Source organism: Callorhinus ursinus, unplaced genomic scaffold (genome assembly GCF_003265705.2).
Source record: "Callorhinus ursinus isolate GAN/ISIS: 27379988/994484 unplaced genomic scaffold, GSC_fseal_2.0 scaffold8, whole genome shotgun sequence".
NCBI classification, from domain to species: Eukaryota; Metazoa; Chordata; class Mammalia; order Carnivora; family Otariidae; genus Callorhinus; species Callorhinus ursinus.
In genome coordinates, this window is record NW_027397070.1 from 46,662,682 (window position 1) to 46,805,751 (window position 143,070).

At 41.2% G+C, this 143,070-nt stretch overlaps 4 protein-coding genes and 1 pseudogene across 14 annotated transcripts in view; 2 read left to right on the forward strand and 3 right to left on the reverse strand.

Annotated features, from left to right (window-relative positions):
• The first annotated feature begins 3,631 nt into the window (after nucleotides 1-3,631).
• On the forward strand, nucleotides 3,632-77,309 carry YLPM1 (YLP motif containing 1). Of its 2 annotated transcripts, XM_025869645.2 has the most exons (21): nucleotides 3,634-4,666; nucleotides 13,060-13,296; nucleotides 14,247-14,426; nucleotides 15,171-16,165; nucleotides 32,248-34,368; nucleotides 36,948-37,068; nucleotides 43,654-44,074; nucleotides 44,188-44,280; nucleotides 45,661-45,856; nucleotides 46,349-46,467; nucleotides 47,532-47,686; nucleotides 49,375-49,437; nucleotides 49,724-49,843; nucleotides 50,086-50,262; nucleotides 50,342-50,425; nucleotides 51,023-51,106; nucleotides 54,730-54,810; nucleotides 57,955-58,006; nucleotides 63,013-63,143; nucleotides 76,407-76,589; nucleotides 76,918-77,309. In XM_025869645.2, exons 1-20 carry the CDS (start codon nucleotides 3,794-3,796, stop codon nucleotides 76,551-76,553), a joined length of 6,450 nt encoding a protein of 2,149 aa, XP_025725430.1. In that variant the 5' UTR covers nucleotides 3,634-3,793; the 3' UTR covers nucleotides 76,554-76,589; nucleotides 76,918-77,309. The 2 variants fall into 2 exon arrangements, 1 of the variants encoding a protein (XP_025725430.1); XR_012379075.1 differs by lacking the exons at nucleotides 57,955-58,006; nucleotides 76,918-77,309 and having other exon boundaries at nucleotides 3,632-4,666; nucleotides 76,407-76,544.
• LOC112822654 (homeobox protein NANOG pseudogene) lies at nucleotides 41,193-42,278 on the reverse strand (annotated as a pseudogene).
• Nucleotides 77,310-98,094: 20,785 nt separating the features above from the next.
• On the reverse strand, nucleotides 98,095-106,778 carry PROX2 (prospero homeobox 2). 2 transcript variants are annotated; one of them, XM_025869643.2, is made up of 4 exons: nucleotides 105,380-106,778; nucleotides 101,422-101,529; nucleotides 99,786-99,980; nucleotides 98,095-98,340 (listed from the first exon to the last, which is right to left on the reverse strand). In XM_025869643.2, the coding sequence occupies exons 1-4, from the start codon at nucleotides 106,703-106,705 to the stop codon at nucleotides 98,155-98,157; spliced, it is 1,815 nt and encodes a 604-aa protein (XP_025725428.1). In that variant the 5' UTR covers nucleotides 106,706-106,778; the 3' UTR covers nucleotides 98,095-98,154. The 2 variants fall into 2 exon arrangements, with proteins under 2 accessions (XP_025725428.1, XP_025725429.1); XM_025869644.2 differs by lacking the exon at nucleotides 101,422-101,529 and having other exon boundaries at nucleotides 105,950-106,778.
• Nucleotides 106,779-120,432: 13,654 nt separating this feature from the next.
• The window catches only part of DLST (dihydrolipoamide S-succinyltransferase), a 28,059-nt gene continuing 5,421 nt past the window's right edge, over nucleotides 120,433-143,070 (forward strand). The window contains exons 1-15 of one of the 2 annotated variants that reach the window (XM_025869641.2): nucleotides 120,433-120,556; nucleotides 121,120-121,153; nucleotides 123,790-123,838; nucleotides 126,484-126,539; nucleotides 126,674-126,748; nucleotides 127,150-127,205; nucleotides 127,709-127,820; nucleotides 130,407-130,562; nucleotides 131,016-131,092; nucleotides 131,972-132,069; nucleotides 135,151-135,281; nucleotides 136,629-136,702; nucleotides 137,008-137,091; nucleotides 137,503-137,670; nucleotides 138,868-140,656. In XM_025869641.2, coding sequence (XP_025725426.1) covers nucleotides 120,494-120,556; nucleotides 121,120-121,153; nucleotides 123,790-123,838; nucleotides 126,484-126,539; nucleotides 126,674-126,748; nucleotides 127,150-127,205; nucleotides 127,709-127,820; nucleotides 130,407-130,562; nucleotides 131,016-131,092; nucleotides 131,972-132,069; nucleotides 135,151-135,281; nucleotides 136,629-136,702; nucleotides 137,008-137,091; nucleotides 137,503-137,670; nucleotides 138,868-139,002 — 1,368 coding nt within the window. In that variant the 5' untranslated portion in view covers nucleotides 120,433-120,493 and the 3' untranslated portion in view covers nucleotides 139,003-140,656. Of the gene's footprint in view, nucleotides 120,557-121,119; nucleotides 121,154-123,789; nucleotides 123,839-123,927; nucleotides 123,947-126,483; nucleotides 126,540-126,673; nucleotides 126,749-127,149; nucleotides 127,206-127,708; nucleotides 127,821-130,406; nucleotides 130,563-131,015; nucleotides 131,093-131,971; nucleotides 132,070-135,150; nucleotides 135,282-136,628; nucleotides 136,703-137,007; nucleotides 137,092-137,502; nucleotides 137,671-138,867; nucleotides 140,657-143,070 lie in introns of those variants that run through there. The other variant, XM_073895571.1, reaches the window with a different exon arrangement.
• RPS6KL1 (ribosomal protein S6 kinase like 1) overlaps nucleotides 141,399-143,070 on the reverse strand; it is a 15,417-nt gene continuing 13,745 nt past the window's right edge. For 2 of the 8 annotated variants that reach the window (XM_073895567.1, XM_073895566.1), the window contains exons 11-12: nucleotides 142,931-143,037; nucleotides 141,399-142,599 (exon numbers count right to left, since the gene is read on the reverse strand). In XM_073895567.1, coding sequence (XP_073751668.1) covers nucleotides 142,539-142,599; nucleotides 142,931-143,037 — 168 coding nt within the window. In that variant the 3' untranslated portion in view covers nucleotides 141,399-142,538. Of the gene's footprint in view, nucleotides 143,038-143,070 lie in introns of all 8 variants that reach the window. The other 6 variants (XR_012379076.1, XR_012379077.1, XM_073895569.1 and 3 more) reach the window with 6 other exon arrangements.

The following is a 143,070-nucleotide window of genomic DNA, read 5'->3' on the forward strand; positions in this document are numbered from 1 at the left end:
TTTGACAGCACTGACAAGAGCTAAGCCGCTCTGGAGTCTCCCACACAAAACCTTCTGTGTGATTTGTGCTTCAATTCATCCCTTAGTTCATTTTGAATAGGAGCACTTTATTTTTGTTGTTACTTTTTTCATCCTAGATTAGTAAAATTCATCTCTAAAAACTTGGCCCAGGGTTGGTCATATAGTGTGAAATCAGTGTCACTAAAGTGTCTTGAGGAGAGCTTCTTTTCAAGAATTTTCTGGTATGGATAGGGGTTCTGCATCATAAAGATGGCTGTGATTTTTTGAAAACTGTGCAGGCTAGAAGGGTTGAGTAGCCAACTATATATTAGTTCCCTAAGAGTAAGAATCTAGAGGATAGGATTTCCTATAGCGTCTAAAACAATTCCCAATTGGATCTTTATCTTCATCTAAACAATGAGGGGAATGTGGAAGGGCCTGTGTTAAACAAAGGTGCTGTCTCCCAAGTAGGTGCTGAAAGACCCGTGGTTGTTGAGGGACGGAATAGAGGACAGCACAGCTAGAACCTACCAATGCCAGGTGGGAAAGGAAAAGGCAAAGAGAAACCTTTTACTTCCCTCTGTCTAATCTCATCTTTCTCTGTCTTCTACTACCATCACTTTTCTCCTTCCCACTTTTTTTTTAACTTTTAAAAAAATCATGAAGTGAACCATACAAAGAGGAAAGCACAAAGGATAAATGTACAGTTCAGTACGTCTTAACAAAGCAAATATGTGTGGAATTACTATCTAGTTCAAGAAATAGAACATTGTTAGCATTTCAGAAACCCTACTTGTACCCCCTTCCAGCCATTACCTTTTCCCTCTCCCCAAAGGCAACCACCAGTCTCACTTTTAACATTACCGTTTCATTTTGCCTATTTTCGGACTACATGTAAAGCCAATTGTACAGTAAATATTCTTTTGAATTTCTTTCAAAAGTTTCTTGGAGATACATTTATTTAATTATACAAACAGAAAAGTACATAAATCATAAGTGGTAGAGCTGGGTGAATATTTCACAAACAAAACATACCTATGTAACCAGCACCCAGATCAAGAAACAACATTACCGGGCGCTCGGGTGGCTCAGTCGTTAAACGTCTGCCTTCGGCTCAGGTCATGATCCTAGGGTCCTGGGATCGAGCCCCGCATCGGGCTCCCCGCTCAGCGGGAAGCCTGCTTCTCCCTCTCCCACTCCCCCTGCTGTGTTCCTTCTCTCGCTTTGTCTCTCTCTCTGTCAAATAAATAAATAAAATTCTTAAAAAAAAAAAAAAAGAAACAACATTACCAGCAGCTGCATTTTATGCCCCCTTTCAATCACTACCTCTTCACCCCAAGGGTAACTACTATCCTGAATTCTAACTTTGCATATCAATTGTGTCTATTTTTCAACTTATATATGTGAAAACATACAGTACATATTCTTTTTTGCCTAGCTTCTTTTGTTCAACATTTTTTGTGAGATTCACCTGACTTGTTGCATGTGGTTATAGTTTGTTCATTTTCATTGTTCTGTATGTCCTTGTATAAATGTACCACAATTTCATTATACATTTTAGTGTAGGTGGACATTTGGGTTGCTTTCCAGTTTTCAGCCATTACAAGTAGTGCTGCTATGAACATTCTTGTACATATCCTCTGTATAACATATGCATGCATTTCCCTTCATTATATGCCTAGAAGTGGGATTCCTGGGTCATAGGTTATGGGTCTGTTCAGCTTTAATAGATACTGCCAAATAGTATTTCAGAATGGTTGCCCTAATTTACACTTTCACCATCAGTGTATGAGAATTACATTTGTTCTACTCTTTAGCTTGCATCTGCATAACTCTAATCTCAGCTTTCAGCATCACATGGGCATTCTCTCTGTGTGTCTGTGTCTTCACATGGCCATCTTTTTATAAGGACACTAATCATATTAGATTGACCCTATTACAATATGATCTTAACTAACTACATCTGCAACAACCTTATTTCTAGAGAAAGTCACATTCAGAGGTACTGGGGATTAGGACTTAAACATTTGGGGGAGAGGGGTGAGGCACAATTCAATCCATAACAGATGTGATGGTAGTGAACATCTGTTGTTGATCCCAGTGGGAAAACTTTCAACTTTTCACAATTAAGTGTGATGTTTGCTGTATTTTTTAAAAATAAATACTCTGCAAGATTAGGATGTTCCCTTTTATTTCTGGTTTGCTAAGATTTTTAAAAAATCATGAATGGATGTTGAAATTTATCATATTCTTTTTCTTCATCTAATGAGATGATCATCTCATAGTCTCCTTTAGGCTATTACTATAGTAAATCACATGTATTTTTAATATTTTCAAAAGAATTTCAATAGAAAATATTAAAATTGCAAGTAAGTGGGATTTATGATTTGGACAATGTTCTGTTTCTTTTCTTTTTCTTTTCCTTTTCTGTTTTAGGGAAAAGAAGGGGCACAAGGGCAGGCAGGCATCTGACTTGGCCCTATTGTTCTGTTTCTTGACCAGGGTGCTAGTTACACAGTGTGATTGGTTTGTGAAAATTCACTAACCTGTACATTTATGATGTTTAATTTTATGTATATATGTTATACTTCAACAAAAAACTAAGAGAAATGCAGCTAAATTCCTATTTGAGCATGAAAACTCTTCTGAAAGATACTTAGATGCCCCACTTTCCACTCACATCTACCTCCTAAGAGAGGTGAAGATCTGGGTTGCTAAGACGGAAGGAAGGTCAAATCTTTAAGTGGTGCACAACTGACACACTGACACACTTAATATTCTCAGAGTTAGATAGTTTTTTTTTTCTTTCCAGAATTCAGTGTGTATCAGCCTTGTTTTTCAGTGATTCACTCAAGCCAAAGTTGAGTATTATGTTGACAGATTGGATTATTTTCTAGGTCACCCTCTCCAAACAATCTTTTAATCTGGTTTTTGCTGTCTTTGCTTTAGCTGAGATTCTCCAACATGAATTTTTATGCATTGAGTTATTCTAAAGAATTCCATCTCTCACCTTTTACAATAACTGCAGATGTTACCTTTCAGATACCTGCAGGAATTGGTGTAGTCTTACATTCTGTCTTCAAAATGTTTCTATTCTTCGCAGATTTGTTCCCAATTGGATTTTTGTTAGAATTGAATTAAATCTATTCATTTAATTTGAGAAGAACTGATCTCTCTACAATGTTTCCCTTTTCATTCAGGATCATGGTAAGCTCCATTATTTCTCCATCATTTCAAGTCTAATTTATTCCCCTTGGATATGATTCTGTATGGTTCTGTAGTTTCCTTCATATAAATTCTACATATTTCTTATTAGAGTTATTCCTACTTGTTTCACGGCTTTTTTGTTGTTGTTGAGATTGTTGCTATTGTGAATGGAACCTTTTTTTTTTTTCATTCAAAAATGAACCCGTGGAGCGATAGGATCTCTACCACCCCTTTCAGCTGTGAGACTCTATGGTTCCTCGGTTCAATGAGAACATTCTACTCGCACGTCCATTATCGGAACCTGAAGGAAGATGGCAACCGAGAGTCACCAAGCAAAGGGTCGCTCTATCTCGCCTTTGTTCTCCTCTCGGTGGCTACTGCGCAGGCGTAGTCGCTCCAGTGCCGTCCCCGCCTTCTCAGTCGCGGGCCCAGCTCGGTAGCGCCGGCGCAGTGGCGCGCTCCGTTTACACGCTCCGGGGCCTGTAGGCGCCGCGAGTTCCGGCTGTCGCCGTCGCCGCCGCAGCTCCTGGAGGTCGGTTGCGAGGAGTAACGGCGCCGGGACGAGCCCTGCGCCGCCTTCAACGATATGTACCCGAATTGGGGCCGGTATGGCGGGAGCAGCCACTATCCGCCGCCGCCGGTCCCGCCGCCGCCACCGCCGGTGGCGCTTCCTGAGGCCTCGCCGGGGCCCGGGTACTCGAGCTCGACGACTCCCGCGGCCCCCTCTTCCTCGGGCTTCATGAGCTTTCGCGAGCAGCACCTGGCGCAGCTCCAGCAGCTGCAGCAGATGCACCAGAAGCAAATGCAGTGCGTGCTCCAGCCCCATCACCTTCCTCCGCCCCCCCTGCCGCCCCCGCCGGTGATGCCGGGGGGCGGCTACGGGGACTGGCAGCCACCGCCGCCACCGATGCCCCCGCCACCTGGGCCGGCCCTCAGCTATCAGAAGCAGCAGCAGTACAAACACCAGATGCTCCACCACCAACGAGATGGGTCTCCTGGTTTGGTTCCCATGGAGCTGGATTCCCCCCCTGAATCTCCCCCTGTACCGCCGGGGTCCTATATGCCCCCGTCTCAGTCTTACATGCCCCCACCTCAGCCGCCACCCTCGTACTACCCCCCGGCCTCGTCTCAGCCCTACCTGCCTCCCACTCAGCCGTCCCCTTCTCAGTCCCCACCTTCCCAATCCTACCTGGCGCCCACCCCTTCTTATTCTTCCTCTTCCTCCTCCTCGCAATCCTATTTGAGCCATTCCCAGTCCTACTTGCCCCCTTCTCAGGCATCTCCTTCCCGCCCCTCCCAGGGCCATTCTAAATCCCAACTACTAGCTCCACCACCACCGTCCGTCCCTTCTGGGAATAAGACAACTGTCCAGCAAGAGCCTTTGGAGAGTGGGGCCAAGAACAAGAGTGCTGAACAGCAAGCTGCCCCAGAGCCAGATCCCTCAACAATGACTCCACAGGTAAGAACGCATCAGCCTGAGCCGCATCTTTCACCTAGAGGGCCCTAAGTGAGCAGGCCTCAGGGCTTTAACCCGTGCTTAGGCTAATTCCAACACAATGAGTAGCTAATTTACACTCCAAAGGATTCCTTAAGAGTCAGAAGTCTGACATCCTAGCTTTTCAAGTTGGTAAATGTGGATTATTAAAAGAACAGTGTTTGAAGATGTTTCTGAACGCCACAGAGTAGTGGGGTGGCTGAAGAGTTACTAATCAGATATATTCTTTGGTTCCCTTTGACCGACCTCCTAGATTTTGTTGCTTTTGCAAAGCGCTTTGTTTTTTTTAAAATTGTATTTTACCCAAATTTCCATTTGAGAGGCAGCATAAAAAAGAAGTTTCCCAAACGGCTGATACTTGAAATATATACAAACGTTATGACCAGTTAGCTTCTTTAAAAAGTTATTTAGGGGCCACTGATAGCTGTCAGCTTCGTGAATTCCCGAAGTGTTAGCAAATGAAGAATGGAAATCTTTTTCTTATCAGGAGCATCCTAATTATGCATATAGATACATATGCGGTACATAGGAAGTCTTTTCACCTTTGACCCTTTTGGGAGTCTCTTGGTTATTTTAAGGAGTGGACCCATACGTCCTTTTCTCACATCACTTAAAGTTTTAAGACATAACCAGTTTGCTGCATTGCATTGTTACCATTCACTCCAGAGTAACTGCCTTGGAATTTGGCCAAGGTGAAAAAAAGTTAGTGGTATCTCTTCCTTCATGAGAGAGCCATTTTTCTAAACTTCTGTTTTAAGTGATGCTTCCTACAGAGCAAAGATGGATAGGATAGCAGTAACAAATGAATTCCTCCCTTAAGAAAGAAGATAGAACTAAAGTGGAATAAATAACTTGTTATGATTTCTTAAAATAGACACTTTTAGCAATTACTAATCTACCTTAGATTCCCTAATGAAAAGAGAGTTTTGGTCTACAAGCTCAGATTTACATATAAAAGATTTCCAAAAGATAGGGATGTGGTACTCTAATGGTTTGCCATTAGAAATTAAGAACACAAGCAAGTTGTTTTAAGTAAGCAAGATGTTGTGCTTGGCACATCATCAGGAGAAAACACTTGTGATGCTGGACTAAAATGGGAGAATAAGGGATTCTGTTGGTTTACACCGCCAGGTTATTTCCCCCCGATTCCTCTATTATAGAGGTGAAATTTCTGTCCCCATTCCCAACCCATTCTGAAATTCCCAGTGCTTTTGTTGTCAAACACTCTCGGAGTTAGTCCAAGCCAAAGTATAACATCCATATCCTCCTCTCTACTAGACTTGTTCTGGCCTTTTGAGAGACAAATGAATTGTTTTTGGAGGGAGGGGAGGAGGAATCAGACCCGTCTTTAATACAAATATATGAACACTGGTTTGCTGGTTTTGCTTTTCTGCCTTTGCACCCTTGTCTGTATTGAACTTCTTTCGGTGCTTTGAGTATTCATTGCCTCCAATTCTTTGGTGAGAGCCAGAAAAAAAGAGTGGAAGGTGAGGCTTGAGACGTGTGGGGGCTAGACCAAAAGGGCCTTGTAAGCTTGTTCAGGCTTTCTTACCTCTGTCTCGAATTCATCTCAACTCTCAACCCTCTCTCCCTGCCTTATAGTTGTATTGTTTTCAAGGTACATCCCAACTGTCAGAGTCTCTGTGAAGCCATCCCTGAGCTCACCCATCTGGTTGGTTCTGTTTTTCAGATTTTAAGTCCCTTGCAGACAGGGACCATCTCATTCATCTTTTTATCCTCTGTAGCACCTAGGACAGTGCCTTGCAAATTGTAGGCTCTCCACAGAGATTTGTTGAATAAGCTACAAGAGTGGTCATGTTCTAGACTTAGGATACTTTGGCTTATTAGATCACACAGGTTTTCTTCAGACCAGTGCCGATCTCTGATAATGAACCCTTCTGCAAATTTATTATTCTTTGGTTCATATTTTATTTTTGGAATATGTCATTACAAATTTTTATGGCAAAAGATTATAAACACACACAAAAGTAGACAAAATGGTATGGTTTCTTTAAACCCATCATTCAGATTCAACAGCTGTCAAGATTTTATCATGTTTACTTCACCTATGCCTTTTTTTTATTGCTTCTGAAATATTTTAAAGCAAATCTTAGATCTCATGTCATTTCATCTCTACATTCTTAGTCATCTTTTTTAAAAAATGGACCTTTTCTTAGGTAAATACATTATAACACCTACAAAAAGTAACAATGGTTTCTTTGTATCATCTAATACCTGACCCATTCAGAATTCCCCTGTTGTCTCATCATACTAATTGGAATTAAAAATAATTCCTTGATAGCAACCATATTAAAATTCCCCAGTGGACTCAGTCATGTTTTAATGGTTTATTCAGATCAGGATCCAATATAGACATTGTGAAGCAGGATCATTCTTTGTTGTGGAAGACAGTCCTGTGCATTGTAGGATGTTCAGCAGCATCTCTGACTAGTAACTACTAGATTTTGGTAGCAGCCTCCAATGGGAAACAAAAATGTTTCCAGACATTGCCAAATATCCTTTGGGGGTTAAAATCACCCTCAGTTGAGAACTCCTCATATAGATTAGTCTCTGCTATTCTCTTTTTCTACCCCATGCCATTGAACTTGATGAAATCTATTTCAGTTGTTCTGTAGAATGTCCCACATTCTGGATTTGTCTGCTTTCTCTTGGTTTCTTATCATTTGACTTGTTCTACTCTTTCACATTTCTGGTAAACTCTGAAAGCTTAGATTTAAGTTCACCTCTCTTTTGGCAAGTGTACTTCATAACCAGGGTGGTGCTATGTATTTCAGTTGCATCCCATCAGGAGACATACAATGCCTGGTTGTCCCACTATTCGTGGAGCCGAGATCAGGGGTTAACAGTCTGGTCCCTCTATTGTAAAGCTTTCCATCAATTTTGCCTCTAATGTTTCATCTGGTGATTCATCCACTGATAGTCTTTGCCTAAGTAAATTAGTTCTTCATTGATGGTTATTACATGGTGATTTTTTCCTGCCATTTCTTCTACATTTACTATATGGAACTCTGTAAAGAAAAACTTTCATGAGCTAGGACTATTTAATTGGAAATACAGTTGGTATAGGAAAGATAGGATAATGCTTAATAGTCTTCCATTTAATTTCTAGTTTTCAGAGTAAAGCATTAGTAATTTCATGGAATGTGTCTTTTTGAAGAATTAACTTTTCTATGTGTTTAAAGGACTGGCTAGGTAAAGTGCATACTAACCTTTTTTTCATAAATTGTGACTTTATTTATCCTTTTATTCTCAAATCCAAGGTAAAGCTGTTACCTTGGATTAGAATTTTTAGTCATTTGTTTAATTTTCAAGTAGTTATTGACTAGCAACTATGTGCCAAGTGCCGTGCTTAGTTTAGTACCAGAGATGAAATGGTGGAGAAAGTAAGACATGGCACTTGCCCTCATTGACTTGTCTCAATGGGAAGAACAAGACATTTAATAAGTAAGAGGAGTACAGGGTGCTGTGGGATTATAAAATATACAATATGACTAGATTGTTCCATGAGGAGTGGGAAAAGATGAGGGATTTTTTTGTTTGTTTGTTTTCTGGTTTTAAACTCACCATTGTATTTACAGTGCCTTGCTCAGGGGTCTAGCCTGTAGTAGGTGAAGAACAAATATTTTTTAAGTGATTGGATATAGCTGAGAGCTGTAACCTAATTTAAGAGGCCTCCCTCTGTAAGTGATATTAAGTGAAACCTGAAGAATGAGTGGGAATTAACCAGATAGCATTCAAAGTAAGGCTTACTGGAAGCTCAAGGTGAGAATGGTAGACACAAACCAGATCATGGAGGGCCTATGAGGACTTTCGGGCAGGAGGAAGCCATGGAAGGATTTTATATAGTCGAATGTGACAAATTGGCATTTTTGAAAACTCATTGTGTTTGCTGTCTGGAGAGTGTAATTGAGAAGAGCAAGGGTGATTTAGAGAGAATACTTAATAGAATAATCCAGGCAAGAGATAATAGTAATAGTGGTTTGGACTTGGATGGATGGTGATAGTGGAGATGGAGAGAAGTGGAAAGACCGGAGAAATATTTGTGCACTAGAATCTAATTGGAGATTGAGTAGTAGTGGAGAGGGAGGTGTCAAGGATGATTCCTGAGTTTCTGGAGTAGACTTGCCAGGTAGGGGGTGGTCCCATTTACTAATAAAAAAGGAAAACCTGGAAGAGGAGGAAGAACAGGTTTGGGAACAATGTGAAAGGATGAGTTTAGTTTTAGACCTACTGAGTTTGAGATCCTTGAGCCACATGATTCCAAATGGAGATGTTCAAATGGAAGTTAGATACAGGTTTGGAGTCTAGAAGTGAGATCTTGGAGACATGACAGACTTGTGAGTCATCAGCATAAAAATGGTATTTGGGGCACAGAAATAGATGAGGTCTCCTGAGGAGTGTGTGTAGAGTAAAGATAGAGTTTAAAGGACATTGAGCCTAGTCCTGCAGAATCTCAGTATCTAGGGGAACCAAGAAAAGAAAGACCAAATGGGTAGATGGAAAGTCAGGACAGTGCAGTCCCACAGAAGTGCAAAGAAGACTGTTTCTAGGAGGGAGTGGTCAGCTGTGTCACTACCAGTGAGAGGTCAAGCAAGATAAAGACTGTGAGTTATCTTTTGCATTTACTGACATGTAGATTATTGTTGACCTTGGCAGGAGCAGTTTCATAGTGACTGAAGCCATATTGCATTGATTTGAGGAGTGATGGAAGGTGAGGAAATGGGGATGGTGAGTATAGACACTCTTTCAAGAAGTTTGACTGAAGGAGAGAGAGAGAGAGAATGAAGGCAGGAGCTGGAGGAAGAGGTGAAGTAAAGGAACTTTATTTTTTAATTTTAATTTTTTTTAGATGGAACTAAGATTATCTGGTGACCTTAATTCCTGGAGTAGAATGTGAACCTCAAAAATATTGAAAATAAATATGTTTTAAATAAGTCTAAAAATGGAAAACCATTATTTTGCCAGATTTCTCCCTACCCCTTGCTTTAGGATGTAAGACATAGTACATTTAGTGTTATAGGCATTTATAATAACCTGGATAGGAAAGGCAACCCTCCAAAATTAATCTCTAAAACATCTCTCTCTCTCTCCCTCTATCTCTCTCCCTCCCCACCCCACCTCACACATTCTCTGCTTTGTATTTCCCTGCGTGGAAAATCATTTAGTACCTAGTTTATTACCATACTGGTAGCAAGTGGTCAGTAAATGCTTGCTGAATAAGTTAGCATCTTTTCAATAATGATATTTGTGACAAATAGTTCTTACATCCTTTTTAACTCTCTTTGTTCAGTCTTTTTGAATGTGACATATGCAATGACTTTCCTCTACCTGAGAACTAACATCCCATGTGAGTTGTCTGATATGATGGGACAATCAGAAAAACTGGCTACTAGTTTGGCTTTGGCTTCATTAGAAGTCCAAGCAGGTTTTATTCCTTTCTAAAATAGAGATAAATCATTTTTCTCTTCGGGTCACTGAGGACATGTCTGAATGATGCTCATTTGTAGAGCTTTAAGAATGTGCCGGAGCCTAGTCCTAGGACTGAACTAGATCTGGTTTCTGCTTATTGGGTTCATATGAAATAGAAATTGACCTACAGTGCATACTGTCAGCAAATCAACAAGTACTCGAGCTCCTAATAAGGTTCTTAACCTTAGACTAGGTCTAAGACAAAGATGGGAAGCATTGACAATCAGATGGGTATGTACAAATTGATCAAGAATCTAGATCTGTACAGTCTTCCATGTCTATAGCCATGGCTTCTAGTTTATTATGAAAGATGCTTTATATCTTTTAGTGATGCTTTCAGAGCAACTAAAAACAAGGGAAACTTTTAACTTGTACTTGAAAGAGACTGAGTTTATTAGTTTTTTTAAGCTGAAAGATAAGCCTGTTGCTATTTTCATAAAATAGTGGAAGAAAATTGAAAATGTTTTAATAGTACATTATTGTCAACTATCATGGTCAGTGTGCTGGGGTTTTTTTTTTATGTTCAATAGGAAAAATAATTATATCTCTGGAGCTGATGGTTATGTACATGGTAATTAAAAACAATAGCCCAGTCATGACCCAGACTTCAAGATGTAGGTAGTGAGATGGAATTTATTCCTCCCAATAGTTTGGAGCAAGTTTCAGGTCATAGAAATGAGTGGCCTGGAAGGGAAGTCTTCAATTGATCAATAACCATTTATTGACATTCTCCTGTGCTCCAGCACTATGCTTAAGCACCAGGGAGGATATAAGAAAAGCTGGAGACAACTCTCTTCCAAGAAAATTAGATTCTGTGAGTGAAAAAACATAATAAAATATTATGTTTAGTGAGAAAAGAGTATATATTGTATATATTTTATGCATTTTGTTTGCATGTGGGAAACTGGAGAGGATGTATAATAAAATATTAACAATATAGGAAATCCTGGTTACCCAAAGATAGTGAATCCCAGTGAATCTAAGCAAAACGAATCCATTTAACACAGGTACCAAAAGTTTTTTGTAAAAAGTAAAAAATTTGATTTGGGACACAATCTCAAAAAACAAAGCTCAAAATCGTAAGGAATAGCTGAGTCTTAGAATGAACAAAGAATAGTGTTGATTTGGTTTCTGTACTATAATTTTTGTCATAATACCAACAAAATTATATGGCAATATTGTATATCATCTTTTATTTTGGTTTTGGATATATTGAAAAAAAGTAGAGATTTATCAGTTTTCCTAGGCTTTGATATTCATAGCATCCTCTTTTGCAGTTCCTGTTATAAAAAATGTTTTGGTTGTTAACTGGCAGAACTTCTGCTGGATCCTCAGCTATCAGTAATGGGTTCCAAAGTTCTCCGACATCACTTTCATAAAATCCTGCATCCTTATAATTGTAGTAGAAATACATGCTGTTGTTAATTATGGAAGTATAAAGGGTAGTACATGAGTGAATATTTTAGTGTTAGGAGAATTTTTTTCCTTATGCAACCTTGTAACCATAGGGAGTTATGTAATGAATACTGGGAAATGCAGATCCTGCAGTTATGTCTGAGTGGTAAGATTTTTTATTGATTTTAATTAATTAGTTATTGCTTATTTGTACAGTCTGTTTTCTTATTTGAGGTATTTGTGTTCCATAAAGTTGCCACGAACATTGAATTAGTGAATACTAAACCATTGCTCCCAGGGGAAATGTGAGCCTTTGGTTTGGTCTCATTTTCATCAACCAGTTAATACATAACCTTGTTTTATAGGTGTTCCTGTTTAATGACACCTTATTTAATATATTTTGTTGATCCATTAACATTGAACTCACAGCCAACAGCATAACACATGTCTGAATGAAATTAGTATCTCATACACAGATTTTCTGTGTGAAACATATCACGGCTTTCTTGCACTTAGGAACACTAGACAGCACACCACACTATGCTTGCAGCCATTTTAAACAGCAAAGTCACCAACAAAAAGCACAGAAATCTGAAAAATGTGGTCCTAAATAGACCATGAAAAGGACACTTATTTACAGTATGAGAGCTAAACAAAAAGGCAGAGCATGGCCTTGTTCTGCCACAGCAGGAAATGTGCAAGTCAGGCAACTCAGATTTTTCAGTGCTCTATTACACATGGCCACAAATGACAGCCAAAGTTTCCTGAGTATTGATTTTGGAGTTAGAAATACACGTTAGCAAGTAGGCATATTTGCAAATATAGAATCCATGAATAATGAGGATCAGCTGTATTTTCTAATTACTTCTGCATTAGACTTGTATTGCTGTAACTTTTTCAAAGTGGAAGCACACAACAAGCTTCCAGAAAGTTAAATTGCAGTATAATTTGGAAGACAAAGCTGAGACTTGTTAAAATAAATAGTATTCTAAAACACAGTATATTCTCATTTATGTATATATAGCTGTCATACAACAGGTGTTTAAAAGAGGGAAGAGCACTGGAGGAGAGAGAAGGCAGAGAAGAGACAGAACTATTTGGTTATATTCATTAATTACAAGACCCCTCGGATAAATCCACACCAGCCTACAGCAGGTTAAAAACAAGCAGCTGTGAATACTGAAAGGATTTCCTCTGAGCATTTATCAGAAAGACTGCTCTCACTTCCAAAAGTATGTGTGTTAAAAGAGTAGAGAAGTATGTTGAATTGATATGTGTGGTTTAACTTAAACGTATAAATTTGGGGGAGGAATTGAAAGATCTTGTTTACTTATTTACCTTTCTCAGTCCAGCTTTACCTTTTCTTACATATAGACATGTGAGCACAAATACAAATGCAGGTCTCTGTCAGTACCAAGTTGCAGATACATAGATTTTTCAATTAAAATTCTTAAAAATGCCTTCTGTTGTAGGAACAACAGCAGTATTGGTATCGACAGCACCTGCTTAGTTTGCAGCAGAGGACAAAAGTACATTTGCCAGGACACAAAAAAGGTCCTGTCATAGCAAAGGATGCACCCGAGCCGGTAAAAGAAGAAGTTACAGTACCTGCCACCAGTCAAGTACCAGAACCCTCTTCATCTGAGGAGCCCCCATTACCACCGCCTAATGAGGAGGTACCACCTCCTCTCCCACCTGAGGAACCCCAGGTAACCATAAAATTAATTGCTTGGTGTTTAAGAAATTGTTTAGCTTTTGTTCTGATTCTTTTATATATATATATACCTTTGTCAAAAAGGATATATGTTTTTATGTGAGTTTTTTTTGTAAGTACATGTAAAATTCTGGTATGGGAAAATCCAATGAATCCCTGATGGAGTTTAGAAAAGGCATTTTTCTGATGGTTGAAGTGAGTGGAGAATTAGACACTCTTCGGAATTGAGGCTCTCTAAGCACTAAAGGGATTCCAGGGTGTTTTCATATTGGCAGCACAGGGCAGTAGTAAAGAGCTTCAGCTTCTGTTGTCAGACTGCCCAAGCGGTAGTCGAGGCACTGCCACTTGCTGGTGTTAGGGACTCTGCACAAGTTAGTTAACCATTCCGTGTGCTGCAATTTCCTCACCTGCAAAATGGGTATATTCAAATAGTGGCTATCTTATAGAGCTATTGAAGCATTCAGTGTGATCATCCTTGTCACTTAACATACTAACTGAATATACTCGGAAAGTTCTCACTTTGGTCCAAAGGTGTCTGTTCTCCCAAGAGCCTATAGGGAAACTTTATTGAGCCATAATAATGACATTGTAGTCTATTGGTTAAAAGTGGCTAATGTGAAAAAGAAAAAGATTTCTCATAGAGTGCAAAGGATGTAGCTGTAAACTGACTTTTTTGGGGAAATGATTGCCCTGTTTAGGAACAGTGAGATGATTATTCCAATGAAGACTATGGAATTTATAACTCCTTTGTATAAGTATTCATGATCCACAGTGTAAGTAGAGCCAGATATTTTATCTAAACATAAAATAATTTTTCTCAGTCAGCCAGAGTTGTAGACGTGCCGGACTTTATAATACAATACTTAATAAAATGTTCAAGTTTTTTGTTAAGTTGGTTGCTGTTTTATTACTTACATAAAAGTGTATTCCCTCTTTGATCTTTAGTCCGAAGACCCAGAAGAAGATGCTAGGTTGAAACAGTTGCAGGCTGCGGCAGCACACTGGCAGCAGCACCAGCAGCACCGAGTTGGCTTCCAGTATCAGGGCATAATGCAGAAGCACACTCAGCTACAGCAGATCCTCCAGCAGTACCAGCAGATTATACAGCAGCCGCCACATATGCAGGCAAGTGCTTCCTCAGCTCACACATGGGACTTTGCCCCAAGTCACTTCAAGGAGTTGTTATTCCTGAAAGAGATTGAAATGTGAGGAAGGAGCGAAATTAAATTAGATGTTTCCAAGGGGGTTCCAAATCACCAGGGATTTGGGAAGTACAGCTTTATGAAAATGCTCTTGGGATGGGGCAGGTATAGTGGGATTTTCTGGTCATGTCAACCCAGGCACGAGTTAGAGGACCATTGCTAAGGGTTTTAAGAACCAGAGATTCTTATCATGTAGTTTCAAGTTGCCTACAAATCACTTCAGTGACAGACAAGCAAATATCCACCAAAAAGATCACAGCAACCACCACAGAAACCTAAGGAAATACACCACAAAAGATACTTGTTCTTCTTGTATCTTGAAGACACAAACTTGTGTCTGTATGTCTATAGTAATAGGTCATTCTTCAAATTCTTAAAGTGATCCATGGAATATGAAAAACTTGAAAAGCAGTTACTGCTGAGATAGGTTTTGCTTTAGTGTTTACTTGGTTTCTCCAACTCTGTGGTAACTTATAGAAATGAGTCAAAGGAAGAAAGAATGATCATCATTAAGGAGATGTAACAAGTTTATCCTTACTAGCCTCCCAAAGTCTTTAGCGTTTTAATTTCCTAAGCCTACAGATGCCCTTGATTCATTAATATTTTAACTTATGATTAATTCTCTTACATGAATGTCTTGAAATAATTGTCACCCCTTTGTTCGTAGACCATGTCTGTAGACGTGCAGCTGCGGCATTATGAGATGCAGCAGCAACAGTTTCAACATCTCTACCAAGAATGGGAGCGGGAGTTTCAGCTGTGGGAGGAGCAGCTCCATTCTTATCCTCATAAAGATCAGCTTCAGGAGTATGAGAAGCAGTGGAAAACATGGCAGGGACATATGAAAGCGACTCAGACCTATCTCCAGGAGAAAGTCAATTCATTTCAGAACATGAAGAACCAGTATATGGGGAACATGTCAATGCCACCTCCTTTTGTTCCGTATTCTCAGATGCCTCCACCTCTACCAACAATGCCCCCTCCGGTATTGCCTCCATCATTGCCCCCACCAGTGATGCCCCCTGCCCTGCCTGCTTCAGTGCCACCGCCTGGCATGCCCCCACCTGTGATGCCACCTTCTCTGCCAACCTCTGTGCCCCCACCTGTGATGCCTCCATCTCTCTCCTCTACAGGGCCACCGCCCGTTCTTCCCCCACCTTCCCTCTCTTCTGCAGGGCCACCGCCCGTTCTTCCCCCACCGGCTCTCTCCTCAACGGCACCTCCGCCTGTCCTGCCCCTCCCACCATTGTCTTTAGCCACACCTCCTCCAGGATTACCTCCCCCGGGGGTTCCTCAAGGGATACCTCCTCAGTTAGCAACAGCCCCAATCCCACCAGCCTCCAGTTCTCAGAGTTCACAGGTTCCAGAGAAACCTAGACCAGCACTGCTTCCCACTCCTGTGTCTTTTGGTTCAGGCCCACCCTCAACCTACCATCCTCCATTGCAATCAGCTGTTAGCCCATCCGAACAAGTGAATTCTAAAGCCCCTCTGAGCAAGTCTACTCTGCCATATAGTTCATTCTCATCTGAGCAAGGACTTGGGGAGTCTTCAGCTGCTCCATCTCAGCCAATCACTGGAGTCAAGGACATGCCAGTGAGGTCAGGTGGACTGCTTCCAGATCCTCCTAGAAGCAGTTACTTGGAAGGCCCAAGAGGCCCAAGGTAGGTCTGCCTTTGTTTGGTTGGTTGGTTTGGTTTGGCTTTTTTGCTCAGTAGGCCTTGATGGTATAAAAAGCTTTATTTATATGATTTTTATATTCTCTTTGTACTTTTGTATACAATCCTGGTTTACAGTTAATAATGTTAGTATTGTTCACTTATTAGACTCAACATAATAAAATCTAGAAATGGTAACGTCCCCATATCTTTGATGTCACTGCTTTTATGCTACATGTAGAGATTATAGTCCAGGATGAATGTCTTGTTTTGGAGTAATGTTTATCAATTTCTTATTGACTTTTTAGCTTCAAAAATAATACTTATTAACTTTATCTTTTTTGGTTTTTTTCTTAGACAGATAACTGAATTGGTAACTTCTCTTTGTTAGATAATACACAGACTGTTGGAGATAAAGATGAATAAGCCAATATTCTAGTGAAATAGGCAACAAAATTTAGTATAAGGGTAAATAGGACTTCTATCCATTTGGTCAGCAAATATTTATTCCTGTTCTGTGCTTATAGCAGTGAATATAACAGAGCAGACAAAATCCCCGCCACCATGGAGCTTATTTCCTGTATATCTCCCTCAATTTGGGAAATGTTTTCCTTTTGTCTCAACCACATTTTTTTAGAAAAGCACACAGAAAAATTTACTGGTAGTCTAAGGTTTTTGTTTTTTTTGTTTTTTGTTTTTTTTGCTTTGCTTTTTAAAAAGTGTTAAATTCACTTTTCCAAGTTTGTAAAAGTATGTATTTCCCCGCCACGTTGACCTAAATGTTAATTTTCCTATAGAGAAACCTTACCATGTTTTTTTCCAGTTGGAAATTGTGATAGAAATACATATGCCTTATACTAAATTTAGATAGTATAGAAAATATTTAAAAAGTGAAAGTCACCTAATTCCACAATCTAGAGATAATAATTTTACAAATATATGTCATAAAAAAATGGGATCATACTGAGCATATTGTCTTGTAAACTTGCTTTTTCCACCCGTCAGTACATTGGTTAGTTTTCCATCTCAGTGTCAATGTATCTATATTATCATTTTTAATTTAACCTTAATTTTGACTTTTGGAAACAAAATATATCTTTTATTTGTTCCCCAAATTTATAACTCTTAAAACAACGTGGCACAAAACTCCACCATCTTATAAGGTGTTGACAGTTCTCTAGAAAGTTTATTTCTTGCATTGAACTTAAATATATTGCTGTAATTTCTACCTGTTGATTCTAGATCTGCCTCTGTGGCAACATATGATTAACATGAGTTCCTCTGGGTGCCAGAAGCCTTGCCAGAGGCTTTACATATGTTATCTCATAGAGTCTTCTCAGCACCTGTGAAGGAGGTGGCATGTGAACGAGGCAGGTTCATACCCTACATTTACCCTTTACAGACTGGGGGTGAGAGGTTTGAGTAACTTGCTCAGCATCATGTAACTGGAAGAGTAGAGCCTGAATCCACACCCGGTGGGAGCAGAATCCAGGGGGTTCCCAGAGCAAAAGCACTCTGTTTAATGCCATGATTCAGTGATATTCATACTGTCAGTGATTACAAGTGCATTTTGTAGTCTTGATTTATTTGATATGTGTAACTTTTTTATTAGAATTCCTACTTATCTCTTGGATTAAGCATTGCCTTTTAGATCTGGTGACTAATTTGCTATCAGAAAAGTACATTCTTAACACCTTGTGAAACAGATCTTCTGCTCCCTTTTTTTCTATCATATTAATGTTTACTATCTTTGCCTACCCAATCTTTTAAATTTAGGACCTATTTTAAGTTTTTTCTTACCTTAAGGTACAGTTAATAATTTCACTGTTAGGAGGATCTTAGCAATTATCTAGTGCAATAGCCCCTCTATAGCAGCTCATGTTTGTGTTGCATTTTAGTGTATCATCCTGGGTCTTGCACATGTTACCTTATTATTTCTCCATGATCTCATGAAGTAAACATATAAGGGAAGCTGAGATTTGGAGAGGTTCTAAATAAATTCCCCTAGATGACATTGCTAGTAAATGAGGTGAGATGGAATTAAATCCAAGGCCTTCTGATCCACTTTTTCTTTTTTTTTTTTAAGATTTATTTGTTTTGAGAGAGGGAGAACAAGCATGTGCGACCGGTGGGGGTGGGAGGTGTAGAGGGAGAGGGAGGGAGAGTCCCAAGCAGACTCTGCACTTGAGCGTGGAGCCCAGTGTGGGGCTTGACCTCACGACCCTGAGATCATGACCTGAGCCGAAACCAAGAGTCAGACACTCAACTGACTGCACCACCCAGGTGCCCCTGATCCACTTTTGAGTTCATTTTACTTCCTCTGACAAGTGGTTGATGGCCTCTGCTTAACATTGGCACTGTGATAAGGAATACCACCACGTAAGGTGTTGACAGTTTTCTGGAAAGTTTATTTATGTTGAACCTAAATGTGTTGCTATCACTTCTGCCTGTCAATTCTAGATCTGCCTCTGTGGTGTAACACATAATGAATTATCCTATCCCCCTTCTATAGCGCGTCCCTGCAGTTTTTTAAACAGCGCCCTCTTGTCTCCCCCATCCTGCCTTACCTGCTCTTCTCTGCCATCACTGAAACTCAGATTCTTCTTTTCTTTTCACACTAACATTGGTTCTAGCCTCCTCCTGCTACATTGCTCCTTGTCTTGTGAAGGGCCTTGGATTTGTCAGTCTCCTTCAGATGCAAGGAACCATAGAACCTGTTACCAACTTTGTTATAAATAATGTACGTGTATAGCTGAACAAATTGCTTTTTTGGTCGGCTCCGTCACAGTGTTGACTCATGTTGAGCTTAAAATCAGTTTGGCTTCCCTGGTCTTTTTCACATTAGCTGTAATTAAGCCAAGTCTCTCTCATCCCGAACTTGTGTAGGTGTTTTTTGTTTTGTTTTGTTTTTCTCTTTTTCTAAGACTTTATTTTACATTTCATCTAAATTAGGTTTGGGCCAGCGTTCTAGTTTGCTGAAATCTTAATAAATGTTGATTATATTGCTTTGAGATATAAGATGTTCCTCTCTAGCTTTTTCACCTGTAACTTTGATAAGGATGGCTTTTTTTGTTTTTGAATTGGATCCTGCTCACATTCTCTGCCCTCTCCCCAATCTAGCTTATGTCATTTCCATTTCTGTTACCCTTCTACTTCTTTTGCTCACTTAGCTCATATAGAGTATAGTTTGTGACTATTGCCCAGGCGTGGTTATTTTTCCTCCTGTGTAACTGGGTTAAAAAAAAAAAAAAATCAGAAGCTGGTAAGTGAGTGAAAGAGACTTGAGGTAGGAATAATCCACACTGTCAAGGAAACTTGTTAATTTTTCTTACTAGTTGATTTCAGAGTTTGCTATAAACATGTAACTGATACAGTAGGCCACTCTGTTTTGTTTTGTTTTTTTAAACAAAGCTGGGTAGAAAAACAAGAATGGAGAACACAAATAACTGACTTACCAATAATGCACTATTAAAATAATGTAAATTACTTTGAGTTTTTGCAAAATCCAAATTTAGGCTGCTTTCTAAAAACTGTGAAGGTTTCCAAAAAGCCAAGTGATAGAACTGCATCATGTGTAAATACCACACTGTGGAGCATATGGGGCAGCTGTTTTGAAATTGTGTGTATGTATGTGTATCATTTGATTCATCAGGTCTTCTAGAAGACTACCACTGCTCTAAAAAACTGTTAAGTCAGTGGATGTTGGTTTCCCAGAACCTTTTATTTTTCAATCATAAAATTTATTAAAGGGTAACATACAGAGATGTGCACAATCCTGAGTGTATAGCTTAGTGAATTTTCACAAAGTAAACACACTCATGTTATCACTACTGAGATCAAGACATAAAGATTACTAGGGTCTGAGAAGTCCTCCTCAGGCCCCTTCCCATTTTCCCTCACCCCAAAGATAACCACTATACTGACTTTTTATACCATAGATTAGTTTTGCCTGTTTCTGAAGTTTATATAAATGGAATCCTACTGCATGTACTCTTTTGAGTCTGGCATCTTTCACTTGACATTATGTTACTGTGAGATTCATCCATGGTGTGTGTAACTGCAGTTTGTTCATTCCCATTTCTCTACAGTATTTTATTGTGTGAATATACCCCAATCTGTTTATCTAGTCTACTGTTGATGGTCATTTAAGTTTTTTTGTTATTATGAAGAACACTGCTTTGTGTCTTTTGGCGCTGTATGTGTCCCTTTAGGGTGTGTGTGTGTGTACGTGTTTAATTTTGTTTATAAATATACCAACAATTGGAATTGCTTGATTGGGGGGTATGTATGGTTCTACTTTGATGTTGTCAAACAGTTTTCCAAAGTGATTATGTCCATTTACATTCTCGCCAGCAGTTTTTTTGTATCCTCCTCAATACTTGGTATTGTTAAATTTTCAAATTTTAGCAATCTTGGTGGATGTCTAGTGGTATTGCAGCATGGCTTTATTTTGTATTTCCCTGATGACAAATGAGGTTAACTTCTCTTTCCATTTGGTTATTATTAAATTGAATTTCCTTTTTTATGAAATGCTGATTGAAGTTTTTCCCAGTTTTTCTGTTGGGTTATGTATTTTTCTTATTGATTTGTAGGAGTTCATTATGCATACTAGATATCATTCTGTCTAGATTGTCTCAACTATTTCTTACTCTATAGCCCTTTGTCTTTCTTATCCTCGCTATACCAAAAAAGTACCATATAGATCCAGCAGATCCTTTTTACTTTTCACATTTTAAAGTAATTTTACAAATAATTTACAGAAGTAACAATAAAGGGATAGTGAAAAAGAATTTATTAGAAATTTTTATAAAAATTTTACAAGAGCAAAACTCTGCATCAAGTAAATTTTGGCACATAAACGTAAACATAAAAGATGAAATAATCCTGTCACACATTCTTCTGGCAAAGCAGAATGGTCCAACTTCTTGGCACAAAATATTATGTAATGACATTCTTACAGTTTAATAACTAAGTGGGGAGTACATTTCCTTTCTGTCCTTAGAAATATATTGTTCACTCATCGAATCTTGAGAATATTAATCTAGGGTACTGTCATCTGAGGACTTACAGTTGGAGATTTTACTGATATGATCAGTTTCACATGTTTATTAGAGACTAGAGTGCTTCTTTCTCTGTGTTTATTTTTTTATTTTGACACAGCTTTCTCTCTCATTTTTCTTTGCCATTCTAGTCAGGAAATGAAAATTTCTAAATTCTCAATTGTGTTCAGTGAAGCCTAAAAGTAGGCTGTAATGTTTTGGGCACCACAAAGCAGGGTAAGGTGACAGCTGTTTCTACCTTTGCTTCATCCTTTAGGCAAATCCATCATTCCTTCCTTATGTTTGTGTTTTAATCTTCTTTGGCATAGTTGGGGATGATTGATAAGTAATGTTGAGTGAGTAATTAATTCTAGGATAAGGAAATTGCAGAATGTTTTAGGATACAGAAAAAAAGTCACTTAGGATCTCATAATGTATCTTAAATTTATGAAAGGATCTAATGGACCCATGTAGTAATTCCATGATAATGTAAGTTTTATTCTCTCTCTCTCTCTCTCTCTTTTTTTTAAAGAGGTAAATTTTCTCTTTGTTCTTGGGAAAGCCTATAAGAAAAAAGTCCTGAAATAGCAATCCTCAAAATAGAACTGTTTATTTTTGTTTAAGTGTTTATTTAAATTCCAGTTAACATACAGTGTAATATTAGTTTCAGGTGTTACAATACAGTGATTCAACACTTCCATGCAACACCCCGTGCTCATCACAGCAAGTGCACTTCCTAATCCCTATCACCTATTTAACCCATCCCTCCCATCCCCCACCATCCACCTCCCCTCTGGTAACCATCAGTTTTTTCTCTATAGTTAGGAACTGTTTGTTGTAGGGGGGCATCTGGCTGGCTCAGCCGGTAGAGCATGGGACTCTTGATCTCAGGGTCAAGAGTTCAAGCCCCATGTTGGGCATAGAGCCTACTTAAAAAAAAAAAGTCTTTCTTGGTTTGTCTGTTTTTTTCCCTTTACTCATTTGTTTTGTTTCTTAAATTCCACATATGAATGAAATCATATGGTATTTGTCTTTCTCTGACATTTTGCTTAGCATGATACTCTCTAGCTTCATCCACATTGTTGCTAATGACAAGATTTCATTCTTTTTTATGGCTGAGTAATATTCCATCACACACGTATGTATGTGTATGTATATATACAAACACACACACATCTTTATCCATTCATCAGTTGATGGGCACTTGGGCTGTTTCCATAATTTGGTTATTGTAGACAATGCCGCTGTAAACATTGAGGGGCATGTATCCTTTTGAATTAGTACTTTTGTATTCTTTGGGTAAATACCTAGTAGTGCAATTGATGGATCAAAGGGTAGTTCTCTTTTTAGCTTTTTGAGGAACATCCATACTGTTTTCGTAGTGGCTATACCAGTTTGCATTCCAACACTAACAGTGCAAGAGGGTTCTCCTTTCGCCACATCCTCACCAACAGCTGTTGTTTGTTGTGTTGTTGATTTTAGCCATTGTCTTTATACTATAGTGTGAGTATAATAGATTGTCTAAAAAAAACAAAACAAAACAGTTCTAAAATTAGGATCCAATGAACCCAGAGGAACCCCAAAGATTAATGGAAGTTATTCATTAATAGAAATTATTGATTTTAATTTAGTAGTCTAATTTATTGATCAGTTCCTTCATGGTTAGTGCTTTTTTGTGTCGTTTAAGAAATCTTTGTTTACCCCAAGGCCATAAATACATTATCCTATTTTATCTTCTGTCTTTTATTGTTTGACCTTTTATTTTTAGGTCAACAATCTATATAGTATTGATTGTTAATGTATGGTATGAGGTAGGGGGTCATGGTTTATTATTTTTCATATGGCTAACTAGTTGAGCCCAGCACCATTTATTGAAAAAGTCATCTTTTCCTTACTACTTTGGTAGTATCTCCTTCATCATGAGTCAAATGACTATATGTGTGAATTTGTTTCTAGACTCTATCTGTCCATCTTTGCACCAGTGTCCTGTTATAATTACTGTAGCTTTGTAATAAATCCTGATATCTCTTAGTGTAAGTCCTCCAGTTCTGTGTTTCTAGATCAGAGGTTGGCAAACTTTCTCTGTGAAGGGCCAGATGGTAAATATTTTTAGGTTTTGCAGGCCAAGTTTGCTTTCTGTCAAATATTTTTCTTTCTTCCTTTTATTTTTCACCTTTAAAAATGTAAAAAATCACTCTTAGCTGGATTTGGCCCATGGGACATAGTTTACTGACCCCTGATCTAGGCTTGACTATTCTTGGTCTTCTGTGTTTCCCATGTGATGCTTAGAATCAGCTTGTCAGTTTTCGGAAACCTGCTGGAATTTTGATGAGCATTGCATAGAATCTGTTGACCATTTTGCAGAAGAATTGACATCTTTGTAATATCTTGGCTTCTGATCCGTCACACATACTTTTTGATTGGTTTTCAGATTGAAATTGTGGACTTCTTCCATTCTGTACCTGTCTTATTAGGATTAGCAAGGGATTATAAACACTATAATTTTACTCTATGCTTTCATATATCATGGTTGTTTCTATTTATAGAGATTATTCTTGGGGGAATTTTGATTTTAGGATCTTGGTTATACATATTAGAAAATAATTAGAAAAATTATCTCACATGAAAATGAAAAGGGCAGGAATTTGATTGCAGAATTTAATATTTTGTAATTCCCGTGGTCAGCTGATTTGAGTCTGGTTGGTAACTGTTGTGACAATAAGATGTTATCTTGTTTAAGGGCATTTGTATTTCTGCATACCTCTTAAGTTTTTATACCCAATTTGGAGTCTGTTTTTTTATGTCAAATCTTAAAAGTTTTATACATACCTCTAATGGTTTCATACCTAGTTTTAGGGTTTTTATTTTTTAGAAGTTTCTGAAATGCCTAACTGTACAAAAATTTTCTAAATATTTAAACACCAGACATTTGTTTTTCTTTTCATCTAATCAACGGGCAATGCATGTGTTTTTATGTGATTGTATTTAGTGGATATATGCTATGTTTGTACTTTATTTCAAATGTTTTTATATGTTAAAGAAGTCATAGCATTTCATTGTATTGATGTAAACATGACTTATTTTTGTGCACACTTTTAAATTGAGTATCTCTTAATATATTTCTTCCAAAGGCTTAAAAATTCTTTACTTTTATAAATACAGAAGGTTTTGATAGTCTAACATTTTGTTACATCCTTGAGCTTTGAAAATTTGAAAGTGCAGTATTGACAAATAATTGCCATTTACATGTAGTGTTGAAAGTATATTTCAATTGCTTTAACATTTTCACCCCCCAAATAAAAATAAAATGATGACCTTTGGCTGTTGATCAGCAGTTTCATCTGAAAGCAAAGCGCCCTCCCCTTTCAGGAAACTGCATATGTATGTGCAGGCATGAGCCTTGCAGTAATGAGTTCCTTAAATTTTACAACCTTGCCACTGTGCTGTCTTCTTCCTTATCTCATCTGTTGGTGCCTCTTCCTTCCTTTATCCTTTCCTCCAGCCTTGCCACATGCTCTTCTCTTTGTCTGGAATCCCTTTCCTGTCAGTTTTTGCTTTACTAATTCGTATTTTTCCTGCCCTAGGGGGCAGGGAGTGCTTCACTAATTATGTGTTGAGATCCTTCAGTGAGTCAGACACTCGGGGATACCTCAGTGAACAAGGCCAACATGTCCCATTTTATCAAATTGTGTGCTAATTGTTGATTTACTTGCCTCACTCTACCCGTGGACTGTGAACTCCTTGAGTCAAGTATCCATTTATTTCCAGCACCAACATAGTGCCTGACAGTTAGATGTTTGTTCACTGTTGCTTATGCCAGAATGTCTCAGTTATGGCTTAAATTCTGAAGGCATTCACAGTTTGGTTAGGAAGGCAGTTCATTTGTATTCAGATTTGCTCATAATACTGGGTAATGAGTGGACAAGGGTTCTTACTCTTGTACCTTGCCGAGGATAGTCTTCTCTTAATCACTTACATGAACTAATGATTGCTGAATTAAATACAAGGCAGATAGCTTTACACAATTTTAATGATCTAAGATGTTTTTCCAGGCACTTTGAATTAATAAATGTAACTTCAAGAAAAGGAATTAAGCCATCACAAGCCCTGAAGCAGTATCATAAATAGGTAAATAAGTAAATGAGTGGCCTCCATCCTAAGCATTGAGGTGTATCCTTTGACAAGGCCCTGGTCAGCTCCTTTCCCTTTGCCCAGCGATAACTGCGCCAAGCCTTCCCCACTTTGCAGAGACCATCTGTACCAGTGCTGCTTTTCTTTGTCTCCACAAACATTTTTATTTTGCTTTGTATCTTTATTTTAGCTTCCTGCCTCCCAGAGAAAATCGAGGCTTTCAGGCTCAGTGAAATTCACTTCCTGCCCTTCTGTTTACCTTACCTTACTGTCCTCATCTTTCTTCTTCTAGCCTCAGAAGAAGCCCTTCTTCCTCCTCTTTAGGGCTAATTTCTCTGTGCCACTTAAATTCATTTTACATTTTTATCAAAGTGGTACATACATAAAGTTTTTAAAAATCAAGCAAAACAGCCAGCCTAGATGTGTTTTCTAATGACATCTTTTAATTCTTTAGCTTTTTCTTTTGGGAGTTACCTTCCTATCACTAAATAATATGCTCCTGCTTTCTTGATTTATACATTTTAAATGTTATATATTTACTTCCAGGTGTGATAAAGATTGGTTCTGACACTACTTTAACCCCATCTGTCTAATATATTTATATCACTGTTTTTAGATAAGTAAACCATGTTTGCTGTAGACATAAGCAGTGTGTTATAATTATATTTTCTTTAGTGTAATGACTTTTCTAGGATTTCCGATTGTCTTCCTGAAAAATGTTTAAAATAATTCTCCAACCCCAGTCTCAAAAACACCAGCTCTTTTTTTCCGGAGGAGATCTGTCTCCCAAATTTATGCATCTTCTTGCTTTTCACCTGGTGGGTTGGGTGGTTGGTTGCCCAAAATATCTGCCATATGGCTGTTACTCCAGCATTTCCCTTGACTGTCCTCCTGGTTTGGAGTCACTGTTTACTGAATCTCATGGCTTCCTATGGTTTAGTGTCTCTTTTTCCCAGAGTGCATGCTCAAGTAACTTACTAGGAGACCGTGGGTTGGAGGTAGGTACATTTTTTGAGTCTTGTGTGTCTGAAAATGTTTTCATTCTAACCTCACACTTGATTAATAATTTGGATATAGATTTTGAAGTTGAGCATTTAAAATTTTTTAATTTATTTAAACTAAAAACAAAATTAGTTCACCCATTTCTCCCATACCGCACCCTTGTCTCTGGCAGCCACCAGCCTGTTCTCTGTATCTATGTTCTCTGTATCTGGTCTGCTTTGTGGGGACTTAAACTCCTTTATTAGTTCACTGAAGATATGAGCTATCTTTGAGGTTTTTTCTATTCATTTATTTTTATAGTCCACATATAAGAGAGATCATACAGTATTTGTCTGACTTATTTCACTTAATATAATGCCCTCAAGGTTTATCCATGTTGTCAAAAGTGGCAAGATTTCATTCTTTTTCATGGCTGAATAATATTCAGTTCAGTATTCAATTTCTTTATTCCTTCCTCCATCAATGGACACTGAGGCTATTTCCATATTTTGGCTATTGTGAATACTGCAGTGAACATGGGGATGCATATATCTTTTCGAGTTAGTTTTTTTTTTTGTTTTCTTCAGGTATAAATACCCAGAAGTGGAATTGATGTGTCATATGGTAGTTCTACTTTTAATTTTTTGAGGAACCCTCATACTGGTTTCCATGTGGCCGCACCAATTTACATTCCCACCAACCGTGTACAAGAGCTCTTTTTTCCATATCCTCGCTAACACTTGTTATTTTTAGTCTTTTTGAAAATAGCCATTCTAACAGGTGTGGGGTAATATCTCATTGTGGTTTCGATTTGCATTTCCTTAATGATTAATGATGTAGAGCATCTTTTCATGTACCTACTGCCATCTGTATGTCTTCTTTGGAAAAATACCAGTGCAGATCTTTTGCCCATTTTTTAATCAGATTGTCTATTTTTGCTACAGTTGTATGAGTTCTTTATTTTGGATGTTAGCCCCTTATCAGATACAGTATTTGCAAGTAATTTCTCCCAATCAGTAGGTCGCCTTTTTGTTTTGTTGATGGTTTTCTTTGCTGTACAGAAGCTAGGTAGTTTAATGTGGTCCCACTTGTTTATTTTTGCTTTTGCTATCAAAATCATTGCCAAGACCTGTGTCAAGGAGCTTACCACTTATGTTTTTTTCTAGGAGTTTTATGGTTTGGGGTCTTACTTTCAAGTCTTTAATCCATTTTGAGTTAGTTTTTGTGTATAGTGTGAGATAGCACTATAGTTGCATTCTTCTGTATGTGGCTGTTCGATTTTCCCAGGATCATTTATTGAAGAGACTGTCCTTTCTCCATTTCTCCATCGTATATTCTTGGCTCCTTTGTTATAAAGTAATTGACCATATGTGTGCAGGTTTTGGGGGGGAGGCTCTCTCTTCTGTTTCATTGGTCTGTATGTCTGTTTTTATGCCAGTACCAAACTGTTTAACACCATTTATGTACTACATACTGAAGTTGAACATAATTATTCCTCAAGGTTTTAAGGGTCATCATTCTATTTTCTTCTGTCACTTAGTGTAGGTGCTGTACTGTTCTGATTCTTTTCCTTTTTAACTGACTTCTCCCTATTGCCAGAAACTTTTTTTCCCCCTGGTATTCTAAAAGTTCATAGTCGGTTTTGTTTTGTTTTGTTTTACTCATTATACTGGGTACTTAGTTAGTGAGCTGGGCCCTTTCTGTCTGGACATGAGAATCTCTTAACTCTTAAATCTTTATCCTATTTCTTAATTTTTTTTCTTGTTTTCTGTTTTTTTTCTTTCTAGAACCCCTCATTAGTAGGTTTTTGGACCTGCTAGATTGATTATATTTGTTTCTTTTTCATTTGGTTGTACTTTCTGAGATACTACTAATCCTTTTATTGCATTTTATTTGGAGAATTTTAAAAAATTTCTGTAGTTCTTTTCGTTCTGATCCTTTTTTATATATAGCAAATTGATTTATAGGTACAGTACCTTTAAGAATCTGAGGATATTGTTTTTGCTTTTGTTTTTTTAAGTTGTCTTCTGATTTTTGCATTATCTCTGTTTTCTCCAGATTTATGACCTTGTTTACCTTTGGTCTCTTCCTTTTATTTTGGAGACATTCCTCAAATATCTAGGTATTAAAATAAATATCCATTTATATTTATAAGAGTGGGGGACACAGACAAGCTAATTGGAAGCTCTGTGTGTATGTGGGGAGCTTATCAACTATTGTTCCCACTCAGTAACTTCAGGTTTTGGTTTAGGTGGTAGGGCAAAGAACTGTCGGCTACTGTTAGAGGGCCCTCAGATTCAAGAATTTAGGGACATTCAGGCTAAAGAAAGTCTGGTTGATGGTTCTAAATATAGATTTTATTTATTTATTTATTTTTAAGTATTTTGAATTGTATTTTTTTTTAAGATTTTTTAATTTATTTATTTGACAGAGAGAGAGGGAACACAAGCAGGGGAAGTGGGAGAGGGAGAAGCAGGCTTCCGGCAGAGCAGGGAGCCCGATGTGGGGCTCAATCCCAGGAGACCTGAGCCAAAGGCAGACGCTTAACAACTGAGCCACCCAGGCGCCCAATGAATATAGATTTTAATTTACATATTTTTAGCCCTGAAGTCTTATTCCTGTCCTTCATGGTATCTGAGAATTTTGACTCTCTGAGGTTCTGTGAGCAAACCAGCCCATTTTTATTGCATCCCCTTGTACTACCAGCATTCTAAACTTCTAAGCTTCTTCTTGCTTCATATGTTACCACTCATGTTTGCTCTTTGTCTTCCAGAATTTAAAAACAAAATTCTCATCTGCTGGCCGTCCCTTTTCTGTTTATAATGGGTTTATGTATATTGAAATTCCTTGTGATGACTCTTTTCCATCAATTTGGCTAGGCTGTAGTGCCTTCCCAGAGTTCCCTTATATGTTTCTGATTAGGATGGGTCACAAGGGAGATTTCTGCATCTGACATGAAATATTTATCCCTGGACAACTGAAAAAAGATTCTTACCTATTCCCCAGAAAAGGATATAAAGTCCCTTTTTTGTCTTTGGAGAAATCTTCATTCTTCTAGCTGGGTCACACATCTCTTTGATACTCTGTAATTTAAACTTTGAGATATAAAATTAACCATTATTAATACATCTTATGTTAGATGGTAAGGAAGAAAAATCAGCCAAAGATATTTGATTAATACATATGTATATATTTAAACATATTAAATTAAGGAAGAAATACTCATAGCTGTTACAGTCCTTCTTTGTGCAACTGGTCATGTAACCATAGTTGGTATTTATAACTAACTACCTTCTTCCGCCAGCCATTTTGTAGTCCCTTTGTTCTCAGCATGCACCTCAGGTGGTCCTGATTTTTTGCCTGGTGGAGTGACCCAAACCTTCATTCTTGAAGGGTCTGGGCTATAGACAGTCCTGTCTGAATTGAGTTATTGTAATTTTTTATTGACTTTAATCACAGGACATGGAAGTGCTGAGAGGTGTTCTAGAGGATCTCCATTCCAGACAGTCCTCCTTACCCTCATTGTGCGGTAGTAACCCAATTTCCTCTTGCAGCTCAGGGCCAGTCACCCCCAGCTGGTACAGTAACTCCCTTCTTCACCTGTTGATTCAGAACCCAAAGTAGCCAGGTGACAGTCTCAGCTTGAGTTTAATGGAGTTACTATTGTGTCCCCTGATGGGAGCATTCCTCCCTTTGAAACTAAAAGACTTCTAGACCAGCAAAGCCTGATGTCAACAGGGATAGGAAATAAATGTTTTATCTGAAATTGAATTTATTATTCTTAATTGATTTGCCCAAGCAAATAAGAGAAAAACTCTCCTCTTTCTCATTAAAAGCATGAAAGGTATCACCATCCATTTAGGCCTAAGCCAGAAACCTTGGAATCATCCTAAATTCTTCCTTTTTGTTATCATTTTAATCTTACTGTTAGAAAGTCCTATGCATTTTACCTTCTTTCACATCTCTCACTTTTATCTCCTCTACATCCTCATGTCAGTCACTGCCTTAGAACAGGCTTCACTTTCATTTACCCAAATTGTGGAAACAGTCCACAATAAACTTTTCCCATCTATCCATCTGCTACTTTTCTGCTAGAGCAATCTTTTAAAAATCAGACCATCTGTAGTGGCTCTAAGTCTCATTAAGTAATTCCCAACTTCTTACCCAGCTGAATTAATGCATCTGTGGTAACAAATCTAAAGTCACATGCCTTAATAAACTAGAGGTTTATTCTTTCTCCACACTTATATGATGGTAATGTCAAGAAACCAGGTTCCTTCTAATTTGCTACTTTTCTTTTTTTTTCTTTTTTCTTTATTTATTTTTTTAAGATTTTATTTATTTGACAGAGGGAGATACAGCAAGAGAGGGAACACAAGCAGGGGGGAGTGGGAGAGGGAGAAGCAGGCTTCCCGCTGAACACAGAGCCCGATGTGGGGCTCGATCCCAGGACCCCAGGATCATGACCTGAGCCGAAGGCAGACACCTAATGACTGAGGCGCCCAGGAGCCCCTAATTTGCTACTTTTCATCCCCTAGTATATTGCTCTTATCTACATGGTCCAAGATGCTGCACCAGCATGTCCAAGCCAGCATGAAAAAGCAAATGGTGAAGAGGAAGATGTGCCCTTCCCTTTAAGGGTATAACCCAGAAGGATGTGGCGGTCATTTTCACTCTCAACCCATTGGCAAGAACATGGCTACAAGTTCTAGCTGCAGGAGAATTTGGGAAAGAGAGTCAGTCTTGAGTTTGGCTAGTTCTGTGTCCAGCTAAAAATGAAGAGGCTCAGTTAGGGTAGGAAAAGGGAGAATGGCCATTGTAGGGGCACCAGTAGTCTCTGCTACACAAGGCATACAAGGTCTCCTGGAGATTGATTCTTGCCAGCTCTTTGCCTTGTCTCTTAGTTCCCTCCCTTTCCACTCCTTTCCTGGCTCTCTGTACTCTGTCTGCTCTTTGCCACAGCCATACGGAACTGTTGCACTTCCAGACATGCCGCGCTGGTGTGTGTTTCTCTGCCTTTCCTCACAGTGCTTCCTTAACCACTTCCTTGCCACCCATTTCCCTTATCTCCAATATGCTCTTTTAGCCTGGCCTCAGAGAATTTGTCTTTCAAGACTTAATGTAAGCGTCATCTATTGTATAAAGCCTTTATTGGACAGCAACCCCCCCTTACTCTGGTAGAATTGAACATCCCCTCCTCTGTTGCCCTTGTTATTTGCAGATAGACTTCTGTCATTGTGCCTTATTTACACTTACATTCTCTTTCTCTTCGATTGTAAACCCTTTGAGGGCAACAGATGACATTTTATTTGTATATCCCTTGGATGTACCATAGTGCTTGCCAGGGGATGTGCACTAAAAATTTCCAGAATGAGCAAGTAGGTCCATAGCAAATTTTCAGGGCACTGTCCAGACTTTAAAATGTCAGGGCGAACTCTTAAGATACAGCTGGCTACTGTCTTTTTGAATTTTTGTCAGTCCAGATGATAATGTTAGTTCCAACAATATTTGTAATCATCCTATATTATCTTACTGATTGTTTCCTATTTAGTTTTTAGTTATATTTTAATTCTGAAAGTACTCTCAGAATTAGCTGTGGCATTTTTTTCCCCATTAAAAATGAGTGGACTTTTCTGTCTACTAAGTCACAATGTTTATAATTGCTTTTTAACAATTTAGTATATCAGTGACTTGCTGCAGGAGATGTTTTGAAGTGAATATAATAATACATGATTTCCAAAGACTGTCCTGAGACCTTCTGAGCACTGCCATTTTAGCGTACTGATTCTAAGATAGATGCCTCAGGATTTATATGATGACTGAAAGAGTCATTTTTGTAAACAGATTCTAAGGCACGATTGCCTTAAATATTCTTACATGGAGAATATTTTTTTTCTGCTTTACTGTCTTGAGTAATATCTTTTGTTTTACTTGTAGATTTGATGGTCCTCGAAGATTTGAGGATTTAGGGTCAAGGTGTGAAGGACCGAGACCCAAAGGGCCTCGTTTTGAAGGAAATCGCCCCGATGGGCCAAGACCCAGATATGAAGGTCACCCAACAGAGGGCACTAAAAGCAAATGGGGAATGATTCCCCGGGGGCCAGCATCTCAGTTTTATATTACCCCCAATACATCCCTCAGTCCTCGACAGAGTGGACCACAGTGGAAAGGCCCCAAGCCAGCTTTTGGACAGCAACATCAGCAGCAACCTAAATCACAAGCAGAACCTCTTTCAGGAAACAAAGAACAATTAGCAGACACCAATAGTAACCAGCAGAAGAATTTTAAAATGCAGTCAGCTACATTTTCCATTGCTGCAGATATAAAGGATGCCAAGGCGGCTCAGTCAAATGAGAATCTAAGCGACTCTCAACAAGAGCCACCTAAAAGCGAAGTCTCGGAAGGGCCCATAGAGCCTTCTAATTGGGACCAGAATTCTCAAAGTATGGAGACTCAAATGGACAAAGCCCAAGCTGTTACTCAGCCTGTATCCCTTGCAAATAAACCTCTACCTTCTCAATCTGCTTTTCCCTCAAAACCAGGGGGGATGGAGGGAGGAGCAGCAGTGACAACGTCATCATCATTAACTGCAGATAATGATTTTAAACCTTTGGGTATCGGTCTGCCCCATTCAGAAAACAGCCAAGAGAAAGGGCTGCCTCGGCCAGATAACAGAGATAATAGGTTAGAAGGCAATCGAGGCAGCAGCTCATCTTACAGAGGTCCTGGGCAAAGCAGAATGGAAGACACACGGGATAAAGGACTAGTAAATAGAGGTCGAGGCCAGGCACTCAGCCGTGGCCCAGGGTTGGTCAAGCAAGAAGACTTTCGTGATAAGATGATGGGTAGAAGAGAAGACAGTCGAGAGAAGATGAATAGAGGAGAAGGCAGTCGAGACAGAGGGTTGATGAGGCCAGGAGGCAGTCGGGAGAAAGTGCCGGGTGGTCTGCAAGGCAGCCAGGATAGGGGTAGAGCTGGCAGCCGAGAAAGGGGACTACCTCGGAGGGCTGGCAGTCAGGAGAGAGGACCTCCTCGAAGGGCTGGGAGTAGGGAGAGAGTACCACCACGACGAGCTGGGAGTAGGGAGAGGGGACCACCTCGAGGACCTGGCAGTAGGGAGAGGGGACTGGGAAGACCAGATTTTGGTCGTGACAGAGGTCCATTTAGACCAGAACCAGGCGATGGTGGGGAAAAAATGTATCCGTATCACCGAGATGAGCCTCCTAGGGCTCCATGGAACCATGGAGAAGAGAGAGGGCATGAAGAGTTCCCATTAGATGGTAGAAATGCTCCAATGGAACGAGAAAGACTTGATGATTGGGATAGAGAAAGATACTGGAGAGAATGTGAACGTGACTATCAAGAAGATACACTAGATCCATATAACAGAGAGGACAGGTTCTCAGCACCACCATCTCGATCTCATGATGGAGATAGACGAGGCCCTTGGTGGGATGATTGGGAGAGAGATCAGGATATGGATGAGGACTACAACAGGGAAATGGACAGGGACTTGGACAGGGATGTGGATCGGATTGGAAGACCCATGGATATGTATGATAGAAATTTGGATAATGAGTGGGACAGAGATTATGGGAGACCACTGGATGAACAAGAATCACAGTTTCGTGAACGGGATATTCCATCTCTTCCACCTTTACCACCCCTCCCACCTCTTCCACCTTTGGATAGATATCGGGATGATAGATGGAGAGAAGAAAGAAATCGAGACCATGGGTATGATCGAGATTTTCGTGATAGGGGTGAGTTGAGGATCCGAGAGTATCCAGAAAGAGGAGATACATGGCGGGAAAAGCGAGATTATATCCCTGACAGAATGGACTGGGAAAGAGAACGGTTGTCAGACAGATGGTACCCATCTGATGTGGATAGACATTCCCCCATGGCGGAACATATGCCCTCCTCACATCATTCTTCTGAAATGATGGGGTCGGATACAAACTTAGACTCTGACCAAGGCCTTGGAGGGGTAATGGTTCTCAGTCAGAGGCAGCACGAAATCATTTTGAAAGCTGCACAAGAACTGAAAATGCTTCGGTAAGTTGACTTACTTAAGATCATTTCTTTTAGTCAAAACCACATGCAGACTGCTCTTTTAAAGTGATGTGATATATTTGAATGGAATAATTTTGCTTCAAGTTCCTAGCTTGTAATTTTTTAAATTTGTAACCTGGCCATTCGGTGCTGTTTTAGGGTTAGGATATGTATTTAGGAACTGTGTTAATTTTAAGCTTATGTCCTGAAATCTGAAAATTTGATAGCCACTCTTGGCTTTTATAGATGTGTTGCTGACATACCATATACTTGTGCATGTTTCAAGTGTCAAACTTCAACTCTCCAGTGCTCTGGACTTCACAGAGCTCATATGTAACATATCTTTTTTTTTTCCCCAGGAGGCATTTTTGTTCTTTGGTATTAGATCTGATAGACTTCATATTCACTAATCTTTGATAAAACTTTGAAAGTGCTGTAAGGTTTTTCTCTGTTGAAGCTAAGAATGGTTTACCTGAAAGCGTCCTCAGATTTGTCTAACCATTGATACTTTCTTTCTGGGGTGTTTTATCTTTCCTTATAACTAGAAGCAGATATCTCTACTTGAGGATGTTACTTGTTTGTGCATAATCAAATATTTTCTTTGTGAAATGGAGAATAGATCTTGGATTTCTTGATTTGCAATCACTAACTATGTATAGGTATCAACATAATGCTTCCCAAGTAGTAGCAATAAAAAAAAAAAGCTATCATTGCATGCTTACTATGTGCCAGGAACTGTACTGAATACTTTGTATATATTCATTTAATCCTTAAACCACCTATATCCTGAGATAAGAATTTAGGAGTCATTGATAGATTGTATGCTTTTTGAGTAATTTCTTAGGAATTAACAGTGTTTTGAGAAAATAAATTAATGGTTAGCTTTTGATATATTCCAGTGTATGATGTTTCCTTCATTTTTCAATTCTGGTCTACATTTGTGGATTATATCAATTGAAATTATAACTGAAGCTCTATGACTAGAAAAGTACAATGAGGAAAAATACCTGTAGGTCAAGATGAGAGATCTGATACCTCAGGCAGCACAGCAGATTTCTGTCTATAGAAGATATGCTCTGAGAGATTGGACTCTTCCAGATGACTCATGAAGAAGATGTGAAAGCATACTAGAGAACATTAGTTACTACACTGTTCACTTTTAAGTTATAGACATCTTTAATTTAATCCCCACTGTGTGCGGGGCACTGTGCTAATAGTTGAGTGTATGTTACCTCAGTTCTCCCGTCTCGAATCCTTTTATCTCAAAGGCCTGCAAAGATCCTCGCTTCACAGACACTAAAGCTCAGAGAGGTTAAGTCCACTTGGCTAATCAGTGGCAAACCCAGAATTTGAATGCAGTCTGTCCAGCTCTAAAATCTGTTTTGTTTATGGAGAACACCAAGCTGATTGGTGTTACCAAGCTGCCAAGGTTTCTTTCCTTTTCTTTTTTAAAATTTCCTTTTCATCCATTATTGCTTTATATGGAAATGCTGGATAAAAGGTGCTTCTTCTTCACCATCTTTTTTTATAAAGCTCTTTCAAGGCAACGTAAACATAATTAAAATATATGAAGTGATGGGTAAGAATTATCATAGTTGAATACAAGTAAGCTATGTTGTGTTTGGTATAAAGTCATAATATAATTTATATGAAGCAGAAAATAAACTTTGTATTTGACCCTTATTTTGTGTCTATTTGAGTCACTACACCCAATGTAAGGAAAAATTTTTAAAAGGTCTGAAGGGGTTATAGATGTTACACCTGCTTAAGGTGGGCATTGTAAGGAAAAGTAAAAAAAAAAATTTGAGCAGAGATTTGAAGAAAAGCATGAAGAGTTATAGAATTACTCTTTAGGAATATGAAGTGTTGTTTTTAAGGGTATGGACTGACATTTGTTCTCACTGTATACAGTAGGACCATAAACTAAGATACCCACAAGAACCAGACAGGTAACTAAAATGAGTGAAAGTGGGCCAGTACAACTCTACTTACTGAGTGTGATGAGGATTGTGGCAAACTGCTTCATCTAAAGTGGACAGCCACTACTCCAGTCATTTCATTGTTGACATGTGGGAACGTAGGCCCATTCATTATTACCAAATCCCTTTAAAATTTGAATTTATAGGTGAAATATTTTGCTTTGTAAATAATGGCAGCTAATTCAGATTTTAAAAACTGATGTGAAAGCCAAACTTAAAAAAACTTTCTAGGCCATATTTGGCCACCATTTTGCAACCACTGGTCTAGAGTCTTCAACAAAAAACATAGTGAGAGAACTTTTTGTTCAGTGAAAGAAAAATACGACAAGTAGATGATATTTTAGAATAGACTAATGAGGCAGATTGTAGATTCTGCCCTTGAAGATCCTTAATAATTTGTAGTCATTTATAGGTTGTAGATGACTGGTCAGTTAGCTATATAAAGGCAAGAAGAGTGTTACCCTGTAGGTGCTCTGTGGGCACTGTAGAGGGTTTTAGAACAAGGTGTTTAGGTCTCTTTTTTGTTCTTTGATATTAATTGTAGTCACTTAGGAATGGAGTAAACATGCCTTAATGTACCATGGCAATTTTATTTGTTCACAGGGAACAGAAAGAACAGCTTCAGAAGATGAAAGACTTTGGGTCGGAGCCACAGATGCCTGACCATCTGCCGCCCCAGGATGCGAGGTTGCAGAATGCATCTTCAAGGCCTGGAATGTACCCGGTATGGGAAAATGTGTGTTCAGGGAATGAAATGATTCCTACCTTGTATGTTTGTGTGTTGTTTGATTTTTTTCTATTGTAGTAAGTATAAAATTTCCTCTATAAAAAATGTAAATTTGGGGAAAGTAAAAAGCTAATGGTAATTGACCTTTGAAAATCTTTTAAATGTGGTCAGAAGTGTGACAGATGCATTTTTCCCCTAGGTTTTGATAAGTACACCAAGCACACCTGAGCTACATGGCTTCATGTTCACAAAACTGTAGAATTTTCCTAATAATCTCTTTTGTTCAAATAGTTCTGTTTTTTCATCTGGGCAGTGCAGGGACTCCCCATGAACCTTGTTCCTGTGAGCCTCCGAGTCTCCCCACCTCCTCGGGCTACTGGTTCCTCAGCTACAGAAGGGATCAAACATTATGCCCCAGTTCAGGCAGTAAAGTTCTGTTAAAGACTTGTTTGATCAAGTTCTCCCTTTGTTTTGCATTCATTTTTGTTGTTGTTTGTTGTTTTTACCTTTATGCCAGTGGTGGGCTTTAAAAAATGTTTTCATGCAAATAACTTTATAACAACACGAGAGAGAAAAAACTCAAACCACTTCATGAAATTAACTCTTCATTTTTCAGTGTTCCCTTTCATCCCAATCTAACACATAATACTCATACATAGTTGTTAACACCAGCGGCCACCATGATGTCACCTCTTCATGTCCCATGTCCCGACCTGTGTGTGCATCCATCAGCATCCGGATGTGTCTCCTGTCACTCAGCATATTCAAAGTGGAGTTCATTATCATTCTCCATTAAATTTGTTCTTTCTCACCATTACCTAGTCACCCAAGCTGGAAACCTGAAAGTCAGCCTTAACTCTTTCCTTTGTCCTGTCCTTCCATAGCCAGTCATTCTGTTGACTGATTTTACTACCTTTTTAATATTGTTCAAATATACTGTCCTGTACTTCCCCACAACCTCAGTTCTAGTCTTCATCAGCTCTTGCCTAGATTATTTAAGAAACATCCTCGTTCATCTCCCCATCTCATTCCCCTCTGATCCATTCTCCATTCTGCTACTAGAGTGATTATTTTACTGTATTTTTTAATCAAAGATTGAGGTATAGTTTACATGTCATAACTCATTTTAAGCCTACATAGGCTTGAGTTTTGACAAATATAAAGAAGAACAAAATTTCCATCACCCCATAAAGTTCTCTAGTGCCATTCTCTACCCCTGTACTTCACTTTAGACAGCACTGATGGGACTTCTGGCCAGCTGGACATGCAAAAACATAAATCTCACTCTGTTGTGCACCCTGGCTTTAGAATGCTTCCCTATTTCCTCATGGCTTTCAGGATAAAATCTAGAGTCCTTTGCATGACCTTTTGTGTTCTTCCTGAACTGGCCTGACCTCTACTTACCATTACTTAACCATTACCATCGCTCTCCTACACTCTCTTTTCCTTCCACATGGAGCTTCTTACAACTCTGCAAGTGTGCCAGGCTCTTCCCTCTACATCCGTTTGCCACATGCATGTTGTTCTCTAAAGCCAGAGTTTCTTTTCTTTCTCTTCTTATCCCCTTCTCCACCTAGTTCATTCTTGTTCATTTTTAGAACTCAGCTCTGTATCTTCCCTTCCGCTTGTGTAAGATGGTTGTCTTCACATGTACCCCTCTAACATCTTGTACAAGCCTCTGTCATAGCCATTATCCTATTGTATTTTGTCTGTCACCTTGTCTGTCTTTCCTTCTAAACAAAGCTCATGGGGCGCCAGGGTGGCTCAGTCAGTTAAGCGTCTGTTTGGGCTCAGGTCATGATCTCAGGGTCCTGGGATTGAGCCCCATGTTGGGCTCCCTGCTCAGCGGGGAGTCTGCTTCTCCCTCTGCCCCTCTCCCTGCTTGTGCGTGCACTCTCTGTCTCTCAGATAAATGAATAAAATCTTTAAAAATAATAATAATCTTAAATTCCCAAAGTGGGATACTTCAGTTACAGAATAAGGACATTTTTAATGATTCCTGGAATACAGCCAGTGGCTCTTGAAAATAGTTGTATAAGATGTATACTAGAGCCTTGCAAGTATCAGCTACTTAGTATTTTTGGTAGATTTAATAATTTTAATAAAATGTTTTAATATGCATTTTTGATAATTAGTGAACATGAGGTTTTTTTTACATATTAATTATATTCTTGTAAAAATTCTATTTTGTTCTTTACCCATTTACTCTTTGACTCTTGAGGTTTTTCTTACCAATTTATATTATTATTAATGTAGATGTTAATCTTCTCATATAAATACTGTAGGGATGTTTTGTTTTTTAAAAAATGTATCTATTGCTTTCACTGTGCAGTGTGAAGAAAACACTTTCTATTTTATTTATAGACATAGTCCCAAGAGTTCTTCAGATATTTGAAACAGGCCTGGATAGCTCCAGACAACAATAGTTTTTGTCTTATATTGGCATTTCCTTGGAGTTTAAAATGGCATAATCGAATGTTTACTCTTAGGTAGTAACCCTTTGTCTTTAACCATAGCCTGCAGCTATCTCTAGTTAAACAACATTTCTTATGTATTGGCCAAATCCGTTTTGTTACTCAAAAAGTTTGTTTTTAAAGTACAGCCCATACATGAGTAAATATGTAAGTAATATATATTGTTGGCTGGTCTATATAAGGTCAAAATAGCTGTCAGTGAAGAACAAACAAACCAGAAACAATGAACCTAAGAGCAAAGAATAGTGACCATTTGAATCAAGCTTGCAAAGATTAAAATAAAATTTGACAATTGGGTTTCACTATTGAGTAGATAGGACCTATCTGTCAAGAGATTCTGCTATCTCTTTAATACACATTTCTGTTGACATTTGGTGATTGCTTTGGGAAAACAAATGTAAACAGTGCTCGCTACAGTGGCACTCCCTCTTGGAGAGGTTATTAAATGTCCCATTCAGTTTCTTTGTTTTGTTGTTTCCTGGTGTTGATGTTGTTTGTTGGTACCAATCTTGCCACAAACTACTCTTGTCAACCAGACAACTGAATAGAAATGAGGAGGCTAGCTAGAGTTTATTTCTCTCACTGGAAATTCACTCTTTTTGTGGAGATAGGTCACCAGAGTGAGAAAGATAGTTTATAGCAGAGGTTCTTAACCAAGTGGTCAACATCAGAATTATTCATGGAGGTTTTGTTTTTTTGTTTTGTTTTGTTTTTTGTTTTTTGTTTTTAACTAATGCTAGGATCTCTCCAAACCGAAATTTAGTAGGTGTGGAGTGGACCTGGGACATTTATATCTAAGTGGCTAACTCCCTAACTAGGAAGGAGAAAAAGAGGGTGGTACATTGGGGGGAGGGGATGGTAGTGTTGAGGACAAGGTTTTTTTAAGTGGGTATTTTATTTATTTGTACTTAAACCTGTAAACCAACCAACCAACTGGTACTATTATCATAATACATTAAAATACAAAACATCTTTCTGCAAATACTAGAATAATGTACAAATTAGGAGTTACAGTAAAACAACACAAGGGGCAGTGGAAATCCATGAAGCACATTATAGCTTAACCCTTCACCACAACAATTGAGGTTATTAACAAGTGAAGCTTCACAATGTCAGAAAATACAAATAATCCTTCATCACACACCTTTGTATTTTTACTTCCTATTCTTTTTCTTTTTTTTTAAAGATTTTATTTATTTTTGACAGAGAGAGAGAGTGTACAAGCAGGGGAAGCAGCAGGCAGAGGGAGAGGGAGAAGCAGGCTCCTCGCTGAGCAGGGAGCCCAATGTGGGGCTCGATCCCAGGACCCTGGGATCATGACCCGAGCCGAAGGCAGACGCGTAACTGATTGAGCCACCCAGGCGCCCCTTTACTTCCTATTCTTGAGGTTAGATTCTGGAGCCTAAAGATACCCAAATTAGTATTGTATCTAGTCATCTGTAGCCAGAAACATGCTACATTGTCCATAGCAGCCAGTGCTACTGAAACCTCTTTGATTAGACTCCATTCATACCCCCTCAGTTGACACAATAAGCATAATAAGAAACAGAAAATCAAGGCAGAGAGAGATATAGGACCCTAAAAGACAAATCCTAGGAGAAGTAATACAGCCACTGCCCAAATTGAGATTGAATAATATACTCATCGTCACACATCTCCAGGCTCTATGTTCACAGAGTCATTTGGAAATAAATCCATTATTTGCTGGGTGCTAAGATACTTAGCAGTTTGCTGTATTACACCATGGCTTTCCCCAGCAGTTTCTTTTTTTTTTTTAATAATTTTTTATTGTTATGTTAATCACCATACATTACATCATTAGTTTTTGATGTAGTGTTCCATGATTCATTGTTTGTGCATAACACCCAGTGCTCCACGCAGAATGTGCCCTCTTTACCCATCACCAGGCAAACCCAACCCCCCACCCCCCTCCCCTCTAGAACCCTGTTTGTTTTTCAGAGTCCATCGTCTCCCAGCAATTTCTAAGATAGACTCCACATCACTGACCAAAGTTGACTGGAACTGGATCTGGGGCTGCAGGGGATTCCTCTCCACAGTTGTGGAGCTGATTGTTTCAGGAATTGTTGTTCCAGGCCTGGGGATACCAGGTCTGACTGTTGCAGGAATGGTTGCTCCATATTGAAAAGTTCCAGAAGTGTTTATCAGTTATCCCTAGTGATAGGAAGAGAAGCCTGGTGTTCTTGTAGTTGCTGAGCTGTCCTGAGTCACGCTGTTGCTGTTTGGCCAGTTGTGTTTCTGCCACCTCTTATTTCATTCTCTGGTTCTGGAACCAGGTCTTAACCTGCTTATAGCTAACGTTCAGAATGTTGGGAAGTTCTTGGATCTGCTGGAGACTGAGGTATTTCTGTCTCTGAAATCTGTCATTGAGCACATATAGTTGGGTCTGAGAGGACAGGGTTCTGATCTGTTTCTTGCCCAGGACCATATCTTCCTTCTTCACTGTTCCTTCCTCTGTAGAAGGGGGTAGTAGTTTTACTCTGGGACTGGTGGAAGAATTGGGCTGTCCTGAATAAGCAGATCCATGGAAGGAGGAAGAGGAGAGACGGTCTCCATGTGGGGTGTCTCAGCAGATGACATTTGCAAGGATGCATAATTTTCTTCAGGCCCATAAATCTCAGGCATTGGAGAAGAGTCCCTAGAATTGGGTGCTTCAGGGCAAGGCGGACATTGGCTTAGCTGGATCCACACTCCTGTTGCTGAGTTGAGGGTGAAAAAACAAAGAGTGAGATTGGTTTGTTTGTTTTAAGATTTTACTTATTTAATTATTTGAGAGACAGCAGGCAGAGGGGCAAAGGGAAAGGGAGAGAAAGCTTGACGTGGGACTTGATGCCATAACCCCGAGATCACGATCTGAGCCACCCTAGGCGTCCAACGAGCGTGATTGTAAGAAAAGCCCTAGGCTTATGTATCTAGGTGGGAGAGTTTAGAGAAATGTGAAGATCTCCAGATGTAAGAATATCAGACAGGATGAAGTGGGTCACCACTGCAATAGCAAGAGCCAAACCAGCCCAGTCTAGCAAAAGGTTGAAGACAGTTTTTTTTCCTTTTTCTAAATAACCTAATTGAGGTATAATTTACATAGCATAGAATTTGCCCATTTTCAGTGTGTGATTCAGTGATTTTTAGTAAATTTTACCAAGCTGTGCAATCATCACCATAACCCCGTTTTAGAACATGTTCATTATCCCAGTAAGATCCCTTTTGCCAGTTTGCAGTTAATCCTCATTCCTACCCCACGTTCCAGGCAACAATTAATCTACTTTCCTGACTCTGTAGATGTGTCTTTCTGGGCATGTCATTTAAATGGAATTCATACAATATGTGGTCTTTCATGTCTTTTAGATAGCCTCATGTTTTCAAGGTTCATCCATGAATCAGCACTTCATTTCTTTTTATTGCCAAGTAATATTCTGTTGTATGGATATACCATGTTTTGTGTCACCAGTTGATAGACATTTGGGTCATTGAATAATGCTGCTGTGAATACTTGTGCAAGTCCTTAGGTGGATATGTTTTTCTTGGATAGAGACCTAGGAATGGAACTGCCGAGTGTATGGTAAATTTGTTTAACCTTTTGAGTAAGTGTTAAGCCATTTACCAAAGTGGTTGCACCATTTTACATTCCCATTAGCAATCTAGGAGGGTTCTTGTTTCTCTACATTCTTGCCATCATTTGTTATTGTCTGTTTTATTAACTACAGCCATTCTACTGGGTATGAGATATGGTATCTCATTATAGTTTTAATTTGTATTTCCCTAATGACTAATGATGTTGAGCATCTTTTCAAGTGCTTATTCTGGTATCTTCTTTGGAGAAATGTCCAAATTTTTTGCCCGTATTTTTTTTCTATTGTTTGTCTTATTAAGTAATAAAATTTTTCATATTCTAAGTATAAGTCCTTTATCAGATACATGATTTGCATATTTCTCTCCAATGGTATATTTTAAAACAAAAAGTTTTTAATTTTGAGTGACTCCAGTTTATCAACTTTTTCTTTTATGGATGGAGAATTGGATTTTAATTTCTACTGATGTGTGAAAACATGATGGTATGCTTATCTGCTAAAGCATTTACTCTGTTCTCCAGCCTCCAGGGTCCTATAGACCACCCCCTCCTATGGGTAAACCACCAGGTTCAATTGTAAGGCCTTCTGCTCCACCGGCAAGATCATCTGTTCCTGTGACCAGGCCGCCCATCCCAATACCACCACCACCACCGCCACCTCCTCCACCTCCACCTCCTCCTCCAGTAATAAAGCCACAGACCTCAGCTGTGGAACAGGAACGCTGGGATGAAGATTCTTTCTATGGTCTCTGGGATACAAATGATGAACAAGGACTGAATTCAGAATTTAAACCAGAAACTGGAACAATTCCATCTGCTCCAGTGTTACCACCCCCACATGTTCACCCTTCCATTCCCCCTCCTGGCCCAATGCCTATGGGTATGCCACCAATGTCCAAACCACCACCAGTGCAGCAGACTGTTGATTATGGCCATGGCCGAGGTGAGTGATGGTGACAGATTTGTATTTGGGATTCTCAAGAAGTTTTTAGCTTCAGCTTTGTCTTCTTTAAGTTTCATTCTTAATAATGTTTTTTCCCTGATTTGGTTCACCAGATATGTCCACTAATAAAGTTGAACAGATACCCTATGGAGAAAGAATAACTTTGCGCCCAGATCCACTACCTGAAAGATCAACTTTTGAGACAGGTAGGAGTCCCAGAGAGATCAGTATTTTTTTAATTATTATTAACATATAATGTATAATTTGTTTCAGGGGTATAGGTCTGATTCATCAGTCTTACACAATACACAGTGCTCACTACAACACATACCCTCCCCAGTGTCCATCACCCAACCGCCCCATCCTTCCCACCCGCCTCCACTCCAGCAGCCCTCAGTTTGTTTCCTGAGTTTGTCTCTTATGTTTATCTCCTTCTCTGGTTTTGTCTTGTTTCATTTTTTCCTCTCTTCCCCTCTCTGCCTTGTTTCTCAAATTCCACATATCAGTGAGATCATATGATAATTGTCTTTCTCTGATTGACTTATTTCGCTTAGCGTAATACCCTCTAGTTCCATCCACGTCATTGCAAATGGCAAGACTTCTTTTTTGATGGCTGCAGAATATTCCATCGTGTATATACACCATATCTTCTTTATCCATTCATCTCTCGTTGGACATCTGGACTCTTTCCATAGTTTGGCTATTGTGGACATTGCTGCTATAAACATTGGGGTGCAGGTCCCCCTTCGGATCACTACATTTGTATCTTTGGGGTAAATACCCAGTGGTACAATTGCTGGGTCATAGGGTAGCTCTATTTTCACCTTTTATTTATTTATTTATTTTTAAAGATTTTACTTATTTGAGAGAGACACAGCGAGAGAAGGAACACAAGCAGGGGGAGTAGGAGAGAGAGAAGCAGGCTTCTCGCCAAGCAGGGAGCCTGATGCAGGACTCGATCCCAGGACCCTGGGATGCTTAAAAACTGAGCCACCCAGGCGCCCCTATTTTCAGCTTTTTGAGGAACCTCCATACTGTTTTCCAGAGTGGCTGCACCAGCTTGCATTCCACCAACAGGGTAGGAGGGTTCCCCTTTCTCCACATCCTCAAAAATATCTGTCGTTTCCCGACTTGTTAATTTTAGTCATTCTGACTGGTGTGAGGTGGTTTGAGAGATCAGTATTTTTAAACCTTTTTAGGACCTAATATTCATGTGATTTTCCTTTCAATAAGATTATCTGGGCCTCCTGGGGCGCCTGGGTGGCTCAGTCGGTTAAGTGTCTGCCTTTGGCTCAGGTCATGATCCCAAAGTCTTGGGATCGAGTCCCACATCGGGCCCTCTGCTCAGCGGGGAGTCTGCTTCTCCCTCTGCCTGCTGCTCCCCCTGCTTGTGCTCTCTCTGACAAATAAATGAATAAAATCTTAAAAAAAAAAAATTATCTGGGCCTCCCTTTAATATAGTTAAAAAATTTATAAGTTGAATTTAGAACCATAATTTATGCTAATTCTAAAGTTAGATTTTCATCTTTCCACTTTTATTCAGAAAAGGGGATGTAGCTCTTACCTTGTATTAATTGTTTTCATAGAGCACACAGGCCAACGTGACCGTTATGATAGAGACAGAGACCGTGAGCCCTATTTTGATCGTCAGAGTAATGTCATAGCAGATCATCGAGATTTCAAAAGGGATCGGGAGGCACACCGAGACCGAGACCGGGATCGGGGTGTGATTGACTATGACCGGGATCGATTTGATAGAGACCGCCGACCTCGAGATGATAGGTATGTTATGAAGAATATCTTTTTGCCGGGTGTACAAATTACCATAGACTTAAGTTCAGCAAAAGTCATTGTATCTAAAGGAAGTTCAGTAAATGATGTATTCTTCTTATACATGTGTATCTATAAAGTGGAGAGGGAAGAACAGTTTCAGACCGATCTTCAGAAAACTAGATGTTTGAGCTTTGTGAGCTTGAATTCCAGAGAATTAAATGGGAGATGGAGATAGCCAGTAAGGAAAGAAATAGTATTGTCAATAAAGGTGCAGTCATTACTTAAGTTGTAGGCATACAGTGTATTTTTGCAATTCATGAGCTCTTTAGATGTGTGTATGCAAGGCAGATCTAATGGAAAAGCAAAATAAAAATAAAAATATTTACCATGTGTAGTAACTACACATGGAGAAAATTGGGCAGATAGTAATATTGCATTGTAAGACAGAGACCTCCATTTTTTCTTTTTATTTTCTAAAGCACTTCCTGTTACATCTTCTAGGACTCAGTCATATCGAGACAAAAAAGACCATTCCTCATCCAGAAGAGGGGGATTTGATAGGCCATCCTATGACCGAAAGTCTGACCGACCAGCCTATGAAGGACCATCCATGTTTGGAGGTAGAGCAGTGGCTTATTACCCATGACGATGTTGAGAATGCAAACCACTGGAGATGTTTCCCACTGTAGCTATGGATTTCAACTTTCAGAATAAAATGTACTCACAGATTTTTCAGAGATGGCAACATTATTATCAAAAATAGCAGTGTAGGGGCGCCTGGGTGGCTCCATCGGTTAAGCATCCAACTCTTGATTTCAACTCAGGTTGAAATTCAAGTTGAATTCAAGCCCCGAGTTGGGCTCCATGCTGGGCATGGAGCCTACTTAAAAAAATTTTTTTTTTAATTTAAATTAAAAAAAAAATAGCAGTGTAATTAATGAAAGAAAACAAATTGTTCTTTTGTATTATTAAAGAAATTTGGAAAACAGAAACAAAATCAGTTAAAATCCCACCACCTACACAACTATTATAATTTTGTATATTTCTTATCATTCTCTTTTCATGTACATATCAATGAAGTTGTAATCAAAGTATATATATCATTTCTTTATCATGCTTATTCCCAGTGATATTGTACAATATACATTTTTCTGTATGTAAACCTATAATAATGGCTCCATGATATTCGATTGAATGGATAAAATATAAAACCTTATTGTTGGTCATTTAGGTTGCTTTTGGTTTTTCACCACTATACACTTAAGCTAGAAACACATACCTGTTTGTAAGAACAAGCTTTCCGAAGCTGGTGACTCTTGTTCATAAAACTGTAAAGCTGAAGTTACAGACAGATTATAAAAATCATACTTGGGACTATCCAACAAAGTGTATACTATTCTCCTTCCATGTCCTGTTGCTTAACTTTTTCCTAAATTTAATACAAACAAAGATGATTTCGGTATTTTTTGGAACATTCTGTTTGAAATCATACCTAAGTCTTTTCATTTTCTTGATTTTAATAGGTTTACATTACTTTAAACTTTCATTAAGATTATTTTATATATTATTTTATATATCTTATATAATCATTATTTTATATATTACCTTAGCACGAGTGAAGAGAGTTAAAATTTAAAATAATTACCATATAAATAGTAATTTTGTTCAACTGCTGGCCTCCTAGGAGAACGAAGAACTTACCCAGAGGAGCGAATGCCCCTGCCAACTCCTTCACTAAGCCACCAGCCACCTCCAGCTCCACGGGTCGAGAAGAAACCTGAATCTAAGAATGTGGATGATATTTTGAAACCACCTGGCCGAGAGAGCAGACCTGAGAGAGTGAGTCCTATGTAGTTGACTAGCTTTCTTGCAAATCAGAGGCTGATAGATCTTTTTAATATCCTGAATAGAATTTCTCTACTTTTCTGTGACATGGTAATATCAGATTCAAAGCATCTTACCATCTCCAAATCATCATATAGTCTCAAACTCCTTACCCTATAGAATTTAAGAAATTAGAGATTAATTGCTTGGAAAAAAAAGATGTTGAAAACTTTAGAAAACAGTTCATAAGAGGTTCATTAATTGCTCTGTTATTTTGAAGAGGAGGAAATTGGATTTGGTTTTATGGCATGTGAAACAAGAAGAGGGAGAATTAGGAGACTTGATTTGCTTGGGCTTATTTTCCTATTTTCCTAGTGATCTCCAAATGTGTATGTTCGTTTTTTGGGTTTTTTTAAGTTAATTTTCATTCCAGTTAGTTAACAGTGTTATATTAGTTTCAGGTGTACAATATAGTGATTCAACACTTCCATACATCACCTGTGCTCATCAGAACACGTGAACTCCTCAATCCCCGTCATCTGTTTAACCCATCACCGCACCCTCTTCCCCTCTGGTAACCATCAGTTTGTTCTCCATACTTAAGAGTCTGTTTCTTTGCCAGTACTTTTGGGGGATTTCTGCATCCATATTCATAAGAGACAATCTGTGGTTTTCGTCTCGTTTTGGTGTTTTGGTTTTAGAGTATCTGCTTGATTTGAAATGCTGGCCTCCCAAAATGAGTGGGGAGTTGTTCCTTCCTGTTCTGTTTTTTGGAAGAGCTTGTAAAGAGTTCTTTAAATGTTTGTTGGAACTTAGTGATGAAACTATGTGGGCCTCTGAGCTTTTTTTTTGCAGGTAGTTTTTAATTACTAATTTAATCTCTTCACTTGTCATGGGTATATTCAGATTATATATTTTTTCTTGAGTCATTTTTGGTTGTCTGTGTCTTTCAAGGGATTTGCCCATTTCACCTAAGGTGTCTAATTTGTTGGTATACAACTGTTCATAGTATTCCTTTATAACAATTTTTTATTTCTGTGAAGTTGTCAGTTGTGTTCCATCCTTCATTTCTGATTCTAGTAATTTGAGTCTTTTCTCTTTTTTCTTAGTCAGTCTAGCTAAAGGTTTGTCAATTTTGTTGATCTTTTCAAAGAACCAGCTTTTGGTTCTACTGATTTTTCTTTATTGCTTCTCAGTTGTCTATTTTATTGACTTCTACCCTAATACTATTTCCTTCTTTCTGCTTGTTTCAGGTTTAGTTTGTTCTTCTTTTTCCAACGTCTGAGGGTGAAGGTTGGGTTATTGATCTGAGATCTTTCTTCTTATTAATATGCACTTATGGCTGTAAACTTCCTTATAAGCACTGCTTTAGCTGCATCCCATAAGTTTTGGTATTTTTATTTATCTCAAAGTATTTTCTGATGTTTAAATTCTTTCTTTGACCCATTGGTTATTTAGGAGTATGGTGTTTAATTTCCACATACTTGTGAATTTCTCCAATTTTTCCTACTATTAATTTCTAATTTCATTCCATTGTGGTCAGAGACATACTTTGTATTATTTCTGTCCTTCTAAATTTATTAAGGTTTGTTTCATGACCTGTCATATGGTGTATCCTGGAGAACAATATGTCACTTAACTATAAGACATCATTGTAAAAAAATATTTTCTGAGTGATTTTTTGGTTTTTCATTGTGTTTCAGATTGTTGTTATAATGAGAGGATTGCCTGGCAGTGGAAAGACACATGTTGCAAAACTTATTCGAGTGAGTATGGGAAAGCCAAAAAATCAGTTGCTTTTGTTAGCCACTTGCCTTAGCAAGCAGCGTGATTTTGATACTGGTATTTCCCATTTGATCCATTCTTGTTGGCCCATGGGAAGATGCTGTCCCATAAACATTTTGTTCTGCTTAAACAAATATCTTTGCCTCTGCTCGATTTGAACCACGAGAAGATTGCATATTATTTAGCCATGAGAAGGAACTTTGCTGTGAGCATTCATTAATTTATTCTATAGGTTCTCTTTAACTCTCTTGACTGTATGATTCTTAGGATAAAGAGGTAGAATTTGGAGGACCTGCACCCAGAGTTCTAAGCTTAGATGATTACTTCATCACTGAAGTGGAGAAAGAAGAAAAAGACCCAGATTCTGGAAAGAAAGTGAAAAAGAAGGTATGGCATATTCCTTTCAGATTGTACTCTGATTCATTAATAATTTTGAAAGGAAAACATGTTCAGAGAGTAATGTGGTTTTTTTGAAGACAAAGATTTCTCTTTTTTGAACACAAACTTTAGTACTTAGGTGTGAAGGAAATACTACAAAGTTATCTCTGTCCAGAGGCTAACCAGGGAAGAGGTTTAGGATGGTTCTTTGTTTTTGTTAACTCCGTATCTCTTTTGGGGTATTTTATTAGGTCATGGAATATGAATATGAAGCTGAGATGGAGGAGACCTACCGCACCAGCATGTTCAAAACTTTCAAAAAGACTCTGGATGATGGCTTTTTCCCCTTTATCATCCTGGATGCCATCAATGACAGAGTTAGACATTTTGACCAGTTTTGGAGTGCAGCAAAAACCAAGGGTTTTGAGGTAAAAGAACTTTAGAGTACTTTGTGTTATCATGTAAGTGTTGCATTTGCTTGCTTAATCACTGTTCATTCTTTCTTAGGTATATTTGGCTGAAATGAGTGCAGATAACCAGACTTGTGGCAAAAGAAATATTCATGGAAGAAAACTTAAAGAAATAAATAAGGTGATGTTTGGAAACATAGGAAGTGTTGTATTCTAAACTTCATTTTGTCTGTATGATCACTGTTATCTGGAAATTCTTGTTTATCCCCTTTACTTTCAGAAAATCTTTTCTACCTTCTTTACCAATGATTCTTATCCTTTGTATCTAAGTGAAAGAGGTGTGGCCTAGCTCTTCTAGGAACTGGCCTGTTAGACTTCACAGTATTAGTTAAATTTGTCTTAAATGCTCATTTCATTCCTGGTGATTTAAATGTTGATCACTGGTTCAGGTGGTATCCATCAAATTTTTCTACCTTTATCCTTTGTAATAATCTGTAGGGAGATACTTTGTTAATAGCCTATTCCTCAACAGATTTTCACTCATTAATAATTTTTGCCTAAATCAGTTATTAATTTGGTGAAAGTAAATCTTTATCATGGAAAAGGAAAGATTTTTCTCTTTTAATCAGTTGTGTACTTCTGTTTGGTTTGAGCTCCTGTGAATGAGAGTTTTCCATACTTAATGTTGTCATTGTGTTTTTATGTGTTTTTACCTCCCAAGACCATTTTTCTTTGAGTAGTTTCCCGAGATAACTTGACCTCCTAAATCTTTCAATAGATGGCTGATCACTGGGAAACCGCACCTCGTCATATGATGCGTCTGGACATTCGTTCTCTGCTGCAAGATGCTGCTATTGAAGAGGTGAGTGTCCTTTGCCTTGAAAGCAGTACAAAAGGGACCTTTTTTTTTTGTTCACCTTTTTATTTGGAAAAAATTTTAAACTCCAGAAAAGTTGCATGAATTGTATAAGAACACCTGTACAACTTTCATTGAGATTTTCTGATTGTTAATATTTTGCCACATTTTCTCTATATAGATATGTATGTCTTCTTTTTTTCATTTAAATTCCTTTAATTAACATATAGTGTATTATTAGTTTCAGAGGTAGAGGTCAGTGATTCATCAGTCTTATATAACACCCAGAGCTCATTACATCAAGTGCTCTCCTTAATGCCCATCACCCAGGTACCCCATCCCCCCACCCCCATCCTTCCGCAACCCTCAGTTTGTTTCCTGTGATTAAGAGTCTCTTATGGGTTGTCTCCCTCTCTGATTTCATCTTGTTTTATTTTTCCCTCCCTTCCCCTATGCTCCTCTGTTTTGTTTCTTAAATTCCACATATGAGTGAAATCATATGATAATTGTCTTTCTCTGATTGACTTTTTTTGCTTAGCATAATACCCTCTAACTCCATCCATGTTTTTGCAAATGGCAAGATTTCATTCCTTATGGCTAATGTTCCATCATTTATGTATACCACATCTTCTTTATCCATTCATCTGTCGATGGACATCTGGGCTCTTTCCATAGTTTGGCTCTTGTGGATATTGCTGCTATAAACATTGGGGTGCAGGTTCCCCTTCGGATCACTACATTTGTGTCTTTGGGGTAAATACCTAGTAGTGCAATGGCTGGATCATAAGGTAATTCTATTTTCAACTTTTTGAGGAATCTCCATACTGTTTTCCAGAGTGGTTGCACCAGTTTGGGAAGTTTGCATTCCCACCAACAGTGTAAGAGGGTTCCCCTTTCTCTGCATCCTTGTCAACATGTGTTGTTTCCTGAATTGTTAATTCTAGCCATTTTGACTGGTGTGAGGTGATAATCTCATTGTGGTTTTGATTTGTATTTCCCTGATGCTGAGTGATGCTGAGCATTTTTTCATGTGTCTATTGGCCATTTGTATGTCTTCTTTGGAGAAATGTCTGTTCATGTCTTCTGCCCATTTCTTGACTGGATTATTCTTTAGGTGTTGAGTTTGGTAAGTTCTTTATAGATTTTGGACACTTTTGGGTACTTTATCTGATAAGACATTTGCAAATATCTTCTCCCGTTCTGTTGGTTTTTTGTTTTTGTCGACTGTTTCCTTTGCTGTGCAAAAGTTTTTTATCTCAATGAAATCCAGTAGTTCACTTTTGGCTTTGTTTCCCTTGCCTTTGGAGACGTGTCTAACAAGAAGTTGCTGTGGCTGAGAACAAAGAGGTTGCTGCCTGTGTTCTCCTCTAGGATTTTGATGGATGTGACATAAATATATATGTCTTATTACTCCTATTGTTATCACTGTGATTGTGGAACCGTTTCAGAGTTAAGTTGTAAACCTCATAACCCTTAACCCTTCACCCCAATACAGTATTTCAGTATGTACCTCCCAAGAACAAGGGCATTCTCTTACAAAACTAGAAGTCCCAATTATCAAATTCAGGAAATTTAACATTGATAGAGTACTATATTAAGTAGTACAAATTTCCTGAATTAAATTTCCTGAATTATCTCATATATCATCCATATTCACATTTCACCAAACGTTCCCATAATGTGCTTTACAGCAATTTTTAAAAATCCAGGATACGGTCCTTTAATATAAAAAAATACTTTCTCAGCCATGTCATTGTTCGGAAAGACAAAGAATTTTTGAAGAGTGCAGGCCAGTGGTTTGTAGAATACCCCTCAATTTGGGTTTGTCTGGTTGTTTTCACATGATTCGTTTTAGGTTAAACATTACCAGGAATGCCACATAATGATGTTGGGTCCTTAGTGCATCATATCAGAAGCCATATGATGTCAATTTATTTCATTCCTGGTGATTTAAATGTTAATCACTTGGTTCAGGTGGTATCCATCAAATTTTTCTACCTTTATCCTTTGTAATAATCTGTAGGGAGATACTTTGTTAATAGCCTATTCCTCAACAGATTTTCACTCATTAATAATTTTTGCCTAAATCAGTTATTAATTTGGTGAAAGTAAATCTTTATCATGGAAAAGGAAAGATTTTTCTCTTTTAATCAGTTGTGTACTTCTGTTTGGTTTGAGCTCCTGTGAATGTGAGTTTTCCATACTTAATGTTGTCATTGTGTTTTTATGTGTTTTTACCTCCCAAGGCCATTTCTCTACCTATTTCCTCTGGTTTCTATCCCAGCCATTCTCCAGATTTCCATGACAATAGATAATTCTTACTTCTGTTGCTTAATTTTGCAGCCACATATGACTTAGTTGACCATGTCCACCTTCTTTACAACATTTTTCTTTTGGCCACTGCAAGTCCACCTTCTCTTGGTTTTCCTCTTGCCTCTCTGGCCATCCCTTTCAGTCTCCTTTGCTGGCTTTTCTTGCTACTCAGTCGTAAAATGTTGGAGTTGTCTAGGACTCTATTTATCTTAGGATCTTAACCATTCTGCACATTATAGATAATCTTTCTGGTAGCTTAGATTGCCACATATGTGCCCTTAATATTAAATTGTGAAGAATCAAATTAATTTTATCAGTATCTTAACACTAATTATATCTTAGTGGAGGGATTATGGGTGATTTTTATAATTCTGCCATTATTTTCCAAATTCTCCACCAAAAAACACGTTACTTTAGTACGTCTCAAATTCAACCTGTCCACTATGTAATTCATACAAATGTGTTCCTCTTCTGGTATTCTCTTTCTTAGTGATTAGACCCACCAATCACTTGGTTGCTGAAACCTTTACTGTACTCTCTGTTATCCTTTGCTCTTTTTTCTGTTACACAAACTTTCAACCTTAACCCTCCAGCATGTAGTCAGGCTACAAGCTTTGTCAATTTTACCTTATAAATACTTCTCTAATCAATTTACTCTCTGTTTGCATTGCTACCATTCTGGGCCAAGCTACTGTCATCATCTTACTTTTCTTTTTTTTTTTTTTTTTTAAGATTTTATTTATTTATTTGACAGAGAGAGACACAGCCAGAGAGGGAACACAAGCAGGGGGAGTGGGAGAGGGAGAAGCAGGCTTCCCGTGGAGCAGGGAGCCCAATGTGGGACTCGATCCCAGGACCCTGGGGTCATGACCTGAGCCAAAGGCAGACACTTAATGACTGAGCCACCCAGGCGCCCAGTCATCATCTTACTTTTCACTATACCCTTTCTTATATTTTGAAATTTGAATCATACACACGTTTTACTTGATTGGAAAAATACTAGCTAAAGGTTTTAAAGAGAAATCCTAGTAATCATAGGCATTCAAAACGGATAATCATCAACTTAGCATTGATTATTATACTCAACTTCATAGAGAATTATAAAGTTGGATATCCCGGGAAAATGAAAGGCAGACTATCAGTCTGTCTTTTTATAAGTTCTGTTTCAAAGTATAGGGTTTAAAAATTACTTAGGATGTAACAGTGATTCTGTGCTGTCCTGCTTTGGGCACCTGTGCCGTTTCAGATTTCAGTGAGGGACTCAACATTTTCCTAAATGTTAACTCATTTTTTTTTTTTTTATTGGGGTGGTATAGGTAGAGATGGAAGATTTTGATGCAAATATTGAAGAACAGAAGGAAGAAAAGAAAGATGCAGAGGAAGAGGAAAGCGAACTGGTAGGAGACAGACCAACCACTTTGAACAAAGTGTCTCTATTAAAATTTTTAAGGGTTTAATCTCAGATCTATGGTCAGATTACTACTGTTGATTTACACCTTTATGGTAAAAGTTTCCATAATCATCTTCAAGGAGACATTTGGATACTTTTTCTTTTTCCCCTGACCCAAAGAACCCTCTGCTGTGTTGTTACACGAAAATTTTAAGAATGCTAAGAAACCCTGTACTCACTCATCTACTTGTGGGTGGCTTTAGGGGAGTATACTTTTTAAGAAAATAAATTACATATGAAAGGGCATTCTTACATTCCAGCAGATATGTGGTACAGCCTACCCAACATATGCATAATTGTCTCTTCTTTGCTATGAGATTTCAAAATTGAGTTTCTGTCAACTGAGGCAGAAGAACTTCTAGAATGAGGAGGCAGAGGGTTGCCACTGACTGCTAGATTTGTTCTTCTGCATTTTATCCTTTTAAGTGATTGGGGAAATGATTTGAGTGTGTAGGCAATGCATTTTGTTTAGGCTGATTAGAGGCTTCCGTAGTGTGAGTTCAAAGTTCCCGTGTACCTACTGTAAATGCTTTTGATCACACCTCTGTAGAGATGTTTGCCTTACCCTGTCATTGAAAAATATGCGACCTGTAGAATTATGTTACTTTTCAGTGTTTGCTAATGAGGCACAGAGATTAGCAATGCCTTGAAACAGTATTGCTTTTTTAATTCAAAATATTATTTGGTTTATTTACTACTTCAGCCCTTGCTAAAGCTGCTTCTCATATTCTTCTGGAAATGTACAAAGCGAGAACCCTGATTCCTACCCCTAGAGAATACAAACTCTCTAAGGAGTGGTCCCATCAAACCCATGTGTGATATAGAGGACTCTGAAAAGAAACTGTGTGTACATAGAGATGGTGTCAACCTCTACATTCCTAGATTTCATATGTGGATTAAAAAATAAGCTTTAAAGTTAATTGCATTTGAGTCTCAGTATGTTTTTTCTTTAAACAAAATATTTTTTCTTAATTAGGTTGTTTTTTTTGACATATATGATCTAGAACATAGGCAGGAAGTTCATTTAAAGGCCCACGCTGTTCTGGAATATGGCTAATGACCTCTTCAGCTACTTGCAGCGTGTGTACTAGAAAGATCATGTGAGAAGTCTATAATGTTAGCTTTCTGAAGTTCCGTCTTCCTTTTGTGGAGATTTCAGTTCAGGATATGGTTCATAACATCTGACTTGTTTAGGTGAAGGTCAAAGCTCGGAACTTTTAATGAATGTACTACTTATTTTGAAAAGTGAAACACACTGTAATACTCTATTACTACATCAAAAAACATGGCAAGGAAGCCTTAGAACTCTACCCTGCTGGACTATCTCTTTTATTTCCAAGTGGCCTAACATTTTAACCAGTGAGAAGATGATACAGTTTTAAGGAAGAACAGGGTGGTTCCAGCAGGAGGAAATTAATATACTCATTTTGCTTATCTTTATGTTATAAAACTTCTCTTAACCCATTCAAAAATGCCGAATCCAGGTCTTCTACTATTGGGTTCTATTCCAAGAGTAAAAGATTCTTGGAGAATTTTAACCAAAGGGTTAAGAGCAAGTCTAATGTCATTCAGACCATTTTAATGGAATTCTCAATAAACTTTGCATTTTCTGCTTTGTACTGATCACTGCAACTGGGCGAAATCTAAACTTTTCTTGGTTAAGAGAATCCTTTTGGGCGATCATTGGTATGATATTTTTCCTTCTTTAGTGCTTCAGTGAACCTAGTAGATATGATTCAGAATCTATAAATATGTTATTCTAGTGCTGCTTAAGGTTTTCAGGTGATTTCTGAGATATCACTTGTACAGATCTCATCAGTACTTTTAGCGCCATCACTTCAGCATAGCTTGTCTTGGTTTGTTCTAGAAATGTATTTGGGAAAGATGGTATGATTTATAATCTGAAGTACTACCTAATAAGTTGAAAGTGAATTATTAGTCTGACTTAAAGACTGGAAGTGTACCACACCTATAGGTTTCCTGGAAGAATTATGATGCTCCAGTACTCTTACACAGCAGCTATTGTCATGAAGCGTTCAGCATCCTTTCCAGCCTACCTTTGTGTCAGTCTGTTCCATGAACTTGGATATTCCCAAGAGTAGAGATATTAATTCTTAAAAGAAGATACTGACACCTGTGATGAATCTGTTCTATATAATAAGCCCTATTATTAAAGTTCTGTATGCTAGGATCTAATAGAGAACAGAGTCCAAGTGAAGGAAAAGAGGAATCATAACCGTACACTCACTAGGTGAATAAGCCGAAAGGATTACTACATAGTTAAATAGGTATATTGGGAAATTTGAAAATCGTGTGGGACTTTGTTTGAAATAAACCACCCAGGTCTTTTTTTTTAGTAAATAAAATCTAAATTGCCTGTGGAGATTTCTGGTTTTTCATATATTAGGAAAATGTCATTTTAAAAGACATTGAAAATAATAATCTAGGTTCCAACCAATGAAAAAGAAATGCTGTCACATTGACTCAATAAAAAACAGCCTTTGTAAGATCTAACCGGTAAATGGGTTGAGTCATTTTTAAATGAAGTTGGAACTTCGTAGTTGTGTTCAGTGATAACCATGTTTTCTTCTTTCGAGTTCTGAAAGTTACACTGCAATATAAAGTAGCTGTCTTGAAGAACACTCTTTGTACCTCATGGCTACTATCACTTGAGAATCGCAGTTGTATTTAGAAAAATAGCTAGTTATTATAAATCCTCTGCTACTCTGAATGATATTAATACTAGCACAGTAACGACCGTACGTTCTCACCATATTTGCTGTCCAGCTGTTGTTCGGACTACAACTGTGTGTCCTGACCTGTAGCTGCCTCAAAGCGCCTTCATGATATTATTTTGAAGTGACTACTCTGAAATCCGGGCAGTGAAGTTGGGTGAATTGGGTAATTCGGTTTCTTCAGAGATAATGAGACCGTGTTTTCCCTAAGGATATATATATATACATATATATATATAAAACTAGTGAGTGGAAACTGAATCCGTTCCCAGTTTTAATGCTTTTCCAGTTCAACAGTGATATGCATGTATGTGTCTCTTTCTAACCCTTCGAGCTTCTCTCTGTGTGCGATTTAGGGTTACATTCCGAAAAGCAAATGGGAGATGGACACATCTGAGGCCAAGCTAGGTGGGTATCTCCTTTTTCCTGTTTTTATATGTGATACCTGATGGTAATGGTCATAGATCTTTCTGCTGTAAGAAGAACAAATTTCCCCAAATTTCTGCTTTAAACCAAGATTTTTGGCCTACCTTACATCCTCAGTCTATTTCGCTAGCTTTCAGTTTAACTAGTTATATCTTGTGACAGAGTGAAAGAATATTTAGAAGAATTGCCTTCACTATCACTTCAAGGTTTTAGAGTAAGCGGAAGTGTGCTGAATTTAGCAGTAAAATACTGTCACTTCTAAAATCCATTCTGTTGTATTAATTAGAAATGTTAGTGCTGATGAGATTTCTGCTTTTTTAAAAGAATATTTAACTGCAGTCCAAAGCTGAACCTGATAATGAATACTTTGGGAAATAATAGCAGTAATCATAATAAATATTGAAGTTTAAACATTCATTAAAAGGCAGTTATTTTCCTTGTATAATAAGAGTTTCTGGGTGGGGGGAGGTAGGTATGTTATTCAGATTTTTGAGGAGCCTACTTTTTAAGATTCTTTCCTTCAACTTGTTTTTAGTGGCAGATCACAAGGTAAACTGGTTAAAATTACTGTCTAAATCAAAAGTTGGAGTTGCTTAATGTGAGGTTGTCTGTCAAGCAGAAAATCAAACATATCCTCTAATATTTCATGGTAATAATTGCAAAACGTTTTTTCTTTTCTTTTTTTTTCCACCTCACTTAAAGAGAATCGTTTATTACGTTGATTAAGATGTATTAATAAATAATCTAAAAAAATGAGATAAGGACTTTTTGGAAGATTGACCTTACTAATGTATGAAGTATAACTGTCGGTCTCTGCGTTTCTCTTCTAGTATCATGCTGTTACTCCAAAACTGAAGTAACCATCTAAGTATCTTAAGTTCATAGAACAAATCTGAGTCATTTAGCTGCTTCACTGTTTGGGATACATTGTGTTTCTGATGTAAGAGGAGTGCATTTTACACAAGTTGCAAAAGTTTCTGCCTTTTATTTTGCCCAACTGATCATGTTAGCAATTGATGTTCACTAGGTCCTATGTAAAAGGTAGTTCCATAAACTTTAGTATTACTCCATTATTGGGATAGGTGTTTTGATATAAAGTCTAGGATTTTTTTCTGGTGTGTGGCAGATGAACATTATATGTGCTTACTGACGTATTCTTAAACTAGTCTTCCCTCTTTGGGAAATCTTAGTGATCTCTTCCTCTGAACTTTTAAAGCATTTATAAATGTTTAAGTGCAATTAAATGTGTAGGAAAATAATAATCACAAATTAATTTTTAAATAATGCTTTAGATCTGTTTATTTTGATATTAGATTAAGTCTGTTTGAAGTTCTATACTATATTTTGAGAATAACCTGTAATACTGTAACATCATTTCCCTCTTCTGGTTCTCTAAGTAGCAGTCACATTTTGGGGCAAAAAGAGATCATAAATAAAGAGACAAGAGGATTGTTAAAGTGATCAGTATTTTAGCTAAGCCCATGATGTTCAGAGGCATCGTGTAATATATGATCTATGATAATGCTTTTTTAAACTCAAGCCAGTCCAGTTTCTATTTTTCTTTCTAATTTCTAAAGAGAAAGGAAAATGGAGTTTAGCTGCGATGAGTATTCAAGAAAATACGATATTAAACTTTGTCTTGATTTCTGGAAAAAATTCTGGCCTGTCTACCATTTGCTTCTCAGAAAATGCATTTTATGCAAATTCAGTCCATCTTAATGAAAGAGTGTTAGGCAATTAATTCCAGAAATGGATTTGTTAAATAAACTGTTTCAGTTAAAGGCACTGGAGGTCTAGTAATGAGTCTAGAATATAAACCCACCATGTTTGCTGTTGCTGCTGCTGTTGTTTTAGTAAGAGTGACAGTGATGTTTCATATAATGACCGACACCTTGTACCACTCCGTTATCTTGAGAGCTAATCTACCTGTGGAGGAAGGCAAAATGAGTGTGAGCATTCTTGAAAGTGCTTGCTTCTTTGAGATTGGTCCATGTAGCCAAATGAGACGAAGATTTCTTTTCTAAAACATGAGGCGCTTCATCAGAGAATTAACCTATTTATGGTGCCTTCCTTATCATAACAAATTCAATAGATTTGATTACCAGGTACAATTAATTTTTCTGAGTACTTCACCAACATTCTTAAATTACTTTTGGTAACATGATTATGCAAGATGGAAACATACTAAGCTTCATCAGTGTCACACATTGAGCCAGAAGAGCTAAATCTGTACCTGGGGAGTTTTGATTCACAAATGAGTCTGCCAATGAGAAAGTACTTGTCTTCCTTTCGTGCTGCTGGTTAAATCTCATTGCAGATTCTTGATCTGTGTTCATTAAGTACAGTGTGCAGTTCAGCCGTTGTTTGAGTGATACATCAGAAGTGGTGTAATTATAGAAAGATTCAGAACCGGCCTGAAATACATCTGGCATGGGTGTTGTGGAGTTGTTAACGGCTGCCTGTGGCCCACTGCAGTTGCCCCTGACTGGCCCCTTCTCAGCTGGGACACAGGCACCCTAATCTAAGGGTGGGTGTTACATGCCACATCAGATACTCGGATTCGGCATTGAAGCTACTTAAATTCGGACGATACGATTTTGGTTTCTCAAATTGTGAGAAACCAGAAGAAGGTTTGAGAGTGTTATCCTAATGTAGGTTTCTCCATACCAAGTACTTTTGCTTTTCTCATCTGTCATTTGTCTCTGCTTACCGATTATTGTGTATTAGCCTTCTACATGTCAGGCAGTTTCATCTCTTCACAGTTGGAACGCAGTTATTCATATAGGCACATAACCCTTGTATGTTTACCACGAACAAATTTTCAGAAACACCATTTGTGTTTAGAAAATGCATAGATGTATCTGCAAAAATTTTCGGTTGTACTGTATAATATTTACTGTTCTGAAGATGTGGGAAAATTCTGCGACCCTGCCAGGTTGGATGTTTAAACCTTCATCTTCATCTTAAAACTTCATCTTTTGAAATTCAAACCTCTGAAAATCATTAGTATGGGTGTATGGGACACCAGCCGTCTTCTGTAATTAACACCCCAGATTCCTCTTCCCTCACCTTATGCCATACATCTGTGTGTTTGGGTTTTCAGGATGCCATGTGGAAGAGGTATGAACCTTTCTTCAGCCCCGAGAAGGAAGCTTTAAACATGCTGTGCACAATGAAATTTCAAATTAAACATTACAAACAAGGGTGTTTAGACTAGAAGTACATGCTCTTCTGATCTTCCATGTTGCAAATATGGGACTCCTGGTCTGTAACTCCTGTCACATACCCAGTGTCTGAGGAAATGTCCTTGCAGTTTTCACACTTGCCCTTCTGCATTGCTACCTTGACCATGCTCTATTCTTGGAATTCAGATATGAATTTTTTTCTTTGAAATATGTTAATGTCAAAGTTGATCTTAAGTTTGGAAATCCTCTGAGGTTTATTTACTAAGTGTGTTAGAGCTTCCTACTCTTCTAGTAATACTGTATGCTGTGGAACTAGAACAGTTTTATTGTTTGTGGGACTTCATTGGTTTTCTAATACCATAATCTTTGTCCCTGTGCACTCAGGGGATCACTTCCTTAAGAATCTGTATAATACAGCCTGTCATACACATGAAGATAGAGCCATATGGTATAGCATGTGATTTACGGAGGAGATTAGGAAACTGTTTCTGTTGAACTCATCCATGTTAAAAGTTTTTCCAAAGTGATAATGATAAAAATTTATTGAGTTTTGTAAAGTGTTGTAGTTTGCTTGCGGATTTTTCAGTAATATTGCTTTTATGGGGGAGGGTTTTAGGAAATAAAAGCTTTGCCAAGTATGTGAAATCTTACTGGTTTTTTAAGCCTGTATGGTATGGTACAATTAGTTGTGTGTGAATCTTTTACATTTGAAGCATAAACTCACCCTCTCTCCTGCCACTGCTTCCTTTTCATATCAAGTTCTCCCCAACTTGGTGCCTAACAGATTTTTATCATATACACACCCTGCACCCTTTATGGAGTTTAATGAAGTGTGGTTATTGTGTATTTCTGACGTTTTTAGGTTTTCTTTTATTGACTTGCTTAATAATAGTGTGTGTATATAATCACAGATGATTCAAAGTTTAGTGATTGAGCATAGCTAAAAATATATATAACTCATATTTCACATAGGGAATTCAAAATCAGTATTAACAACCAATTAAAAATGACTACACATTTTCATTGCGTGTTCTTGAAGACACCTAAACTCATGTCTCATAATTTCTGAATCTGCAATCTCTCTTCATTTAATTAGTTACAGTTTGGGGCCTTTGGGAAGCCTAGCCCTCTCAGATTGAGGATTCAGAAAGAAAATTTAGATCTGGTCACTTGGACTGACTAGCTCTTAGCCTCAGAATGGTCAATAGCACTTCATAGTATAACCAAAGAATGTGGTGATTTGTACAATCAACTTACTCAGAAACATTAACTCATGGCGAATCCTCGCACAGTGGTCAAAATCCCAAGGGGCTATTAATCTAAAACCTTTTTAAACATTAGCTTGGCTCATTAAGTTGTTGGTACTACCTACTTTTCATATGACACAGTATCACACATGATTGCATATCAAGTGGGTGGTGTTAATATTGTGTTAAAGAAAAAAAAGAGTGGAAGAAATAGCCTTTAGAAAAACCCGTCTTCGCATTTTCCTTCAGAACATGAGAGCTGAAGTGTGATTTGGTGGGGTGGGAGGCCAGGAGACAAGTGACTTTTCTTGCTCTACCCGTATTTGTGACTTAACATTGTAATGTAATGCCTGCCAGTATGAACACCAAATAAACAATGGAAATTGCACAGAACTATTATCTCAGCCACGAAGATAGTTGGGATCTGCAAGTGGTGCTGCTCTCAAAAATGTGGATCTGCCCTCTGACAGTGTTCCAGACTTCTTTTCCTTTGTTTGTGTGTTGTGTGCAAACTCACACTCTTCCTTAATGCTACGGCTCTGTGTTTGTCCCTCAGACAAGTTGGATGGCTTGAGAACTGGTACTAAAAGGAAACGTGACTGGGAGGCAATTGCCAGCAGAATGGAGGACTATCTTCAGCTCCCTGATGATTATGACACTCGTGCTTCTGAACCTGGGAAGAAGAGAGTAAGACACTTTGTCAATAATTGCCATTAGATGAAGGGCTCCTTTAGGCATCTGGTTTTAGAAAGTTACAGGCAGATAAGAATATGGATGCTATTTTGTAGAGTGATTTAGTTTATACTGTATCATATTACAGATCAAAAAAGAGTCAGACCTTACAAATTATCAGATTAAAATGTACAGGTAACTTCACAAATGGAGAAGAGAATCTCATGGCCAGCATGTTGTCAACCTTAACGGAGTTTGAAATGGCCCTTTGTGCTGTTTTGTCATGGGGCAGAATAGCCAGGTGCAGAAAGAGAATCTGTGGAGTTCTTTTTTTTTTTTTTTTAAGATTTATTTATTTTTATGAGAGAGAGCAAGGGCAGGGGAGGGGCAGAGGGAGAGAGAATCTCAAGAAGACGCCCTGCTGAGCACAGAGCCCAACGACGAAGGGCTTGATCCCACAACCCTGAGGTCATAACCTGAGCCGAAATCAGGAGTGGGATGCTTAACGGACTGAGACACCCAGGTGCCCCAAGAATCTGCGGGATTTCTTAATGGATTAGGTATAGAAGGTCCAGGAGTGGATGGAACCAAAGGTGAATCTTCAGGGTTCTGACCATAAGCACTCCATGTGTCGGGTGCCCTTTAATGAGTCAGAGAAAACTGGGGGAGTCCAGTTTGAGACTAAAAAATGAGGTCAGTGAGGGACCATTTAAGTTAGAAATGATAATAAGACACAGGACCTCAAAATTTAGAAATTCAGGTAGAGGTAAATGTTTCAAGAAGGAAAGAGTAGTCAGTTGTTAAATGATACAGAGAAGGCAAGTAAATTGGGAGCAGAGAAATGGCTATTAGATTTGGCAATGTGGAGATCATTGATGATGGATCAGTAATCAGTCAAGTTTTCTTGGAGAGTTGAAGGGCACAAGCCAGTTTGGAGCAGACTAAAGAAGTAATAGGAAACGAAATATAGAACAAATGGAGACACCTTCTTGATGAAGTTTTGCTGTGAAAAGCAGAGAAATGTAACCAAAACACTGTATAGGCCTTCCACATAGACATCAAATTCAGGAAAAGTGACCTTTGTGTATATCCTTTAAAAAAAATAACGAAGTAAAAAAAGATCATATTATATATGATCTGGATAAGCCTTTTCTAGCTAATTTATCTTGATCTTTCTATATAAGTGTATACAGACCTACCATTCTTTTTAAATAGCTGCATAATATGCCACTGTTTGGTTGTACAATTATTTATCAGGTCCCTTATTGGTGGATACTGATGCTGTTTTCACTGTATTGTTAATATAAATAACTGTTGAAAGTCATGGTGCATCTGTTCTTGGCATCGTTTTGAAAGTATATCCCTAGGGTAGATAGCACTAAAGCTACAATCTTATAGAGTATGATATATCATTTTGACAAATACTGTGAGCTTTTTTTCCAAAAAGGTTACACCTGTTTATATACCCACATGTAAGTAAATGCCTGTTTTTCTACACTTGGACCAAAGGTGCTATTATCAAACTTTTAAACTTTTGACAGTTTGATAGGTAAGACAAAAATGGGATCTGTTTGCATTTCCTTAATTAAGATGAAGTTGTGTATCACTTCTTTATCTTTACACATCATTTCTTTTCTATGAATTTTTTCAGTACTTTTAGTATTGAAAGAGTATTTATTGTAAGAGAATAAAAATGCCAGTAACACTTCATTACACTGGATAACATTACAAAGAACTCCAGTTTTCCAAGCTCTTTTAATCCATCAGACAGTCCCTAGGCCCACCCTTGTCCATGTGACTTGAGAGGAAGACAGAGGGAGATGGGGGCCTTCTGTGTGTGCCCGCCTCCACCCAGGGCTCTACCTGTGTGGATTCCTCCTATTCCATTCTGAAGCCTGGGGCAATAGAAGTAGAAATAGCTCCTCCTTGGGAATAATAATTTGGCATAGTTCAGTAACAGTGAATAATCTCAAATGAGAAATATTTTTCTCTAGTTTATTTTTAGTCAAATAACTGTTACTCTATGGCGTATGTGATCCCATGTAATTTACTTTGTAAGCCAGGTGCACAGGTGGACAAAGAATTAAGCTGTGCACATCCTAGTTCTTTTTTTTTTTTTAAGTTTTTATTTTAATTCCAGTTAGTTAACATACAGTGTTCTAGTAGTTTTAGGTGTACAATGTAGTAATTCAGTATTTCCATACAACAGCTTGCGCTCATCATGACAAGTGCACTCCTTAATCCCCACTGACTGTTTCACCCATCCCCCCTCTCACTCCCCTCTGGTAATCATCAGTTTGTCCTTTATACTTAAGATTTTATTTATTTATTTGAGAGAGAGAGAGAAAGAGCACAAGCTGGGGGGGAGGGGCAGAGGAATAGGGAGAGAATCTCAGGCAGACTCTCTGCTGAGCATAGAGCCCAATGCAGGGCTTGATCTCAGGACCCATGAGATTATGACCCGAACCAAAACCAAGAGTCGGGTACCTAACTGACTGAGCCACCCAGGTGCTCCAAGAGTCTGTTTCTTGATTTGTCTCTTTTTTCCCCTTTGATCATTTGTTTTGTTTTTTAAATTCCACATATGAGTAAAATCATTATGATATTTGTCTTTGATTGATTTATTTCGCTTAGCATTATATATATATACACACACACACATTATACACACAACCCACATCTTTATCCACTGATTAATCCATGGACACTTAGGCTGCTTCCATAATTTGGTTATTGTAAATAATGCTGCTATAAATATAGAAGTACATGTACCCCTTTGAATTAGTGTTTTTGTATTCTTTGGGTAAATACCCAGTAGTGTGATTGCTAGATCATAGGGTAGTTGTATTTTTAACTATTGAGGAACCTCCATACTGTTTTTCACAGTGGCTGCACCAGCTTACCTTCCCACCAATAGTGTATGAGTGTTCCTTTTTCTCCACATCCTTGCCAACACCTGTTGTTTCTTGTGCTGTTGATTTTAGCCATTCTGACAGGTATGAGGTGATAATCTCATTATAGTTTTTATTTGCATTTCCCTGATGGTAAGTGATGATGACCATCTTTTCATGTGTCTGTTGACCATCTGTGTGTCTTTGGAGAAATGTCTGTTCATACCTTCTGCCTATGTTCTAATTGGATTATTTGTTTTTGGGGTGTTGAGTTTTATAAGTTCTTTATATATTTTGGATACTAACCCTTTATTGGATTTGTCATTTGCAAATATCTTCTCCCATTCCATAGGTTGTCTTTTAGTTTTGTTGATTTTTTTCTTTTGCTGTGCAGAAGCTTTTTGTTTTAATGTAGTCCCAATAGTTTATTTTTGCTTTTGTTTCCCTTGCCTCAGAAGACATAGGAAGAGGTTGCTACAGCCCATGTCGTAGAAGTTACTGCCTGTGTTTTCTCTAGGATTTTTATGGTTTCGGGTCTCACATTAAGATCTGTATTTTTTATTTTTTATTTTTTTAAAGACTTTATTTATTTGACAGAGAGAGACACAGCGAGAGAGGGAACACAAGCAGAGGGAGTATGAGAGGGAGAAGCAGACTCCCTGCTGAGCCAAGGAGCCTGATGTGGGGCTCGATCCCAGGACCCTGGGATCATGACCTGAGCTGAAGGCAGATGTTTAACCGACTGAGCCACCCAGGGGCCCCTCACATTTAGATCTTTAATTCATTTTGAATTTATTTTTGTATATGAAACATGGTCCAGTTTCTTTTACATGTTGCTGTCGGGTTTTCCCAACACCATTTGTTGAAGAAACTTTTTCTCATTGGATATTCTTTCCTGCTTTGTTGAAGATTAATCGACCATATAATTGTAGGTTCATTTCTGGGTTTTCTGTTCTGTCCCATTGATCTGTGTGTCTGTTTTTGTGCCAGTACCATACTGTTTTGATTACTGCAGCTTTAATGTAACTTGACGTCCAGAATTGTGATGCCTCCAGCTTTGCTTTGCTTTTTCAGATTGCTTTGGCTATTTGGGATCTTTTGTGGTTCCATACAAATTTTAGAATTGTTGTTCTGTGAAAAATGATGTTGGTATTTTGATAGGGATTGCATTAAACGTGTAGATTGCTTTGGGTAGTATAGACATTTTAACAAGATTTGTTCTTCCGACCCATGAGAATGGAATGTTTTCCCATTTCTTTGTGTCATCTTCAATTTCTTTCATCAGTGTTTTATAGTTTTCAGAGTACACTGGGTCTTTCACTTCTTTTGTTAGGTTTAGTCCTGGGTATCTGATTATTTTTGGTGCAGTTGTAAATGGGATTGTTTTCTTAATTTCTTTTTCTGCAGCTTCATTATTGGTGTATAGAAATGTAATGTTTCTGCACATTGATTTTGTATCCTGTGAATTTACTAAATTCATTTAGCAGTTTTTTGGTGGAGTCTTTCAGATTTTCTTTATGTAGTATCATGTTGTCTGCAAATAGTGAAAGTTTTACTGCTTACTTATTGACTTGGATGCCTTTTATTTCTTTTTGTCTGATTGCTGTGGCTAGGACTTCCAGTATTATGTTGAATAAAAGTGGTGAGAGTGAATATCCTTGTCTTGTTTCTGACCTTAGGGAAAAAGCTCTCCCTTTCTTCCCCTTAAGGATGATATTGGCTGTGCATTTTTCATATATGGCCTTTATTATGTTGAGGTATGTTCCCTCTAAACCTACTTTGTTGAGGGTTTTTATCATAAATGGATGTTGTGCTTTGTCAAATGCTTTTTCTGCATCTATTGAAATGATCATCTGGTTCTTACCCTTTCTCTTATTGATGTGATGTTGATTGATTTGCATATATGAACCATCCTGGCAACCCAGGAATAAATCCCACTAGATTGTGGTGAATGATCTTTTTAATGTGTTGTTGGATTCAGTTTGCTAGTATTTTGTTGAGAATTTTACATCTATGTTCATCAGGGATATTGGCCTGTAGTTCTCTTCTTTAGTGGTGTCTTTCTCCGGTTTTGTTATGAGGATAATGCTGCCTCATAGAATGAATTTGGAAGTTTTCCTTTTCTATTTTTTGGAATAGTTTGAGAAGAATAATTACTAACTTTTAAGTGTTTGGTAGAACTTGCCTGTGAAGCCATCTGGTCCTGGACTTCTGTTTGTTGGGAATTTTTTGATTACTGATTCCATTTCTTTGCTGGTTATCAATCTGTTCAAATTTTCTTTCTCTTCCTGTTTCACTTTTGGTAGTTTATATGTTTCTAGGAATTTATCCACTTCTTCTAGATTGTCCAATTTGCTGGCATATAGTTTTTCATAATATTCACTTATAATTGTTTGTATTTCTGTGGTGTTGGTTGTTATTTCTCTTCTCTTGTTTGTGATTTTATTGAGTCCTTTCTCTTTTTTTTTACTTGTTAAGTCTGGCTAGAGGTTTGTCAATTTAACTGATACTGATTGATATTGAACCAGCTCCTAGTTTCATTGATCTCTTCTATTGTTTTGGGGTTTTTTTAAAGATTTTATTTATTTATTCATGAAAGAGAGAGAGAGGCAGAGGGAGAAGCAGGCTCCCAATCAGCAGGGAGCCCGACGCGGGACTCGATCCCAAGACTCTGGGATCATGACCTGAGCTGAAGGCAGACGCTTAACCATCTGAGCCACCCAGGCGCCCTCTTCTATTGTCTTTTTTAGTTTCTATATCATTTATTTCTGCTCTCATGTTTATTACTTCCTTTCTTCTTCTGGTTTTAGGTTTTGTGTATTCTTTTTTTCCTAGCTCCTTTAGGTGTCAGGTTAGGTTGTTTATTTGAGATTTTTCTTGCTTCTTGAGGTATGTCTGTAACGCTCTGTACTTCCCTCTTAGAACCACTTTTGCTGTATCCCAGAGGTTTTAGACTGTTGTATTTTCATTTTCATTGGTTTGTTTCCATGTACTTTTAAAATTTCTTCTTTTATTTCCTATTTGACCCATTCATTGTTTAGTAGCATGTTATTTAACCTCCACATATTTGTGCTCTTTCCAGATTTTTTCTTGTGGTTGACTTTTAGTTTCATAGTATTGTGGTCAGAAAAGATGTGTGGTATGACTGTGATCTTGAATTTGTTGAGGCTTTTTGAGGCTTGTTTTGTGGGCTAAATATGTGATCTCTTCTGGAGAATGTTCCCTGTGTACTTGAAAAGAATGTGTATTCTGCTGTTTTAGGATGGAATATTCTGAATATATCTGTTAAATCCATCTGTTCCAGAGTGCTGTTCAAAGCCATTGTTTCTTTGTTGATTTTCTGTTTAGATGATCTATCTATTGATACAAATGGGGTGTTAAAGTCCCTACTATTACTGTATTATTGATTAGTTCCTTTATGTTTATTATTAACTGTTTTATGTATTTAGGTGCTCCCTTGTTGGGTGCATAAATATTTACAATTGTTATATCTTCTTGTTAGATTGTCCCTTTCGTTCTCTATTGTGTCTTTCTTTGTCTCTTGTTACAATCTTTGTTTTAAAGTCTATTTTGTCCAATTTAAGTATTGCTACTCTGGCTTTCTTTTAACATCCATTTGCAGGATAGATATTTCTCTATCCCTTCACTTTCAATTGGCAGGTGTCTTTAGGTCTAAAATGAGTGTCTTGTAGGCAGCATAAATGGGTCTCATTTTTTTTTATCCATTCCATCACCATATGTCTTTTGATTGGAGCATTTAGTCCATTTACATTCAATGTAATTATTGATAAATATGTATTTGTTGTCATTTTATTATTTGTTTTGTGGTTGTTTCTAGAGATAGTCTCTGATCCTTTCTTTTCTTTCTTTCATGGTTTGCTGATTTTCTTTAGTGATATATTTGATTTATTTCTCTTCATTCTTTGCATATTTATTAGTGGCTTTTGATATATGGTTACCATTAGATTAGTTTATAACCTCTTCTGCATATAGCAGTCTGTATTAAGTTAATGGTCATTTAAGTTTGAACCCATTCTTTTTGCCTCTCCTCCGCACATTTTAAATATTTGTTGTTATATTTTACATTCTTTTATTTTGTGAGTTCCTTGACTGATTTTTAACAAATATTCATTTTTACTGCTTTTGTGTTTCCTACCTTTATGCTGTCACTTTGGGTCCCTCCTTTCCACTCAGAGTCCCCTTTAATATTTCTTGCAGGGCTGGTTTAGTGATCATGAACTCCCTTGTTTTTGTTTGTCTGGGAAACTCTTTGTCCTTCTTTTCTGAATGATAGTCTTCCTGGATAGCGTATTCTCAGTTGCAGATTTTTCCCATTTAGCACTTTGAATATATCATGCCACTCCCTTCTGGCTTGAAAAGTTTCTGCTGAAAAATCTCCTGCTAGCCTTATGAGTTTTCCCTTGTAAGTTACTGCCTTCTTTTGTCTTGCTCCTTTTAAGACTTTTTCTTTATTATTATATTTTGTCAGTTTAATTACAATATGTCTTGGTGTGGATCTGCTTTTGTTGATTTTTGATGGGAGTTCTTTGTGCTTCCTGGATCTGAATATGTTTCCTTCCCAGATTAGGGAAGTTTTCAGCTATTATTTCTTCAAATAAATTTTGTCCCCTTTTCTCTCTCCTTCTTCTGGGATTCCTATAATAAGAATGTTACTACATTTGATAGAATCACTGAGTTCCCTAAGACTCTTTTCATTTTGCATAATTCTTTTTTCTCTCCTTTGTTCAGCCTGATACTTTCCATTACTCTGTCTCCTTAGATCACTAATTCGTTCTTTTGCTTCTTCCATTCTGCTGTTCATTCCCTCAAGCATGTTTCTCATTTCATTTATTGTACTCTTTATCTTTGCTATGTTATTCCTTCTCTGTCTCTGTTAAGGGTCTCACTGATGTCCTCCATTCTTTCCTCAGGTCCAGGGAGTATCTTATGATCATTACTTTAAATTCTTTATCAGGCATGTTACTTATATCTGTTTTGCTTAGATTTCTGGCCGTGTCCTTGTTCTTTGATTTGAGATAAATTTCTGTCTTCTCATTTTGTCTAAGTCTCTGTGCCTCTTTCTGTGTGTTAGCAAAGTCAGCTACATCTCTCATTCTTGAGGGTAATGGCCTTATGAAGAAGAGGTCCTGTAGTGCCCTGCTGTGTGGTGTCCCCTGTTCCCCAGGGCCTGGCACTTCCGGGAGTGTATGCTGCATATGCTCTGCTCTTTTGTCCTGGTCATTTTATCCTTCAGGCCAGTTATCTGCAGAGGCTCTTTGCCAGTTGTGGGCAGTGTTTGGTCCCTGGCCCGAATGTGGTACGTTTTAACTAGGTGTGCTCTGGTCTGTTTGTGAAATGAGACCTGTCACCACCACTGCCAGAACTGAAGCTCTGCAAAACTCCCTCCTCGGGAGATGGCAGTATGAGCAAGGGTTTGATTCAGTCTTCTGGGAGAGGGTTTCTGCTCACTGGGACTGAGGCTAGTGTGAGTGGGAGAGGCAGTTCCAGCAGAGTGCGTGTGTTGGGGGACCGGGGGGCTTGGTTTAGGCAAGTTAGGTAACGAGTATCGGTGCTGTGCTGATTCCCACAGGTAGTCCTGTGCTTATGCTAAGGGGCAGGGGAGGGAAATGGCGCCGGCCAGTTCCTTTGTTTCCAGAGGGTTCTCTCTCTGTGAATGCTGTCTCTTCAGGATGTGCTCCAAGATGAGCAAATAACCTTCCCACTGTATGCCACAGGCACTCTTCAGATTGCTGTTTTCATGCTGTATGTTTGCCTTCCTTCTCTCCAAGAGCAGGGCAATGCCCTCAGGGCTCTCTCCCAGCCAAGCCTGCTGACCTTTAAAACTCTCCGCTGGTTGCCAGAAGTCATGAAATTCAGCTCTTATTGCTTCCCAAGGCAGTTACTGTGGGGATTCGTTCTTCCCTCCCGGCCACAGCAGCCACCATCTGTTTCTCTCCCAAACCGCCTCTCCACACTTTCTGCCTTCTTCAGTGTGGCCTCTTCTCTACCTTTAGTGTGCAGTTTGTTCTGCCAGTCTTCAGATCGATTTCTGGGGTATTTAGGATGATTTGATAGTCATCTAGTTTTATTCGTGGGCCAAGGCGAGCCTACTTTGCTACCATCTTCTTAACCCCCACATCCTAGTTCTTTGAAGTGGCTTATCTTTGACCCTCCTCCCCTGCCTCACATCCTCATTTCAAATAGTTTTTAACTCTAAAACCACTCACCTAAATCAACACCAGACTACAAGGAGATCCTGCAGGTGGCAATGAATGCAGAATTCATAACTGTTCCTTTCCTGGGGTCTCTTGCTTTCTCTATAATTGAGTTTTTTACAAATACCAGGCAGGTTCCTAGGATTAATGTCCACTATAACAAAAAGGTAGTTCTGTAGAGTTGATCATACTAGAATTTTACCAAAATGGCTAGATTTTTAAAATATAGTTTATTTTTTAAAAATTTCAGTTGCTTAGGGGCGCCTGGGTGACTCAGTCATTAAGCATCTGCCTTCAGCTCAGGTCATGATCCCAGGGTCCTGGGATCAAGCCCCTCACCAGGCTCCCTGCTCGGCGGGAAGCCTGCTTCTCCCTCTCTCACTCCCCCTGCTTGTGTTCCCTCTCTTGCTATCTCTCTCTGTCAAAAAATAAATAAATCTTTAAAAAAAATTTTTTTTCAGTTGCTTAGTTGGGCATAAAATGGTAGCTTAAGTGGACTTTGTGTTTCTTTGATGACTGGAACATAAGCAGTTCCCTTGTTTGTGGGACTCACACATTTTAGAAATATTTTTAGGGACAATGGCTGAAACGTATGTACCTCAAACCTTTGAGTGTTAGTCAAGACTTTTCCGTATTACACATTTTTTAATGGTTAAGATAAATGGCAAAAAAAAAAAAAAGATGATAAAGTCTCAGTTAAAGTATGTCTAGGAAGATTAGGAGAGACATCGACATTTAAGAAACCATTTCAAGGGGCGCCTGGGTGGCTCAGTTGTTAAGTGTCTGCCTTCAGCTCAGGTCATGATTCTAGGGTCCTGGGATTGAGCCCCGCATCGGACTCCCTACTCAGTGGGGGGCTCCCTGCTCACACTCCCCCTGCTTGTGTTCCCTCTCTCACTGTCAAATAAATAAAATCTTAAAAAAAAAAAAAAAAGAAACCATTTCAAGTTGAAAGTCATTATTCTGCTCCTGATATATTTAGTGTTTTGGTAATCATTCATTCATTCGACTGTGTTGAGTGTGTATCAGGTCTGTGGATGAGGCCTCTTAAAGAGCAGACCTCCAGTGGAGAGTCCAAGATGTAAATAAATAATGTTAATATAGCACCAGTGTATATTAGAGATATGAACAAAATACAGTAGTTTCCAAAATGTTTTAATTTCAACTTAAAATTGTGGGCATTTGTGCTAAAACATATTGCTTATTTAAAAAATAAGCAGGGCGCCTGGGTGGCTCAGTTGGTTAAGCGACTGCCTTCGGCTCAGGTCATGATCCCAGGGTCCTGGGATCGAGGCCCGCATCGGGCTCCCTGCTCGGCGGGGAGTCTGCTTCTCCCTCTCCCACTTCCCCTGCTTGTGTTCCCTCTCTCACTGTCTCTTCCTCTCTCTGTCAATTAAATAAATAAAATCTTTAAAAAATAAATAAATAAATAAATAAAATAAAAAATAAAAAATAAGCAATAATATTTAAATAATAATTTAGGTTTTCTACACACTAAAAATCTACTTTAAAAAGAGTTGGGTGTTGGGGTGCCTGGGTGGCTCAGTCATTGAGTGTCTGCCTTTGGCTCGGGTCGTGGTCCCTGGGTCCTGGGATCGAGCCCCGCATCAGGCTCCCTGCTCAGCAGGGGGCCTGCTTCTCCCTCTCCCACTGCTTGTATTCCCTCTCTCCCTGTCTCTCTCTCTCTCTGTCAAATAAATAAAATCTTTAAAAAAAATTACATACTTCTTCTTCTTATTCTATGTTCTTTATTTTATCTGAGTTTTAAAGACTTAATTTAAGCTGCAGACTTAAAAGTTAGCTCTTAGTTTATTCAGGGTGAGATTGACCAGTATGTTTAACTCTGTGCCAAGGATGTACTGTGGACTAGTTACCATTTCTTTCCTCAGTGGCCACAATCTGTCCATCCTTCATCCTCCTTAACCATAATCATCTTTTGCTAAAATGTGTCCCCTTGATCCCAAGGGCAACTGAGAGAGTGTATGAATCTATCAAAATAAATACAATGAGCATAAATACGTAGCCGAAAGCCCAGAGATCTCTGCATACAAAAGGCCACATCATTTAAGATTTAGGCTTTTTTTTTTTTTAAACTAAAGTCCATGAAGGAAATTTAGGTTTTCTACACATTAAAAATTTACTTTAAAAAGAGTTGGGTGTTGGGGCGCCTGGGTAGCTCATTCAGTTAAGTGTCTGCCTTTGGCTCAGGTCATGATCTCAGGGTCCTGAGATCAAGCCCTGCATCAGGCTCCCTGCTCAGCGGGGAGCCTGCTTCTCCCTCTCCCTCTGCCCCTTCCCTTGCTTGTGTTCTCTCTATCTCTCTCTCTCTCAAATAAATAAGTAAAATCTTTTTAAAAGAGTTGTGTTACCAATTTTTCCCACTCCTGTTACTACGTATCTTCTCTTTGACCAAGTGGTTGCTGTTTGGAGAAGCCTAGTCATTTCATTACCAGTCTTATAAATGGTAATAGGGAAGGTCAGTGTACCTCTAAGAGCAGTAATGCATTTCTATATCCAGTGTGAAGAACATGGAGCATGCATGCTCTGGTTTTCTTTCCTTGTCACAGATAATAAATCACAAGCTATATTTAAAATACAATCTTGGGAGCGCGTAGGTGGTGCAGTCAGTTAAGTGTCCAACTCTTGGTTTCGGCTCAGGTCATGATCTCAGGATTGTGAGATCGAGCCCCATGTCAGGCTCAATGCTTAGTGCAGAGTCTGCTTGAAATTCTCTCTTCCGGGGCACCTGGGTGGCTCAGTCGTTGGGCATCTGCCTTCGGCTCAGGTCATGAACCCGGAGTCCTGGGATCGAGCCCCACATTGAGCTCCCTGCTCAGCGGGAAGCCTGCTTCTCCCTGTCCCTCTGCCCCTGCTTGTGTTCCCACTCTCTCTGTGTCTGTCAAATAAAATAAAATCTTAAAAAAGAAAGAAATTTTCTCTCCCTCTCCATGCCCCTCCCACATGTGCACTTGCTCTCTCTTTCTCTCTCAAATAAATAAATCTTTAAAAAAAAATACAATCTCTGTAGACGGTGCTATGTCCACAGTTTCATAGTTTTTCAGGTATTTCAACTTTTGCAGAATATATATCTGCTTATTTTTTAATTGTTAATATAAGACTCTCTGTTTGATATATTACTAAAATTCAAAATGGATCTGCTTACATTCTAAAAATATCAGAATACCAACCTGGGAAATATCCCTGATCTATGTATTTGTAGTTAAAATCTATGTATTTTCATAAATGCCAGCAGCTGAGTCCATCTCTTCATCTCTTTATCTCATGAATGAAAATAGTAATACCAGCTCCCTATTTTCTAAGATTAGATTTCAAGAAATATTTATTGTGTAGAGATAAATAAAAGTCCACTGATCTAAGGTATTTATAGTCTGTTAGGGAAGACAGGTCTATAAATAGATCATTGCAATATAGTGTGAAAGTTCAAAAGTAAACATGTCAAAATCCAGAAGTAGCTCTAAGGAAGCAACGATTGATTAATTATTTCATTGGCAAAGAACAAGAAAGATAAAGCAGTGGTTGATGACTAGACTCACGGCAGGTGGACAGGGTTAAGGCAAAGACATTTCAGGAAGGAGACTAGTATATGCACGATTACAGAGAAGGGAAATGGCCCAGTGTGCTCTGAGAGCCAGAAGTAATTTTGTACTGCTTATATAAAAGGCCGTAGGCACTGCCCAGAAATGCCACTGGAGAGTAGACAGGGCCAGATCCAGAGGGACCTGTGTGCTTGGATTTTATTCTTTAGGCAGGGGAAGGATTTAAAGCAGGTAAGAGTCACAACAGTGTGTATTTGGGGATCACTCTGGCAGAATGTATTGGAGGGAGTGAGCATGTAAGGTAGGAAGACTAGGCAGAGGGAAAAATAAGATCAGCGAACCAGAAAGGAGGGACAGAGGAAATGGAGGTGCCAGGACTGAGCTGAGAGCTGAACTGTTCAGGAGCCGGAAGGGTTAGGACTTGGTTACTGACCAGAGTTTTCTTTCTGTAACTTAAGATATATGGCTTTCTCCACTTCTCCCCAGTTAATTCCTAATGTTTTTATCTCTTAGATTCAGATTAGTTATCCTACCCCTTAGACTATCGAGAGAGTGAAGAAGCTCGTTGCATATTGATTTTTCCTAAAGCCCAGCCTAACGCTGTGTTCTTTTTAGGTGAGATGGGCAGACCTGGAAGAAAAGAAGGACGCAGATAGGAAAAGGGCCATAGGTTTTGTGGTCGGACAGACTGATTGGGAGAAGATCACAGATGAAAGTGGTCACCTGGCTGAAAAAGCCCTCAATCGAACCAAATATATATGATACTTAGTTTTTGAACGGAGTCATTGTTCCTCTGAGGTAAGACTGCACAGTCATATAAATAGCCTACTGTGTGGTTGTTTTGAAGGGTTTGAGATAAAGGAGACAGCATGCTTTGCTAAAAATGCTTCTCTTCTTGTATTATTTTCTGGTTCTTAACAGAGTAAGTATGTGCTACTTGCCAACATTTACAATGCAGGGCGTTGGAAAAGGGAGCAATTTTCTGCAACCTGGCTCCCTTAATATAAGACTTGAGAAAAGGTTGGAGTCTGTAGATTTGAGGAGGAGTGGAGTGATGAGATACTGGCATCTACTGAACTTTCTGCGTGCTGTTTCGTGGTGTGACAGCCTTTTCTTTTCTTTCCAGGTGGTTCGCTTTGAGGTGATCTGAAGCCACAGCCTCATGGAGCTTCGTTGTGTGTCACCTTGCCTTCCACGTTTCAATTTTTGTTTTGTTTCTACCACTTTAGATTTTTTAAAGTTCTCCAGTGTCCCCAAGAGGTCTTAGAATCTTGCTGTACCCAAGCAAGACATTAATTTTTATTTTTAACTATTTTGGGGAGGGAGGGAGTGATAGCTTAACTGCTGAAGCCAGGTGGGGGTCTGCTGGAGGATTCCAACAGAAAATATTTCCTCCGCTGTACAATGTCACAGACTATCTCTATCATCATTGCTTTGTGGCTGTTTTTGTTTTTTACTGTATGTAACTGGTAGCTGATTGTACTAGGATTAAAAACAATAAACTTTCACGATAAAGCCGATGAGATTCATGGGCTATACAGCATGGGCCCCTTTCTCTTGTTTTCTTAATTTTATTTTTTATTGCTTTTTTAATATGGTGTGTTCTAATTACGTGCTAGCCGAACATCCCAAAATCTCTTTCCTGATGAATGTTATATAGCTTAGTGATTCCATAGCACATATTGTAAACACAAGGCAGGCTCAGTGATCTTTGATAGCTGATTTCGTTCTCTGTCTTTGCGTCTTGAAGACCAGTAGAGACAATTGCACATATTCATCGGTTCCCTGGAGTACATCAGTTCTATAGCATGATGTTTTATTGTTTTATTTTTTTGATCCTCTTGTTGTTCCTCCCTCTTTTCACTTTCTCCCCTCATGCTATGTTATGTTTTGATTTTTCCCTCATCTGGCTTTGATTCCTGGTGGGCAGAACTGAAGTACTCCATAGAACTCAGGAGTTTGTTGCCTTATTGCTAAACTTGAATGGTTGATGTTTTCATCAAGATTGCAGGGGAGAACGAGTACGGAGGTGTGCAGCCCTCTGGCAGGCAGCCTCTAAGCCTGTCAAGTTTTCAGGTTCTTGCCAGATTGCTCATTATTGGAAAGCATGGACTTCTGCAAAGAATTTCCTCTCTCGTGGATAGTACCAGGTGGAACCTAGAAATGCACAGAGCTAAAACCCAAATATCATTGCATTTTAAAAGCAACAAAATCTCTTTTCCCTTTTCCATTCTGCAAAGAAAAAAACGTCATTTTCTAACATGAGAGAAGACAGAGAGGAGCTTTCTTCCTCAAACACCGTTTCCACTTTGTAATCCAACTCAGCAAGTTGTAAATTTGTTCACAAAAGGCTTGAATATTTTGAAGTATTCACTTTTGGGCTATGGACAAAAACCTTTTAATTTTATGACCTACATTAAGTACTGTGTGACCAGAAATGATATTTATTAGCATTCAAATAGTATCACTTTGGGTTCAAGAATGTGAAACTATAGTACTGAAGACTAATGGGAATCCTAACAACTTTCTGTTCTATCTTCTCGAAGTTCTGAGTGTTTACATGTAAGAGGCTTTGAGATCATTAAGTCAATATTGAATGTATAATTTCCTGCATTAGATAACTTCCACTGTCTGTAGTATTTAACAAGATACTCTTGTTGCTTATTGGCCGACAGTACACTTCTATGTACCCATCTTTCTCAGCTGCTTTTATGATGTTGAATGAAGGTACATCACAAGATAGCCAATAGAATTATTGTTTGTACAGAGACCCACTTGAATCTACCAAATGTCTAGTCTTAACAAAAACAGTATTTCCAGAATGTGTTCTCTAGTTCAGAAGACAGTGGAAGCATATATATTCTTTAGAGGATGTTTTACTTTAGTTTTCTTAACCTTTGTAAGTTCTAACAGTATTCAGAATGCCAATGAAATAAGAAGTGGTAATCACTCATGAATCACTTTAAATCTGCCATATTTTGGCCTTGCAGCCTTGGCTTTGTGTCTGTGATCTTATACCAGAGAGGATTAGGGAAGAGGGAACAGAGTCAGAAATGGCCTCTGCTGGTTTTTGGAGGATACAGATTAACATGACCTTAGGGGATGAACATAGAATATTGGCTACTTTAGAAAGTTGGTCTAACAAAATAACCTCAATGAAAGAAGATTAATGAAAAAAAAGATTAGTCCCCAAAAAGAAAGTAGTAGAGATTGTCAGTTGATATTTGACTTTGTTAGTCTAATGGGACTATTAAAAAATTCTTGAATTTGCATTGCCACTAGACAGAGAATAGACTAGAAAGCCCAAGAATAACTTAGAGAAATTTAGTGTGGGTAGAAAATGCCTTGATAACACAAATATTTTAAGTTTGTTAAGAGATGTCCTTGGAATACAGAAGACCAAACTTGGGTTCCATTTATTTGCTGGCATTTTACTGTTGTTTTATTAACACTGTTTCCCTTATCATCTCAGAAAACTGCATGGTATGTGTTTTAAATTTTTTATTTTAGTCACATTAAGTTGATTTAAAATCCTGTGTTGTGTCTTAATACAGAATAATCTGGTGTTGGGGAAAGTTCCTGGTATCTTTAATGTTTCACATCTTTTAAACTAAATGTGAAAAATCTCACTTTCGTGATTCAGCTCTGCTTGATGAGATGCAGAAATTTTTTCTATTTAGAAGTCATTTTATTTAGGGTTAAATTGGCCTATTCAAAATACATTGTGACTGATTACAAGATCAAAAGCCATAAATTATGCACAGTAGTCTGTTTGTTGACACTTACTTGATGCACATAATTTTCAAGAAGTTATATTTGATGTAAATATCAATGATTAATTCAGAAGTTTATCGACAGAGACAAAGTCTTAAATTTTCTGGTTGGATTTCTTTCCTTTGTGAAAGAATTCTGGTGGTTGTTTGGGTAAACCAAGTATTAAATTCTGAATTGGACTGACTAAAAATTTCAACCTAGGTTTTCTTACTTCGGAGGTGCCTCAGCTTTTTATGTTAAGTATTTTATCCTGCTGACTGTGCAAATTGCAGGCATTTTGGTAATATTGGTGTCTAGAGCCTGGCTTACTGGTAGGACTGTAAAAGTAACAAGTTGTCAGCTACAAAGAGACTGTATGGTTGTTTCAGATACAGTTTAGAGCTACCAAAACTGAGATGAATTTTACTAAGCCACAGAAGAATGATTCCTCATTGTTAGTATTGACAGACCCTGGTACAAGTTCAAGTTCCTCTCTCAGAAGTTATGTGACCTTAAGCAAATCATTTAACCTATCTGAGCTTCCATTTCCTCATCTATATAGTGAACAATAACAAAACTTACCTAGCAAAGGTTGTTGTGAGGAGTAAATTGAGATGACGCTTGTCAGCTACTTGGCGCAGTACCAAGCAGAGTAAAAGGTAAAAAACTGGTAGCTGTCATCATCATCGTCATTACTTTTGGACTTGTTCCTTTTTTTGCTTTTGAAATCTAAAATTTTCACTTGGCTTGAAGATAATTGTCATCTTTTATAGTCAGCTACTCTAGACCGAGCTATGTCATATGAAATAGTGCAGTATGTGTGTGTGTGTGCGTGTGTGTGTGTGCTGGAAGAGTAATAATTCAGAAGCATTTTCAGGTAAGCTGTGAAACTGATCTTCAGAACCAGTATGGCGTCTTAAGAGGCTTAGGTACAAAGGCTAAGTACTAAGTACCCAGAGGGGATAAGTAGTAACAGAAAGCAGTGGCCAGACCACAGGTGTGTACAAAGGTGAAGGCCCTGAAGCATGGATTTGCTCTGATTTTCATATATTGAAAAAGAAAATGGTAATTTTATGAATAAGTAATACATCCATGTGGTATAAAATTCAGAAGGTTCAAGGGCTATGTGTAAAAGTCTCCCATCTCAACCCTGAGCCTCCCACATCCCATCAATAGAGGTAACCAGTGTTGCCTGTTTCTTTTGTTTCCTTTCAGAAAAATTCCTGTGGATAAGCATTAAGTATTAACATTTTTGTTTTTGTTTACTCAAATGGTAAGAGTGCTACGCAAACCACCTTATTTTTCTTTTTTCTTTTCAATAGTGTGTCTTAGAGGTCATTCAGATTTTGTGTATTGAACATTCCCATTCTTGGAATATTCCCCCCCCTTCTCTCCCTCTCTCTTCTATCCTCTCCTTTTTCCTCCTCCTCCCTCCCTCCCTAATTTCCCAAAGGTACCTTTGTATTGTAAGGAGCTTTACTGAAAATTTTTAAGCAATTGCTTCACTTATATTTCTGTTCTTTTCATGACATGGAATATATATTGTGTAGGTATATTTCTGTACAGTTTTATCACATGTGTAGGTTTGTGTATCCACCCCCATCTTCCACATACACCCCGCCATCTCTAGGGGCAACCATTAATCTGTTTTCCATTTCTGTAATTGTATCATTTAAAGAATGTTATATAAGTGAAATCATTTAAGATGTAACTTTTTGGGATTAAACTTTTGGCCTTTTTTTACATGGCATAATTCTCTTGGCACTCATTCCAGTTGTCGAGCTGCAGAATACCGTATCATATGATTTAACATACCAGGTTTCTGTTGATGGATATCCATGCTGTCTTTTGCTCTTATAAAGTTTGAATTTCATATATCATCGTCACTCTGCCACTTCCTGTGCTTGCCTAATTTCTAGCAATGAAGGAACAATAGCAATGGCATCCTTTACATAAACATCTTCAGAGGGTGACAGGTGCTTAAGAGCCAGCACAGCAGAGGGGTGAACTATCAAGAGAAATGCCATAATGAAATGACAAAGGCAGATCTTATTGCCTGGAAAATCCTGCATGATAGGATTCTGACAAAGCAAAGCATCATGATGCATCTTAGAGGGCCAGAGACTCTGATGAGTCCCTCGTCCACACATGACTGAAAGTTAAATCCTTAGGCCACCGTCCTCTGTATCTGGATATTTATGCACCTCAGTGACTGATCTGGTTCTGTTCTTAGGCTCCACTGCTTTCACATTAAACCATAGTCAGTGAGCATCCTCTTGAGTGGAGCTGAGCTTCTGCAGTTACGCACAGCCCTCTGCCTGCCAGCAGGACCTTGCATCTGTGATCCTATGAAGAGCTTGTAGATTTAATGGTTTATTATATAGGGAAGGACTTGGCTTTGAGTCCTCTACTTAAGAAGCTTGCACTTTCTACCAAATATGCACATTCTTGTTTTGACAATATTGATCTAGATTGCAGATCCTTCTCCTGTATTTCAAGAATTGAAGTAATCTCTTCCACCATAACTTGAAATCCCTCTCACACCTATTATTTCTGATGGAGAGTTCTAATTCTTAGGTATGTCTAATGTTTATTTCTTTTACAGCATCTAGCTAGCTTGGTGCATGACTCATGTATCTCTTGAGTGAATAGAGGAGATGTCTCCCATGAGCGTGGCAGTAGTCACACACTTACTCAGTTGGACAGGTAACAAAGGAGTAAGTCAGAGGGTGGAGACTGGCAAGCTGGAGAATAAGGTAGGTCTGGTCAAAGGGGAGGCAGCGCCTGCTCAGCCACAGCAGACTGTGGCTATGTAGGGATGTGGGTGCTTGTTGCCCGATTTTGTGGGTTTTCGAGAAAAGTGCAAAATCTGGGTTTTTATGTGAAATCAGTGTTTGGACACTAAGAACTTATTTTGGTTTTGGTTTGGTTGGTTGGGTTTTTTTGCAAATGCTTTGGCCTGAGCAGTTTGCCTGCCATTTCTGACTTGAAGGCTGCCAGTTTGAAACTCTTGATATTTAGAGAAGAGGTTGGAAACACCTTAGGGCTCATTCCTGTCAAATTCCTTCATTTCAGAGATGAAGTTTCTAAGGCTGAAAGAAGATAAATTACTTGCTCAAAGTGTACGGTTACTTGGTGGAAAAGCAAGGCTAGAACTTGGGTTTCCTGGTCACCTGGCACTTTCTTTCTCCTTAACTATGATACCTTCTTTCTGAGGCCTTCATAAGTTCTAGGGTGGTGAATGCTTCAGTATTGTGTGTGTTGTATGTGTGTGCACATGTGTGTGTTTTCTAACTTCTATGGACCTGGAAGTACATTCAGATGTAAATATATCAGGAACAATATGATTCAGTTGCTTACCTCTGAAACCATCTTCCTTGCACTCCCACAAGTATAACTGTACACTTGGGGTCTCATTTATTACTTGTTAGGTTGTTTGATACCTCTTTTCAATCGCAGAAGTTTAAAATTTGATGAGTATTGTGTAAGAACAGAGGAAAGGAAATCATATTTTACATTTTATTTTCTGTCATTTGTAATTTCTTATGTAACGTAACTAGCCTATTTGCTCTAGCTCCAGTGACAAGCATCGTAACCTCTTTCACTTGGAAGTTCCCTATTACCCATCTTATTAAGGATAAGTCATCAGCTTGGCAGTCAAGTCTGTCAGTAACATGATCCCAGCGACTTTGCCAGCTTTGTCTTGCACTCTTCTTACCACATGTACACTACACTGCAGGCACACTGTGTGATTTACTGTACCTTCAACTTTCCCTCAAATTTCCCGTTTCCTTTAGGAATTGTGTCTTAAGGCCCAGCTCACATGCTCCATTCTCCCTGAAGCTGTGTTCTCCCTGATCCTCCTGGTTTGCTCCCTCCTTCCAGCTCTCACAGGGTTTTGCTTGATTTGTCCTATGATCTCTTTTTTTCTTTTTTGGATGTGGCTTTCATGTATTTAATTTTTTTAAGTAGAATTAATATCCACAGTTTCAGGTGTATAATATAATGATGCAACAGTTCTATACATTACTCAGTGCTCACCACAGTAAGTGTGGTCACCATCTGTTACCAAACAACATTATTACCATCTTATTGTTGATGAGAATGCAAATTGGTGCAGCCACGGTAGAAAAAGACTTTGGAGGTTCCTCAAAAAACTAAAAATATAATTATCAAATGACTGTGATTCTACTACTGGGTATTTACCCCCCACCAAAAAAAGGAAAGATGTATGCACCCTTATGTTTATTGTAACGTTATTTATATTAGCCAAGATACAGAAGCAACGCAAGTGTCCATCCATAGATCTATGATCTCCTCTTAGTTTATCTTTCTAGTAGAGTAACTTATATGCCTGTCTTGTCCTTCTTCCCCATCCCTTCCCATTCCCAAATGCAAACTCCTAGAGGGTAAGAACTATATTTTTGCTCCTCTTCCATCCTTATAACACCTAATATGCAGTACCTGTCATGTACAGCTGGTGCTCAACAAGCATATTTAGATTCGGTGCGATGGATTTAAATATAAACTTAATTCATATAAGTCAATATATGTGTAATTCACAGTACTCCAATTCTTGAGTTTGCTTTTTCACTGCCTCTGTATCTTCCAGTTGGTGGCATTTCCGTAAGTGTTACATAAACCACGCATCACAAGTCCAAATGCCTGCTATAGACAGGAAGACATAAGTGGGAGAATTGGCCAGTAGTTCCATGATGGCATGTTCTATTCTTTCATCAGGAACATACTTTGTTTGCAAATTAGACATGTAGGAATCGTCTTCATTCTCATGGGAAAAATGTTCTCTTTCCAGTTTTTCTCAAAACATTCTACACTATGTATCTTTGCTTTTCCCACATTTGGTAGAGATAAAAGTACAAGTGTTCATTTTCTTCTTAACTCTACTGTGAGAAAATTAGCAGTGGAAGCAGAATGATAAAGGCGACTGGCTCTCAGTTTGGGGAGGCAGTAGGGCATAGTGGGGACTGAGAAGATGCAGAGTGCTTGCCCTATGTTCTTCTCCAGACAGTGGTTGCCATGAAGCAAGGTAGACCAGATGTAACCAGATGAAGATAAAAGTGGAAAGCTGGATTTTTATGAGATGCAGTCTTTTCAAAATATGATGAGGACAATAGAGTAGTGGCAAAACAAGCCAACTGGAGGCCACATATTACCTACAAGCCATCATTTTGGGACTTCTGACGTATATCATAAAAGACGTCTGAAAGATGATTACTGTAAAGAAGATGTCTATAGGAGAGGAAACATCAGGTTATATTACATAGATTGTATGTAAATATTTTGACCAGTACCTTGTAACTGATATTTTGGAGTAAATAATTCTGTTTTCACTGAACCAGATAGCAATACATACATAATACACTGATGCTGAATTTGCAATAAGTTATTTTTTGTTCATTGCTTGCTGGCACATGGATGCATGTATATTGCCTCCTCCTTGGGTGACATCCTTTCCGTGCCTCCATTCATCAAGATGGCAGGTAAGCACCTGTGTGTGCACAATTAAATAGTGTGCACACACTTATCCCAGAGAAAGAAGACAGCAAGAATTCCCTTTGATTAAGCAGAGCGGCTGAGCAGCCATATCCAGCTGTGAATTTGACCAGAATGTCCTCCTTATAACTCTCCATTGCTTTCTACTATTTCTACTGGGGAAAGAGGATGGATGTCATTAAAGCTTCTTTGTTGGTACCTGTCAGTGTCAAGGTGGGTATACTTTTGCTATGTTTGATTTCTTAAAAGTATGTTTTGGGGCATTATCTTTTTCAAATTTATTCCAACCATAAAATACAAATTCATTCATTCTCATTATTAAAAAAAAAATACTACAGATACTAAAACCCCCATTAAGCAACAAATATTTTAAAATCTCGGAGGTAATTACTGTTGTTATTTTGGTGTGTGGCTTTCCAAATCTTTTTCTGTGCATTTATATTACATATATATGTACCTATAAGGATATAGTTTTATTTTTTTTACATGAGTGATAATTCTTTACATGTTGTCTGCAGACCCCTTTTGTCTGTGTGTATATACATACACACACACACATATATAAATATACATGTGTGTATGTGTGTATTCCATGATACCTATATAACATAGATTATTTCTCTTATTTGTGACAGCTTTTCACTGTCATGACAGTGTTACATTGAGCATTCTTGTAAATGCCGTTTTGGGGCATAGTTTCAAACTTTTCAGGGAAAATACAGAAGAATTTAATTATTGGGCCATAGGGAAACAATTTCTTCTTTTATGTCCTCAATAATTATCTGTATGCATGTTTTAGAAAGAGTCCTAACTTAATGGCTGGGATATCAAAAATTCTTTTTCTTAGTACTTTAAAATCCAGTTTTTTATGCTGCTCTCATTTGAATTCAGTCTTTTGAATAAATTTGGAATTGATAAGGATAAGCAAAAATAGGTTCAAGGTAGTAGCCATACATAGATCAAGACTATTAAGTTTTTGGGAATAGGTGCTGTGTTTCAATGGTAGGGAAATTAAATTTTCAGTTGAGAAGATTATCTCTCTTAATCGTGAAGTTCTTTTTTCCAACTCTTTCTCTTCTCCCTTTCGAATTATGACGACTGGATCCACAGGTGCTATGAACATATTTTCTCACATCACACATCTTCTTTAATAATCCTGGAAAATATAGGTTTTGATACTGTACCCTCACTTTAAAAAAAAAGTATTAGTTTGGTCAAATCTAGAATACCCACTTGACATGAGAGAATCTAGTTCATTTTTTTTTTAGGTATTAAAAGTTTTATTAAAAGAACATTCTTGGAGTGCCTGGCTGGCTCAGTCGGAGGAGCATGCCACTCGATCTCAGGGTCATGAGTTTGAGCCCCGTATTGGGTGTAGAGATTACTTGAATAAATAATAAACTTAAAAAAAAAAGAACGTTCTTTACACAAATAACTAATATCAGAAATGAAAGAGGGGACATCACTAAAGAGCCCATAGACATCGAAAGGATAGCAAAGGAATACTATGAACAACTCTCTCACAGATTTGATAACCTAGATGAAATAGACCAGTTACATGAAAGACACAATCTGCCAAAACTCATAAAAGAAAAAAGGACAATTTGAATAGGTCTGTATCCATTAAAGAAATCAAATCAATACTTACCAACCTTCAAAAACAAAAAGCACCAGGCCTCGATGGGTTTACTAGGATTTCTATCAAACACTTTAGGAAGAAAGTATACCAATTTCCTATGATCTCTTTCAGAAGATAGAGGGAATATTCCCTAACATACTGTGAGGCCATCATTATCCTGATTATCAAAACCAAAGACATTACAAGAAAGGAAAACTGCAGACTACAGATTTCTCATGAACATATATGCAAAAATCCCTAACAAAATATTAGCAAATTGAATCCCACAATGTATAAAAAGAATTATGCACCACGGCCAAGTGGGGTGGTACGCAAGATATGATTCAACATTCAAAAATGAGTTAACGTCCATCACAACAGGCTAAAGAAGAAAAATCACATCATATAAACAGATAAAAAAGAAACACTAGACAAAATCCAACACCCATTCATGATAAGAAAAAAAAAAAACCTTCAGTAAAATAGGAATAGATAATAACTATAAAAATAAAGAATAATTATAAAAAAGATAACTAAAAAACCTACAGCTAACATATTTCATCATATTTAATGGTGAGAAACTTGAAGCTTTCCTACTAAGATCAAGGCAAAGAAGTCCCTTCTCTCCACTGCTTTTCAAAATTGTATTGTCACTCCTGGATAATGCAATAAGACAAAGGAAAGAAAATATACACAGATAGGAATGGAAGAAATAAAACTGCCTTTGTTTGCAGAAGACACCATCATTTATGTAGAAAATCCAAACGAATCAACAAACTCCTGGAACAGGAGTTTAGCTAGGTTACAGGATACAAGGTTAATATATAAAAGTCAATTGCTTTCCTATGTACCAGCAATAAACAAGTGAAACTTGAAATTTAAAATAATACCATTTATATTAGCACCCCCAACAACAAAATACTTAAGTACAAATCTAACAAGAGTGTACAAGATCCATATGAGGAAAATTACAAAACTCTGATGAAAGAAATCGAAGAACTAAATAAATGCAGAGATAATCCATGTTCATGGATAGGAAGACTCCATATTGTCAAGATGTCAATTCTTCCCAAATTGATTTATAGATTCAGTGCAATCCCAGCAAGTTTTTTTGTGGATATTGACAAACTGATTCTAAAGTTTATATGGAAAGGCAAGAGATCCAGGATAGCCAACACAATATTGAAAAAACAAAATTGAAGGACAGATGTTACCTGACTTCATGACTTAGTATAGAGCTACAGTAATCAAGACAAAAAAGACAATAGGCATAAATAAAGGAAACAGAAATGAGATCCCAATGTAGACTCATATAAATATACTCAACTGATCTTTGATAAAAGAGCAAAGGCAATACAGTGGAGCAAAGATAGTATTTTTGTTAAAGATTTATTTGAGAGAGAGAGCACAGGCGGGGGGAGAAGCAGAGGGAGAGGGAGAAGCAGACTCCCTGCTGAGCAGGGAGCCTGATATGGGGCTCTATCCCAGGACCCCAGGATCATGATCTGACCTGAAGGTAGACGCTTAACCAACTGAGCCACCCAGGCGCCTGCAAAGATAGTATTTTCAACAAATGGTGCAAGAAAAACTGGACATCAATATGCAAATAAGTTGAAACTAGACACAGACCTTATACCCTTTACAAAAATTAACTTAAAATGGGTCATAGAACTGAATGTAAAACGTAAAGCTATAAAGCTCTTAGAAGATAACATAGGAGGGGTAAACCGAAATGACTGAGTTTGGTGATGATTTTTTAGATCACCAAAGACAACCCATGAAAGAAAATTTGATAGGTTGGACTTGATTCAAATTAAAATTTCTGCTCTATGAAAGACACTGTCAAGAGAATTAAAAGGCCACAGACTGGGAGAAAATACGTGCAAAATACATATCTGATAAAGGACTATTACAGGAAAACAACCCAACTTAAAATTGGACCTAAGAATTTAACATATGGTCATCAAAAAGATATACGGTTGGCAAATAAGCATATGAAAAGATGCTTCATATCATATGTCTACGGGGAAATGCAAATGAAATCAACACATATACCATTAGAATGGCCAAAATCTAGATCATTGATGACACCAAATGCTGGTAAGGATGTGCAGCAATAGGAACTCTTATCCATTGTTGATGAGAAGGCAACATGGATACTTCCACTCTGGAAGACAGTTTGGCAGTTTCTTAGAAAAATAAACATATTCTTACCATATAATCCAGCAGTCACACTCCTTGGTATTTACCCAAGGGAGTTGAAAACTATGGCCATACAGTAACCTGAACGTGGATGTTTATAGCAGCTCTATTCATAATTGCCAAAATTTGGAAGTAACCAAGATGTCTTTCAGTTGGTGAAAGGATAAGTAAACTGTGGTACATCCAAACAATGGAATATTAACACTAAAAAGAAATGAGCTGTCAAGCCATCAAAAAACATGGAGGAAACGTAAATGTATATTAATAAATGAAAGAAGAATCACACACTACACATTATTTAATCCCAACTATATGACATAGTGGAAAATGTCAACATTCTGGAAAAGGCAACACTATGAGGACAGTAGAGATTAGTGGTTGTTAGGTGTTAGTTAGAAGGGAGAGCTTTTTAGGGGAGTGAAACTACTCTGTATGATACTGTAATGGTGGGTACATGTCATTTACACTTGTTCAAACTCAGAATGTACAGCACCAAGAGTGAACCCTAGGAAGACTATGGACTTGGAGTGATGCTGATGTATCAATGTAGTTTCATCAGTTGTGACAAATACAGCACTCTGGTGGGGATGTTAATAAAGAGAGAGGCTGTGCTTATATGGAGGCAGGTAATATATGGGAAATCTGTGTATCTTCTGCTTGATTTTGCTGTGAACCCAACATGACTCAATCTTTTTTTTTTTTTTAGAGGATATACTTTGAGGATGTTCTGTTTTTGATAAGAGCCTTCTGCTTTCACTAGATGTGAATCTGAGTGTGTCGATAGGGACTCTCTGGAAGGCATTCCTAAAGTTTATTGTCAGGGAAGCGTATTGACAATGGTGGCCTTAAACGAAGAATTGGTAAGGTTCTAGTTGAATAATTGCTTAGATTCCATAAGCAGTTGAACATAGGAGTACTCTATGTATGCATGTTTGGAAGAACAGCGAAATATAAACAGTGCTCCATGTGAAAAGCTTTATGGTGGAGCAGTTAGTTGTAAAACTTTACATCTAAGAATTACCTGGGGAATCTATTAAAACTCCCAAGGCTCAAGCTACATATACCTCATACAATTAAGAGTCTAGAGGTAGGACTCAGGCATCATTAATTTAAAAAAAAGAAAGTTTTTTAAGTTTTTTTTTAAGATTTTATTATTTGAGAGAGCACAAGTGGGGGGAGCGGCAGGCAGAGGGAGAGGGAGAAGCAGACTCCTTGCTGAGCAGGGAGCCCCATGCAGGGCTCCATCCCGGGAGCCTGAGATCGTGACCCAAGCCAAAGTCAGACAATTAACTGATTGAGCCATCCAGGCATCCCTTAAAGTTTATTTTTTAGTAATGTCTACACCGAATGTGGGGCTTGAACTCATGATCCTGAGATCAAGAGTCATATGTTCTGACTGAGACAGCTAGGCACCCCCACATTGGTAATATCTATTTTTATTTTTTAAATGTAAGTTAGCCCTAAAGATTTTATTTTTTTTAAGATTTTATTTATTTATTAGAGAGAGAGTACAGGCAGGCAGAGCAGCAGGCAGAGGGAAAGGGAGAAGCAGGCTCCCCACTGAGTGGAGAGCCCAATGCGGGGCTTGATGCAGGGTCCTAGGATCATGACCTGAGCCAAAGGCAGATGCTTAACTGACTGAGCCACCCAGGTGCCCCCACATTGGTAATTTTAAAGCCCACCAGGTAATTCCAGTGTGCAGCCAGGTTTGAGAACCAGAGGGCTAAAGGAGAAGTTTAATTTTATTCTATCTCTATCTAAAGGTAAATTCAGTAATCATAATTTCCAAAGGCCCTGGTCTGTTAGTACTTTGCAGGTGTGGAAGATGTTGGAGTTGTTGGAAGGATACTTGTTAATAACAGTAACAATTAATGAAACTCCTTAAGTGCCAAATAAAATCCATATAGCTTGAAAGTTAATGCAATTTCCAAAGGTGCTTGATAAACAAGAAACAGTCGAGGCACATGGAGAATCTGGCTTTCTGGGAGCAAATAAAGCCAAGATTTAAATGTGAAACACATATGTGCCCCTGGGCCTGAAAACAAGCCACAAAGTTTCCAGTTGTGGTGAAGGTTCCTAACAACAGAAGTGAGTTGTGGTACAATGTTATTTAAACTGGAAAGTTTAGAGAAGATTGATTTGTAGAGGAGTTGTAGATGAGAAGACAAGTGCATTGGGTAGGTGGGACAAGCTATTTTTCTATGACTCAGAAGATTCTGAGGAGAGCAGAATTAGCTGATAGTTCTAATTATCTGTGTACACAGAACAAAACCAAATAAACCCTAACAAAATGAAAATTGATATTTAATCAAGAAGGTAGAATGTACCTTATTAAATTAACCTGCTTTGGTACTTAAGATAATTAGTTATTTGTGGTTTTAAATGTCCTTATAAAAGCATTCATTTATGGTGGCGTGGACTTTTATTTGCTTCTTTCTTAGGAGACATCAGGCTTTCAGTAGAACTCTATCAAAGATTCTGATTCTACACGTGTGTGTGTATGTGTGTGTGGTTTGTTTTTTTAACTTTGTATCTTGAAATAATTATAGATTCATAGGAAGTTACAAAAAATGTGCAGGGAAGTTCTCATGCATCCTTAACAAAGTCTGCCCCTATGGTGACATCTATAAATCAGAGATGTCTCAAAACTAAGAAATTGACATTGGACTACTCCACAGAGCTTATTCAGATTTTTAGTTTTAAGAGCACTCATGTGTGTGTGTGTGTGTCTGGTTCTGTGCAATGTTATCATGCATAGCTTCATGTAACACCACTGTGGTCAAGATACTGTGCTCCACGTGGGGTTTGAAGTACTGTTAAGGGGTGTGGAATGAATCACTGCTTGCAGTCCCATTACCAGCTTGAGTTCAGGACTTCGTATGTTGGGGGACTGCTGCTTTGTGGAGGTAGGTAGCTTAGTTTTTGCAACAGAAAGTGACTTTTCTTTTTTTATGTAATCATCATTAAAGGTGTATTTATCAAGGACTGTGTTTTAAGGAGGTAAACCAACACTTTATGTGAAGGAAGTGAAATGATAAATTTATACCCCCAAATGTAAAAATCTGTTACTGGTTTGGGGGGCAAAGCCACCAATTCTGGCACAACAGCAATGGACTGAATGCTAGAAAGTTCCTTCTCTGCCAAGCTTTAGAACATCTGAGACTTGCTCAATAAATGGTGCATTTGTGTAGTTCCTGAAACAGAAGACTGCCCCCTGGAGAAATGCCCTGATGTGTTTGCAGTGAACAGGTATGATTCTGTAATAAAGAAATGGAAAGAGTCAATAGCAGCTTCTCAGCACTGTCAATATATTAAACTCCGCCTCACTTATGTTTTGTAGGTAACTGCTGTCTCCAAAGCTTAAGGATACATAATCCTATGTACCATTTACATGGCATGAGGATCTTAATTGTCTTTGCACCTAGTATATCAAAACTCAGGTGTTTAGGAATGTAAATTCCGTGTCATTAAACTTTTTGTTCCCAGGATTTGCTGATAAATCTACAGTCTAGCAAAACTACTTATATGTGTGCTTTGTTCTAATACCTGTACCCCAGTCTTTCTTGGAAACTCCTATTTCTGACACCATTTTTAGCAAGAGTTCTATAGGAGAGAAGAGTTCTAGAGTTGGTTGGTTGGAAAATTCTGGTTGGTCCAGTAAGCTCGGCTCTGATGAAGTCATGGGGTAGGTGATGAGAATTAAAGTGTCTAAACATCAAAATAGTAATCTTGGGCAAAAGCAGCTTTAGGGTATTTATAAAGAATACATGCCACCAGGCATAATTGTGGGGTTTTTGTTAAGGATTTAATATAGTAAGATTCAGCAGAGCATCAAATTGGTAATCCCAATGTCTCATAACACTGGATTTGAAAAAGTCAATTTATTTAGGAACAGAGTAGCCAAAAAACATTAAGAGTCAAATATTTTGAAAAAGACAATCACCAACCCACATTCATGAAAAAGCAGAGGAGGAAGATCATCAACATTAATGACTATAAAATGAAAAAAAAAAAAAACCACAACAGAAAAGGGGCCAGATAATTTGCAATAAAGAAGCAAGCTTACCTTTATGGAAATATGATCCTGAACATAGATTTTAAACGTTAGGAGAGGGAAAGCATGGTTGTGTCAGTATATGCTCCCCCTACAAACCCATCCAACTTTTTAAGGAGTGGAACACCTGCAAAGATGTTTTGAACAACTGTACAGGAGTTAATCAAGAAAATATTCAAGCCACACAGCCTATTCAGTGGACATTGATACAGCCCCCAAAAACAGTTGTTAAAGATGGCAAATTGAATAATTTTAGAAATACTGCATTAGTCTCTAAGCTTATAGTTAAGAGGGTGTCAGACTGCAATGTATCAGCCTATAAAAGACAAGCCTTTAGTAGCCAACCAGCCAATAGCAATAGTAGTTGTGTCAGGTGCCAAGTAGACACATCAGCATGAGATTGTTACAGAGTAAATGAGGGAATGCATACAGACTTTATAGCACAAGGCTTTTTTAGCTGGATTTTCTTTCCCTTTCAGAAAACATTAACATCTCAGTTTAAAGCTTTGCTTTATGCTGTCACCACAGGTATTTGTGCATTTTACTGCATGGTTATAATAAAAACAAAATTCAGAATATGTCTTATATCCATAATGTCATACATCAGTGCCGTTCTTAAGCTAAGAATTCTTTTTCCACTGTAAAGCAGTGCAAATTCCTAGCTTTGCTAACAGTTCAGGACTGCTAAGTAATAATACAGCTAACATCATACTGTGCACTAGGTATGGGCAGGAGAATTTCACGTGTATTATTTTACCTAAACCTTTGAACAGTACTGTGAGGTAGGTACTATTTTATTATCTCTATTTTACAGATGGGAAAGCTGAGGCCAAGAGAGTAACTTGCAGAGATCCATAGCTGGTAGGTACTTGAGCCTGGTTTCATCCGGGATGAAACCAGGCTCCAGGGCTCATGCACTTAACTGAAGTACTTCAGTACTTCTTAAGAAAGGTATTGGTGGAGAGGAAAGTGAAGGGGTTGGCGGGGGCCGGGGGTGGGGGGGCGGCGACAGATCAGATCCCTGAGGATAAGGTGGGGAAAAGGTTAGGGTAGACAGCATTCTCGCCCAAAGCTAACTTTCCAGGCCAGAAGTGGTTATCAAGGAATAGGAGTCTGAGCCACAGAAATCAGTAGATGGAGGGGAGGGACGGTTCAAGGGGAGACTAGGACCCGACGTGTGTTTGAGGGGTGACTGGAGAATTTGTAAATAACAAGACAAGTCTGTGAGCGTGAAGGGGTGAGATTGTGAGAAACTGAGCCACCCGGAGACTCTTGGTGAAGGAGGAGGCAGGTTCCTCGGAGGGTGGGGAGATGTGTGCGCGGGTAGGGCTCACGGTGGGTGTCCTCTTTCTGTTTTCATCGTGTCTGCCTGCGCTCAGTGTTTCCTCAGACATTCCCTTCTTCGGGAAGCTAACATCTGGGGCTTGGGGGTTGTGGTGGTGGTGGTGTTTTTATGACTGAGCACGCAACTCCTGCATACTTAGATTTGTACAGTCTGGGAGAGCTCCTTATTGGTCGATAGGAACTGTGCACCCCTGAAAAATACTCCTCATGAATTATCTTTTTCCACAGGTGAGCACTATACATATTTTTTAATTGTAAGTACCATCTAACTCAGAGATACAGCATGTATTATTAATACTCTGAAATAGGTCATCAGAGCTGATTCTTTACAGTGTGTGTTATATATACTTAAACCTGACCAAGAATATGTTTATACTTTCATGAGAAGTAGTATATTTGCTCTATTTTCACAAGCTTATGTTCTCCCCAAAGCATCAAGCCCGGAAGCAATTATTAAGAATTGGAGAGCACTCCTTGAATTTAAATGTGCCTAATTTAATCATCAGCCTGATAGAACTGTAACTTATTTTAGCCAGCCTGTTCTTTATCTCTGTCCTACCCATCACTCTTTCATTATTGTTTTTCTATTTTCTCAGTCCTGAGAAAATGATCTTGCATTATGTGACATCTATGCAAATGCCTAATAGTGTGTATAAAAAACACCAAAGGGTTTTTTAAATGTCTCTTTTGTTTTGAATGCATATATCATGAAACTTTTGATCTGCTTTACAGAGCAGAGTCAAAACTATAAAGAAAAGAGCTAGAATCAAAGATTATGAAAATCTAGAATATATAGGACTTTAGGAAACTTGTTACCATAATTTTAGCTAATTTTATAAGGATTTTAAAAGAAATATTTTCTTAAAGTACATATAAAGTTATGCCGTAGAAGTCTTATTTTAAATTATTTTTTTCTGATGATTCTGTATTTTGTTACTAAAAACAAAGACGGGTTTTTTTTGTTTTTTTAAAAGGTAAATTGTACTTATTTATTTGACAGAGACACAGCGAGAGAGGGAACACAAGCAGGGGGAGTGGGAGAGGGAGAAGCAGGCTTCCCGCTGAGCAGGGAGCCCGATGCGGGGCTCAATCCCAGGACCCTGGCTGGGATCATGACCCGAGCCAAAGGCAGACACTTAACGACTGAGCCACCCAAGGCGCCCCAACAGGGTTTTTTTTTTTTAGAGTGGACCATGGACCTCCATAAAGTGAAGGGGCTGAGGTGCAGAATCTTATTAAAGAGGGCTTTGTTCCCTCAGCCCTGTATGCTTTGCCCTTCCTTGGATGGAAAGGAAACAGTTCAGGCACCGTGCATATGCCCAGGAAGTGCCTTTGTCCTCACTGTGCAAATCTGGTTTGGAGCTGTGTATACTATATGAAGCCATGTTTGCAATAGGGTTCCTAGTGACCTTTTTCCTGCATGCAATAACCAACTAACTACCTGCTTTTAGTCACTAATTGGTCATTTACTCCCTAATAGTGCCATCATTATAAACCACAGTCCAGGTCCTTCTGTCTACCATCGAAGGATTAGACAATTATGCAGTGTTTGACCAGACTTTGAAAATGTCTAATTTGGGAGAAAATAGTGCCCACATATACCTTAATGGAAAGAAAGGCCAGATCTTTGGTAATGTTATGACAACTAAACTTAACAACCAGCTCAGAATGTGTTCCCAACAGAGAAATACTTGGTAGAAACAAAAATATAAAAAATTATAATTCTTGTGTTGGCAGAGCATGTATTTTTATACATTCTTCTGTGTTTAGGTCAGTGGTTAGAGAACACTTCCTGGAAGGACTGTAGTACACAAATGTTTTCAATTTGAGCTTGTACATTTCATCTAATTGGTCCCTGGGACAAGGTTCACTGCCCTGGAGGTGGCTTAGCTTAATCTTTCAAACACACGCTAATGAATTTCAGGTTTGGGACAGAAAATGGCTGCTCTGTATCAGACAATCATGTGAACTTGGAATTGTTTCCCAGGAATATCTTCAAGAGCTATGTAATACCATGCTGGATAGTGGGTTCTTCTGCCATCTCCAACCATAGACAACTGCCCTTGCTCAGGATACTCAGTGCTCGCCTACTTCTAAACTTAGGTTTGGAGATTGCTTCATTTTTGAAGGGAACATTGTGGGAGAAAATATGGCAAAGATCATCTGAGTGCAACCGGATGTATTGAAGGATGTTTACAAATAACCTTAAAGCAACCTGAAAAGATTGGTTTGGGCTGAATCCATCTGTTTTGGTTTTCTTCTCAGCTGTTTGAAGTAGGAGAAAATTCAAAAGAAAGTCATTTTTCATACCTTTTTATATTGATACATCTAGCAATAATTTAGGGATTTTTATTGCCTCTGATCCAGCCCACCCAAAAAGTCAAGGAAGTGGGGGTAGTTGAATATAGAAACTTGTTTTATGTAGATGGGGAAGAAGTAAGCTAATGAAGTCACAGACATCCCTTAAATCAGAATGACAGGCCCTGAGCTCTGTGTGGCCCCCTACCCCAGCCTGCACACCTTTGCAGTGCTTACAAGACGTGGCCCTGACCAGTGTAGAAGACAGATGCAGTTACTCAGCTTGGCACAGGTCTTGCCTATACGCTCAGAGTAAGTCACAATTTGTGTTGGGCCAGTAGGGGGAAAAAATGTTGATTTCATGAATTCCTTAATCTGAAAGATTGACCATGGCCTATGGTCTTCTTATGGACTGGGACAGTTTCTCTGTGTGTGATGCTGCGTTCCTCCCAGTTACTCCATTCATCATCTGTGAGACTCTGCACAGGCTGTGCAAGTGTAGTGTCTGGACCTCAGTTCCCTCCTTCCTAACTTCAGCACGGTGGGCCAGATAATTCCCTGAGGCCCCTTCCAGCTTCCAAGTCTCTGAAGTTCAGTTTCTTCTGCACATAAGAGGTTGGGGCATCAATTGCACTGGTCTTCTAGAGCCTAGTTGGGTTGTCCCGCTGATAAAATCCCAGCAGATGAATGAATGACCAGCAACACTCAAGTCTGGCAGAAAGTTTGCTTTGGGCATGCTGGCATGATCAGTGGAAATCCTGGGGGATGAAGCATTCCTGAGTACTGGCAGGAGGTGTCAGATGACAGTGCCCCATCAGGGCTGGATGCTTCCTGGGGACGGTGGCCTGTTTGAGATCACGAAAAGCAGCATGAGGTGGTCCCACATGTAGTCTGGCATCAGAAGGGCTTAGGTTCCTCCATGTTCCTGACCATCCCTGCTGACCCAAATGCCTTAGCCTCATACTCTGGCATGTTACCTCACAGTTCTCAAACTTGGGTTTGGTTATTTTTCAAATGAAGAGAATATCTACTTTTGAGAGTGAAAAGGTTAAAGGTAATGTATTTGAAAGTGTCTAGCAAAGTGGAGCTCGATAAATAGGTAACGAAAACCAGCAATTTGTAAAAGAAAATAACACACACACACACACGAGATAACTTTATCTGAAAGCCAAGGGGAGAGAAAACTAACATTTGTGTAGTGAGTAACAGTTCACAGAGTACTTTAGGACAGTATCTTTTAATCCTCACAATCTGGCTTTATAGATACAGAGATGCTGGCAAGTTCCCAGGGTCACAACACCTGGAAACAGTGGAGTGGAGATTTAAGTTCTGATTCCAAACTGTTGTGTCCCTTTTATAATATACTACCAACACACCAGTATGTTTGGTTGATATGTTTTATAGTTAGGATTAAGACTCTGAGGATTCTGAAGAAGGAAATAAATGATCAGAAGTGGTAATAGTACCTATGGGGGGGGTAGTTTCTCCTTATGCCCTTTTTCTATGACTACAGCTATACTGACTGCCATTTCAGACAAACCTAGGAAACCCTGGCCAGTTGCTCCTCACTTTGTGGGATCTTAATTCTGAAACAGCTCCTGGGGATAGCTGGAAGATTTGAATATCTCTGGGATGTCACTGTCCAGTTTCGAAATAATTTTATAAATGGGTTTCTTCCAGGAAGGATCTGAGTCTTTCCCCGCGGAGACAGCCCTGAAGAACTCCTGCAACGTCAAGCTGGCAATTTCCAGGAAGCAGTCTGGGACCTGCATTCCCAAAGAGACCCAAGAGAAAGAAAAGACATGAGGCCAAGGAGCCCTGGCGCCGTGCAGACCTCGATGTTGCCTGCTCCTTGGGTAGTGGGCTGATAAAAGCATCTCTACTCTCCTGGCTCTCAATTTCTGCCCTAAGAATCCCCTGCTCTCTCATCAAATACAAACCTTAAAATGATGGTACCCATGAGACAGTCCTGGGAAAAAGCATATTAGGGACACTCCCTTTGTAGGAAAAGCTGAATCTACTAATGGTGATGTTTTTAGTAAGTGGGAAACTCTGACTCCGATTGAAATTAAACTTGTGGTTCGAAGGAGGTCTTTAGTATTCTTTTCCTTAGTGCCTAATGTGGAAAGGCAGGCCCCCAAGTTTACAACTGTTGTACCTCATCCCACCATCTTTTGGGGTTGGATCCAAAGACTTGGAAACATTCCTGCTTCCAGAGCCAAGCACGAGGTGGAAGGGGGACTCAAGAATATGTTCCAGGTCCTCACTCAGACTGGCACCATAAGTGATGGGGAGTCCCACAGGTCCTCCAAATCCAGCCTGGCCCACGGCTTGCCACCACTGCATGCCACATGACCACCCCACGTGGACAGATGTGGCAGCCCTGCCCCATCCACATGCCCTGACCCCACGAGCCTCAGAAAGGAAGCTCAGGTTTCCAAACATATTCTGACAGAACATCTGGTAGATGCCAACAGTTCTTCCCTTTCTTGGAGGCATCTGGGTCAAGTGAGAAAGGCAAGGAGAGGGAAGTGTAGTCAGTGACCTGCAGAACGGGATGCCAGCCCAGCAGAGCTGTCAGCTGCACACAAGGAAATGTGTGTCTGTATTAGGAGTTCTCACCCATGACACCTAGGCCACTTGCTCACACTTTACTGATGCTTTACCTCTAAGGTGCCACCAGTGTGCCTTCACAGAGATCCCGGAAGGACGGAGAAGCTTGAGTACTGTTTATTCAGTATTTCCAGAAAGAAAGGATCTGAGGTGACTTGCCATGAAAAGCCCACAGATAAAACTGTTCAAGTGAGAATAAAGAACCAAACGATGAACAGAAATCATAAAACGGAGGCCAAGTCTAGGTGCTACAACAGCCAGGCATTTAGTTGTGTGCCTCCTGGCACTAAGGGGAAAAGGTCAACAAGCTATGGAATTTTCCTCTTCCTTGCAGAGTATTGGATCTAAAATGGCACATCTGGTCAACTTCTGTTTCACTTTCAGAATGCAGACTGGCTGTATATTCATCTTGTGACATCCACCTGTTGCCTCAGAGAAGGCGTTGAGTCTTGTCTTTGTGGGTGATACAGACATTGGCCCCAGGCTGCCCTGGCTCTCAGCAACTCAAGGACAGACACAGAAGGGGGTCTTTTCTAAAACTCAATCACGAAGGGAAGGCACTCATCAGACCTCACGGGACCCAAGTACATGGTCTTACCTCAAAATCATTTCCCTTGTTATAGTGCATATTGAGAGCTCGGAAAAGTTCTGAGTCACGGAATACCACCAGCATCTTGGGATTTGTGACACCATCTGAAATTGCTTGCCGGGCAAATTTCTCCATTTGGATGTAATAAAACTCACGAAAGTTGCTGAACCACTTGATCATCTGGGAGGTTATGCAGCGGTTGAACTGTACAAACAATAGGGTCCATCAGGTCAGACGTCTGCCATGAGGTGTTAAGAGTCAGAACTGTCAGCTTCCAGTTCAACATAGGGCTTAATAAGGATGGCTTCAACCACCATTAAAAAGGGCTTTCTTTTTTGGGGGGGGGGGTAGGCAGGGCAGAGGGAGAGAGAGAATCTTAAGCAGGCTCCACGCCCAGCATGGAGCCTGACCCCGGTCTCAATCTCACAACCCTGAGATCATGACCTGAGCTAAAATCAAGAGTCGGATGCTTAACTGACTGAGCCACATAGGTGCCCCAAAAAGGGCTTTCTTTAAAAAAGCCACACCTGTTTTCCTAGCCTATTCACTTATACACAGAAAAATCTCAATTAGCTATGATGTCTATTAGAAAATATTGTTTTTGATATACTGGATTTATGACTTTTTTTTTAACCCATGAAATGCCTTCCATGGTGTCTAGTATGACTTTGGGAGGGTCTGGAGTCAAGGTCAGATGCTTCTGCTGCACCTGGGCAGATTACGTGACAGCCCCAGAGCCTTCTGCCAGGTCAAGGGCAAAAGGAAGGGCTAAGGGTGTAGAGTAGAGAGCAGTTTACTGCCACCCTGGAGTTGCAAAATGAATTGAAATCTGAGTGTGGTGCAGGGGTCAGTTGAGCAACTGAATATGAGGGAAAGATCTGGAAAACACAAAGGTGTAGATACAAAGTATTAGCCACCCTATCCCAACACCCAGGGTAGAGGAGGCCATCAGAAACTTTACAAGGAACAGGCAAGGTCTGGTTCCAATCATCAGAGCTTGACTTTCCTTTTTTTTTTTTTTTTTAAGTGTTTATTTATTTGACAGAGACACAGCGAGACAGGGAACACAAGCAGCAGGGAGCGGGAGAGGGAGAAGCAGGCCTCCTGCTGAGCAAGAAGCCCGATGTGGGGCTCGATCCCAGGACCCCGGGATCACGACCTGAGCTAAAGGCAGACGCCTAACGACTGAGCCACCCAGGCGCCCCGAGAGCTTGACTTTCTTTATTGTCACGCTTGATCTCTATGCACCTTCGGTCAGTTTTGAAGTACAGCACTTTGAATATAAACATGACACTGTCCGACTCTTTATATATTCTTTCTTTTTCATGGTCTCCCCAGCAGAGACAAAACACTAGGCCAAAGGTGCCGTTTACTAATGTTACCCTCTCCCTGCCACCTTCCCTCCCCATGTGTTTCTGGGTATATCTACAGCTCAAAAGCTTAAAATTCAGATACCCAGCCTTCGTGGCTCAAAGTTATTCATGCAGAGTCTCAGCCCAGAACTGGAAATTGTACCGATTCCATCAGCAACACGAAGCGGACCTGACATGCACATATGATGACCTAGGACTTGCCTCTCACTGGCCAAAACCCACTGCCTCTTGGGAGTTTTGCAGATGCTTTCAGAGGTGAAGAATGACTTTACCTGGACATCGGGGAAGTAAGCCTTCAGGAGGTTGGAGCTGGGGTAGCGTGTGAAGAAAAACATCAGTTTGGCCTTCTTCAAGTGACCAGGATTTAGGCCCTCCTGGATTTATCTCAGTGTCAAGGAAAATTAACACCAGTTTATCAAATAATTGTATCAATTTATCCAAAGAATGAATTGTCCTGTTCCTTACGGTTTCTATTTTATTTTTTCTAGCTGAATGGTGTATTAATTCCATTTTTCTGTCTCTAGCAAGTGTGATCAGATAAGCTTTTTCTTAGGGTGCCTGGCTGGCTCAGTCAGTAGAACATGTGACTCTTGATCTTGAGGTCTTGAGTTCAAGACCCCCAGTGGGCCTAGAGAGCTTACTGAAAAAACTAAAAAAAAAAAAAAGCTTTTTCCAGATGCTGAATACCATATGTGTACAGTAAATTTTCAGAATTTAAAAAACATTTTGATGTGCAAATGTTCTATGGCATATATGACATCAAATACGGTTTGTTGTACTTTGTGCACTTTCAGAATAGAATGGGAAGAGATGGCAGGTCTGTCCCAGATTTCAAAACCCCTTCCTCTTCTCTGCCTCAGTTTCCCCATCTGTAAAATGAGACGAGCCGACCAGATGGTCCCCATTCTGTTCTCGTAGCTCCCTTGGCAGCGTTCAAGCCAACAAGCCCCTAACCAGCCTGAGTACCAGATCAGTCTGCTTGGGCGTCTCGGTTGTGCCTGCTCCCCGCGTGCCTGGCAGAACCCTCCCTCACCCCTCCCAGCTCAGCTCGGACACCCCTCCTCTGTGAACTACTTCCTTGCTGAATTAGGCCTTCCTTACCCTGGGCTATCAAGGCTCTTTGTACAAACCTCTGTTGTAGCAATGACCTTACTGGAAATTTTACTGCATGTTTGTCTCCCCATTTAGACTGTGAGCTCCTTGAGGGCAAGGACCTTATCTTTTCATCTTTGTGTTCCACGTGTCTAGCCCAGTGCTAGGAACATAGTAGGTGCTCAATAAATGATTGTTGGCTGAAAGGATGAATGAGTGATTAGACGGTCGGCCTGAATCTATGATATTCCAACCCATACTTCACCTGAAAACAGACCACTTCTCCTGTAACAGGAGCAGGGAGCTGTGGTGTGACTGCCTAGCAGCAGCGTGGGAGGGAAATCAAGATTCTTACATGAGAGCGCATAGCATCCCAGGGACAGTCCTGGGGCTGGGTGGGAAGCCTTACACAGAGTAGCCTTGGAGTTCAGGCCAGAGCGCTGTACCTTGAGGACAATTAGGACTTCTCAGTAGCACGTAGCACTTTAGCCAAAGGAGACCACGCCCAGTGATTACAGTTATAACCGACCCTGGCACCTAGGCTGCTACCCAGAGCACCCCTGCCCTTGCCTCCTTGGGCCCACTTCTTACCCTTCTTAAAGGTTCACAAATGCTGTGGAAAGACGACTGGATTTCGGAGTTCAAAGACCCAGTTTCAGACACTGATTTTGCCACATATTAGGGGCAAGCCGCTTACCTTCTCTGGGCCTCATTTCTAAAATGTAAGCGTAGTAGTTAAAGCTTGTGCTTGGCAGTCAGGTCCTGGGTTTGAATCCTGGCTCCGCATGTGTCTGTCTTGTGACTTTTGGCAAATTAGTTTTCTTCTCTGTCCTTGCCTCTCAGATACCTGATCTAGAGTGGAGGCTTGAAGACGGTGAGGTCACACAGGCCCACAACCCCTTCCCTGAAACGCTGGGCCAAAGGGGCTTCAGATTTCAGAATTTGTTATTTTATAATGGCCACATGGTGCATCTACCATATGTTAGTTAATGGCCAGAGCAGGGGCTGTGGGAGCAGTCCGTAATCCAATACACTCATATTTCCACAGCCAAGTGGGCGGCTATTTACACCAAGTGGGATAGTCGATAAATAGCCTCCAATCAGGGTAGGTCAGGTTTTGCCACCGAAAACGTTACCAGCAGCCTTCGAGGGAAGAAATCACAAGGATTTTCAGAGCTCTTGAGTCTCAGAATTGTGGCTAAGAGGTGGTGGACCGGTACACGGGAACTGGGGCTTCCCTGCCGGCCACAGAGAAGGTACGCCTCGCAGCAGGTGCTGCCCCCTACTGTGTGGTCACCGCACCTGCTCCGCCTGTTGGCCCGATGTCGTATGAATGTGAACGTGCTTTTACGCTTCTTAGTAGCTTGCTCTTAGCGGCGCTCATTGCCCACAGGAACACATCTCTAATGCTGGAGTGTAGGCAACAGGAATGAGGGACTAGCTGGGGAACCAGGATGCTGCCTGGCGGCCCCAAATCATTCCACGCAGCCAGCCCTGTGGGTGGGCCCCCAGACCTCCCAAAGCTCTCTGAGTCCAGTCCTCATTTCACGGAGCAGGGCTACGCACACAGCAGGTGCCCGAGAAATATCAGCACGCTCCTGCCAAAGGAAGTATAGCGGAGAACCTTTGGGGACTGAGTCCCTTAGGTTCTTCCACCATTGCCCAACTTTAACCAAGTGGCGTCTTACCAAAGGTCCAGACAGGTAGCCTTTGTCACACAGGGCGCTTTCCTGACGATCTGTCTCTACACCTCCAAGATTTCCTACTGCCTGAGAAGCAGTAGTGGCCCCTGAGGTGTTCTTGGCCTTGGCTTTATAGCGGCGGCCTGCCTGCCGGCCTGGGCAGCACGCGGCCGTGCCCGAGCTTTAGGGGTGTTTCCAACACCTGTGACCAGAAGAGGGCGCTCGTGGCCTTTAGGACACAAGGGCCCACCCCGTCCTGCCGCCCTTCATACAGCTTCCCAAAGGACACCACTGTTCACCCCCTGGATAGGCAGCTCCACAGACGCACTGACCTCTGGAGACTCAGTTATAGGCTGCCCATGAGAAGGAGCAGCGTGAGCTCCGCTCGCTAAAAAAGCAACATCCAAACTAATGTCAGGAACTTTAGTCTTGCAAGGATGCTTGTTGGAAGAGGATCTTTGGTCATGTGCCTTTGAGGCTGCAGACCTTCTCCCCTTAGAGCTTCACATAGGACATCAGCATGTTAAAGGCTCTGAGAAGTCTCCCGGTCAAACTACCCAGTAGTAGAAATAACCAGTATTTAATAACCAGTATTTAAATAACCAGTAGAAATAATCTAGTATTTACCCAAGCTGCTTTTTTCCTAACTTAATGAACATTAATATCCTGAGGGAGAGTTACTCTGGGCAACATTGTTTGAGAGAGTGGGGTCTGCCTGAGGACTGCAGTAAATTCCAGATCACTACAGACCTGCCTGGGCCCCACGGCCTTCCCCATGGGGGCCTCCCCCTTCAGATTCCCAGCGCCCAAGCTCTAGTCCTCTCAGCTGCAGCTTAGAAGCTGTTCCTCAGACTAAAGGCTTCTTACCCTTCCCAGATGCCTCTTGGGTCTAGTCCCTCAGGAAAGCATCCTCTCTTCCATCTGCCTCCGAAGTTTCTGGTCCCTCATGGCTTCCCCGTGAATTACACGGACAACCTAGGAGGATCCAGAGGCTTTTCTGCCTGCGGAGCCAAGAGACTGGGGAGCCATGCTTCAGATGAGCTCATTCCTTTGACCCTCTCTGCCTAGGTATACAGGCCGCTGACAACCAAGTTATGGGGCTTTTCCTTCCATTGGGCACTTATCATATTTTGGAAGCCCCTTTGAGTTTACAAACAAACAAAACTCTTCCAGACCCAAAGGAAAGAGTCAGTAGTGGTAGAATCCAGTGTGTCACAGAAGAAGGTAAATGAACCTTCCCAGCAGCCTTAAATCCCAGGATGGGGCCACCACCTTGTCAGAACCTCGTAACTATGAGCCACAGGGAAGCAGGGCCTGGGGGCAACGTTAAGAAGTCCATGGGGAAAGCAAAGTGATTGAATGCCCTGGAGTTAGTTGTCCCCCCTCCCCTCCCCTTCCAGACTTCCCGTTTCTCTGAGCTGCGGCGGTGAGAACTTCAGTTACCAGTAAAGGATATGTGGACTGAAGGAAAGGACCGCACATCGGGGGCGGCCTGCAGGCCACCCTGTTCCATCTTCACTGAGGGGAGAAGGGGCAGTCTTTCCAAACGGGGGGGAGGGAAGGGCAAGACATGCTGCTGCTGGCTCAGGACCGATGGTCGCAGTTGGACGGCTCCCCACGGTCGCAGAGCACACTCTGAGGAGGGGTGACTTTGGGAAGAGGAGTCGTGGGGAAGGGTGCTGCTCCAGTGACCACTGGGTCCGTGGCCCAGTAGCTGGCTAAGAATCTGATTTTCCTGGATGTGGGAAGGCGCAGTCAAAGGACAGTTTGCTGGGGGACCCTGACAGGGTCTGGGGATCATCCTCAGAGAGGCAGGGTACCTAGGAGGATCCAGAGACTTGGCCAGTGATAGGGTTTGCAAGGGCACCGCAGTCTGTGGCTGGGCCCTCCTGGGCAAGGTGGCCAAAGGAAATCGGTCTTTACAGGCACCTCTCTCAGGAGGTGAGGGCTCACTTCTCCCCTCTGGCACAAGCCCCTGGAAGCTTCTGCCCAGCTGAGTCAGGTGGCCTGGTGGATCCAATAGTACCTTTTGTAATACTGAGTCCACAGCTTGGGACATTGCCCCGGTCAATTCTTTCCTCAGAATCTCCAGCAAAGCCCGCGCTCCACAAGGAAGGAACCTGGACTCCTCAGACTGGTAGCCCGCCTCAGAAGCTCTGTGGTTTTCCTCCCCGGAGAGGTCCCCACGGGAACCCTGGAAGTGGTCACTCTCCATAGCCCAGGGCCTAGATCCATAGCCCTTCCTCTGCTTTACACTCAGAGGGCCCTTGTCTGTCTCGGAGCCTCCTGGGTCCTGGGCTGTGTCCCTGGGCTCAGCAGCCTGCAGGATGTGCTTTTGCAAATGTCTTAGCCGTTGCTTCAGCTGATGGAGCTGTTCCCTTACCCGAGGGCCCCCTTTCCTGCTGCCATGGTCTCCAGCTGGGCCTGGCTTCAGGGGGCCTTGCTGCATGGGAAGGCTCTGCTTCCTCTTCCGCTCCCGGGCCTTCTCTGGGCAACATGCACCATCCCTGGCTCGGGCATTGCCTGGCACCAGAGCCAGAGCGTGAGGAGTAAGGCACATGCCTTGGACGATGGTCTCCACCCTGGCCCTCTTTGCTTGGATGTTCTCATCCCAAAACCAGTCAGGGTCGGCAAAGCTGGAGCTTGGGCCTAGGCTCCAGGCAAAGGGGGAGTCTCTGCCCTTCTCTCGAGGGGCTGGGCTTCTCTCACCTTCCACACAGGGTTCTGCCAGGTGGGAGCAAGCCCGGGACAGAGGAGGAAGCAAGCCAGGGTTTGGATCCATCTCAGAGTTGCGGCTCCCTGAGGGAATCCCTTCTCCGAACGTCCTCAGTCAGCTGGAGGGGTACCCAGAGCGAGCTGGGGGTTCCTCCTCTGCCCTCAGAAGGATCAGAAGCAGCTGTCAAGGATTCAGGCTCCGTGATGCCAGAGCTTACAAACCTGAGCAGACTCTGGAATTAGAGACCGGAAGAAAACAATAGGATATGTGATTTTGAGCAGTGCTTTTCAAACCTGAATGTGCAAACAAATCACCTAGAGATCTTATTACAATGCAGATCAGATTCGGGGTGGGTCTGGGATAGGGCAGATACTGTATCTCCAACCAGCTCCCCGGTGATGCTGTGCTGCTGGTTGGGATCCTACTATAAGAACATTCCTGAGGCGCCTGGGTGGCTCAGCCAGTTGAGCGTCTGCCTTTGGCTCAGGTCGTAGTACCAGGGTCCTGGGATCAAGCCCCACGTCGGGCTCCCTGCTCAGCTGGGAGCCTGCTTCTCCCTCTCCCTCTGTCTGCCGCTCCCCCTGCTTGCTCTCTCTCTCTCTCTCTCTCTCTCTGTCAAATAAATAAATAAATAAATCTTAAAAAAAAAAACAAAACATTCCTAAGAGTGATCCTTCAGGGAGAAATTCTCTTGCTAGGGCATAACAACAGAATAATAAAAATAAATGTAATAGCAGCAGCTAACTACACAACTGCCATTGGGCCAAGAACTTTACATCCATGCCTAATTTAATTCTCATAACAAGTCCCTGAGAATGTTGTCATTCTCATTTAAGAGATAAGGAAATAGGCTCAGAGAAGTTAGGTAACCTCCCTAAGTTCATACAACTTGTAAGTGACAGGCTGGAGTCCAAACAAGGTTTATCTGATTCAGAGTAACTTTCTTAGTGTCTACGCCACAACCCCCACCCCCAGGCACTTGTTAAAAATAGCAAATTCAGGAGCCCCCACCAATCCCGCACAATCAGAATCCCTCCATACTGGGACAGGGAACCTGCATTTGAAACCAGCAAACCAGAGTTTGAGAACCAGCTGTCCTGCTCCTGGAAGAATCAGATTATGCATTCATTTTCACGTTCAACAACTATTTATTAAGCACCTCCTATGCATCCGGCCTTTGTCTGAGCACTTGGAGAGACAGTGGTGAATCAGAGCAGCAGAATCCTGCTCTCATGGAGCTGGCTGTCTCCCAGGGGAAGAGGGAATGAACACGTCTATTTTCAGGTCGTGATACCTGTTATGAAGGAGAAGTGTGATAAGGGGTTGGAAGGTGGGATGAGGGTGTGGGAAGAAGCCAGGGAGCTATTTTGGGAAAGCCTGCCTAAAGCTATTTTTTTCCCCACAGAGTATCGAAATACACTGTACTTTAACCAGGAGGCTTCAGATAGCAAGTTTAAGGCACTTGGAGCTTACAAAACGTTTGTACATGCCACCTCATTGCACCTGGCGCCAAACTTGAGAATCAGTGTAATTCTCCCATTTTACAGAGGAAACCGAGGCTCAGTGAGGCTGAGAGTGGCTCTCAGTTACTAAGATCTCAAATCCTTTGACACAACCACACTTTAGCGGCCACCCTGGAGATAGAAAGACCCGTATAAGAGACTGACTTCAGGGCACCTTGGTGGTGCAGTCGTTTAATTGTCTGACTCTTGGTTTTGGCTCAAGTCCTGATCTCATGAGATTGAGCCCTGCGTTGGGCTCTACACTCAGTGCAGCGTCTGCTTAAGGCTTTCTCTCCTTCTCCCTCTGCCCCTCCCCTCTGTTCTCTCTCTCAAATCAATAAATAAACCTTAAAAAAAAAAAGAAAAAGAGACTGACTTCTCTGTCAAGTGGATGTCTCCTTTCCTACAAGAGGTAAATGAATTTCTTTCCTCCAGAAATTTCCACTCTCCTTTGCTTTGCTTGCACAAATGCTGGCAGAACAGAGTCTGCTTGTTTTCTTCCTACTCTCGATCTAAAGTTTACTTGGAGTTCTCTACCTTGGGCAAACCTTGGCTTTTCAGGAGCCTCTGGGCTCTTGTGTGGACGTAGCCACATCTCTACCTGGAGCTGCCAGGCGACCAGCAGAGACACCTGACAAGCTCCCCGGGAGCAATGCTGCTCCCAGTGGCAAGGCAGAGAGTGGGAGGTGGTCCTGCTGAGCCATCACGAGGCAAATGCCACTGAAAGCGAGGCTTGTGGGTCAGAATACGTAGAAGGTTTTTGCTTTGAGTAAGACCTTTGTAAATTACTAAGATAAAATAGATGATTTGCCAAATTAATGTACATTTAAAAATGTATCGCTAAATTCATTCCAACAGTCTGGATTGTTTATCACCTCGTGAAGAGAGACACGTTTCTTAACTTCCTGTGATCGTTTGACAATGAATATATAGTATTTGTATAATACGAAAAAGTGATTTTTACATCAGCTCTTACCATCTGCTAGGCATATCTGGGTCATTAAGCACACATTGGCTGCTTCCTAACTAATAATGATCACTGAACTGGCAGAATTGATATTTTAACCAAGAGAGACTCGCAGTAATACAAACTGTACATATTTTCAGGTAAGTACCTTCCAAAAAGAAGAGGGGATTGGTTATGATTATTCTAACTGCTGAGTGAACATCTCCTGCTTAAATTCAACAATTTCAAGCCCAAACTCTATAGTTGCCCCTCTGCCTCACCTTGCATACTACTGATCTTGTTTAAGCTAGAAGCTGGGAAGTCTCCTTGACTCTCCCCAACTCCTCATCCTCAACAGTGATTTGGTTACCATGCCTGGTCATTTATGGCAAAAAATTGCTCCAGACTGCATCCCACTGTGCCTTTCCCACTTTCTTGATTCAGGGTCTCAACTTTTTACCTAGAGAATTCCAATACCTCATGACTGGTCCCCCATCCTCTAGCCTCTCCTCATTCTGGTTCTTCTACATTCATTCATTCATTCAACAAATGTGGATCGAGTGCTGACAACAGACAAAATCCTCTGCCCACGTGGAGCTAACATTCATGCAAAGGGAGCCAGATGTCATAACATACTAAGTAAGTATGGAAGGCCATTGTAATAGGGCCTTGTTGGCCACTGTGAAGATGTTGGCCTTCACTCTGACATGAAGGAGGACCCAATGGAAGTTTATAAGTAATATGACCTGACTCAGTTCGGAAAGGATCATTTCTTACTGGGTGGGGAATAGACTAGGGGTGGGGAGCAAGGGTTGAAACAGCCTTAGAATACTCTAGGCCTCTAGGCATCTAGACAGTGACCCAGAGGATAATAATGTAGGTGAGGTGTCTCAGACTAGGATAGCAGCAATGCAAGTGGCAAGTACATCAGATCCTGGTGTATGTTGAACCGGGAGCCCACGGAATTTGCTAATAGACTGGATGTGGAGCACAGAGAGAAGTAAAGTATCACCGATGATGACTCCAAAGCATTTGGCCTGAGCGACGCGGAGGATGAGATTGCATGAGCCGACGGGGCACCTGGGTGGCTCAGTCGGTTAAGCGACTGCCTTCGGCTCAGGTCATGATCCTGGAGTCCCCGGATCGAGTCCCGCGTCGGGCTCCCTGCTCAGCGGGGAGCCTGCTTCTCCCTCTAACCCTCCCCCCTCTCACGTACTCGCTCTCTCTCATTCTCACTCTCTCAAAATAAATAAATCTTTAAAAAAAAAAAAAAGAAAGAAAGAAATTGCATGAGCTGAGTCCAAAGGAGTGGCTTTGGGGGCTCCGTTTTGCACGTGTTGAAATTGAGATAATTATGAGACATCTAAATGAAGATGTTGAGAAAGCAGTTGGATAAATAAGCCTGGGACTCGGTGAAGAGATCTGGGCTAAAAATAAAAAGTCGATGGCCGTTCACAGGCAGACGGATGAGCTCACCAAGGAATGAATGTACACGGAGGAGGAGGGCGCCAAGGTCTGAGTCCTGGGACAATAGCGCCGCAAAGGGGGCTGGGGCTAAGAGGGGAATGAGTCAAGGGGGAGGAGGAGCGGTCAGTGAGGTAGGGAGAAACCTAGGGGTGTGGGAGTTCCTGAGAGCCAAGTGAAGAAGGTGTTTATAGGAGCAGGGACAGCTCAAGTCACAAAAGGATTGTTAGTGACATAGAGGCATTCGAGATCTTGATCAGAGAAGGTTTGGTGGCGTGCAGGGAGAAAAAGCCTGGTCACAACGGATTTAAGGCAAAGGACAAGAGGAGGGATTAGTGACATTAACTATGACAACTCTTTCCAGGAGTTTTGCAGAGAGGAGAGAAACGGGACAGTGGCTGGGGGGAGAAATGGGGTCAAGGCAGAAGAAATAACAGCATATTTGTAGGCTAATTGTGATGCCACAGAAAGATGGTCTGTTACGGTAGACCAGAGTGGGAGAAGTTCTGGAGCCCGTCCTTGGGCAGGAGGCTGGGGGCGAGATGTCATGCATGGGGAGAGATGGACTTTAGAGAGGAGGACCCTCGGGTCGTCCATGGTAGTGGGGGAGGCAGCGTACACGGACAGGGGCTGTCAGCTGGGTAGCTGCGGTGATGGTGAGAGCCAGTGGAAACTCCTTTTTCATTGTCTCCATTCCGTCAGCAACACTGGCATCGGCCTTAATTTTCTAAAACATGGGCCCGCTTATGCCCGTTCATAGAATCAGTCCTTGCTAGCTGCCTGTTGGATATAAAGTACAGATGTCTCAGCTCCACTTGCCTAAGCATTGCAACTGAGCTGTCCTGGGCTCTGTGTTCCCTGAGCACGCCAAACTCCTTCATGACTCCAGGTCTTGGCACTTACTATCCCATCTGCCCGAAGGCCCTGCTCTCACTTTTCTACCTGGCAAACCTCTACTCCCTTTCCAAAATCCAACTGAAATGTCACCTCCTCTCTGAAGTAATCAATGTCTCTTCTCCTTTACTTTTTTAAAAGATTTTATTTATTTATTTGAGAAAGATGACAGAGGAAGAGTGGGAGAGAGAAGCAGACTCCCCACTGAGGTGGGAGCCCGATGCGATGTGGGGTTCAATCCCAGGACCCCAAGATCACGACCCTAGCTGAAGGCAGACGCCCGACCGGCTGAACCACCCAGGCGCCCTGTCTCTTCTTTAGACTGTGAGTTCCCTCTTTGCGTCCCCAAGTAGTGCCTGACTTCCAAGGGTCGCCAAATAGATGTTTGCTGACTCAGCTGCCTAAATTGTTTTTTGTGCTTCATGTAGACTGATTTTCGTCTCTTCATTAGAGGTACATTATTTCAGATCTTTCTAGCATCTACACGGAGCAAAACCAATACAGAGACAGATAGACAGATAGGACACAGAACCACCAACTTTGCCAAATCTCCATTGCGGGTTATCTAAGGTTTTGGGTTTTTTTGAGTTTCCATGTAGTCTGTGTGCTCCAGAAGACAGAACTGCTGGGGTAGGAGAAGGAGCTCAGTGTGCTTAACGAAGCAACAATCAGCGGGAATGTCTTGAGGCCAGAAACTAGACTCCAGCCAGACTCCACTGCGGTTGGATGCCCAGAGATGTTTACGCCCATCTCTGGAGGACAATCGTGGAAACTCTGCATCTGGGCAGCAGAGAAACAGGAAGCTTGTGCGCTGGGCCAGCGCGCCACCCAGAGCCCTTTACCTGGGTGTGGCATGAAGCCGCGATGCTTTCTGTTTAAAAATTAACTAGCAGCCCGCTCACATTTACTGATGAAATGGCAATTGCCACAACCCTTTAAAAATAGCTTTACTGGGTTTCTTAGATGATGAAAGCAACTAAGGGTCATTTTACTTCGCAAAGATAGACATGTACTGAGAGGAAATGAAAGATACCTACAATGCTGCCTCCTAGGGAAAAAAAAAATCACAGTTAACATTTTGGTTAACTTTTTCCATACTTTTTTCTCTGTGTACAGATAAACTTACATGATTGCTCCTAATTATATAAATTTTTAAAAATGGAATTATAAATACATAGTCCTATGGCTTCCTTTTTTTTGGTTTGTTTTTTTATGTCAGTGAGTATCAATCTACAACATAGTGAAAGCTGATGATATTCCATTGTATGTATATATCATAATCTATTTAGTAAATTCCCTTTCGATCAGACAGATTTTTTCTTATGTTGTCACTAGTATAGCAATACAGACAATAGAGTACAGACCATAGAGTCAGACTGCTTCGATTTAAATCCCTAGAGCCGCTTACTACCTTTGTGACCTCTCTGTACCTCAGTTTTCTCATCAATAACATGGAAATAACCATAACACCCACTGTTACCATAGGGTTGTTGTAAGGATCCAGTTTCTAGATCAATTCTTGGCACGTAGTAAATTACTGATAAGTGTTAGCTATTGTTCCTGTGAATAATGTTGGAATGAACAGTCTTGTCTATATCTCCGGGAACTTACACTGTTTTTTGCTTAGAATATATTTCTAGAAGTGGAAATTCTGGGTCAAAGACTAGGCATGTGTGAAACTTTTATGCTCATTGCTCAACTGCCCTCCAGAAATGTACCAACTGATTGGTAGTGGAGATAGGGGAGTGACGGAGAAATTTCTGTATATTTCTATATTAACCGAATTTTTATAAGGATGTATTCATTGCGTTGTTTGCATGTATACTTTTAAATAGCCAGTTTTCTTTCTCAACGACATATCTATAAAACACACATATCCCCACAGCCCCTCATCCTCATCGACACTGGGCACTGCTGGTCCTTTAATTCTTTGCCAGTACGATTACTGAAAATATCACCTCACCCTTTGTACCTCTGATTCTTAGCAAGCTGGCTCATTTTTCTCATATTTGGGAGGAAATATTTATGGGCTATATATTATGAAACTTAAACATGTTTATACCATTTGAGTCAATGGCTCTATGTCTAAGAAGTAAAATCAAGAAAATGATGCCATACCCACAGATTTATGTCAAAAACGGTCATCCCACAATTAAAGAGTAGATACAGGTTAAATATAAATATGGTATTATCTATGTGATGTTATATTATGTAAACATTTTTTAAAAATCATGTTTAGGGGAAGGCTAAACATGATTTTTAACACCTGGGAGGCTCAGGTGTTAAGCATCTGCCTTCGGCTCGGGTCATGATCTCAGGGTCCTGGGATCGAGCCCCACATCGGGCTCCCTGCTCAGTGGGAAGCCTGCTTCTCCCTCTCCCGCTCCCCCTGCTTGTGTTCCCTCTCTCACTGTGTCTCTCTCTGTCAAATAAATAAATAAAATCTTTTTAAAAATAAAAAATAAATAAAATCATGTTTAGGAAGAGCTTATAGGACATTATTTTATAATAAGTAGGGAGGGAGAAAATCACTTATTAAAAATACAAAGGAGAAGAGATGAGAAAGAAATGCATTAAAACGTTAACAATGTTGTTTAGAATAGGATAGAACCATGGATAGTTCTTTTTCTCTATTTCTTCTTTTTACTTTTCTGTATTTTCCATATTTTCAACGGGTACGTCTTCACATTGTAATTTTAAAAAAAGCAACCTTTGCCCTTGATAATAAAAAACTTGCATTTATGGGGAAGGCTATGCATGTGTGGGGACAGGGGATGTATAAAAAATCTCTGTACCTTCTGGTCAGTTTGTGAATCTAAAACTGCTCTAAAAATTAAAGTCTACTAAAAAAACAAACAAACAAAGTTGGATTTTCTCATTGACTCTTTCCTGGATATACATTCCTGGGCACCAGATGTAAAAAGCTCCACTAGAGAAGCAAATTTAGCTACAAACATGAGCACAGAACACAGGGCTCATGTGATAAGCGCAAAATTATGTAGGATTTTATAGCTAGAAAGTGTAAAGTGAGAGCAAGGTGGAATTTCAAGTAAATAATAGGCCTAAGAAGGAAACCGTGTGTCTGAAGTGTTAGAGGCCGTGGGCACGGGCTGAAAAGGCAGCCAGGGTCCGTGGAATTTTCAACTGCACAGATCACCACCTAGCAGGGGAGCCCTTCTCCCTGTGAGTCTATGCCCTTCCAAGAAATCTTCCTTGATATTCGCTCAAGGGGGCTAAGGGAAAGGATAGCTCACATGCCGGTTGCATGTCTCCCCTTCTGTGCTGTGCCCACAATTAGGGAACAGCAAACACCTCTGATACACTCCAGCAGGACCACCAGAGACCCAGTCAGCGAAGCAAGGTGGGCTATGGGGCATCACGCAAAGCCCAAGAGATACAACATTCTCATCGCTGCCATTGATGCTTGATTCAGATTTATGCAGACGGTTGGATTCCAATGGGACCAGTCTTGTGCCTACCCAAAAATCACGCACAGTACGGTTGGAGAAATATGGAGGAAAACGCCTTAGCCTGAAACAGCCTCTCCCATGCAGATGGCACAGAATCTAAGGGTCCACCACAGGCAATTCATGTTAATGATCACACATCATGTACGAATACAGTATTCCTGAGCAGCCTCTCATCCAGGTACTCACCAGGCTTAACAAACTTTAACTGCCAACGTAAATTTGTTCAGGTTGGCACATCTCAATGTCATACAGCATATTTACATTTTACTAAGGTGTTTTCATATACAACCTCATCTCTGTTTCATCCTCTGGGGGCCCCAGCATCATCCCCATGTGGCTCTGGGCTGGGGATGACCGCATCCATCTCTAGTCTAACCCTGGACAGCTCTCCCTGCATTGGCTGATGGTGAAAATGGGTAGAGGGGGTCAGTTTGACAGCCCAGTCCACACAGCCCTGAAGCCCTGCTGGTCTGAGTCGTTGGTGTCTGTGAGGGTGATCCACTGGGTACCGGACCTGGACCAGACTCACTATTAACTCCTATGTGATCTTACATAGGTTAACTTTGCCTCTCTCCCTTCTTAGTTTCCACTGATAATAGTGCTGTTTCCTAGTTGTGGGGGCTGCTCTCTCTCTAGCACCGACCATAGGCACTCCTTAATTTGCAATTTCCTTTTCCTCTAGGGCAGGCCTGGGAGGCCCCACAGCCCAGGAACTTTATTTAGCCCTGGAGGGGACTTGGGGATTATGTGGTACAGTGTCTGGGTTTCAGACTTTTAGATTTCAACCATTAATAAAATGAAAACAAACAAAAAATTGGACCAGCCTGAGAGGTCTTGACATTTTATTTGCAGGTAAGAGCCCCCCAAAAATAGGTAGGCAAAAGACTACAATCCACTATCATTTTTATTTCATAAAAAAAAAAAGAATCTTAACCACCCTGGTTAAAAAAAAAAAAAGACGAAGGGCATAATATCCAAATTAATTTAGATTTGTAAAATCTCTACATTGTCTTTTCTGAAAACCAATGAACACATCACAGACCAGTGTGAGGGAACCTCGGATCTTCATGCCCTGCTCTTGCTTTATGGATGAAGCCACCGAAGACTGGTGAAATGACATGCCCAAGGTCACAAAGTGGCTGCAATGTCTCATCACTATCTAGCCAAACACCTGTGGATGTGAGATCCTTTCCTGCAGCCAAGACCAGTGCCCTGGCTGGGATTTAAGTGATCTGGGTTCTACAACAGCCATTGGCCCTCAAGCCGCACTTTCTGCTTTTTCTGCTTTTCTAAAATGGGGATGAAATCGTCCCCTCACTCAAGACTGGTGTAAGAACCTGATGAAAGAAGAGTTTAAAAAGTGCTCTGGAGATGCCTATCAGGCTATTACAGAGTGAGGTATTCAGAGCAAAAAGTCCTGCTGTCCGTGATTTGCTCGAAAATATTTCAGCCAACAAAAGCAGATGAAGTAAATATGGCACCATATGAACCCTGATTAAATCTAAGTGGCGGCTCTTGTGATGCTAGCTTCTCCACTTTTCTGCATTCTTGAACATTTTTATAATAAACATTCCATCAAAAAAAAAAAAGGTCTCTGGCAAGGTCAATGGAAGGGTTGGTGTTACTCACAGAGAAGATGCTCTCAGGGAGATCCAAGTCCTGGGCTCTGCATCCAGGTGGGGTCTGCTACCCCAGAAGATGGAGCCGCCCACTCTTCACCAGCCTTGGGCATAAAGAACCATGGTCAGGAAGTGATTTTGGCTTCCTCCCCAGGCAGGCCTGGTGCCTGCGGCTGAGTGAGGGAAGCCTCTGGCCGCCCCTTCTCAGTGCAGGGCCCCAGCTGACAGACCCAGCCCTGCCACCGCAGTGGGGACAGTGGGGGCTGCCTAGCGCAGCCAACCGGTGTGGGGGGCTTATGAATATGCATTTAGAGGCCAGAGCTGGTTGGCTGCCGCCCCCACCATCTCCCACCCCCCCCCCGCCCCAACTCAGATGCCCAGGAAAGCCAGCTGAGAGAAGATATATTTTATAACAAAAATTAAAAAAAAAAAATCCCTTTTGATGGGGCGCCTGGGTGGCTCAATTGGTTAAGAGTCTGCCTTCAGCTCGGGTCATGATCCTCTGGAGAGCCCCATGTCTGGCCCCTGCTCAGTGGGGAGTCTGCTTCTCCCTCTACCCCTCCCCCCTCCCCCCCCCCCCCGCTTGTGCACATGCACTCACTTACTCTCTCTCTCTCAAGTCAATAAATATAATCTTTTAAAAAATAAAATAAAATTCCCTTTTGAAATTAAAATAAAACATATGATCCAGTAATCATACTACTGGGTATTTACCCAAAGAACAAGAAAACACAAATTCAAAAGGATATGTGCACCCTTCTGTTTATTGCAGCATTATTTACAACAGCCAAATTATGGAAGCAGCCTAAGTGTCACTGATAGAGGAATGGATAAAGAAGACATCGTATTGATAGATATAGAGACACACATATACACTGGACTATTAGCCATAAAAGAGAATGAAATCTTGCCATTTGTAACAACTTGGGTAGATCTAGAGAGTATAATGCTAAGTAAAATAAGCCAGTCAGAGAAAGATAAATACTATACTGTTTCACTCATACGTGGAACTGAAGAAACAAAACAAAGGAGGGGAAAATGACAAATCAAAAACCAGACTCTTAGCTACAGAGAACACACGGATGGTTACCAGAGGGGAGGTGGGGGGGTGGGTGAAATAGGTGATGGGGATTAAGAAGTGCATTTATCTTGAGCACTGAGTAATATGTCGAATTGTTGAATCACTATATTTTACCTGAAACGAATACAACATTGTATGTTAACTATATTGGAATTAAAATATTTTTTAAATGTGAAATAAATAAATTCCCTTTTGAGCCATAAACACAAGTTTATGAACTTATATACATAACTCCTGTCGAAATAGATGATGCTGTGTCCTAGGAGCCTCTAAATACAGAAGTGGGTGAGAGCTCATTGGGTTGCACCTTGGACTCCACCAAAGCTCATATATGAGTCTCAAGGAAATCAATTTCAACCTTTATCCTCTGAGACTTCACATGCTACTGTGCAAGTGTGTGCAAGCGCGTGTATGTCTAAAATCGTAACATCTGAGATTAACTTGGGCGATCATTGAAATTCTAGGAGAAATGCTTTGCCACATCATCCAGGCCTGAGCTTCTAAACGTTAGATAAGAATCTCTAAAATTATTTACTTAAAGATGAAAAAATTAAGTAGCTGTCTAAGAAATATTAACAGCAAACCCTTCAAGGGATTCCTGTTTTGGGGACTGTTCAGCTGCATCTAGCAGTCTTGTAAGCGCAATGTCTTTAGTCATTCCACTTGTATTTCTTGAGTACCTACAGAGTACCCAGGCACTGTGTTCTGTGCAGGGGATTCAGGAAAATAGAGTCATCATCTCTTTCCTCCTTTTGCTCTGCCCAGGAGAGAAGACAGGCAAAAAGCACATTATAATGCAAAGAAGAGATATGTGCATAATGCTTTGGAAGCACAGAAAAGGTATCTGTTAACTCTGACAGAGGGCATTAGGAAGGGACTCAAAAGAGACTTAGAGGATGATTAGGAGTCCCCAGGCAAATGGGAGGTGGAATTGGCCCACACAAAGATGGGAAGGAGTGAAATAGCACATGGGGGCGGTTGCTAGTAGTGTGGTAGGACTAAAAAAACTCAGCACCTGTGAAAATCACAGGGTGGATCACAACCTAACCCAAGGCCAGGTTATCAGGTGCCCGGTCAAACTGAGGAGTTTGGACTTCATCCTCCTGATAGGGAGAAGCAATTGAAAGACTTCAAGCATGAGAGTGACAGGAGTAGATTTGTGTTTCAAAGGATCTTTGACATGGATATGGAGGATGGGTTAGAGAAAGTGATTGTAGAGGCCCAGGTCCCTTTAGGAAGCTTTTAAAAAAATAGTCCAGGTGAAGGATGCTAAGGATGTGACCAGGGGCAGCAGCTGGGCAAGAAAGTTTTCTCTATTTCTAGTTTCTCTCTTTTCTCTATTTCTAGTTTTCTCTATTTCTAGTTCTGCTTCTGCCCATCCTTCCAGAATTCCAGTGGAAGTCCTTGCAGAGTTTGGATGAGTGAAGGCACCCTAAAGGTGCCTGAGGACGAGGTAAGATGACTCAGCTTAAGAAACCAGTATGAGCAGGCACCAGTGACCCATTAATTCATTCATTCTTTTTTTTTTCTTTTTCAAGATTTTATTTATTCATTTGAGAGAGAGAACGCAAGCAGGAGAGGCAGAGGGAGAGGGAGAAGCAGACTCCCCCTTGAGCTGGGAGTCCACCCTGGGGCTCAATTCCAGGACCCCAAGATCATGACCCCAGGCGAAGGCAGACATTTAACCATCTGACCACCCAGGCGCCCTCATTCATTCATTCATTCATTCATTCTTAATTCCACCAAAGTTTATAGAAAACCTTTTCTATTAGGAAGGTGAGCTATAGGGGCACCTGGCTGGCTCAGTTGGTAAAGCATGCAACTCTTGATCTTGGGGTGGTGAGTTCCAGCCCCACTTTGGGCATAGAGATTACTTAAAAATAAAATCTTAAAAAAAAGGAAGGTGAGCTATAAAGGTGGATCTGGGCATTCAAGGGGAGGGAAAACTAAAAAGGGGGAGGGGAAGCTATGTGCTTTCATTTTGAAGGTAACAGGCAGAATTGTTATTACACACCTACCTACCTACGCCAATCTCTGTTCTAAGTGCTGTGAATACAGCAGTGAACAAGACAGACAAGGTCCCTAATTTAGTCCTTTATATTCTAGGGACAGAATGACTAATAAACCACCTTCAAAATACACAGGATGTATGGGGAACAATTAGCTTGGCTGGAGAGAGTGTGAATAGGACTAGGGAAGATCAGGAGATGTCGTTTCAGAAGTAAGGCTACTTGGTGATCTTCGTCTGGTAAAAGGGCAATGGGAACCCTTCAGAGGTTTCTTTGGGCTGTTTCTTTGTTCTGGAGTTAGAGAGGCAGGGAAGTGACTCTTCCTTTTTTTAAAATATATATATTTGAGGAACCTGAGGCTCAGGGAAGCGAGGTCACCTGCCCAAGGCCACCCACGTGTAAGATCAGGCAGGCTTGTGCGCCAAGGTCCGAGTTCAAAGCCCGTGCCAGCCTCCCGCTCTTTTCCGGTAGTGCAGAGGTGGAAACGCGCGGTGTCCCGGGGTCCCAGAAAGAGACTGGCACCAAGCTCAGGGCCAGCTCTGCGGATAGTTGTGTGTGGGGGGGGGGTGGGACCCCTGGGGCGGCCTGGTCTCCGGACGGTCGTAGGCACCCCCGGCAGTCCCGGCCCAGGCCGGCAGGCAGTGCAGCTGGCTGGCTCCGAGAGCGCTCCGCCGCCGTGGACTCCCCGGGGCAGACCGGTGTGCTGAGGTGGGGGCCGCTTCGCGCTGCCTGTCGGTTCCCCCCACGCCGCCAGTGGTTCGCTCCGAACACCCCTCCCCGCGCGGCGACTGCCGCGGCCCGCCCCGCTTCCGGTTGTTGCCGGGCCCTATATCCGGTGTCCGCCCGCCCTCGGCTCCGCCGCCGCCGCGATGCTGTCCCGGTCCCGCTGCGTGTCCCGGGCGTTCAGCCGCTCGCTCTCTGCCTTCCAGAAGGTACGGTCCGGTCGGGCTGGGGCACCGGCGGATGAGAAACCTGCCGGCGGGCAGAGGGGCAGCCTGGGGAGCAGGAGCGCGGCGCGCCGGTCAAGCCGGGCACCAAGGGCACCGGGACGCGGAGGCCGCGGGCTGGGCGGCCCGGGGCCGCCGTTGCTCTCGGGGTCGTCTTGCAGAGCCCAGCAGCCCCCCGCCTTCCCGAGGCAGCCGGCGCCCCGTCCCCTGCTGGGCCCCACCCTCCGCGCCCCGGCGGAGGAGCCGCCCAGAGCCGCGCCCGTCCCGACACGAGACTCCGAGTTTGGGAGGAGGCGCCGCCGAGTACCCCGACGGGATCGGGGCCCGCCCCCACTCTCGTTAGTGGGTGTCAGCCTCATGGGAAGTTGAGGTAGTTTGGCAGGCCCAGGGTGCTGACTGGGACTGAGAGCCTTGGCTGTTGCATTTGCCTTTTGGAGTCACGAGATTCACCTGTCAGTAGCACCTGGACAGCTTTGAGTGCACTTAAAAAGCTGTTTCTTCCCTCCTTTCATCATGGGTGACGTCGATAATGTCTTCTTTCTCAACAGGGGAACTGCCCTCTAGGGAGACGTTCCCTGCCTGGTAAGTTGTGCCCTTGCCGTCACCTAACGTGCTCTCCTCCTGGGCAGAGCAGTATTTGAGGAAACAGGGGTGCCTGTGTTTCTCCACGTGATGTGGAGCGAAACAAAGTGCTATTTAATAACAGCTATCATTTATTCATTTGGCACATAGTTACCGAGTTTCTACTGCCTGTCAGGCACTGTGCTAGGCGCTCACTAGGGCTACAGCAGTTAACAATTCTTACCTCCTGAAGCTTATGGTCTAGCGGGAAGGAGAAAGTGTAAATTGCTAAGCAAATGAGGGATCATGAATTTTGTTTAAGTGCTGAGAAGGAAAATGAAGGTGGACAGAGGGCCTTCTTTAGTAGGGGACATTAAAGCTGCAATCCAGGGGATGTGACAGAGGCGAGTTCAGTGAAGAGCAGGAAAAGGAAGGGGAATAGCGTGTACAGAGTCCCTGAAGAAGGGAAGAACTTGACAGTGTTTTGAAACTGGAAAAAAGGTGATTCAGCCAGAGAATTTTGGTTAAAGGAAAGAATGGCATGAGATAGAAGATGGTGTAGGGACTATTGGAAGGAGTTTAGATCTTATCTCAGTTTTTTGTATGCCCGGCATAAATATTTGTTGGATGAGTAGATCCTATTGGGAGCTTTCTGTGGGCCAAGTATGGTTCTGAGTGCATTCTGTGCTTTTTGCTGTTAATCATCAAGAAACAATAAGAGGTATTCTCATTGTTTTACAAATGCATGACCCAAGGCGAAGAAAGGCTAAGTGCCTTGACCAAGGTCATTCAGCCACCTATTGGTCAAGCCTGCTCTACCTGACTCCTCAAACCTAAGTTCTTAACCCACCATGTTGTCATTTACTCATGTGCTCAACAGATCATTTGAGCTTTTCCTACGTGCCAGGCACTATGCTAGGTGACAGGGATACAGATGGTCTCTACCCTCCAGGATCATATGCGCTAGCTGGAGAGACAGCAAATAGACATTTATGCACACATAAGGCCACAATTACATTGTGATGACTGTGAGCCAGAAGTGCAGGGCATAATGAAAGGGTGAGATGTAACCCGGCTTGGGAAGGTGGAGAGAGTGGTGAGAATGGCAGTAAAGGCTTCCCTGAAAAAGTGATATTTAAGCCAAGTCTTTAAGAATACATAGCAGTTGGCCAAGAGAACAATATTCCAGGCAGAGGGCATTGCTTGTGCAAAGGTTGTCCGGCAGGAAGGGACTTGACCAGTCATAGAAATGGAAAGGAAGCCTGTCTGGCTGGAAGGTTAGGGAGGCCTGGACAGTACAGGAATGTGTAAAGTTTTTGGACTTTATTCTAAGAGTCATGAGAACATAGGCACCTAACAGAGTGTAAGCTCGGAGCGGATTGTCAATAGTAAATATTCTTTTAAACTAGGAATTCTAAAAGTAAACACTTTCTCCATTTATAGACTGGCAGGACAATGGAAAGAACCTTGTACTTGGGGTGTGCATTGTGGCTCAGGGCTTCACCTTGGGCTGGTCCCCTAAGCCTCCAGAAGCCCTACTTAGGTAAAAACTGGGAATAATAGCAGATGGTCGTTCTACTTTAGGGAGTTGTGAGACATGAAAATCAAAATGAGGTCATTATGTGAGAGCTTTTTATAAACCCTAAAGCACTGTACAATTGAGACTTGCTGTAAGATGAACTCTAAATTGGACTTTGTTCCAAAACTCAGTATGGGCTGCTGGCTGTTCTAGCTCAAAGATACACTGTACTTGGGATTTGTACTGCAGAGGCATGGACTGCTGGACATGGAAGTGACTTACTTGACTCTGAAACTCTGGAGATTTGGGGGAGGAAGAGGCACAAGGGAGAGCTCTTTCTCCTCTGGTGTTTCCTGAGCCCATGGTTTATTTAGAAGAGTTGTTAATAGATCTGAAAAAAGACCTCTGGAAGAATATGTTCAGGTGAGGTGGCAGCCCTTGTTAGTTGTAATTAGTTGTCATTTGGGGAAATGCAGTTATCTGTGATAAGGACATTTGGTGGGGCAGAAAGGGACTCCCACCTTGCTGAGTTTGAACAGAGGGGACGACCTCAGAGAGCTCATGGGAAGGCAATAAACTGATAGGAGGGACAATGATTTGCTCACTACTGGGGCGAACTGGAGACCCTGGGCTTAAAGTAGCCCAGTCTTTGCTACTAGGGTTTATGCAGTAAGACTTCCAGCTCAGTGCGTTTTAAGTAACCAGGGAAACAGAAACCCAGACCAAACATACCCACTGCTTCTCAGATTAGGCTTTGTGTAGTCACAGGATAAGCCATGATGGGTCTTTCTCAAGCTTCAAATATATTTGAACACTTGGGGGAGTAGGGAGGTTTTATTATGAAAACATACAGGGATAATGACAGTTTATGAATTTTAAGGTAAATAAGATGACAAAACTACTTCAGGCTTTGCCTTTAGAATTCTTCCCTTTTTTCAAATACATACCCACTCTCAACCCCACATTACCTGTTGCTCTCTGCCATTAAGAAGCAGGACTCTGTGTGATAAGGATTATATTGTTGCCTACATTTGATATTGCTCCATGTCAGAGTTAGGGGGTGAACAGATTTCTTTTCCATTCCCAGCAGGTATCCTGTATAAGAGTTGTTGGTTAAGAGTTGTTTTGTTTCTTACAGGGGTCTCCTTATGTCAGGGACCAGGTTACCCTGACAGCAGGAAGATTGTGTAAGTATCACTGGGGAGCACAGATGTGTGGCCACGGGGTATTTAAGACACCAGTTCTAAATTTGACCACCTGCTTTCTTCACTGGCTTCCAGGCCTAGATAATCAAGGTGCTTATGTTGAGTCTCTAGACCTAACCTTGATGTTGATTTATGACATGTGATGTACGTTGAGCGTCAGCTCCATGTCAGGTGCTGGCGCTGCAGTGTGCTTGTCCTCAGGTGTTTAGATTGTAATGAAAGTGAAGTTGGAACCCTCTCTTTATGGGAATAGATCTAGTAGGTTACTCTTGAGTATTCTGGTTGGATACAAGTGCAGCCGAAGGGCTGGAGGTTAACATTTCCTGTGGAGATTTAGAGCATCCTCTACCTGGTAGCATAGTTATTCATTTTAGAAACAGTAAAAGCAAAAGACAAGTCAGTTGAGTCCTGGAACTTTGACTACTTCAGAGGGAATGCTATTATTGCGCAATAGAGTTTGGAGAAAGTCCACCCATGTGTTTCAGATTAACTTCTGCTTATGAATGTTGCTTAATGCTACTTTGCATTCCAAGTATTTTCAGGTATGTGGTAAGAGGATGCTCTCTAGTTATCTGTTAAACAGCTATCAAGCTGTGTTCTGCATAGGGAGAATCCTCAAAACGAAGGGTCACCAGATTAGTTCTTTCACTGTGCCTCACAATGGGATTTTCTTTTCAATTGAGAAAATGATGCACTTAGTACTAGAAGTATGAATTTCTGAGTTAGTTTTTAGAGGGCAATTAACATTCATTAGTCTTGAACTGTGTGTATTTTTTGATCTAGCAATTCCATTTCTAATAATCTGTACTGAAGAACTCCTGGTATATCCAGATTTCTCTCAAAATGGCCAAACAACAGGGGATTGCTTAAGCTATGTCATGTTGACATGTTCACACTATAAGTGGGGAAACACAGGTTATAAAATGATTCTGTTTTTACTGTACAGTATAATCATGTTTTTTGGTGTTTCCAAATATTCTACAAGTGAACATCTAATACTTTTGTAACTTAAAAATTATTCAGAGCAATTCAAAATGTGCTACTCATCTGCAACTTTAATGAAAAGTGGAACAACCACAAATTTCAATGCAATACATGCAACAAATAAGTATTTAAAAGTAAATTTCTTTTTTTTTTTAAGATTTTATCAGGGAGCACCAGTGGGGGGAGGGCCAGAGGGAGAGGGACAAGCAGGCTCCCTGCGGAGCACAGAGCCCAACACGGCTTGATCCCAGGATCCTGAGATCATGACCTGAGTCAAAGTCAAGACGCTTAACTTACTGAGTCACCCAGGTGCCCCAGTGAATTATTTGTTTAAAAAAAAAAAAACACATCATTAAACTTTGTGGGGTGAGAAAATAAGTACCCACCTTATTTTAAAAAAAACTTTCATTATAAAACATTCTGGTTTTTCATGATTCAAAAGTAAAAAGAGACTTTACCCTTGTCCTGCATGCCCCCAAGTTCCTCTTCCTAGGGACAGCCAGTGCTCCAGGTTCTTGAGTGTCCTCACATAGCAGTCTCTGCAATTGCAAATTACCCACGAGTTCTTGTCCCTGACCACTTAACACATGGTTATAAACTTTATGCAGATCACTTTGTGTTCTGTGCTTTTTAAAAAATAACGTACATTTTCCCCCTTGAGTTTTAAATAGATCTTACAGTTATTTTGACATTACAAGAGTAAAAATACCAAATGGCAACTTAAATCTGTTTTACTTCTGTATTATAAAGATGCTGCTTGTAGAATATTCAGAATCCTGAAGTGTAGAAAGTGAAAGTCCCCATCAGTCCAGATCACTCTCCCAAAATGTGTATGTATGTAACAGATAAACCATAGGTACTGTATGTATCTACATCTCTCTCCAGAGTTAACCACTCTTAATGGTTTTGTGCAAAGTGGTATCATTCTCTAATTTACATTATTTGAAGTTAGTGTCATATCAGAAAATACCTTGGTCTTTTGAAGTTCCTCTTGAATGAGTCCAGAATGGACCAATGTGCTCCCTCCTAGCAAGAGAACCAACTAGGAGATACAGGAGGTTTTTTTTGTTTTGTTTTTGGTGATTCTGCCCCCTCCCAACCATCCCTGCATAACATCTTTTTTTAATTCCAAGCTAATTGTCTCCTCTTGCTGCCTTATCTGATCTCCGTCTGTAATCCCGCAGACAGAAACTTCATTGTTTGTGACACAATGGCAGGTACTGCGAGGGGACCCAGTTTATTGTCCTTGAATTTCGTCCAGAAAAAAACCTAATCGGGAAGCTAATTCCTTTTGGTGGGTGTGCAAAGGACCGAGATGCTTATCTTTTTCTTCACTGAACCAAATGAAAGTCTCTGTTTTGTGGGAGCTGGCATTTCACTGAGCACAGACTCACCCAAGGAGTTTACTACGCAGGGTACCCATGTCATCCAGGCTCTGCTGTAGACCTGCTGAGTCAGAATATCTGGGGATGGGGCCTGGACATGAATGCTTTGAAAAAGTTCCCCCGGGGGACACTCATGGGCACCCCTGGCTGAGAATCACTGATTTAAAGGGAAAGTGGTCCATGGTCCCTTGTCTAGACTACAATGCAAGTGGTTCACCTGCTAAAGGAGTTTACTTTTCTTATGTTTTTTTTCTGTAGTATTAACAGCAGTAGTGTCTTCAATGTTCGCTTCTTCAGAACTACAGCTATGTGCAGTAAGTACCTGCCTTCAGTTCCCTGCCTTCTTGGGAATGGGATTTTAATGGGAAGAGCAACAACTGACAGAGTTTAATTAAAAAGGAAAAATGAGGGCCTACATGTGATTTTCTTTTTTGCTTTTTTTTCCTAGAAGATGATGTGATTACAGTCAAAACCCCAGCGTTTGCAGAATCTGTCACAGAGGGAGATGTCAGGTGGGAGAAAGGTAAGATTTCAGGCCCTACTTACTTAAGTTTAAATACTTTATAAAGTTGTCATCACTGACCTCCCCCTCTCTGTGCCCCGATAATCAGGTTTCTCCCTTCTCTTTGCACGAAATGCAATTTTTCCTGGCCCTGTAGGAAAGGGTCTTTTTTTTTTTTTTTAAAGATAAATTTTTTTTGGGGGGGGAGCAGGAGAGGGAGAAGCCGGCTTCCGGCGGAGCAGGGAGCCCGATATGGGGCTCGATCCCAGGACCCTGGGATCATGACCTGAGCCGAAGGCAGATGCTTAACGACTGAGCCACCCAGGCGCCCTAGGAAAGGGTCTTATAACACACCTACCAAAAGGGATTTTGTGGCTACTGGGGTCCCCCCCTTAACAGATAACCTTTGACTATCTTTTCAGCTGTTGGAGACACTGTTGCAGAAGATGAAGTGGTTTGTGAGATTGAAACTGACAAGGTAGGCTTGTCCTATATCAGTGTAATTTTTCATGTAAAACCTAATTAAAAAAAAAGGGACTTAACGGTTTAAAGATAATTTTTAACTTGCTCAAACCTCAGTTATAAAAGTGTTGGAATAGCTCATTAAAAAGAAAAAGGTTTAAAATTTTAATTTTGGATTGTTCTCGATATATGTATTATGTACTTTAGTAGCTTTAGTTTTGTAGCGCGTGTGTGTTTGCGTGTGCATGTGCATGAACTGTTTCTGTTTCCATTTGTTTTTTGTGTATCACTTGGAAACACATTAACTGAACATGGCTTTAATGTTTCTGAGAAAGGACAAAGGGTGAATCTTCACAATAGCATTGACTCTTCATTACTCTGAGAGTGTGGCTTGGTGTTTCTCTAAGCAGAGTCTAGTATATCTGTTGGGACTGTTGGGACTCATATTTGAGATTCTAGACAATTTTCTAATGCCGAGTAAAAATTTGGACTCTTTCTCCATCTGTCCTTGTTTTCCAGACATCTGTGCAGGTTCCATCACCAGCAAATGGCGTGATTGAAGCTCTTTTGGTACCTGATGGGGGAAAAGTAGAAGGAGGCACTCCTCTTTTCACACTCAGGAAAACTGGCGGTAAGGAAGTTCTCCTGGTTGTCAAGATCGCCAGTGTTCCCCCTTGGAATTGGGGCTGAGCATAATGTACTAATTCCTTGATACCTCAAAGACTGTTTGGCATTCCAACTTCTGTTAGTTGAGGGACTAAGACAGGTGATATTTATGCAGTGGGTACTTTAAATGCCAACTTCTTTTTTTTTTTAAGATTTTATTTATTTATTTGAGAGAGAGAGAATGAGAGATAGAGAGCATGAGAGGGAAGAGGGCCAGAGGGAGAAGCAGACTCCCCACTGAGCAGGGAGCCCGATGGGGGACTCGATCCCGGGACTCCAGGATCATGACCTGAGCTGAAGGCAGTCGCTTGACCAACTGAGCCACCCAGGCACCCTAAATGCCAACTTCTAAAAGAAAATGGTATTTTAAAAAAACATAAAACCTCATAATAACTCTGTTCTTTCCACGTATATTTCTTATGCTGGACTTTTTTTTCTTTTTAATTTTATTTTATTGTGTTAATCACCATACAGTACATCATTAGTTTCTGATGTAGTGTTCCATGATTCATTGTTTGTGTATAACACCCAGTGCTCCATGCAGTACTTGCCCTCTTTAATACCCATCACCAGGCTAACCCATCCCCCCACCCCCTCCCCCCAGTTTGTTTCTCAGAGTCCGTAGTCTCTCATGGTTCGTGCTGGACCTTTTCTTAAAGATATAATAGAATGAAGAAGATTTTAAAGATAGTGATTTTTTTTTATTTCTTTCTCTCCTCAGCCCTGGCATCAGACTCAGATGGGGGCTTTAAAAATAACAAATGCAGGGCACCCAGGGGGCTCCATTGGTTACATAACCAACTCTTGATTTCCGCTCAGGTCATGATTCCAGGGTCCTGAGATGGAGCCCTGCCCTGGGCATGGAGCCTGTTTTAAGATTCTCTCTCTTCATTAAACAAAACAAAACAAAACAAAACAACCTCCCTCTTCCCATCACCCCCCACGCACGCATCTCTCTCAAAAAAAAAAAAAAAACCCCACAAAACTTCTATGTGTGTGTATGTGTATCTATATAAACAAACACAAATGCCTAGACCCCGTGGCCCAGGGATTCTGATATATTAAATCTGGGGTTATCAGATCCTGGTTATCTATTATAGTTTTTTTTTTGTTGTTTTTTGGTTTTTTTTTTAAATGCTCTCCAAGTGATTCTGGTACACAGCCAGGGCTGAGAGCCACTATTCTTTTTTAAGATTTTATTTATTCATTTGAGAGATAGAGTACAAGCAGGGGAAAGGGCAGAGGGAAAGGGAGAAGCAGACTCCCCGCTGAGCAGGGAGCCTGACATGGGGCTTGATTCCAAGACCTGGAGATCATGAGCTGAGTCCAAGGCAAATGCTCAACTGACTGAGCCACCCAGGTGTCCCGAGAGCCACTATTCTAAAGTGAGAAGAAGTAATATTTCATGGTGTCTATTCTGGAGAATTCAGTGTTGTTCTTTCACATCAGTGGTCATAGCATTTCTAAGGAAGGTTGCTCTTGGGAAGAAGTGAGAAGGAAATGAATTTGTATGGCACCTTATAGTCAATATGAGAGATAGAAAAAATAATTTTTTCTGATTCTTGGTTAAATGCTGTAACTACTAAAGTCTGTTTCTCCTTATCAAAATAGTTGAGAGAGATAGATTGCATCCTTTAGATTGATCAGGGTACGACCAGAAGCCCAGAATGGAAGTAGTGTGCTACAGTAGAAGGTTAGGGAATAATAAGATCAATTCTTTCACCTTCTGATCATTCCTTAAAAAGAATGTTCTTCTAATTTAAATACGAAATGTGAAACCAGGTATGTACAGATGGATAAAATCAAGGTATCTAAAGTTGTGGCTTATGAGCATTATGCTAGATGAAATGCTTCGAACTCTAAGTCTGAGTGAGCCTTTGATTATTTAAACTTTTATTTTTTAATAGTTAAGAGTATTAGGGGAGCTTGGGTGGCTCAGTTGGTTAAGCGTCTGCCTTCGGTTCGGGTCATGATCGCGGGGTCCTGGGATCGAGCCCCGCCTTGGGTTCAGTGCTCAGCGGGAGGCCTGCTTCTCCCTCTCCCACTCCCCCTGCTTGTGTTCCCTCTCTCGCTGTCAAATAAAATCTTAAAAAAAAAAAAAAAAAAGTATCCTTCCACACATGATGTTAAAATAGAAGACAAGACTGTCCATACTCCCATGGCTAGAAATGTGTTACTTTTGTATATGTGTATCAACATCTTCAATTGCCTGGGTTTCTTCTGCTTGGAAGTTTGCATTGCCATGGGCTTAGTGGGTGCTTTGAAAGTACTTGCTAAATTTGATCATCAGTTGGTATTTGTGAAATCAGGAAGGCAGCTGAATGAAATCAGTTATGTAACATAGGACATCTAGGAGCCCCAGGGAATGGAAGCCTCTTACTCCCCACTTTCTATCCTTGTGTGCATTTCATTGTGCCTTATATATAGCCAGTTAGCATTTGTCAGGTGATTGGAGATAGAGCTTTTGCTGCTAAACCTTGTTTAGTATCTGTGATTCGGTTGCTTTGCATTCCAGACCGTGCCAGTGACCTCTGCTTTTCGTGTTTTCCAGCTGCCCCCGCGAAGGCCAAGCCAGCTGAAGCTCCTGCTGCTGCAGCCCCGAAAGCAGAGCCTCCAGCAACGGCAGTTCCTCCTCCCGCCACAGCATCCGTACCCACTCAGATGCCTCCAGTGCCCTCGCCCTCACAGCCTCTTGCTAGCAAGCCAGGTACGCCTCCCCTCCTGCGTGTCTCTGTGTGGGAGAAGAACATCCCCTCCAATGCCTTGTTCCCTCGCAGGGCAGTATCTTAGACCAGTCAGGGCTCCGAACAGGCTCCAGTGGCTGCTTTGTAGAAGGAACTCTAGACTTTGTATCAGAAGACCTGGTTTGGAGCCCAGCTTTCTGTTTACAGCTCTGTGACTTTGGGCTAGCTCCTTAACGTCTCTGAGCAGATCTTCATTTGTGAAGTGGGAATGGTTCCTCAGAATATCTGAAGGATTAAGTGACAGGACATTCTGACAGCACTGGCACTTAGTAATTGTTTCTCTGGTTGTTTGGTGTTTTTGGGGGGGGCGGTGCAGAAAGGTGGTTTTATGAAAGCACGGGCATGGGACCCATGGGCCGAAAGAGCTGCTGTCTCTCTAATTTTCTGATGCAGCTGTACCTTCTGTTCATTGTCAGTGTCTGCAGTGAAACCCACTCCTGCCCCTCCAGTAGCTGAGCCAGGAGCCGGCAAGGGTCTGCGTTCAGAACATCGGGTAAGCCTCTGGGGACCACTTCCAGGAAGAGGCCAAGGGGATGGGGTTGAGATGAGGGAGTGTGGGCATTGGGGCATCTGCCTTTGAATTGCTGGCAGTTCGTGGCAGCCGAGTTTAGGAAGTGGCTTGTCATGGTCTCATACTTGTCATATGAGAGGACTAGAACCTGAAGTCTTTGGAACACCTGTCCAGTGGCTGGGTCCACGGTGCTGTGCTACCACCGGACTGCCTTGGCTGGGTGAGAGGTCTGCAGGGGGTGGGAGCTTAGTAGTGTGCCCCTCCCCCCACAGTACCACACACTGCGGGGAACTGGTTTTACTGAGCCCTGTTCTGTTCTTCCGGGACGCTTCACTGAGGGCTCCATGGTAGCAGTCACTGGCAGGGGCAGCTGTAAAACCTCAAGGAAGTATATGGTCAGTAGTGTGGGTTCCTCTGCCTGAGAGGACTTCCTAAAAATACGATAGCCTCAAAAGTTTGTTGCTGGTGAGTTTCCATTTCACAGGTAGCTGTTCTCATGCAGGTCTTTATCACCAGAAATCTATAGTCCTTCTTGGGCCAGCGAACCCTACACCACACTCTTCCTTTTCATAAATTGACTCTGATTTTTAAATCAGACCATTTTAAATTCAGGAAATTCACATTTCCTGAACTTCCATTCTTGGTCAAACTCAGGTGCATCTGAGTGAGTAGTTTTTGTCTGGCTTGCCTTGTCCTTGCTTAGAGGAGCAAGGCCACCATGGGAAAGAGAGCCTGGAGCTCTTGTACTTAGGTATCCCAGTCCGTGACACCTCAGTCCTTGCAAGCTGCGTGCCCCCTTGGACTGAGTGGGGAGGGCTTGATCCGGAGAGCCCAGACTGTCAGTCCTTGTCCTACTTTCAGGAGAAGATGAACAGGATGCGGCAGCGCATCGCCCAGCGTCTGAAGGAGGCCCAGAACACGTGTGCGATGCTCACTACTTTCAACGAGGTCGACATGAGGTGAGATCTCTGGGCCTCTTACTCCCCGTGCCCTTTTTCTTGGAGAACACTTGAACTTGCCCCAGCCCCTCCCCAGTGCTGATTCCAAAACTAACAGCAAGAAGAGGTAGGTACTTCTTTGCACTGCTTGTTGACTAAAACAGAGTGACCCATGGGTGCCCCTGTGACTTAAAAAGCTTTTAGCCTTTTAAATACGTGAATCTTGTGGTGTCTGATAAATGAGGCTGGTAATGGTGTTAAACTCTGATGACTAGTGTCGAGTTGCCAGGTAGAGCTAGGGCAATTGGGATGGAGAACCACTTGACCGCACACTCAGAGCCAAAGCCCAGTACCCTGCTGCTTTCTCACAGCGACTCCTCCTGATTTGTGTTCTTTAAGCGACTCAGATTTGGGTGGTGGGAAAGCACTGGACTTTCACCGGAAAGTCCTAGCTTTCACCTTTCCCATCTGTGATAATGAAATGGAAAGCAAGTTGTGTTTTTCAGTAAAAACCTCAGGATGTATAACCAAAGGGGCAAATTTAGTATACCGATTTCTAGGGTGAGCTGGCTGTTGATTGGGTGGCTCATTCGGTTGAATTTCGACTCGGGTCAGGATCTCAGGGATCGGCCTGCGTTGGGCTTAGCGGGGAGTCAGCTTGGGATTCTTTCTCTCCCTCTCCGACTCCCCCAACCCCCTGTGCACCTCTCTCTCTAAAATAAATAAATCTTTTAAAAAACACAAAGTGTAAAATCTAGAAAAAGAAGTATCAGAAGGGTAAAAGTATGAAGTAGAATGAGATCATTTGTTTTTGAGATGGAGGGCAGAAGTTGGGAGGGGAAGGTCCCCCTGTGCTTCCTGGAGGAAAGAGAGTTTTAATAGGCCTAAGATTGAGTAGCATTTTGACACAGGTAGCATCGTGGGGAAGGGTCATTCCAGACGATGTAAATAATACGGAGCTGACACAGGAAAGTACAGGATACTTTTGAGAACTATTTGCTGTGAGGAATAGGTGGGAAAGAATGGGAAGAAAGTTGGATCCATACTTTGGAATGTTTTGAATGCCAGGGATAAGAGTTTATATCTAATTTGGGAGGTAAATCATTAAGTCTTCAGGTCATCCCTTTGCTTTTTTTTTCTTCTAAGTGTTTAGTCTGCTAACCTACTTTTCATTAGGGAAATTTGTTTTCTTTTGGAAGGGATCTGAAAAGCTTAGAGAAGGGAGTGGTTTATGGATAGTGTGCTATGGCATTGTTCACAGAAGTAGGGCTCTGTGGCCTGTTTCACTAGATGTCATCCATGCTGTTGTGAAACTTCCTAAAAAGACTGGATGTCATTCAAGCTGAAGATTTCTCTCCTTCCTATCTGTAGGACATAGGGAAGGACCTTGACTAATGAATCACAAAGGCCGCAGCTTATGTTTCAGTGCATTAGGGCCAAATTGTACACAAATTGAATTGGACTTTGAAATTCTACCTAATTCCTTAAGACAAAACATGTAAATATTTGTGGCCTTGGAAGATGCAGTTGGCCCAACAGCTTTGATTGGAAGGTAAGTGCAGTAGCTGGATCTCATTTCAGCAGCTAATCGAGGTGTCACTTAACGATGGCTAGGGGTCTCACTGCAGTCGGTAATGTGGTTTAGATCGAGTGCCCTTGGGTCTTGTGCTGATCAGCTACCCATAAGGGGCCTTTCTGAGACCTTCTCCTCTGCCCTGCTGTCCCCGGCCCTGCCTCCAAGGGCAGAGCTCTGAAATAGAAGCTACTTAATGACCAGACAATAGCATTTGGGCAGGATTGAGAGCAGAGATGTTTATCACATCTCTTTCCCTCTTCTGCAGCTCTTGTGTCTTGGGAACCAGTAATGTCTTTAGGGTGGTAATCCTAGCACTAAATAAGGTTAGACTCAGGAAAACAAACATTTAAACCTAATCAGCACCTCCGCCCCCCGCCCCCGGAAAACTTCCTTTTTCAAAGGCAAATGGTCTGAAGGGGGAGTTAAAGTTATACCATCTTCTCTTTCATGCTAATGTCAAATTAGGCCATTATGGGGAGAAAGGGAAAACTGGAGCGTTTGGACCTGAGATAAAGTTATATTCAATTTCCATCACAGAACTGTATTCCGATAAATACTGAGGTTTCTGTAGCAAAATGATGGGAAAGCCATTTCCCACTAACTGCAGTATATATGTGGTACATGTGTGGAAAACCAATCCTAAATGAACAAAGGCTGTTTATGTCGCAAAGGCTTCCCAGAAGGCCCCGCTGCTTGTACTCGAAAAGCTTAGGTCCACACATGTCCACTTTCTAAATACCAAGGAAACCACATCCACTAAACTGATAGAAAGGGCAAGGGCTGTATCTTTATTATCTTGATGCCCAGCCTTGGCCCTTACATGTGGTGGGGATTAGCACCTGTTTGAAGGAGCAACTACATGGACTTGCTAACTCTGCGGAGATAGGAGGGAGTTTATTGACTTTCCGATGAGCCTAAAAGAACACTGGTCTATACCTGACCATATATAGCCATGGATGCTTTTGCTCACATGGAGCCCAAACACCTGTGGAGTTTTTTCAGGTTTTGTTTTCATTAATTAGAAAATAGGAAGAATGTCACAAGGAAGTCCTAATCGAGTTTGGTGGGTTTTTTGGACATAATTCTAACAAGAAATTAAAAAAAAATTGTTTATCTTGTAGACTTTGTTTATGCTTAAAATAATTTTTCTTCAGAGTAGAGAGCTCATGAATTTCGGGTAGCTAGAAATCACGTTCTCATCCAGGCAAGAATGTTAGTATGCTGTGTGAGCTGTTGTTCATATTATCTGTCACTGAATTCTATGACTTCTGGAATAGGAAGGAGCCCCATAAGGGGCTCAGCCTGCCCTCAAGACTGATGGGACCCAATTTCTTTGATTCCAGGTTTTGTAAAGAAGCAAGGTTATTGTATTGACCTCTGCTGGACTATTTCAAAACTTGAACTTAGGTAGATGGTCCAGAGTAAGGGAAAAATGCTTACCCAATTGTGTACATGGAGTTAGAAACTGGTATGAAAGGCAAAATAAAGGCTTTGTGGTCACTTTGTTTTATAATGTGTTTTTATAGTAACATCCAAGAGATGAGGGCTCGGCACAAAGATGCTTTTCTGAAGAAACACAACCTCAAACTAGGCTTCATGTCGGCATTCGTGAAGGCCTCAGCCTTTGCCTTGCAGGAGCAGCCTGTGGTCAATGCAGGTGAGTTTGTGGTGGCCGGACTCGAAGAGGTCCTGGGAGGTATGTGTGCTCCCACACACAGACCAAGGCTTTATTTCATACCTGTGAAAACATGAGTGTCTTTGTCCAGGTATTTTCTTGAATCACCTTCCTGAAGTGGTGTCATGGCTGTTTTCTCCCCACTAGCTGGACAGAACGGTTTCTCTTCCCATTTCATAGCTTGGCAGCTGCTCTGCCCGCAAGCACTTCTGAGCCAGCCCGGCTCTCGGGGCTTCTCACGTCCAGGTGGAAGCTCGTGTTCTGTCTAGCACCTGCCTTTCCAGGGGCCCCGGGATCTTGGGGCCTGACTTCCCCACTTGGCATAGGCTCCAGGGTGACCTTTGATTTCTAGTTGATGGACCTCAGTGGGAGGCCGTGGGCTTGGCCCCTCTTTCATGGACTTGGTGCTCGTTTTCCTTTTTGCTCACCTACGTCAGTGAAATGTTGACCTAACAAGCAGTTCTCTTTCCTGTTGAGACACTTCTCTGTTCCCTGGAAGGTTGGAGAGGGGACAGTGACACTTCTGCAATTCTGAGCAATGCCAGGGTCCCTAATGATCTAGAAATAGCAGCTCTAGGCCCTTTCATTGAGTGGTGTACTCTGGGTAGGTAGAGGGCTGTCTTTGTCCAAATGTGTATGTACCTCTTTTGTTTGTTCTATTCTTCTCAGGCTTCCTCATTGGTTCTCCATCCCTTTCTTCTGCCTGCCTGTATATGTAGGCATTTCTCAGAGTTCTTTTGGCCTCTTTATCACTTCCCACATGCTTTGCCTCAGTGGCTTATCTAACAACACAACATAGACTTTCTGTGGAAAAGAGTGCCGAGCCTGTATTTTCTCATGAGCACCAGACCTAGACTTTCAGCTGCTGGTTTGCTGGCTTAACACTACCCTGCTTCCTCTGGAGTCTCCGAGAACGAGGCCTCCCTCACCTCTTGGGGAGAGTAGGCAGCGGAATGGGCAGCACTACCCACCCCTCCCTTTGCATCTGCCTTTTTGGGAGCACTTTTTAAACCTAGCCATTCTCTGTTAAGGGAGGGTTTGGGCAGAGCTAGTTAAAGGGAGCTCTGTGCATACCTATCCTGTGTGAGCCGGTGTACTGAGTCTTCTGTGAAAAACGGATGCTCCCATGCTCGGCCTCAGTCAGGGCACTTGGGAAATGTTAGGACTGGTTGGGAGTAAGAGGAGTCCACCACATGCAGTGCAGTGGTTTTCCTGCTGACTGGTCAGCCCACTGTACCAGGCATTGTGGATTTTCACTCTGTTAACGCAAGTATTTCTGCATTAGCCTAGGCTTGGAGAGTTGTGTGTAACATGTGTTTTCTCTCACAGTGATTGATGACGCATCCAAAGAGGTGGTGTATAGGGATTATATTGACATCAGTGTCGCCGTGGCCACCCCACGGGTATGTTGGGGAAAGCGGTGGGGAGCTCTGGTCTTAGACTCTCACTTTGTATAAAAAAGCAGACCCCTGGGGAGAGAGCATTTCTGTAATCCTGTCTTCTCAGAAGGGAGTTAGTAAAAGAGTAACCTGCTTTTGACCCCACCACATTCTTTTATCTTACCGTCAAGCCTAAATATTTTAGACTCTGTTAATCACATTGAGTCATTAAGATGCTCGATGGGGAGCAGAGACCATCCGCTTGAATCAAGGGAGTTATAAAGGGTACTGTTAATCTGCAACTGAAAACAGCTTTTCACTCTCATCAGGGTCTGGTGGTTCCTGTTATCAGGAACGTGGAAGCTATGAATTACGCAGATATCGAGCGAACCATCAGCGAACTGGGGGAAAAGGTAAAGTGGAAAGCAACATGTGTGTCGGTTGCTGGGCAGGTCAGGGAGGAGGGGCTGGGGAAGGCCAGGCTCACCAGTGGGCAGTGCTGAGGGAACTGGCGCCTTGCTCTGCTGGGTAAGGCGTGCGGAGCCCGAGACTGGCGGTCACCCCCAGGAGCCAGACTCTAGCTGTCTGGCGGCGCTCAGCATGTTCTTGTCACGGAAGACCTCATCAGAGGAGGCCTGCTGGGGAAAGCAAAGGTCCTCAAGGCATTGTGCCTGTCCTCTGGTGGAGGCCTGGCCACAGGCGTCTTCTGCTGAACAATAGCTAGAAGTTGGACTGTTGGTCTCAGACAGGAGCCTTCTGGGCTCCCTGTAGGTGAAGAAAGCTGGGTTGGCCTTATATTGCAGTGATTAAATCTCCATTCTTAGGCCCGAAAGAATGAACTTGCCATTGAAGATATGGATGGTGGTACTTTTACCATTAGCAATGGAGGTGTTTTCGGCTCACTCTTTGGAACGCCCATCATCAACCCCCCTCAGTCGGCCATTCTGGGCATGCATGGCATCTTTGATAGGCCAGTGGCTGTGGGAGGCAAGGTAGGAACCATCACTGCAAATGTCCTATTGGCTAGATGAAGAGGAGGGGGAAAGCTAGCTATTAATTATGACGGATGCACTGGAATTTCAGGCATAAGCTCCATCTCTTAGTTTCTAATTAATAGCTAAGGCACTGATCTTCAAATTGTGGTGTGTGATTAAGCATCATTTGGGAACTTCTTAGAAATGCAGACTCTTGGACCCCTTTCCAGACCTGATGAAGCAGAAGCTGCAGGTGATTCTGATAAAAATTAAAGTGTGAGGACCATGGAGTTGAGGTGGCTTCCTCCTTCATCGGGAGGGGTCATCAAGTTCCATTCGGTGCTGTCGGGAGTGGGGACACAGTTGGCAATGTGGTCCTTGCCCCGGGGAAACAGGACAGCAATGAAGATCTATGAGCTCCCAGGTTGTATGAAGGTTTAGCGGTTCCCTGGGAGTTCAGGGAATAAAGTTAAAGGGTCTTGAGCTGGCCCTAGAAGATATGTTGGTAGGAAAATATTTTCTGGGACTCCTGTGTTTAGAACATTTTTGGGTCACTAGGTCTTGTGAATCCAAAAATCCTAGGTCTTCTCCCTTGAAAATGCTCACACACCTAACTTTGCATACAACTTAAGAGAATTGAGGATCTCTGGTTACTTTTTAAAATTCTAACCCTAAAGAAGAAACTTTGGGCTGCCAGGATTGAAGGGAAAACTTTTCCTTTAGACAACAGATGAATGAAAGGGCAGAGAATGTGTGTGTGTGTGTGTGTGTGTGTGTGTGTGTGTGTGTTTTTAAGATTTATTTGAGAGTGCATATACTCGAATGTGTGCCCAAGCTGGGGGGCTGGCGGGGGGGGGTGTCCTCTGAGTGCGGAGCCTGATGCTATGGAGCTTGATCCCAGGACCCTGAGATCATGACCTGAGCCAAAGTTGAGAGTTGGAAGCTTAACCAACTCAGCACCCAGGCGCCCAAGAATGTTTTTTTAAAAGGCGCTTTTGAAGAGACTCTTTATTTTCTTGGTTGAGCTGTCTTGAGTGGGAGAGCTTTGCACTCAGGGTAAGCCTTGGTCTTTGAAAATAGAAGGCTCCAGAAGCAACAACAATAGGAAAAGCTCTGGAACTGGAAGCTTTTCTATGGGCTATGCTTTCTCATCTCCCCACTTCCAGTGGGGCTTCCTCTGCTGCAGACAGACCTGTCAACCTCTCCTCTCCGTAGGTGGAGGTGCGGCCCATGATGTACGTGGCACTGACCTATGATCATCGGCTGATCGACGGCAGAGAGGCGGTAACTTTTCTCCGCAAAATCAAGGCAGCGGTAGAGGATCCCAGAGTCCTCCTACTGGACCTTTAGGAGGGAGCCACATACCCTACACACCAACCATGCAGGAACTGACCACCAATCTTCTCCCTGTCCCCTCATGGGTTCCAGGCTAGCCTGGTGCCAGGCACATGTTGTTGGCCTCCAGCAAGGAAACCAGGGCACTACGTAACCAGCAGCCACAGGTCTTTTCTTGGTATTCTGCCAGGCTCTCCCCTCTCTGCACCCTTCTCTTACACTCGAGTATCTTCTTGAGGCTTGAGGGAGAGAGAGCCTTAGTGGATGCTCATTAATATTCCTGCCTTTCTCCCATTCGTCTTCTGCAGAGATGATTTTGCTTCTCTCCTGGGCCAGTATTCTATAGGGAAACCACTGGGGACCATGTGATCAAGTTTGTATCTTTTGAAAGTCTGTTGTCCAGAGCCTCCTTAGGAGGGTGTGGTGTCTCCCAAGCTTACAGCAGCCCCTGGCCTGGCTGTGAACACTCTCACTTGATCGCTCCTGTATGGAGGTACCGACTGCAGGCCAAGAGGTGCTGCTTGCTGCGTAAATAACAGTTCATTGTGCGCTGCCAAGGACTTCAGGATGCCTCTTCTACCTCGTCCAGGAAGCACAGGCCAGGGGGTCTGGGGGGGGGGGGGGGTAGTGTTGGCAGGGGCAGAGTCCCCTCCGAGGTGGTATGTTGTAGACAAGACAGGAGCAGAGCCCACCCTCTCAGTCACGGCTCCATTTTGGCACAGTAACACACAGCCGTGGTTGTGCCGAGCTTTCTGGGCTGCTTGGAACCATTCTAGCACATCGCTGTCGTTTAGAGCAGATTCTAGCACACCATGGCAGCGGGACAGGGCATGGTCACAAGGGCTGGAGGCTGGTGAGATTGGGGTGAGGGGGCTTCCTGTGGACTGGCTCAGATTGATTTGAGCTTTTTACATGCCATTGGCATAAGCACTCGGACTGAAGGGGCAGACTCTGTTTCTCTGTGCATCGTGGCCCTTGGGGGAGCGGGGTGTCAGAGAGGATGGACTCTGGTGGAAACCAGCCCCAAGATGCTACTATACAGAGGCGAGAATGGGCAGTCGCCTGAGGTGGTGTTGCCAGATGGGTCTGGGCACAATCATTGGAATTGCTTGGAGCAAGTTTAAATACACACATCTTGTTATGAAAGCTGCTGGGCTTCATTGCTTTGTATGCAACTGCATCCAGGCCTGAGGCTGCTGACACTGGACACCAGGAGCCACTGACTTAGTGTGTGTGCCCATTCGGATCTGGAGCGGAGAAGCAAGGCCTGGAGGGTGGGGTGGGGGAAGGGTTGGGAGCCGATACTGAGTGCCTGCAGCATCTACTCTGTCTTCACTATTCAGAACTTGTACCTAAAATATTTAAAGAAACTGATTTTAAATGCAAATTAAAGGGCAAATGTTCTCAAAAGGTTCCTGCTTCTGCGTTCCTTTTAGTTCCCACGGTGCACAGCCCCAGCACTGTGACTGTCCCAAGCCTTGGAAGCCACAGCATGTCCCGGGAGTTAGCCTGTGAGATGCCAGATTTCTGAAGTTACCACTGTACTGATTTGACAGCAGGTGGAACCCTAGCCGTCCGCACGCCAGGAACGTGCCTGGCTTCCTTCCGGTGAGCCCCTCCAGCCTGACAGGCCACACTCTTGAAGAGACTTCGCGGTGGCTTCAAAAAGGTGGGACCCAGACGCCAACAGACGAGCATTTCTGTGGGGGCTTGGAGCATTTCTGGGATGGATTGAGGAGGTGGGCGTAACTTAAGACAATGTTGCATTTTGGACTTGTTTGCCACATGTATACAAGGGTGCCCGAGGTCAGTAAGCACTGATGAGGGTAGATCACCCCCTGGGAGCAGGGGTCTGGGAGGGAGGCAGACAAGGTTGGGAGCTAACCTAGACTACGGGTGGCAGGCATATGGCTTCTGAGTTTAAACACCATCCCCACCTGTTGGGCCTGCAGGGATGCTATGTCTTGGTGAAGGTCTGTTACAGGAACGCAGTGGCTCCAGAGGGCAGAACTAGAGCTAATGGGGCGGGGAGGGGGAAGATGGGTTTAAGGAAAGGCAGAACTTCAATCTCCTGGGCTTGGTGCTAGAAGCGCTCTCTAGGAAACCTACAACGGAGGTATTATTAGCCCCGTAAGGGCTGGGACCCAGTATTCACGGCCCAGCAGAGTAGCAGGTGTTCGCTGCACGGATGAGGCCCAGAAGTTCAGAAGCAACTCACCCTCCGTGTGGCAGTGGTTGGAAGCAGCCCGGCCTGACTTAGCATAGCAAAAGGACAGACTTGTGGACAGGCTCCACCGGGCCCTATCATGTCTTTAATGGGAGCCACCATCCATCTCCGGGGTCACTGTGAGGATTATTAGACTAGTGTCCTATCTCACCCCTGCCCCCCAGGTACCATGACCCTCCTCTAGGACTTCTCTCTTTCCCACAGCTCCCAGGTTCCCCCCCGCCACATGCCATCCCTTCCTCTCAGAGCTTCTCTGCGGGGCACAGGCTGACATGCCCTTCACGACCAGCCCTGCTTCCTACCTTCTAGGGAACTCCAAGCTCACTCTTGACTAGCATGGGGCTTCTCGGGGGGAGCCTTCCAATCTCTCCCTTCCAGCAGGGCTGCTCTGGTTGCATTCAGGAGGCAAGGACACCATAGGCAATGGCAGGCTTTATTGGGGGGTGGGGGGTATGAGCAAGGCCCAGGGAAAGCAGGCGCAGGCTGTGTTCCCCCCGTGTGCCCTCTGTAGGACTGGTCTCTACCCCTAGAGTTAGAGTTGGACCTTCACAGCCAGACTGGAGGTCAGAGGCGTCCCCTGGTGGTGTGGGAGACACTGGAAGGAAGGAGTTGGGGGCAGAGGTCTGGTGGAAATTTCCTTCCCACACCCCAGTGACAGGGTAAGCCCCAAGGGGAATCAGAGGACCCCCAAACCTGGGGAGGGGATTGTCTTTGAGGTAACTACTTACCCCAGCTCTTCAGGGACCAGAAACATTCTGCTTCTGGCTAAAAGCTTAGGCAATCATTCCATGTGTTTTGTGAAGTCACAGTGGGCGGTGAATTAAATGGACCCTCAAGACGAAAATGCAAAATGGTAAAGAGGACAAATGCCTGAGAAGGGATTGTAATGGGTACAAAGTGTAGTAGTTGCTCCAGCCTGGAGGCCCAGGGGGTAGGCTCCCCTTCCCACACTGGTGGGCTGGCTGGGGAAGAGAGCTCTTCGTTCTGTTTTCAGAATGACACTACGTGCCAGAGTTGTGCCTTTCTCCCTCTCCCCTGATGCTTCTCCTTATTTCTCTCTCCTGCCTGCCTTTTGTTCTCCAGTCTGAAGTCGTAAGACGGCGCGTGGTCAGGTCGGGAAGTGGATCCTGTACCCCCCACTCCCACCCCGTGCAGGAATAGCCTGGGAGGGGGAGGAGGCCAAGTTGCACGGCTAAGATGAGCAGGCAGGGCAGCCCTGGTTTGGGTCCACTGGGCCAGTGGACCAGTATCCTGAGATGAGTCTCCAGAGATGTCCCCAGTGGGGCACATGGCCGCTCGTGAGTCACGAAACCTTGCCGTCCATTCAGCAGGCGGGCAGGAGCTCAGAGCTCATGCTGCGGAAGGCACCCTGTGGCCTGGCAGGTCTGCGGTCAAGGTACAGGGAGCTGTTGACTGACGGGTGGAGGACGGATGGGCGGAGGGGTCCGAGCTGCCCAACTGGGTGGGATCTCCCTGTCCCTCCCCCTCAGCAGTGACCAGAAAGGGTCTCCAGAGCTGGCTGGGGGACGCCCAGGCCCTTCTGGGCAGTAGCGGTGGTTACGATGGTGCCCAAGAGTGGCACTGAGCAGGAAGGGCACCTGCCCTGCCTTCCTTGCCTGAGGGTCACTGATTAGACGGGCCAGCTCTGGGCGGCAGAGGGGAGAGAAGATCCAGGCTAGTCCAGCAGCCTCCATGACCCACTCTGCCCCCTCTTACCCCACCAGTTTGCTCCACTGGGTAGTACTGAAAAAGGGGTGGGCCTTGAGCTTGTTGACACCGCCGCCTCCAGCACCCAGGCGCCGGGCAGGATCAAACTGCAGCAGCTGTGGAAAAAGCCCCGGGGGGGGGGGGGGGCT

Bases quoted from the DNA above. Each gene is read 5' to 3' on its own strand.
- YLPM1 (XM_025869645.2), top strand. From the start codon at position 3,794: ATGTACCCGAATTGGGGCCGGTATGGCGGGAGCAGCCACTATCCGCCG. The intron at 14,427-15,170 runs GCAAGTGCTTCC...CTTTGTTCGTAG, and splicing joins AGCAGCCGCCACATATGCAG to ACCATGTCTGTAGACGTGCA. The intron at 63,144-76,406 runs GTAAGACACTTT...TGTTCTTTTTAG, and splicing joins CTGAACCTGGGAAGAAGAGA to GTGAGATGGGCAGACCTGGA.
- PROX2 (XM_025869643.2), bottom strand. From the start codon at position 106,705: ATGGATCCAAACCCTGGCTTGCTTCCTCCTCTGTCCCGGGCTTGCTCC. The intron at 99,981-101,421 runs GTAAAGTCATTC...TTGTTTGTACAG, and splicing joins CTTACTTCCCCGATGTCCAG to TTCAACCGCTGCATAACCTC. The intron at 98,341-99,785 runs GTAAGACCATGT...TTGGGAATGCAG, and splicing joins ACAAGGGAAATGATTTTGAG to GTCCCAGACTGCTTCCTGGA.